General features: G+C 43.5%; 2 protein-coding genes and 1 pseudogene across 5 annotated transcripts; all 3 read right to left on the bottom strand.

Moving 5' to 3' along the window:
• Nucleotides 1-269: 269 nt before the first annotated feature.
• On the bottom strand, nucleotides 270-3528 carry SLC25A1 (solute carrier family 25 member 1). Its single transcript, XM_033097518.1, has 9 exons — nucleotides 3313-3528; nucleotides 2904-3011; nucleotides 2724-2823; nucleotides 2499-2637; nucleotides 1950-2034; nucleotides 1686-1790; nucleotides 1406-1521; nucleotides 1251-1324; nucleotides 270-989 (listed from the first exon to the last, which is right to left on the bottom strand). Exons 1-9 carry the CDS (start codon nucleotides 3395-3397, stop codon nucleotides 875-877), a joined length of 927 nt encoding a protein of 308 aa, XP_032953409.1. The 5' UTR covers nucleotides 3398-3528; the 3' UTR covers nucleotides 270-874.
• Nucleotides 3529-3979: 451 nt separating this feature from the next.
• Nucleotides 3980-94876, bottom strand: CLTCL1 (clathrin heavy chain like 1). Of its 4 annotated transcripts, none has more exons than XM_033097516.1 (33): nucleotides 94389-94876; nucleotides 75516-75723; nucleotides 66772-67040; nucleotides 58214-58375; nucleotides 55476-55589; nucleotides 53045-53218; nucleotides 52129-52326; nucleotides 49437-49637; nucleotides 49178-49330; nucleotides 48452-48574; nucleotides 46146-46283; nucleotides 44190-44354; nucleotides 43465-43645; nucleotides 42553-42716; nucleotides 41307-41432; nucleotides 40544-40686; nucleotides 39957-40191; nucleotides 37928-38050; nucleotides 35353-35498; nucleotides 27661-27844; nucleotides 24351-24543; nucleotides 23612-23769; nucleotides 18728-18892; nucleotides 16761-16868; nucleotides 13984-14151; nucleotides 13753-13902; nucleotides 12536-12667; nucleotides 12054-12164; nucleotides 11596-11766; nucleotides 8232-8453; nucleotides 5455-5530; nucleotides 4877-4916; nucleotides 4351-4492 (listed from the first exon to the last, which is right to left on the bottom strand). In XM_033097516.1, exons 1-32 carry the CDS (start codon nucleotides 94428-94430, stop codon nucleotides 4897-4899), a joined length of 4923 nt encoding a protein of 1640 aa, XP_032953407.1. In that variant the 5' UTR covers nucleotides 94431-94876; the 3' UTR covers nucleotides 4351-4492; nucleotides 4877-4896. The 4 variants fall into 4 exon arrangements, with proteins under 4 accessions (XP_032953405.1, XP_032953407.1, XP_032953406.1 ...); XM_033097517.1 differs by lacking the exon at nucleotides 4351-4492 and adding an exon at nucleotides 4528-4662; XM_033097514.1 differs by lacking the exon at nucleotides 4877-4916 and having other exon boundaries at nucleotides 3980-4492.
• Nucleotides 94877-104675: 9799 nt separating this feature from the next.
• On the bottom strand, nucleotides 104676-105286 carry LOC117017846 (40S ribosomal protein S26-like; annotated as a pseudogene).
• Nucleotides 105287-107564: the final 2278 nt, after the last annotated feature.

Raw genomic sequence — 107564 nt, forward strand, 5'->3', positions numbered from 1 at the left:
CCCACTCTGCCCACTCAGTGCTGCCTCCCAGGTGACCCTGAGGACATCCCCTCCAGGATCTTGGCCACAGGCCCCAGGCCAGGTCTGGATGGGGCCCAGATGTTCCTTGCCTGGTGCCAGGCCTCTTGGAGGGGCTGACACTGTGGCTACATCTGGCTCACCCACCAGCCGGCCTGCTGTCCGGTATCCTCAGGTGAGAGGTGGTCCTGATCTTCACAGAGAAGTGGCCATCACTGCCCACCCACAGATGGGGCCACACAGGGACAGGAGGCTGTGACAGGATCCGGTTTATTCTGCCTTGGGAGGGTGGTCCTGAGAGTGGTGGGTGCTACCCTGTCCCAGGCGGAGGGAGGGCCCAAGGGCCAGTTAAGGCCAGTGGCGGGAGAAGCAGGGGGCATGCAGCCCCTGGAATGCGGTGAGGCCAGGCTGAAGCCCGGAGGCAGCTGTGGTAGGCTGGGGCGGGTGCCCCTGCTGCCCAGAGTGGAAGGCACCGGGCTGGGACCGAGCCATGACTACAGGGCTGTGGACCCAGGCCACACGGGCACCCCGGGATGCAGGGTACAGGGTCACATGACACAGAACATGAAACACAGGCACGTGGCTCATGAGTAAGCACATGGACAAGTGGGCACAGATTCACAGGCCAGAGGGACACCCAGCCTCGGCTGGACACATGGACACAGTGGGGGTGTCACATGGACCACAAGGGACACACAGTATTATGGGACAAATGGACTCAATGGCCACAGGGGACAGGCCCAGGCCACAGAGAGCAAAGGGACCTTTTGGCACAACTGCATTGGAATTGAGAGAAGAGGGTGGAGGGAACTGGTCTGGAGGCGCCTGGCACAGCCCCCATGCAGACCCTAGTGGCTCAGTCTGTGTTCCACACTTTGTTGAGCAGCTTCACCACCTCATCATAGATGATGAACACGATGGCCACATCCAGGCAGACCCGGCCCAGGCGAGGCACAGTGCCCTTGTAGAATCTGGGGTGGGGTGGGAGAAAGAGGTAGGTGAGTAGGCAGAGGAAGGACAGTAGCCCTGGATGGCGTGGGGGGGCGGGGGGTGGAGAGGGAAGGGCAGAGGGGAGAGAGGGAAGAGATGTTGGAGGGGAAAAAAAATGGGGCCTAAAGGTAAGGACTCCCTAAGGGATGGCCTGGGGCTGGCAGGGGGTTTGGGGTGAGGCCCAGGGAGAAATCCAGGGAGGGCCTGGCATGGAGACAACAGCTCTGCCCTTCCACACTCACGCTTTGAGTCCCTCATTCCTTAGGATCTGCAAGCCGCAGTCCCAAGTGTTTCGGTATTTATGTGCCTCCAGACCCTGCAAAATACCAGCATGCCATGGGACTCAGCAGCCAGCCCTTGTCCCAAGTACCCCTCCCCCTTCCTGGCCCCATCCCACCTGCATTCGGGTCTTGATCACGTCCAAAGGAGTGTTCCCGAAGACACTGGCTGCACCCGCAATAACTCCAAACACGCCAGTGACCAGCGGGTTCATGGGCTTGTTGGGGTTGTCCCCTGGATGTGGACAGGGTGAGAGGAACGTAAAAGGGCCAGCTCTGAGCATTGGGGAGGAGCATGGACCAGGGCCTATGAGGGTGGGGAATCCGGGGGGGGGGGCACCTTGGCAAGGAGGCTCCAAAGTGTTTGGAGATGAGGTCTTTGGGCAGAGATGCACGCACCTCGATACCAGTTGCGTAGGGAAGTCATGACGAAGAAGCGAATGGCCTGGTTGGATCCCTGCTTTAACACGGTGGCTGTGAGACCCTGGTATGTCCCCTTCAGCCCTAGGGACAGTAGGCATGGGGTTACACTTGCACACAGGCTCCAGATGGGGGCTTGGGGAAAATTTCATGCAGGAGCGCCAAGGTAGGAAGGGGAAGTGCAGGTTCTTTCCATCCTGGCTGAGGTCTCAGACCCCACGTGAGGAAGGCCAAGGGGCTCACCTTGCTCCCTCACAATCTCCCTGACCCCGTGGAAGAATCCTCTGTATTTGGGATTGGGGGAGGTCTGGTCATGAATGAACTTCACCTGGGAGAGACGGAAACAAAGGAGCTGGCTCCCAGGGTGCCACGGCAAGGGCACACTTGGCCCCTGGCTTGCAGGCCCACAGCCCACCAAGGTAAGGCCAGGTTTGGAGGTGCAGATCTTCACCTGCAAACAGGGCCACCCAAGGCCACTATGGGACCTGAAGCCCAGGAAATAGTTGTGCCTGCCTCACTAAGGAGCCTCTGCAATTATGTTTACTGGTGTCACAGCTTGGGCAGCAAATATGCATTATGTTTTCTATGTACAAAAGTGCTTTTAGAAAACTTACCATCTTTCCACTGCCTTGGGGACAGAGTCCAGCCTCCACAGGCAGATCCCCATGCACACCCTGCCCCCTCTCCTGCTGACTCCCCACGTGGATGTCTCCATGGGGCACAGGACCACCGCAGCCCCCACCACACCAGCTCCCCTCTGCATGCTTTGTCCCCTGCAGGGAACTTCCCAACCTTGACGGTCTCCATAGGGCACACGACCACCACTGCCTCAGCCACGCCGGCGCCCAGACCGCACAGCAGCCCACGCGAGCTGTCCAGCCGTCCCTGGGCATCCCGCATGTGATTGCTGAGGAACTCGAACATCCCGAACCTTGGGGCCGGAGGCAGTGGGGTGAGAGGGGCTGCCGCCGCCCGTGCCCCCCCACCAAGGTCGCCCCCGCCCCGAGTCCACCTCACCTGACAGCTGCCTTGGGGATGGAGCCGTAGAGGAGGGAGCTGAGGCCTCGGTAAAGGCCCAGGACGCCATGGCTGCGGACCGTCTGCCGCACGCAGTCCCCTGGGGGAGGAGGCGGTCAGCGACCCCTGAGGTCCCCGGAGCCCGCCCCCCGGAGCTCCCCGACGTCGCCCTTTGCTCACCAATGCCCCGGTAGCGTGGCGGGTGCGAGCGTTCGTCCAGCTGCAGCTGGGTCTTCACGTACTCGGTGGGGAAGGTGATGCAAATTTCGATGCCGCCCGCCAGGCCGCCTGCGGAGACCAGGGACCCGGGCCCTGAGACCCCTGCCGCCCACCCCACTCGCCGCCTCCCAGGTCCCTCCCCCGTCCCGGACTTTGTCCTGCCAGGTCCCCACGCCCCACCCCCGTTGTCCCGGCGAGGCACGGAGGGTCGACACGCAGGACCAACTCCCGCGAGCCAGCTGGGGACCAGGGCCGCGCCCCCGGCCCGACCCGGAAGTGGGGCGGGGCCTTGGCGTCCCGGGCCCGCCCGGAAGCGCGGCGGAGACGGTGGGGCGGGTGGGCTAGGGGTCCACGTCCCCGAGGGGCTCACCTGCCAGGATGGCCTTCCCAGGGTGCGTCAGCTTGGCCTTTCCGGGTGCGGGCGCAGCGGCCGCCAGAGTGCGGGGCGCGGCCATGGCGGGGAGGCGGGAAGCGGGAGGCGGGGCACCCGGCACCGGCCACGGGTCCGAGCCTCCTGCGCTCGGCGCTGTCCGCTGAGGCTGTGGCGGTGGCCGGTTATGTCCGGGGGCGGGGCTGCGCGTCAGCTCCCGGGCTCCGCCCCGCGTGGTCCGAGTAGGGCCCCGCCCCCGCCCCGCCCCTCGTTGGCCGGGAAACTGAGGCCGGGGCGGGGACGGCAGCCTAGCCAATGGCCGAGCCCTGTCTCCTGACAACCGCCTGCGGCGGGGCTGGGGGCGGGGTCCTTGGAAGGCCGCCCTGCGCCCCGCCCGGAGCTGTGGGTCAAAGTGCTGTCTCCTGGTAAGTCCGTCCGGGCATCGAGCGAGCCGGGAGCGGGAAGGAGCGGGCTCGGGGTCCACGCGTCTGCCTTGAGCGGCAGGGACCCCGGAGATGGGGGTGGAGAGACATGTGCACAAGCCCCATCCTGTCTGTTTGAGGGTTTGGCCTTCCCACACCAAGGGCAGAGCGGTTACCACTCCCCTTACAGGATTTACAGCTCCTTGCCGTGCACACGATGGGGAAAAAAACCCCAATACACCCTGGCTGTATCCCCCGGGGCAGCTTTTTTGGGCGGACGCAGTTCCCCCGCCCCCAGAGGTCCCGGTCCCAGCAAATCTCCTGTCCCCTCCTACCCACACCAGCACCAAGCAGGGAAGCGTTGCCTTGATAAACTGACTTTAATATTCATGATCGGCAGGAGGCTCAGAGCCAGGTGAGATGGTCTGTTCAATTGTGTCTGCAAAATGAGCTGGAGGGGGCAGCTCTGCCAGTGCCGAATGAAGAGAGTGGGCCCATCCCCCAAGCGCCGGAGACCCCTTGTAGACAAGAACGCCCAGTATGCCTCGCTCCAACCAGAGGGTCTGGAGACTCAAGTTGACATCCCTGTCTGGTGACTGGAGCTGGCTGGTCTTCTTGGATCGACAGGGGCTACCTTGACCTCTTCATGTTCTGGGATGGCTCGGTGGCTGCCATTATTGGGCCCCAGCAAAAATAAATAACATCCAGGTGTCTCCGCCTTTCATCAGGGTCCTCTGTGCTTCTGGGATGACATGCTCCTTGGAGAAGTTAACAACTCAGTAGAGGGAGTGTTTCCATTGAACACCCAACTACACGCTGAAGCTGTACATGGGAGGCTGGGTGAAGGCGGGAGCAGTGGCATAGCCATAGGGGAAGCCGGCAGGGGCTGGGCTTGTAACAGGGCCTGCTGTCAGCATCAGCTGCTGGCCTGCAGAGGGAGAAGCTGAGGGTGAGCAGGGCTCCTGCTGCCCCCGAGTGGCCAGGGGCCCAAGGAGCAGGGCTGGAGGCCAGCCCAGACCACCCAGAGACTGAGGCACACAGAGCAGGCCCGGAGGCAAGGAGTGTGGGAGCTGCTGTTGTGGGGCCAGGCCCAGAAGCTGCCCAAGCTAGAGGGTAAGCTCGTCCCCAAGTGGGAAACTTACTTAGCTTAACTGGCTGGGTCTCACTCATGCCCATCAAAATCTAAAAAAACCAGATTGACATTAATGGTGGGTGGGCACAGAAACCCCAGAGGAGCACACAGTTGGTGGGAGACTCACGTGCTGCGTGCTCACATTACATCCTCAGGCCTGTTAGTCCCGCAAACACACTTCAGGACCTAACAGCCTCTCTGTGCAGTGGACACCAAATGATCCGTCTGCTCAATGGCCAGGCCATTCAGGCAGGCTCTCAAGTACAAAGCCAACAACAGCCTTACTGTCAGGGGCCAAGCAGGGCGGCACACAGCAGCAGCTCACAGTGGGACAGTTGCCAGGCACATGGAGCAGGCAGAGGCACTCCCACCAGAAGGCAATTGCCCTCAAGAGCAGGGAGGACAGTAGCAGTGACTTTTACAATGTTCTTGGACCAACCACTGACCCTCTCTACACCTGGCAGTCATCATGGGCCTTCATCCCCTCCCATCCATTCCCGCCCCAATCTGAAGCCCAGCCAGGGCAGGGCGGTATGAATTGCCTCCCCTCGCTAGGGGACAAGGGACAGGCTATAGGATGCCACCTACCAAACAGGAGAGGGGTGGGCTCTACCACATGCTCCTCTTGCTTGCGTAGACTCTCTGAGGCGTCCAGTCTGTCCACCTGCAAAGAGGCAAGAGCACGTGAGTGCCTGCCTGGCAGGCTATCCGCAGTCTGGGCCTGGAGGGGAACTTGGTAGGTAAGCCCACAGCTTCCAGGAGGGTCAGAGCTGAGGCCAGGCACACGGGGGCCCGCAGCAGCAGTGACCACTGCCTGAGGCCACAAGGCGAAGGCTCTGTAACCAGGAGATGGGAGAGCTCGGTCGGGTCCTGACGACCCCAGCTGCTGTTCCAGGCCACTGCTTTCTGAGTGGGCGGTCGGCCGCCAGGTGCATGGGAGCACGGGACTGTGACTAGGCCGCGAGCGCGGCATGGCTCACAGGGCTACGTTCTCTGGACACAGGGACACCGCCAAGACAGTATAGTGGCTCCTGCTTCTAGCCAGTCCAGGCTGCCCACCCCTCTTAAGGAGACTAGTCACCTGACACCTGGGACCCCTCCACCTGGCACGGAGGATGTACCACTTGAGAGGCAGGGGCTGACAGCCATCTGAGGACAAGCTGCACACGGCCCTTCCTCGAGGCTTCACCATGTGCTGCCCTGTGCAGTGCCCACAGGATGGCACAGATGGAGAGAACAGTGCGGTGGTGTCATGGGGGACATAGGGTGGACAGCACTGTGCTAGCGGAGGTGTCTGGGACTCCCAAACAAGCACTTGCGTAAGAAAGAAGAAATAATTACATGCCCCATGTGCAATCCGGTCTAGGAGAGACCAGCCAGGTGCCAGAAACCTAGCTCTGACACCAGTCCTGTGCACGCCTCTCCCTTCCATGGGACCCACGCTGAGGTGAGGAAGGAGCAGGACAGCCATTCTCTCACAGCCTGTCCTGTCTGCCTTCAGCTGGCTCTATTGGGAGAGCCTTGGAAGCCGGAGGGTTCTCAGAGGGATGGCCTTTGGGCTTTGCAGGTAAGTCAAGAGGCCCAGGCCCAGGATCTCCAGTTAGGAAGAGGCTGTGGCCTTCTTGTCTGGGCCCGTCCACCTCATAGCAGTATCTAGTCTGTGGGCCCCAGCCCAAGCCAACAACCCACACCCCACCACTACTGAGAAACCCCTCGTGAGAACCCTTCTTCCCTACCATGGTGGGCACCTAGTTGACTGCTGGTGGAGGTACTTGGGGCAGGATTGAGGGAGCCACCGAGGGAGCTCCTGCCTTCCAGGACTAGGGAAGGTATCTGGGGACCCTAGACCAGGGGGCAGGGTCCTTCCAATGTGGCCCAAGCACACTGTACCTCCCTGGCTTAGCTGTGTGGCCACCGTGATGACCAAGGTGACATGGCTGCCAAGATGACCTCTGTCATTTGCCAGAGAGGGAGCATGCTCCCTCAAGTCGCTGGGGGCCCAACCCCTGCAGCAATGAAGGTCTAAGTGGCCAAAGTTCCTCTTACGTTAACCCGTGGACCTCAACAACAAGAAGAGATTCAAGCCACATTCTTCCTTCTTTATGCAGGGGCTCAGAACAGACTGATTCCAGGTTAAGACAACTTCAGGATGGGAAAAGCAGGCCATTGTGGATAAAGCAGTTTCCATGGACAAGCTCCACAAAGCAGAGATACCTTCTGTAGGGAGCTGCGGTCCACGTGGCTGAGGAATCACGGACCCTTGCAAATTCAGTCAGCCAATGTCCTCCAGCAGCACGCAGCTCAGGCCACGTGGCCAGGGCTGCCCCTCCCTAGTCCCCTGGAAGGGCAGTACCCTCCCACTCACATGTGCTGTGTGGATGGGGCCAGGATGCACCCTAGTGGTCCCTCCTCCTGCAGCAGGGTGATGGCCTGGAATAGCCCTGGGACAGCCCTTGCCAGGGCCTGGGCAACTCCCACGAGGCTCTGCAGGCAGCAGGCAGAGCAAGCCTGTGCAGGCCAAAGCTGGCAGCCCCAGACACCCCGACACCCACCCTACTTCCTATTTCTTCCCTAAGCTCCTGGGAGGCCTCTCACTTCCCTGCACACTGAAAGAGGCCTCAGCTGGTGGCTTCTTGGCGTTGGGGGAGGGTCTCTAGCTGGAAGAAGCTTAGGTGTATGGCTAGATGGGCAGGTAGGCACTGCTGAGCGATGGCTTTCTGCAGAAAAGGAAGATGGCTGTCTTTCTGATTTTTGGTCAGAAAGAAATCAGACCAGAGGACATGCGTTCCTAGACAGTGGTGACAGCTAGGCCCCAGACAGTCACTAGGGCTTTGACACAAGGGAGTTAAAATCAGACACTGCCACCACATTTAACAGCTCATCAACCAGAGAAAGCCCGAGTGGGACACTAGGGACACAAGTGACATCTGGAGTGGCAGAAGCGATGTACTGAGACATGAGTATGGTCCCTGGGCCAGGGAGATGTGGGTCTGAGGCCCCCCTTTACCTGTCAGCTTTGGACACGAACCCCAGTGTCTGCAGGTAGAGGGGACTGTCTCCCTTGTCAAGATGTTAAAGGCTTAAACAAGTGCTAACATTCCTAGTAAGTGCTCCTCTGCTGGCCAATAGCTGCTGCTGAGAGGTACGTGGCATGCAGTGTGTGGAAGAACTGCTGTGGGGGGTGCAGCTCCCCCCATGGTGATTTTCTAGATTAATGTTGGGCAGAAAACCATTCAAGCCTGAAGGCAAGAGGCCTCTCCCACCAGCAGCTTGGGCTGGTTCGGCAAACTGGGCTGGCCCCAGTGGGCCCCCACAGGGCCGGTCACAGCCAGGGGCCAGGGAGCCACAGCAGGGCAGGTACTTACTTTGCTAAGGTACTCCCGCATCACCTGGATGAAGTAGGGCATGGCCAGGTCCAGCAGGTTGTGCCTCCAGGCCAGCTCTAGCACCACGTCTGGCGGAAGCAGGTCATAGCAGGTGAACAGAGAGGCTGCGAAGCACTCCCGCTTGCCCTCCTCTAGGAACCACTGCAGCAACTTCTCAGCCAGCTCAGCGTCCCTGGACTCTGCAGCGTGCTGCATGGCGTCCTGCAACCAAGGCAGATGCACAGCTTGGCCACCCTGCCATCTACCACCCGAGGTACTTTCTGGATGAAAGGGCAAAATGGCAAGTACCAAGCTCCATGAAGGCCCTTACCTCACCGAAAGAGGGTTCCCTGTGCCTCGACTGCCCTGTGGTAGACGAAGCACCACCTCCAGGAGGGCTAAGGAGGGCACCGAGCATGATCCTGGCAGCTGGCCCTTGCAGAGCTGAACTGCCCAGAGGGAGGTGGCACACACGGAGCAGATGCCCTGGGAGACAGGCTGCAGCCTCAGAGCCTGATGGCATGCAGAGGGAGTGCATGGACACTAAAGGGATGGTGACAGCGCCCGCAGGGCCTGCTGTGAAGGCCATCGTCGCTACGCTTGGGCCAACAGCCAGCTCCATCCTTCCAGAATCAACATGGAGCAGCTATGAGGGACAAAGCTAGTGCTCAAGAAATAGCGATTTGCCCCTTCTTCCTGACAACAAAGTCCCTCAAAAACCCTTAATGACTACTTTCATACTTGTGAATTTCTTTGTCTAAAACATAATTAAAAAAAATCATACCCATCCAGTGAGTTTCATCAGTAAATTAGCAATTTTTGTGTCAACTCCCTCAGCCTCCACGACAACCCTCTGTACACTCGGCTGATGAGAGGCACAGCTGGTGGCAAACACAATCTGGTTGCCACTAACAGTGACTGCTGCTACCCAGACAACTGTTGGCTGCCATTGTGGTCACTGCTCCTCGAGCCCACTCGGTCACCTCCGACATGAAGCTCTGAGGTCCCCCTGGAGACTGAAATGAGACCCAAAGCTCTGCAGGCCAGCACCTGGCACCCTGCCCCTTGACCCCCTCCAGGAAGGATCCTCTCCTGCTTGCTGCTCTGTTTTCAAGTCTTGCCTTGTTCCCACACTGTTAACACAAAGGCACCAGGTCTCTCTCTTTTTTTTTTCATCAAAGTCAGTAGACACTCAAGTGAAAGCGCCAGTACACCTTCAGGTCCCGTCTCCTCAGACTTCTGAGGCCAGTGTGCCGCTCCCTGTCCTCCTGCTGGGCCAGCTGGTTTGTCTTCGACCTGCACCTAAAATCCCTTCCCTCCCTCCACAGGCCTTGAGGATTATCTCACGAACTCTCACAGCCTCAACTGCCATCACCAGAAAGTGGATGTTTCCAGAACCTGGTAGCTTCCGAGAGGACTCAGATGCAATGAGCCCCACAGGAGATCTCTCAGTCTGTGCCCTTCTCCTACTGGAGCCTGGAACGAAGCTCGAGTCTGGGATTCTCCCACACCTTCACATTTCTCATTACCACTCCGGCTGTGTCACCAGAAGGGCGTCTCTCCACCGTATCTGCGTCTCTCCACCTCCCAAACCATTGCTAGCTCCTGACAGGGAGCCACTCCAGCCCCCTGCCCTACCGTTTCTGGCCTATGACTTCACCTCTGCAGGCTCCTGGACTTCCCTTTGGCCTGAGGGGCCCATGTAGCTTTCGTCTGTCTGCGCACCTGTGTGTAGGCCCCCTGGCCCTCCCCTTCCTGTGTCCTAACACCTTCCTGCTCCGCTGTTCCTCAGGAGGCCCAGTTACGCTGTTCCTCTGCTCAGCCGGCTCCCCAGGTAGAGAGCACACCTCGAGGTGGTCACCCCTGACAGCTGACAGCCCACTGTGCTGTCACATCCACCTCTGCAATCTGGAAAGTACAATTCTTGCTGCTCCATGACTGTCCCAGGAGCCAGTGGTGACCACTCATCATCCCTGGGGTGGCATGCTGTGACCTCCCACTCTCTCAGGGCCTTCCTGCCTGGGCACTGCATGCGTGAGCACTGTGGGCTCTTTAGCACCACCCTTGCCTCCACCTACTATTAATAGATGTAGCACTGAACCCTCAGGTGTGACAACCAGATGTCCTCTGGGGGGGTCAAAGTCACCCCCAGCTGAGAACCACTGTGCTGGAAAGTATGGAACCAACTTTCTGCCTGTGGCTTTGTCGTAGGTTCTCCCTGGCGCACCCCACTCTGATGGTAGTGCTGGTTGGAGGAGAACGGACTGCCCTCTGGCACTCACGGCTCTGTCCACTCACTCTCGTCCTGCCCCAGTTTGTGAGGAGCCTTTGCATTCAAGACCTTGGTGTGTACCTGGCAGGACAGGGAAGCTGTGACTACCCCCCCACCAAAAGCCACGGACAGCTTCCTTCCGGTGTCACAGCCCTACTGCCACCTTCTAGGGCCTGCACCCGAACACCTTGACATGCTGTCCCAGATCTTCTGTGGCATTTTCTTTTAGTTTCTCTACAAGGGCCTGTCACCACCCCACAGGAAGGACCACAAGCACTGTCAATAAGGGTGAGATGTCACCTAACAATCCCAAACTGGAGGTGACAACTTGGGAAGCAGCTCAACGTGCCCTGGTCTTAGCTCAATGTACCATGAGAGGGAGGTGCCTGTGCTGGGCAAAGGGTGGCAGCTGTCAAGTGTCCTGGGAAGGTATTTAGGAGTGCTGAGGACAGCTCTGGGAGTAACACCCTCAGGTCCAGCTCATGGCCTGCGGAGTGGCTCCTGGGTCTCCTGGCACATGGAACCCTTGGAAATCAGCTCAGCCATGCACAAGGACCCTCTTGTGCAACTGCGCTTTGCCCCACTGGGGAGATGCCAGGCAAAGGGATGGCAAAGGCTTCCAGGCCTGGGATCTCTCCAGCAGCCCACCCTGACTAACAGATGCCTGGACCAGGATCTGGTCCCAAGGGTGGTGCCAAGCCACCACTCAAGAGTGGAAACAAGTATTTTGAACATGATTTGTAACTTAGGTGTTTTTAATTCCCCAAATCTTGACAGGAAGCAAAATAGATGCCAAGTAAATGATGCCATGCTGTGTTTATGGAGAACGAAACTCACATATAACTGCTGGGAAAAGACGACTGCCTGAAAGTAAGTTTTTCAAAGCAAGTAACTTTTTAGGGCTGTGAGTTGACGATAGATAATGATCCTCCAGACTGCTCCCACCTCTCAGCCAGTGTTCTGAAAACGCTGCCCCTTAATTTCATGCTCCCTGTGCCCACCACAAGGTCTCCCGGTAGAGTTGTGACCTCCTCCACCCCTCGGCCCAAGCGTCGGGAAGCATACAGGGGCGGCCAGGGCACTGGCACCGACCTTGTAGAGATGGTCCTTCTTGCAGAGCTCCACGCTCTGGGCCCACCGGTTGTTGCCCTTGTACAGATAAGCAGCGATGCGCCTGAACTCGATCAGCTGGTGCTTCTCCAACCGCTGCGCCAGGGTGATCTTGTCAAAGTTGTCATAGGCGTCGATAGATGCTCTCAGACCCTAGGGGGACATGGCCTTGCCTTGGGGGAGGGATACGGTGGAGCAAGCAGCAGGCATTACTCAGGGGCAGTACTGCCACCTTCGCCTCAGAAAGGCCGCTGCCATGTACCCATGGTGCTCCTTGGGGCTCACACCCCCTCCTGTGCAAGGGCAGCCTGCTGGGGACACACTGGCTGGTACAGACAGGCCCTCTCCAGCTCCTGAGCACCCAAGGCCAGCGTCCTGGGTCCCAGGAGCCCAGGAGGAGCTGCTGCCGCTCCCGCCGGGGCTCCTTCTCCCACACCTACCTGATAATCCTCCTCTTCTGTCAGCAGGTGGTTGAGCGCCTCATTCACACTCTTGTTGTTGTGGCTCTGGACTGACCGCAGGTAAGGCTTCACCAGGGGCAAATGGCCTGCCTGACATCGGGGGAAGGGGCAGGCCACTGAGACAAGTCTCCAGGAAACCACTGGGCTGGGGCCCCTGGACACACTGATGGGCCGGTGGGGACAGTCCAGCTCCAGCTCTCCTCCCGGGCACCTAGAACCGACCACGTTCTCTGCGCGCTCACACAGAAAGGGCTGCCTGGGTTACTCGGCAGATGCCCATTTCATCTATGGACATTAGAGCTGGTATGCAAAGCTGGATCTGAAACTCAAATCAGTTCTGATACACTTAATCTTGAAATTGTCTGGGGATCGATTTCAAAAACAGTTTGTTATGGTAATACCGTCCAGATGACCGTGGCCCAACGTGCCCTTCTCTGGAGCTGGGGTTCTGGCTGACTCACCTTTGCAAAGAAGTCAACCGTCCGCGTGTGGTCCAACCGGGGCGCCAGCACGAGCAGCAGGTCGTTGATGAGCAGGGGTTTGTAATCCAGATAGAACTGCAGGGCTTTGTAGTAGAGCTCCACGTTGGCAACCTGCAGGGGGGTGGGCAGAGCCGGGGTCAGCCGTGCGTCCTCAGCCCCACCGCTGCCTCAGATGCTGCACGCTCCTTCTGGTCGCCACCACCTTAGAAGACTGGGCCGCCTCCCAACATGACCCCTTTCCCCTCATCTGTGACATTTTTCTCCTCAGCACTTGCTACCCGATGCCCTAAGAGGCAGGCCTTTGTTTCCTGCCTCACCCGGCAGCCACCCTCTAACTGATGCTCAGCCAGTACCTGTGGAGTGAATGAGGGTAAGAACCAGAATGTTCCCAAACACCAAAACGTGGTCTTATCCAAGCAAGATTCCCCAGCCCTCCCCAGGAGGCACAGCCTGAGCTGTAAGCAACATGTCCTACTGTGTCCCAGATACTCTCCAGCCAGACACTGCAGGGCTCAGACTGGCCTGACCCCATGGTCCCGGGAGGGATGTTCTCTAGGTTTGCTGACTGGCATTCAGGGGAGATCAAGGTGGTTCCTGCCCTCCGGTAGGATGCGTACGGAGGCCCAGGAGTGCACACTGGGCACGGGATGCTAGAGCTGTGCTGGGTGGACGGGTGGGCGTGGCAGGAGCCCTCCAGCCACCCTGGGTTCAGGTGAGCTGGCAGCAATGTGGAGTCCAGGGACGTCTGCAGACTGAAACGGTGGAGGAAGAGGACTGTGCACAGCCCCAGTTGCCACTGACACTCTCGCTGGTCCCTGACTGCTCCCTTTTCATTCCCTGATTTGGATGTGTCCCTCTGGGTCCAGAGCACTCACTGTCACCACAGGTTCTAACCTAGATGGGCTGGTGGGGCCTTAGTGCCTGCCCCAGGGGCGCAGAGGAGACTGGTGACCTCCCCTGCCGGGCACGTTTGTATCAGAGCTCTGGAACCTGTCATTGTTCCAGGCTGGCCCTTTTACTCAGCGTCAGACTAGACCAAGCAGAAGGGGCTGTCGAGATGTAAAGCGGGGTCAAGGGGCTCCAGTTCACCTGCAGTGGTGAGTTGCCTCCTCCAAGCCCCACTGGCAGGCATTCACTCCAGTGCCCCAGGACAGCCCTGGCAGCAGGCAGGAACTGGCACCCAGGTGCCCGCTTACCTTGGCAATGACATCCTTGAACTGCCCTTCTCTCCAGGCATCAGTAGGGTGGCTGATCATGGTGAGGACAGCGTTGTCATACTCCTCGTACTTGTCGTAGAGGAACTCCAGCTCCGCCCAGAGGTGTGCCTGCTCTGCGGCTCTCAGCACCTGGCAGGATGGCCGTGGCCCAGGTCAGGCTGGTGCCACATGTGCACATGGTAGCCAGAACCTCCAGGAAGGCCGGATTACCTTTGGGATGTTGACACGGGACCAGAAGAGCTGCAGGTGCTCTGGCATCTTCTGTGGCTTGAACTTGGAGTAGAGGATGGCCAGCTCGGTGAACATGCCCATGTGGGCCTGCTCTAGGCCCAGGGCTGCCTCCAGCAGGGAAATCACCTCCTCGAAGTAGCCCCGATCCTGACAGACCAACAGCCACGCTTGAGGTCGGGGTAAACGCACCTGACTGCAGCTCCCTCTGCACAGCCCACTCCCAAGGAAGGAAGGTGTGCAATGGCTGCAGCTCTCTGTGTCTAGCAACAATGCCCTCTTGGTCATCCAACCTGGTTACAACCTGCCCGGTATGCCTGAACTCTGAGTCTTCCTGGCTTCCTTTCCATTAATGACCACAAACTTGGAGGGTCACCCCCAGAGGACTACTTCACACCCTCCTCAATCCCATCTTCACTCTGCAGATCACCTTGCTGCTTCACTGAGAAAACGGAAACCATTACAAATGCCACGCCTACGCCCCTTCCAACACCTGTACCCACGTTCTATTTACAGGCACGCCTTCTGCGCTAGAACCCAGCAGACTGGAGCTCTGGGTCCCATCACCTCCCACCTACCAAGGCCTCGGCACCAGCAAGCTTCACTTTCTCTTGGCAACAACATCCCTCTCTCTAGCTCATCGTCAGCAAATATCCTGCTAATTCTCTAATCCCAAAATGCCTGTTCTTGACCCTATGTCCCATTTTTCTACTCCTCCTTGCAGCAAAAACCCCTCAAAAGAGCTGTTCCCATTCCTCTTTCTGCTCTCAAGAACCCACCCAGCCAGGCTGTCTCACCCCAGGACTCATGGTCACCAGTGTTCTCCTTCTCCTGACACCTGCCGGGAAGCAGGCCCCACCCTTTGGCCACACCCCTTTATGGGTGCACCTGTAATCTGGCTGCTCAGAAACCTCGTCTCTGGAGTTCCTTCCTCTTTTACTCCAACTCATGTGGGAGGTGAGGCTCGTCTGTGGCCTGTTCTTTATCTACACTCACGCCAGGGGACTGCAGTCAGTCTTCATGTGCCCTCTATATGCAATTGCTCCCATTTTATTTCTTTAGCTGGGTTTCTTCAGTGAACACCAGACCCTATTTCCCACTGCCTACTTGACAGCTCTACATGGACATACAACTGGCAACTCAAACTCAGTTGTATGTTCAAAACAGAATTCCTGTCCTTCCCTCTACAAAGCCCTCACCTTCAGTCTTCCCCATGCCCACTGATAACTCTATTTCCAGTTCAAACTACAAAGAAATGGAGTTGTCCTTGACTTTTCTCTCTCACCCCACACCCAATCCACTAGCACATCAAGTTGGCTGTGCATTCAAAGAATGCCCCCCCACCCTGATGAGCCGATCAGTGCTCAGCCCGCACCAGCACCTAACTGTCCGCCCAGCCGTGAAGAGTCTTGTCAGCACGCAGGCCCGAGAGGCCTCCTCACTCTGCAGGCCCTGAATCCTCCCTCGAGGACAGCCTGAGTCTTTCATCATGGCCGCTGCCCGCCCCCAAGGGCTCTTCCTTGATTACTTGGCATGTTCCTGCCTCAGGACTCTGCCCTGGTCACTGATCCCTCCCTCAAACATCCCCACGACCAGGCCCTGTGCTTTCTCCAGGGTCTGCTCTACGTCACCCTCTGAGTTAGTGCCACCTTGACAGCCCTTTATGAAACTCCAACCAGGCTTTCCTGGTCCCCATACCTGCTCCATTTCCCCCGTGACTCATCACTTTCAAACATTATGTTTGTTGCCTGTCAATCTCCCGAAATGTAAATTCAACTGAACAGGGGCTTTCTGTTTTGTTTGCTGATACCATTATCTAGAATAATGCCCAGCACATAGTAGGTAGCCAAACATTTGTGAACAAATGAAGTATTCTATTTGGCAGCGTTTCGACTGCTTTACTACTTTCCCTGTTTGCCTTATAATTCAAACTCCTGTTGAACAGGAAAGAATGTATCCCTGAAAAGTCATCAAGCCTAAGTGATATTTTGGACCTTGGTGGCACCCACTTTCACAGGCTCACAGGCCCCCTGACCTCTGTGACTCAGTAAGTCCCCTCTAGGCTACTGTTCCCTCAGTGAGGGGGGTAGAGGCTCAAGTTCCAGGGAACAGTAACACTGCTGACCCACGTCAAACCGTCAGTCTGTCCTGACTGACCCCACCTGGTCTGACCACACAGCTCCAGACTCCCAGGGGGTAGGCCCCGGCCCTGAACACATTCATGCCTGTCAATCACTCCACAGCGAAGCATAACTACAACAACATGGGGAGATACCACCCTTCCAGAGAGCTCCTGAGGTTCCCTCTTCTGGACAATTGCATGTGCTTATCTCTCCAGCACTCGATAATCATATCCTCTGTCGGTCACACACTCTGGGGACCTGGGATTCAGGCTGTAGCTCTGCTACATGACTGGCCCAATGTTCTCAGCAAGTTACCCAAGGGTTGCCTCCACCTGCAAAGCACTGACTGGGCTTCTTAAGGTCCAAGGACACAAGAGGAGGGAGAGTCCTTTTACAAACACAAATACCAGCCTGTAATGAGGTCCAGGATATCTAACACACCAAGCTGAGTTAATTTATAGATAGGTTGTCTAGCATCTGAAAGAACCTTCCCATAGAGACGATGCTTCATCTATGCTTACTGGGCATGTAATACATACTAAGGGAAGGATCGCCCTTTTATTTGAAGCATTTAGGTGTCACTTGTCATCTCCATTGCCAGCAGAGATCATCTCTGGCCAGGGACTAGTTAGTTACCTGGTAATAGCGGATCAGCTCCTCCAGCTCATCAGCGTGAACGACGATGTGAAGACCACACAGTTGTGCCAGGCGGAACTCCCGCCCATCCACGCAGGCAAAGCACACCTAGGAGAGGGGAGGCCAGACAGCGTAAGCATCTGAGACAGCGCACCGCACCAAAGCAGCTGCCCCCAGGGATGCAAATACAGAAATACCAGCAACCAGGGCTTTTTAAGTTGGATTCTGAACAAGTAGATAGATAACTGTAAGGTGAGCTGCATGAGACTGGGAGAAAAAAACAATGACACTTCTAATCTGCAGGCCACCGGGGTGTTTGATACCATGGAGAGAAGAGGGTTCCTGCATTTTACTTCTAAGCCCTGAGAGGTGGAGTCTGTTTAGGTGACAGGAAAGTGATGCTGGATTTTCAGGTTTGGGGTGTGAAAAGAGTTTAACAAAGCTCAAGAATAACTGTCATCAGAGCACATTCATCTGAGTGATGTTCACACAGGAGCTTGCTTTAATAAGTACTTTTTAAACTGTGCTTTTGTTTTAGGCACTGTACACAGTATGTACACTTAATAACAAGTGTTAAGAAGTGAAGACCCTCCACCCCCACCTATGAAGATGCTTCTGCTCAAAAGGATGCAGGAGGGGCCCTAGAGCTGCACTTTTTTTGAGGGCTGACCAGAAAGACCCCCACCCCAAGCAGAACTGGTTTCTCGCTAAGTTTCCCTACATGCCACGTGTTTTCATGGTAGGTAAGGCAGAAAACACTCATAAACAAAAATAATCACACAACTTAGAGATAAGTAGTCGTTACTTCGAGACGTGACCTTTGCCCACTATTTTCTGCGTGATATATACATTAGCACCCACCAGATCTCTCTCACATATTCACACACACAACGGAATTGCACTGGAAATTCTACTTACATTATTTCTCACAGAATACTGGAAACGTCCTTTCCTATAACTCTGCCTAATCATTTTGAACAGAGGGTAGTTGCAATATATATACTATTTAACTAAGCTCTTGGTATTGGACATCTCATTTTAATCTTTTATTAAACAATGCCTAAGATTCATTGAAGCTAAATATTTACAAACTTTTTTCCCACTCACAGATTATTCTGTCATTTTCAGAGAGCTTTACCACAAGAGACTAATAATGTCAACTGACACTGATTATGCTGATAAAATGATGTAACTTTAGGGCCGGCCCGGTGGCTCAGGCAGTTAGAGCTCCATGCTCCTAACTCCAAAGGCTGCCGGTTTGATTCCCACATGGGCCAGTGGGCTCTCAACCACAAGATTGCCAGTTCAACTCCTCGAGTCCTGCAAGGGATGGTGGGCTCCGCCCCCTGCAACTAAGATTGAACACGGCACCTTGAGCTGAGCTGCCGCTGAGCTCTCAGATGGCTCAGTTGGTTGGAGCGTGTCCTCTCAACCACAAGGTTGCCGGTTCGACTCCCACAAGGGATGGTGGGCTGTGCCCCCTGCAACTAACAACAGGCAACTGGACCTGGAACTGAGCTGCACCCTCCACAACTAAGACTGAAAGGACAACAACTTGAAGCTGAATGGCACCCTCCACAACTAAGATTGAAAGGATAACAACTTGACTTGGAAAAAAAAAGGCCTGGAAGTACACACTGTTCCCCAATAAAGTCCTGTTCCCCTTCCCCAATAAAAAAATCTTAAAATGATGTAACTTTAAAAAATATTTTAAGTTATGGTATTACTTATAATACTGATAATTCCCTGCTTTCAAGCCAGCTTCTGGGAATTGAATGGTTCAACATGGGGTTCCCTGGGGCCTTTGCTTCAACAACAAATGAGAGCTTACAAGGTTCTCTGCGCCATCCCAGGACAAGGCAGGTGTCCAAAACTGTCCCATGTGGCAGGTCCAAGGGTGTGGGGTACAAGGAAGGACAGGAGGGAAGGCTCGGTAGACTCGCTCTCCGGCGACTTCCCACACTTACCTCCTTCCACGTCCGTGTGCTGTTGGCCTTGCGGCTGCTGTCCACCGCTGCCTGATACTCCCCAAGGTGGACCAGGGTGGAAGCCAGGCGGGCAAAGTTAGAAACACTGGTGTACAGCAGCTTGGCTGCCTCGAACATTCCCTCCTCATAACAGCGGTCTCCAACCTACGAACAATTGGGGAGGTCTGCTGAGACCTTAAACAGGATGATTCCCCAGAGTTGGTCTGAAGTTCCTAGGTGTCAGAGCTATTTTGTTTCCAAAGGAGGTGAGTGTCTTTCTGATCACACAGCAGCCAGGGCCATCGCACAACTCCTGGAAGATGAAATGTACCTCCAGCCATCAGACCCGCTCTCCACCAGCCTACTCGTACTGGTGTGCTGGCTGTCATCTCCCACACCTGCACCCCAGTCCCTTTCTTCCTACTAACAACTGCAGACCAAGAACCTCATGCTGGGGGTCACACACCAGCCCTCCTTGCTGCCTTGAGCAGATCTTCCTCATTCCTGGACATCTTTAACTTTCTTTAACTTCCTCTGCTCTGGGGGCCTAGTGTTCCTCAAGACAACAGCCAGTCACTGTCAGAGAGCTGCCACCTCTGGGAACCCTGGAACAAGAATCTACTCTTGGCTTGCGGCCTCCCCTTCTTTCCAGCTTACTGCCTTGATCACCCAACTCCTGCCCCACCACCCCTACCTGTGCCTGGTCTCTGCTCCTTGCAGCCCGCTGTCCATGGGCAAGCTGTGTGGCTCCGCCCTCACTCCCTCAGTTGTACTTGCTTGTACTCACTTGGATAAACCCAGTCTTGCTTAGAGCACGCTTCTGCCGACTCATACCTGGGACTGCAGAGCTAAACACTGACAGCTGAACCCCAAGTGCTGAATGGTCTCTTTTAAACTTCATGGTAATAACCTCAGAGGAGCTCACAACACTGGCAATCCTACTCCTTTACTCCAGATACTCTCTCCTTGTCAACCATTTCCTAACTTCTCTCCTCAAATCTCCAACAGCTCTTCAAGTTGAGTACCTGGCTCCCCACCTCTGAGGAAACAACCTGAAGAGCCCTCTATGAGCAGCAGGACCGTGCCTGCCCCCTCACCCAGCCACCAAGGCCAACTCTACTGTAGCACGGGACCACAGCCCATTCCCCGGCTCCAGGTCAGCATCCCAGCTGCCCCCCTGTAGTGATTTCATCCTCTGTACTAAACCACTCCGATAAGCTCAAGGAACCACTATTCTTTTCTCTAGCTCAAAATTCAACTGAACAGATAGCCCTCACACTGATCTCAGCTCAGCATCGGCCATCATTCTGTTTCCACCCTTTCCTTTAGAGCAGGGGTGTCCAAACTTTTTTCAACGTTTTTCACCAAGGGCCATATGTGGTAAAATACACAAACAGCTGGGCCACTCACTCGAGGTGAAGTACGTATTGCCTCACCTGGTTTATTTAAGTAAACTAAATATATTTTTGGAATTTGCTGCAGGCCAATTAACAATGGATCATGGGCCGCAGTTGGCCCGCGGGCCGCAGTTTGGACACCCCTGCTTTAGAGCAACATTTTCCAGAAGAGGCGTTGTGTGTCTTAGAGCTGTCCCCACCCTCTCTTGTCCTCTTTGGAAGCTGCTACAATTAGGCTCTTGCAGAGTTCCTAGCAGGTCATCACGGCCACGTCTCTAGTTTGTGACGTGCAGTGTTTGGCTGACCCATCGCTCTCCCTCGCAGACGCCTACTCGTTTCCCTGGACAACACTCCTTGCTTTTTCCCACCCCCACTTCTCCCTGCCCCAGAGCTTTGGAGTGCCTGGTCTCAGGCTCCAGCACCCTCCCCAACTCCCACCTGTACACAGAAGGCTGCCACATTTACAGCTCTAGTCTAGAATTCTTCTTGGAAACCTGACTCCCATATCCAGCTGGACAGACCCCTTCTGGGTGTCGAGTAGAGGTCAACTTGTCCTAATGTGAGTCCTGACTCCCTTCCAGGATGCTGCACACACTGCCCTCCACAACAGTGAGCACAAGACCATCTGTCCAGGAGGACTGGCCTACACCCCAAAGTATGAAGTTGCCTTCCTCTGTCTTCATAAGCACTCCGCAGCAACCCTGGTAGCTCCACCTTCAGACTTAGCAGGAGCTCGGTGCCACTCACCTGACTACCTTATCTGAATTGTTATCAACTCTTGCCTAGGTTACTGAACAGTCTGCTCTCACTGCTTCAGCCTCTCCTTTAGTCTGTTTTCAACACAGCAGCCAGAGGGGTTCTGTTAACACCTAGATCAGATTACATCCCTCCTCTGCCCAGAATCCTCTAGTCTCAGCCAGAGTGGAAGCCAGTGTCCTGCCTACAGCCCACAAGTCCCAACACACGGTGCCAAAAACCGCCTCTCCCCACTGTTCCCTCTTTGCCTTGAACTCTGAGCCCTCTGGTATTCGATAGCTCTGCTTCAGCTGCCAGGGCCGCCTCTGCACTGCTCCTGTAACCACCCAAACACTGCCCCCTTGCTGGCCCGAGCACGGCAGTCTGCTCTGCTCTCAGAGAGATGCAGACACAAGTAGTCCCCTCCAGGATACCTTCCCCACCAGCCTGTCTAAAATGGCAACCCCAACCTTCACACCCATTGCCTGCGCTAACTCTGCCCACCCCTCCCCACTGCACTTTCCTCCTTTATACTTACCATTTAACATACCATAGACTTCTTGAATGGATCTGAAGATCCATGAGGGCAGAAATTTGACTACTATTTTCACTGCTGCATCTGCAGCCCCCACCCTGGCACAAGGCAGATGCTCGATAAAAGGTTGTTGAATAGATGAATAAAGGAAGTATTGTATCAAAGCATGTGATCCTTTAAGACTGTGGTTACTACCAATTTACAGGAAATATAGGGAAAACAAATTAAATGACATCATGGAGATGCAGCTGGCAGAAGCCAGACTGTGGGAAACATAAAAAGCAGGCAGTGGGCTGGGTCTGGCTGACGTGTACTGACCCCATCTTGGAGGACTGTGGAAGGCGGGGAAGACACCCAGCCTGTGTACCCAGGCAAAGAACAAACAAGCTGTCTATGCTCCCTAGTCTGGCCAGTCTCGGGCTTTCATTTCTGCATGACCCAGCGCAGCTCTGACGACCGTATTTAACAGACTCTCCAGCCATTCCAGGAGAATCCTGTTATGAATTCAGATGGAGATTCTGGACAAGGTTTCATTTTCTAATACTTTTATTAATATTCTGATTATAAAGATAATCGTAAAAGTGTGGTCACTGATTCAAAAAAGAACTTGGCAAACACAGGCAAGTAGAGGAAAGTAATATGATACTGTCCAATTTCATTATCTCAGAGTTGTTCACTGTCCCCATCTTGGGTGTTTTTCTAGGCTTATATGTTTACTATATTGTACACGCAAGGTTTTCACTCTGCTGGAACTTATTTTGAAAGATTTTTCTATCACAAACAAATACTTGTAATGGCTATATTATATTCCATCAATAGTTGTTGTTTCTTTTTGCTGGACATTCATTGGCTTTCAATTTTTATTAGTATAAGTAAAGCTGTCCGGACCTTTTGTACTTTCCTGGGATGTATTTTTGCATTAGATAAATAAGGCCCATGATAAGGAATATAGCAGTCCCCCCTTATCTGCGGGGGATATGTTGCAAGACCCCCAGTGGATGCCTGGAACTGCAGATAGTACTGAAAACTATATATTCTATGTTTTTCCCCATACATACATATCTACGATAAAGCTTAATTTGTAAATTAGGCACAGCAAGAGATTGAGCACAATAACTAATAATAAAATGAAACAATTATAACATACTGTAATAAATATTAGATGAACGTGGTATCTTTCTCAAATTATCTTATTGTACTGTACTCACCCTTCTTGTGATGATGCGAGATAATACAATTCCTATGTGATTAGGTGAAGTACTCAGAATGGCATGCAATTTAAAACTTATGAATTGTTTACTTCTGGAATTTTCTATTTAATATTTTTGGACCACAGTTGACCATAGTGGGCAACTGAAACTGCAGAAAGCGAAATCACAGATAAGGGGGGACTCCTGCATACATATTTTTTAACACTTTTATGCATTAAATGAACGAGCTAGATTACTTTCCTTTGTGCTTTCTTCCACTTCTGATATGCTTAAAAATTCCTTCCTCATACAAAGATTCAAATAAATATTTATATTAAGAAAAAACCCTCAACTTTTACTTATAATTCTTTCACCTGGAATTTAATTTTGGTTACAGAATTATGTGATGAACTTTTAACCCCTTTCAAAACTCTAACCTAACGTCCGACAATTAATTGGAACTTACTTTGAAATAAAAAACCTGAAGTCCACTTTTGTGTTATTTATTTCAATGAAGCATGTGTGTATTTTTTTTTAAGAAAAGCAAACTTGCAATTACTGCAGTTAAAATATATTCCACTACCCCTTCATCTTTCTTTATCACTTTTTCCAGGGATAACATTTTACCCCTGGAAATGGCAGACTTCACAATTATTTAGATCTTTTATCTAAGTTTTTTTTAAGGTTTTTAAAAAACATTTTGGTTGTATTCCTACTTAAAAAGGATTCTTTCCCAATTATGTTATCTGATAATTGCTGACACACGGGAAAGCTAATAATTTTCAACTATCTTTTTCATCTGGCAAGTTATTCAGTTCACTTTGTTCTCTGGCGGTAACAACTAGGGCATCTGCACATAGTCCTGACACCTCAAGAAGAATCACTCTGACATGCACAGCCAGGGTTATTAACAGGGAACTTAATCCAGTGTATGTCTTGTTTCTCACCATTACAGATTTGTACCACTCTAGGGAGCTATCCCTGAACCCGCCTATAACAATTCACAGTCCCTGAGGGCACAGCCTACCTGCTGGATGTGGGCATTGTTGGGTCCATTAATATAATCTTCTAGCTCAGAGAGACGGCTAGTTTTAGCCAGGGCAAAAATAAGTTCTGTCTCTGTGTAGGATTCGCGGCCCTTTTTCCTGGCCATCTGTAGAAATTTAACCAGATCCTCCCAATTGTCTAAAGACAGAAAACAAAAACAGGTTAACTCAGAGCTCCTCAGTTTAACCAGAGGCTCAATTCCTTCCAGGCTGTCCTTAGTCAGGATGTTGACCCACCAGCTCTGCTGCAGGAGGGCTCGGGCTCCAGCTAAGGTCTAGAAGGTCTTGGACTTTGCCCACTGAGCAGAGTCTTATTGTAGCTGGGGGAATGGGGCAGGAGCAGAACCCATAGGAGCCGTCTAGGGGATGGGAACCCCACCACGGGATGTGATACTTATCCCAGCCACTGAAGAGGCTGCCGCCAAAATCAACTAGAATGGCCGAAGAAACTGGGTCTAAATCTCTGATCTTAAAGTTATTATGACAGTGGTATCCATTGTGCTTAAATTGTATTGTCTTGTAAAAGAGGAGAGTCAACTGAAGAGCTAGTGTCATTAACAGAATGACATTTATCTCACACTCTTTCAGAAAACTTCCATTCAGCTGTGTGTCTTAGCTCTGGATGCATAACACATGCGGATTCCAAGAAGGGCCACACCCTTGCTTCACTAGGCTTCACCCAGTGAGAAACTGAGCCCTGTGGAGAGAAGGTTCACTTACTGCTCTTGCTGGCTGCCTGGACGACATCCAGGTAAGAGGAAGGGTCATCAGCTCTGATGTAGGAATCGATGGCTTCCTTCACCAGGTTTTTCTGGAGCTGGGCACGAGCCAGATGACTCCACACAGCAGGCTCATTGCATCTCTCTGCAAACTCGTAAGCACGGTCTAGGTTTCCAATGTGCTCAATCAGGACCTACGCGTTACAAGAGGGTTCTCATTTCTGCAACACACAGTCAGCTCCAAGGAGCAGACGGATTTTTGTTCAGTTCCAAATTCTGCCTAAAGTTGCATGATTCAGTCCAAAACAATTGGGCACTAAGTATTTCTCAGATGAATGAATGGAGAGAAAGGATGAGTGCTGTAGTACAACAGGGAGAAGGATGACAGAGAAGAGACACTCCAACAATGAGGCATAAAGGAATAAGGAGGCCAGGCTAAGCTTTTTGGGTCATTGGTAGGACACAGGAGTTGCCTCCTGATCTTGGGGGGCAAGATATTGCAATGGGGCATATAGGCTGTAAAGGTCCAAAGGAGCTGCTGTGGAAATGAGACAGCTCATCAGGCAGAAACAGGCTTGCAGGGCAGCCTGGAGGGCCCCCATATACCCTGAGCAAGGCCACAGCCCACGTGTGAACCAAAAAGAGGGGCTTCTAGATTGAGGACTCACAGGCAGGTATAGAAAAATGATAAAGGAAGAGGCAAGGAAGTAAGAAATATTGGTAAGAAAGCAGTTAACATGATATGTCCTGTGGTTTACAATTGGTTTGGAAATAAAACCAGAAAAGATGGGCAGCTTCAACATAGTGTTGGAAGTCCTTGCCAGAGCAATTAGGCAAGAGAAAGAAATAAAAGGCATCCAAATTGGGAATGAAGAAGTTAAATTATCACTCTTTGCAAATGACATGATGCTATATATAGAAAACTCTAAAGACTCCACCAAAGAACTATTAGAAACAATCAACGAATACAGGAAAGTTGCTGGCTACAAAATCAACGTACAAAAGTCCATTGCATTCCTATATACTAACAATGAAATCTCAGAAAAATACAAAAAAACAATTCCTTTTGCAATTGCAGCAAAAAGAATAAAATACCTAGGAATAAACTTAACCAAGGATGTGAAGGACCTATATGCTGAAAACTATAAGACATTTTTGAAAGAAATTGAAGAAGACACAAAGAAATGGAAAGACATTCCATGCTCATGGATTGGAAGAATCAACATTGTTAAAATGGCCATATTACCCAAAGCAATATACAGATTTAATGCAATCCCCATCAAAATCCCAATGGCATTTTTTAAAGAAATAGAACCAAAAATCACCAGATTTGTTTGGAACCATAAAAGACCCCAAATAGCCAAAGCAATCTTAAGAAAAAAGAACAATACTGGAGGTTTCACACTCCCTGATTTTAGCTTGTACTACAGGGCTACAATAATCAAAACAGCATGGTATTGGCAGAAAAACAGACACATAGACCAATGGAATAGAACTGAGAACCCAGAAATAAAACCACATAAATATGAACAGACAATTTTTGACAAAGAAACTAAAAACATACAATGGAGGAAAGACAGCCTCTTCAATAAATGGTGCTGGGAGAATTGGATAGCCATGTACAAAAGAATGAACCTGGACTGCTATCTGTCACCATGTACCAAAATTAATTCAAAATGGATCAAAGACTTAAGCATAAGACCTGACACAATAAACTGCATAGAAGAAAACATAGGTACTAAAGTTATGGATCTTGGGTTCAAAGAGCATTTTATGAATTTGACTCCAAAGGCAATGGAAGTAAAAGCTAAAATAAACAAATGGGACTATATGAAACTTAAAAGCTTCTGCACAGCAAAAGAAACCATTGACAAAATAAAGAGGCAACCAACTGAATGGGAGAAAATTTTTGCAAACAGTGCCTCCGATAAGGGGCTAATATCCAAAATATACAAGGAACTCATGAAACTCAAGAACAAAAAAACAAACAACCCAAAAAATGGGCAGACGACCTGAAGAGACATTTCTCCAAAGAGGACATACAAATGGCAAATAGACATGAAAAAATGCTCAACATCACTCATCATCAGAGAAATGCAAATAAAAACCACAATGAGATGTCACCTCACCCCAGTCAGAATGGCTATCAACAACAAGACAAATAATAAGTGTTGGAGAGGCTGTGGAGAAAAAGGAACCCTCATACACTGTTGGTGGGAATGCAGACTGGTGCAGCCGCTATGGAAGGCAGTGTGGAGGTTCCTCAAAAAATTACGAATAGAATTACCATATGACCCAGCAATCCCTCTCCTGGGTACCTACCCAAAAAATCTGAAAACATTTATACATAAAGACACGTGTGCTCCAATGTTCATTGTAGCTTTGTTTACGGTGGCCAAGACATGGAAACAACCAAAATGTCCTTCGATAGATGAATGGATAAAGAAGTTGTGGTATATATACACAATGGGCTACTATTCGGCGGTAAGAAAAGATGATATAGGAACATTTGTGACAACATGGATGGATCTTGAGAATATAATGCTAAGCAAAATAAGTCAGACAGAAAAAGCAGAGAACCCTATGATTTCACTGATATGTGGTATATAAACCAAAAACAACAAAAGAACAAGACAAACAAATGAGAAACAAAAACTCATACACACAGACAATAGTTTAGTGGTTGGTTACCAGAGAGTAAGGGGGGGGGGAGATGAGGGTAAAGGGGATCAAATATATGGTGGTGGAAGGAGAACTGACTCTGGGTGGTGAACACACAATGGGATTTATAGATGATGTAATACAGAATTGTACACCTGAAATCTATGTAATTTTACTAACAATTGTCACCCCACTAAATTAAAAAAAAAAGAAAAAGAAAAGACGGGCAGACTGGGAGGAAAGGGATGAGGATGAAGGAAAGAGTTCTTGGTGAGGTTGAAGGTAGGCAGAAGGGCTGGCCGGATTGCTGAGGAATTGAAACAGCATGGGGGGGTGCGTAGTGAAGGGTTAGAACAATCGTTATGTGTGAGAGCTTCTGAGAATCAAACACCTCAGGTCGGAGAGAGCGCCTTGTGTCAGGTACTCAAGTCCAGGAGGGTACTGGGGAATGACTGAGAAGTGGGGGGTTATGGCTAGACAAAAGGAGCACCAACAGAGAAGGAGCCATCAGGCTCGGAAGAGGGGTCACTGGTAAGGAGCAGAGAAGTGCAAGAATCTGAGCGATGCACCAACAAGCCTAGGCGGCGATGACAAGGACGCGGTGTGGCAGAGGGAGCGAGGGTCCAGCGTGACCGCACTCAGCAGCTCACCTGGATGGCTGAGGCGTTCACATCAAACTTGCGGAAGATGGCAAAGGCCTCCTCGTACAGCCCACTGCTGACGGCGATGCTTGCGATGTCAGGGGCGTCGTAGTTGTCCAGGCGGCTGATGTACTCCATGACCCGAGTGCGGTCTGCTTTGATGGCCGTCAGGATCAGCAGATTCTGGAGATTCCTGAGGAGAGGTGGCAGTCAGCACGGTGTCACAGAAAGAATGCACACAACACTCTTTGGCAGTTCGCCAGCCGCAGACCCCCAGTTTTAAAAAGTATTTAACAGACACACACACACACACACACACACACACACACACGACTAATAAGTAGATACAATAGAATATTTATGAAGTATATGGGATCTGAAGTCTTGGGAAGGCACCAGCTAAGAGAACCCGGGAGGCTGCTGTGGCTTCTCCAATAGCTGCCTTCTGCTCCCACTTCAGAAGTGCCTATTCTCCTGAACTGTGCCTGTATCATTTCTTTGTGGTTCTTTATAGTGTTACCACATATATTGTATCTCTAAGTAATATAAACAGTTTTGCACATTTTTGAACTTTTTTTTTTTTAATAAGTGAAGTGCATTTATCGGGAAGATAAATTCCAAATAATCACAAATAATTTCCTGTTTTTTAATAATATTAGATGCATTCGTACAAAATCTGTTTTCTTTTGGTCTATTAAAAAATGTGAGAAATAATCAATGTAATACACCATATTATAAATCTAAAAAAGAAAAACAACATGATCATCATGAATTGACAGAAAAAGCATCTGACAAAATCCAACACTCACTAAGGATAAAACTCTCAGCAAGCTAGAAACAGAAGGGAACTTCTTCAGTCCGACAAAGGACATCTACAAAAACCCCACAGCTAATATTGTACTTGATGGTGAGAGACTGGCTGATTCTTCTCAGGATCAGGAACAATACAAGGATGTCCACTCTCACCACTTCTATTCAACACTGTACTGAAGGTTCTAGTTGGGGCATATAGGCAAGAAAAATAAAAAGCATCTCGATCAGAAATAAAACCATTCCTACTTGCAGGCAACATGACTGACATAAAATTCCAAGGAATCTAAAAAATAAAATAAAAATCCTAGAACTAATAAGTTTAGCAAGGTTTCAGGATATAAGGTCAACAATAAAAATCAACTATATTTCTATATACTAGCAATGTATAATTGTAACCCCCCCAAACTTTACAATAGCTCCAAAATATGAAACGCTTAGGTACAAATTTAATAAACATGTACACAATCTATATGCTTAAACCTATAAAATGCTGGTGAGAAAAATCAGAGATCTAAATACATGGCGAGATGTATTGCATTCAAGGACTCAACATAGTAAAGACACCAATTCTCCCCAAATTGGTCTACAGATTTCATGCAATTCCAATCAAAATCCCAGGACATTTTCCTGTAGGTATAGACAAGCTCGTTCTAAATTTTGAACAAGAATAAAGTTGGAGGAATCCACACAACCTGGCCAACTGATTTTTGGCAAAGATGCAAAAGCAAATTCAATGGAAAAAGGATCCAAAAATACTGCTGGAATGAGTGTACATACATATGCAAAAAAATGAACTCCAACCTTAACTTCAACCTTATTGGATACTGGATCACAGATCTAAATGTAAAATGTACAACTATAAAACTTTTAGAAGGAAACATAGCAGAGAATTTTTGTGAACTGGGATTAGGCAAAGAGTTCTTAGAATTAACAAAAAAAAAACACAATCCACAAAAGTTTATAACTTGGACTTGATCAAAACGAAAAGTTTTGCTCTGTAAATGATATTGGTAGAATAGAAAGAGAAGTTACACATTGGGAAAAAAATATTTGCAAATCACATATCCAACAAAGGGCTTGTATCCAGAAAGCAGGGCTTGTTATCCAGAAAGTATAAAAAACTCTCAAAACTCAACAGTAAAAAAACCCAAATAATCCATTTGAAAAATAGGCAAAAGATTTGAAGACACATTTCACCAAAAAGGATATACGGACGGCAAATAAGGAAGAGAAAAGTTGTTTAACATTATTAGCCATTAGGGAAATACAAATGAAAGTCACTATGACACACCACTATATACTTATTAGAAAGGCTAAAATAAAAAAAAAATACTGGTAATACCAAGTGCTGGTGAAGATGCGGAGCAACTGGAATTCTCACACATTGCAGGTGGGAATGCAAAATGATACAGCCACTCTGGAAAACAACAGTTTGGCAGTTTCTTAAATAGTTAAACATACATGTATCCTATGAACCAGCTGGGTATGTTCAAACAAAAATCAGGACACAAATGTTTACAGCAGCTGTATTCATAATCACCCAAACTGAAAATAACCCAAACGTCCTTCCATGAGCGAATGAACAAACTGTGGTACATTCATACAATGGAACACTATTCAGCAATAAAAACAAGAACGAACTATTGACGCACACAACAACTTGGATGAATCTCAAAGGTATCATGCTGAGTGAAAGAAGCCAGCCTCAAAAGATTACTATGTGATTGCCTTTGCATGACATTCTTGAAAAGGCAAAACCAGAGCGATGGTGACTAGATGGGTGGTTGCCAGGGGTGCAGGGATGGGGGGTGTAACTGTAAAAGATAGCCGGCACAAGGGACTTTCACAGGGTGAGGGAACTGTGCTCTATCCTGACTGTGGTGGGTGTATGATCTGGACATGTGTTAAAATTTCTAGTAGTGTACATCCTCCCCCAAAAGGTTAATTTTACTGTATAATATTAAAAAGAAGAAAGAAAATACATTAAAAATTTAGGTCCTCAGATTCATCTATGCTGTTGTATAGTATTCCTTTCCACTGCATGATGGTACCACAGCCTATTTACTGATGGGTAGCTGGACTGCGCTCAGATCTTTGCTATTGGAAACCATGCTGCTTTGAGCATTCTTGCATATATCTCCTGATACATACGAGCCGAGTTTCTTAGGGTTCATAACCAAGAGTGGAAACTGCACCTTTGGGCACATACCACCTTCCAAGTGTAATGGGCATTCCCAGCAGGGCAAGTAAGAGGCCCAGTTGCTCGACATTTTCATCAATGCTGACGAGGGGAGCTAGATCCCTGCTGCTCTGTAGGAGGAAAGGGAGGGTGCACAGCAGCCACACTGTTTCTTTGAGGGCTGATGAGGCTGAATTCCTGCTTTAGATCCACTGGCTGCCTCTCCTCTCACTGAAGGACTGCTCAAGTGCTTTGCTGGGCTTTCTCTCAGCTTGTCTCAGTTTTTCGTTCATCGTGGTCTCCGTGCTAGTTTTTGTTGGTTATATAAATTGTAAATGTCATCCCATTTGTAGCTTTTCTCACCTTATGATAAAGTTCTTAAGTTTAACATAATCCTATTTATCCGCTTTTCACAAAAGTTTTATTTTTTCTTATCACTGGCTTAAGAGTTCATTAGGCCATAAATATACTCTTCTGAACATAAACTCTAAAAATATTATAGTTTTGCCTTTTACACTCACATCTTTACATAGTATGGGATAGGTGTCCAATTTCAAATTTTTCCAATATGGATAACTATTTGTCCTAACATCACTCATTGAAAAATCTATTGTTTCCATTTGTATAGGCGGCTCTGTCATAAATACATGTTTTACATATGTGTGTGTATTTTAGGGCTCTTTATTATAAACGGTCCATTTCTCTATTCCCCAAACCATCAAGTCTTAATTTAGTTTTACAATAATTCTAGATTAGAGTAAGTACCTTGTCATCTCAACACCCATTCTTACTTCTTGTATTAGGAGCATCTTGACTATTCTTGGTCTTTTATCCTTTTGATTTAAAATTTCCTTGTCAAGTTCCATAAGAAAACAAAGAGGGATTTTTATTGGTATTGTACTGAATTTGAGTGATGTGAGTAAAACCAATGTCTTTCAGTGTGATCTTCTGATCATTCATGAATTTATATCCAGCTGTTTACCATGGCTGAGTGAGTAGGAATGTAGAAGTTCACGCTTTTATTTATCTGTCTTCTGGTTTGCTTTTTCTTTAACAATCACGTCTACTTGTTGAATATATGTAAATTCATTCCAGCAAGCTTACAACGCACATTTACTGTCAACAGTTATACTTACTGTTTTATATACTTAAAATTATGTCTACTGTTATCTTTTTTATATATATTTTTAATATACTTATTAGGTTTTTAAAATCTAATTGTTCTATTAATTACTTGAAGAAGTCTGTTAAAGTCTCCCAACACAGTGAATTTTGAATTATGTCTCCTTGCAATTTTGTCAATTTTTGCTTTATTTATTTTGATGCTATATTATTAGGTGTATACAAATTCAGAATTATCTTCCTGGTGAACTGAACTTTTTATCATTATGTACCGGCCCTCTTTTCTTCAATAATGATTTTACCTTAATGTCTAATTTGTGATACTAATATATACCATATAAAAATATATAAAATATATCAATATAATACAAGCGCTTTTAGGTTTGGTATTTGTGTAATATTTTTTCATTCTTTTAAGTTATTATTTTTATGTTTTAGATGTGTTTTATAAACAGTATACTCTTGGTTTTGTTTCTCTACCATCTGAATATCTTTGTCTTTTAACTGGAATATATGATCCATTTACATTTAATGTAATTCTTGCTATATTTAGATTTACTTCTACCATCTTATTTTATACTTGCCATTTGTTCCTACCTTTTTTTATGTATCTTTCTTGGCCTTCTTTTGGGTTGGTAATTTTCTCATTCCGTCTTTATCCTCTACTAGTTTAGAAGTTTTATAGTCTGTTCTTTTAGTGGTTCCACTTGAAATTTTAACACAAATACTTAATCTATAAAAGACTAATTGTTAATCATTATCTTTACCTTCTTCCTAAACAAAAAAAAGGACCTTACGATACTACTACCTCCCAACTTTCACTCAGCTATTAATAATTTTAGTTCTTTGTCTTTCTAACACAAGATATTTTTTGTTTCATATAGCCGTTACTTTTTTTGTTCTTTACTCCTTGTTGTCCCCACATGGAATTGCTTTCCTTCTGCATAAAATAAGCCAGTTCAAATTCCCCTTAGTGAAGGCTTGTTATTGACAAACTCCCTCATTTAATCTGTATGAAAGCATCTTTATTTCATCTTATTCTTAATTTTACAAAACATATATAATTCTAACCTGACAGTTACTTATTATGAGCATTCTAAAGTCATTACACCATCCCATTATCCTTTGGCTTCAACTGAAGCTGTTAGAAATCTGCTGTCAATCTAATTCATATTCCTTTGTAGGTAAGCTTTCTTCTCTCTGGCTGGCTGCTTAAAAAATTTTTTTGATGTTCTGCAGTTTTGCTATAATGTGTGCAAAGGTGTTTTTTAAAAAATTAATCCTCCTTGGGATTTGTTGGGCTTCCTGAATTTGACAACTAGAATTTAATCACTTCTATGAAAATCTCTATCATTCTTCCTCCAAATAGTGTTTCTTATTCTCCACTCTCTCTGAGGCTCTGATTACATCTCCCCTTCAACCTGTACATCTATCTCTTAAATCCTTTTACATTTCCACCTGTCTTGGTTATGTTTCTGCAATTTTTTCACATCTATTTTTTAATTCACTTATTCTCTAATGCTGCTAAACCTATTTGGGGTTTATTTCAATTGTGTGTTTGTGTGTGTGTGTGTGTAACATATTTATCAAAGTTAATTTGGTACTTTAAAAATCAGCTTGACTTTTTTTTTGGTATTTACATTATATGTAATTTTATATTCTGTGCCTGATAATTCCAATACCTCTGATAATTCTAGTTTCTCTAGGCAGGTCTGACTAGACTCTTACTGCTAGCTCTTACTAATAATAGTGCTTTGTTTCCTTACGCATTTTGTTAATATTTTTACTATAAACTTATTATTTCTTGGAATGAAATCGGTCAGAATTCTTTGAAGTCTTGCTAGAAGGTAGGTTCTTCTCAAGACGATGTGTGTTTGTCTCTGACAGAGATCTGAAGGTACTACTCGATGGCAATAACTTTAAAATTAAATCACTCACTTGAGGATTTTTAATACTATGCCAGTTCACATGAATTTGTGCTAAAACTCATAAGAAGGTCAGCTTGTCAGGGCCAATATTGTCATCATAATCTAGCACCCGGTTCAAAAATCGCTTTTTTGATTTGTTTTGGCTGCTCTCTCAGCAGAGGGTTAGACAGTACTGGCATATTCTTAGTTTATCCTTGCACTGAGGAGGGATTTCTTCTAAACTTCACACCTGTCGTAGGCCCTTAGGTCTTGTCTCCTGCCCTCTGTGTCTTGTAGGGTGTTAGAAACACAGCCTGGGTTCAACAGGGTTTGGCATAAGTCAGATTGTGTCCTTCCTACTTCTCTGTTGTTTTTTTTTTTTAAAATCTCAGACTTCTTTATTTACTTGCTAGCTCATTGATTCATTTTAAAAGATCATTTGGAGCCATTGTGAGTGGCCGGCAGCCGGCGAGAGCTGCTGTGAGCGGCCGACCGATGACCAGCGACCTGACTGCCTCAGCCGGGGGAGCGCAAGGCTCATAACACCAGCATGGGCCAGAAGCTGTGTCCTACACAACTAGACTGAGAAACAATAGCTTGAACCGGAGTGTGTGGGGAGGGGTGAGGGGAGGGGGGCGGCGGGAGGGAGAGGTGGAAGACGGGGGAAAATTAAAGATCGTTTGTATATTTCATCCTACATTTTAAGTTTTTTTAGTGATAGGATCTGAACTTGAAGGTTCCCCCACACGTTTGAGAAGCAACAGTGTCCAAGGAGGCAGCACCACCTTTAAGTGTCTTTGTGGGAAGTACTAACAAGCTAATATCTATCAAAGGAGTTAGCCAGATAGAATATCCTAGCCACTTCAGGTAACTTAACTCTGGCATCCCATCATCAGAGTATGATTCCATTAAAATGTAATTTCACATTCCATCATTTACCATATAGCATTTCCAAGTTTCAAAACAAAAAAAAATGTACACACACTCCTTAACACAATACCACAGACCTCAAAAGACTTTCTGGCCTACAAAATAAATCTTATACTTAAATCTTTAGAGCAGGATTTACAATGTGAATACACTATAATCTGTTTGACACAGATTCTTTGACAATGATTTTAAAGTGGTGATAAATAGTAGGTGAGACCACATTAAAGCATGCTCTGTAACCTCCAAGATGGCAGTCCATGCTATTGCTTTTGCCCAGACTGTTCTTCCTACCCCAGATCATACTCATCATGCTTCTACATTATACCTCCAACAAGTCTTCCCTGATACATTCCCAGGTTTAGTTCTCTTGCCATTTGTTTCCAAGGTTTGTTCACCATGATTTCAACAGTTTAACATACTTGGGACAAGCTTGGCCTTAATAAATGTTAGCTCCCTCTTCTGAGCGTTGTGGTTAAAGAAGACCAGTGTGGGGCAGAGCAGAAGAGGAAGGATGGCTTACTGGAAAAAGCAGAATTTAAGTTGGGCTATAAGAGACAAGTAGGACATAAATAAGTGAGATATAGAAGGCAATAAAAAGACTGGCCATGTGTCCGGGGAGCAGCTGATGGTGAGGTTGGGGGGATGAGGTGAGACAAGATTGCAATGGAAAGTGAGTGTCAGGCAGATGTTTGAAACTGACCAAGTCAGAAGCTGCCTCCCACCCCCACCCCCTCCCCCCCATCCCCTCACCTGTGCTCACTGAAGACAGAGTTATCCAGAACAATCTTCTCCAGCAGCTCAATCAGTTCATTTGGCAGGTCAGCTGTCATGAAGGCCTTGACAGTGACTGAGACCTCTTCAGGATCCTGTGTTTCTGACAATGCTGTTTGTACCACCTGGTTTTAAAAAGCATTTGAAAGAACTTGGTTAGATAAAGTTAATTCAAGTCTGTATCATTGAAACTAAAAATAAAGGAAGGGCTCTTCCAAGACAGCCTGGACTAGACATGGAAAAAAATTGAAGATTCCTCAAGACAGAAAGGGAAGGGCATCTAAAGAGGTCAATTGCAGGGATTTCCCTGTTTGCTCTATCGTGACAATAATTTTTTCTCTCACATCAAAAGGGCTACAGACTCTTATTTCTGCCGCAATGACCACACTGTAAATTCACTCCAAAGCCAATAACACAGTGCACTAAACAGGTAGTTGAAATGCATTCATGCTTCCTTCTTTATTATTTTTTTAAGGCATGGTTCATAGCAAATATGGCCTCCGTTTTTCTAATGAAGATACCACAGGGGCCTCTGGCAGCCCCCCTGCTAGCTGCTGTGGCCCAGTCCACTTCCAGGGACCGAGTTGAATGCACTCAAACTCTGGAGCCCTCCAAACCATGCTCTGAGGGAAAGACCAACAAAAGACTGGCCACACTGCTCTTCATCCAGTTATGACATGGTATCTCAGCTACAGGGAAACTGATAAATTGGGTGTAAAGACATTTTTCCAGAGTACACTTCCCAAATAACAGAAGGCTAAACCAGTACCGCTCTCTTTGCACTTTGTACGAGGGCCCTTTGGTGACTTCAGACTCCATCATCTTTGTCAAGTTCCTGGTGCTTATCAAAGGGTGGCAATAGCAGTGCCTTAATAAGAAAGAACAGCCAGTCTGAGGAGGCCTGACATAGGTGATATGCACCTTTGGCCATGAACTTCCACCTTGTAATCGTGAGGGGCTTCAATGGAACTGAATCAATGTCAGCCCAGTTCACCTTGTAAGTGGCAACTGTGTACTGGGCACCATACGATACCTCTGAGTTGTTAAAAACAATCCCAACAGGCATGCAGAGGAGTTTGAGAAAAGAGGCTACCACAGTAGATAAGTAACCAAACAAGGGCATACTTTAGGGAAGGGAGAACTGACACAGCACACCAAGTCCATCCACAGTAGGAGATGAGTAAGCGTTATGACATCTATCTAATTGTCAGTTCTTGAAAACCTTAGAGCACTTTAAATACACACTGGTTGTTTTAAGGGCAAAAATAAACTTCCACCATCTATTTGAGTTGACACAGGATGCCCAACCTAAGGTTACCTCAGGGAACTGGTTCCTCTAAGTAAATTTTCCATAATGAGTTCCTAGTCCAGACCTAAAAGCAGTCTGCCAATACCATCATGCACCCCCTCTAATCAGAGGGGCACTGCAGGAGGTGGCTATGAATATTCAGACACAGCAGACTTAATGACAGGACCAGTGGCTCCACACAGACACAGGGAGAACAGGAGGCACCTGCTGGCTTTAGTTAAGCACAGTGTTAAATCTGCTCTTCTCAGTGATAATGAGATGTGATTTACAAAACATACCAGGAGGCTGGACCAAACCTGGAGAACTGTCTGTTGTCTGTGAACTTGGACTAATCCCTAGTGAAATTCGAAAGACTCTGTCCCAGGCCCAGGTTTGGATGAAAGGTATTAAATCCTTAGGTAAGTCTGAGAGATGAGTATATGATAAAGATTCAAAATAACATGGGATTCTATACAGCTAAACATCCCAAAATAAAGATGACTATGAAAAAATAATGGTACAGGCACGAGGAAGAGTGGAGAAAACAGGAAGGTGAAATGCAGTAGAGACACAGGTGAAATACAACCCTTGAGTTGAAACAAATGCAGCCAGCGGGGTGGCAATGCACACAAAGGAGGCGGGTGCTGAAGCCCACTTGCTGGACCAGGGTCTTGTTCCCACACTGGTCTCAGCCTACTCCTAAACTGTGTGTCCAGCAGCCTAGGGCTTGGTGCAGAGGACGACGAAGGCACCATCTGTTACTGTCTGAAAGGCTGCAGGAAGCCTGCTGAGTGGCCGAGGCTGTACCTAGGAAGGATCCCTGGTCCTAGCACTGTGCCCCAGCTCCAAGGAGGCACTGCATAGTCACAACAGGGCATGGGTTTCTCGACAAAGGGAAGTCCAGCCAAGATAACCTTGAGAGCCACTTAACTTCTGTCAGTGGGGACTGAGCTGGAAAAAAAATTAAGGATCCAGCATGCAGCATGCCGTCAAATATTCCTCTTACTGGGCCTGAACATCCTGGCATTAGATATCAGGGCCAACTCTGTGCCCTCAACCAATAAATAACTCCAAGTGAGCTCACCCTTGAGCGTCAAAACCATTTTTAGGCAAACTGCTTCTGGAGGGGGAAGAGTAGTGAAGGGTCACACAATCATCTGTTCAGGCATCTGAAGATGTTCTTGACATAATAATTAAACCAGTCACTGGAGCTGAGTAGAGGGCAAAATGCAGGTGTGTGCCAGTGTGCACGTTCCTGTGCCTCACCTGGTCAATCAGCTGTCTCCTGGATGGGTTGGTCTCTTCAAGGACGTGAGCCCAGAGCTCTGGGTCCTTCCTGTGCACCAGGTAGCGAGCCTCGCTTTTGAACAGAGAATTCTCATCGCAAACCTGAAATGAGCAACTTGTGTAATACAAGCAGCCAACCAATGGAAGGTACTTGGGGGACCCACGCCCGTCAGTTCCCTCTGTCCCTTCCACTTCACTGGTGTGAGCCATAGCCCAAGTGAGACACAGTGCTTTGAGTGGGACGAGCAGCACCCCAAAGCGTTGACAATGTACTCCTCAGCGCACCAAATTAGCTCAAAATGCCCATTTTTCAGTTTGCAGCAACTTACAGTGGATGCGCCACAACTGCTTTCCACATCAACTTAACTGTCACTTTAAAGCAGCACTGCCCCCAGAACTTTCTGAGACAATGAAATGTTCTACATCTGTGCTGTCTGATATGCCCACCACTAGCCATCTGATATGCCCACCACTAGCCACAGGAGGCTACTGAGCATTTGAAATACAGTGTATGAAGGAGGAACTAAGTTTTTAATTTTAATTTAAATGTAAATTCTAACATGTAGCTAGCTCTAAACCATCTCTAAAGTGTCATTAGAATAGCCTAGAACTGGTATAAAAATAGCATATGTGCTGCAACATTTCAAGGCCTATAAACATTAAAATATGCTTTCAGTGAGCTTGAGATCCTTTTCTGAATGCTATAATACATCTCTAAAAAACCAACTGTCCACGAAGAACATTCCCATTTGTGAGGCACTTGCTAAGGCCTGGTGGGAATCAGATTTGTTGAGTCTGATGCCAGGCACGAGGCTGAGTGATGCGTGTGTGTCTGCGAATGCAGGCGGCTCACATGTGTGTTGCAGGAGCAGGCTGTCCTGGCACCAAGCACACTGGCACCCTGCCCTGAAATCTCATCACAGCTTTCCTGCCAGAGCAGACCTTCCTTAGTGAGTGTGTCTTGCCTATCTGAACTCTGTCTTACTAATAAGAGGTGATGTCTATCTTATATCACCTTGTAGGACAGATGAGTACAAAGATCTCCAAGACGTCCCTGAACTGTGCTTTAATAAAAAGGTGGTCAATTCAGCCAAAAGTGGCTTATGGTATCAAACTAAGTCAAGTCCCAGCTTCACAGAAACTGGCTTCCCAGAGACTGTTGGGCGAGGGGCTATGTTCACCTGGCCTGTCACTTCCATGGTCAGGGTCCAAAGCTAGAGAAGGATGAGACACTGTGACTTGCTTTTGATCTCCAGCTCTGCACACTTCACACCCTTATAGATTCCTTCCCCAGTTGTTGAGTTTCCACCACATTGTCAAATGCTCTGAGGTGCTGGAGGCAAACAGACCAACTGCCTACAAGGAGCTTACGATCAAACAGCGGGTGTACCTACATGAATTTCTGGAGTTTTATGTCACATGACTAAGGGTCAACAGCTCAATCTAAGAAAGTAATTAAGTACATGTAGATCTAAGCCAGGGCAGAGGTAGGCAGGAGGTCTGGAGGAATGTTTCAAAACAGGCCAGCAAGAGCTCCATGGTCAAGAAGAGATAGCAGAGGGCATATATGGGGGGGTTGTCCTAAGAAGGGAGTCAGGAACTGCAAGGGCATGTGAGACCGAGGCACTCAGCGAGGAGAGGAAAGAGGGAGGCAGTCAGGCTGGTGGATGTAGTGTGGTGGTCCACAAAGGAGCTCCCAGATCAGGCTGAGGGGTTCAGTTTTGCCCTCAGGACACGAGGTAACACAGAGAGCAGTAAGCGGAGGGCTGACAGGTCAGATTTAGGGCTGGCCAGGCCTCGCCAGGCCTACAGGTACAATACATACAAACAGAGTATGAGCAGGTCGGAAACAAGGTATCAGAATTACAAAGAAACCGAGTTTGCAGAAATGTACCTTGTGACCCACTGTTCAGAGGAAGCCCTCATCAGCCCTCCCAGGAAACACATCTGAAGCCCTGCCCCAGGAGGCCAGAGCAACACCTGGCAGCTAAGCGGATCTGATGCCCACCTTGATGAGTTCAAAGTCACACTGCCCCCGCTCATAGGCTACACAGGCCAGATGCGGGTCCCGCTTCTCACAGTAGCGGCCCACCACGCGGCTGTCGTAGTAGGCGTTCTCCCTCAAGAAGCGTTCAGCACTGTTGCTGCTGTCGATGTAGATCTTGGCGAGTGCGTTGTGAGTGGCAGGCTCCTTACAGCCTTCGTGACTCCGGGACTCGAGCCAGGGGAGCAGCAGCTTTAGCCTTTAAAAGAAGGAGAGCACCGTGGAAGTCTCAAAGCTGATGTCCAAAACCCCAGGGCTGTCCCTGGACTGTGAAGGTTCTGGAAACAAAAAAACTCTCCTACCATTAACTTCAGGTCACTCTAGGGACCAGGAGAGACTTGAGTTCCAAATTGATTACAATTGTTAAGTTCTCCCCAAGGTTTTCAGTACCAAGAGCAAATAACTCACTACTAGATCTAAGATTTGTTACCCGAAAGACCAGCCATGGAGATAGTCAGTCCTGGGGCCACAAAGGATCTTTGAGAATCAGTCAGAGATTTAACAACAGACACTAGGCCCCAGGGGCAAGAGAAGATACCAAGCTACCTTACCTGTTTCTTTTTTCTACTTCAGCCACCAGCTCATCAGTAGAGAACTGTCCTCTCACCACCATGATTAAGTTTTTAATTACTTCCTCAGAACAATCCACGTCAAGCAGCCCTCCAACCACAGCTGGGATCCGACTAGGGTTGACCTAGAATGGTCAAGGTGGCAACTTCAGTGCTGCAGACATAGATCATTGCTACAAGCCACCCAAGACTTGGAAAGGATGGGCAAAAACCTGAAAGGGCTCTTATGAGGCACTAAATTGTGTCCCCCCCACAAATTCATGTTGAAGCTCTAACCCCCACTGTGACTATATTTGAAGATAGGGCCTCAAAGGAGATAATTCAAGTTAAACGAGGGCATAAGGATGGGGCCCTAATCCGACAGCACTGGTGTCCTTATGAGAAGAGGAAGAGACACCATGGGCACGGGCACAGAGGAGGGGCCAGGCGAGGATCCAGTGAGGAGGTACCGTCCGCAAGCCAAGGACAGAGGCCTCAGGAGAAACCAACCCAAGGTGGGGGATGGCACTTTGATCCTGGACTTCCAGCCTCCAGAACTGTGAGAAATAAATGTCTGTTGTTTAAGCTGCCCGACTGTGGTATTCTGCCATGGATGCCCAAGCTAAGACACCACCCTTCAAAATGACGGTGTCAGACATGTTCAGGGGTCAGAGGCAGCCTCTCGGGTGTAGACTATTACCACGGACCGAGGCACAAAGGCAGCCAGCTGTCAACCGGGAGCCAGCAGCGACGGTCCCAGCAGTACCTTCTGAACATAAATCTCGATGTACTTCTGCAGGTTGTTGCGGTACAAGTACAGAACAAGGTCGTGGACAAAGTCAAACCGGTCACACACGATGATGAGGGGAAGCTGGTCTGTGAGCTTGGCCTCCTGTGTGTTGGAAAGCACAGAAGCCAGGCAGTGAGGGCCTCGGCTCGGGATGGCACTGCTGCCGAAAGGCCCACAGGAGACTCAGGACGAGACTTTATTCTGGATATGATGTCGTGTTAAGGTGTTTGCTTTGGGAAATAAGTGGGGAAATGTAATACTATATGTTTACAGAAAAAAAGAACTCTGCTAAATTTGGCAACAACGTTCCAAACTGGTCCAAAACCAAACATCTTTTAGGTTAAGAAAAGCAGCTCGTTTATGCATGAATCTGACCCAGACCAGGCAGCAGAGTGTGGGCTGCTCTCAAGAACACCTGCCAGTAAGTACTGCCCTTCCCGACAAGCACCTGTACCCCATGCAACATCATCTATTGGTGCAGGGGTGGCCCCCCACACGCTTGCTTTCCATGCCCTGGAGTCCACCACAGTCGTCTCCCTTGTTTGGCCATAGCTAGGGGACATTTCTCAGGTTCTCTGTACGCTTGCAGTTTGGGGTGTGGCCACGTGACCAACTTGCCTCTAACACAATGTAAATCTTAGTGTCACGTGGCACTTCCAGTCTCACTCATAGAAACCATCTGGGCCGGTTCCTCCGTACTCTTTCCTTCTTGCAGTGGACCTAGAAGGCTGACGAGCCTTCAGGGTGACGAGCTGAAGATGGCAAAGCAGCCATCAGCCTGGTCCTTGAAAGATGGTGGAAAGAAAGCCATCCTCCTGACCTCTAGACCCATACAGGACTGCACAGGAGAAAGAAATAAGCTTGCTTTTATGCCACTAGCAGTGAGTGGTTTGTTTGTTTCTGTTTTTAGCACTCAGTGGTTTGTTTCTGCAGCCTTGCCTGGCGTAATCAACAGGGACACAGTTGGGGTGTTGCTGAAAAACAATGCAGCAATAAACTAATTTCCTCTACTCATATATCAGATAATTAAGAGTACAGCCTCAAGCATCTCTGCACAAAGGGCTCATAAAATAACAAGTAGACTCTTTCTAGAACTTTAGACTATAAAGTAGAGCTCCTTCACTGGGGACCCAGGAAACACTGGCAAGAACCCAGCTTTCCAACTCGGACAGTTGGGCCGCTGGTTCGCTCAAGGCGGGAGAGGCTGCCTGGATAGACTCACCTTCAGGAAGTTCTTCACCCTCTCCGGGTTGTAGCAGTTACTCTCTCGGCATATCCTCTCCACCTCCTTGATCTGGCCTGTCTTACAGGCAGCCTGAATGTATTTCAAGTGCACATCTGGATCTTGGCTGAAATTCACGACTGAGCCCAGGAAGTAGAAGAGGCCTATGAAGAGAGACAGTTCCATTTTGTGCCCTCCAGCACTAAGGTGATGGTTTCCACTATTGCTATACTACAGCTTGTCCCAGCCCAGTGTCCCCCAACTGCTGCTGCGGCCTTTCCTGCGATGGCAACTGACGAGAAGGCCAGATCAATTGAGGGCAGGTTTTGCCTTCACTCCTCCAGTGTCACAGGTTCACTAGGCCCATGGCAGTGGTTTGATGACCCACTGGATAAATGCCCAGTCTCTGTCCTGGGCAGGCCAGACGGCCCTGTCCTGTCCCCAACAGACCCTCACCTGGGAAAGCCATGACCCCACTAGCACACCCTCTCAGTGTGATGCCCACAAGTGGACAAAGGAAGCCAACAAGGGCAGGCCTGCCAGCCCAGCAACCACACGCATTGGAGCCTCCATAGGGCTCTCACTCAAGGGCAGCCTCGTCCTCTCAGGGCCGTGGACTCCAGGGTTTCAGGTGAACTCTGTGGTTGATTGTGCGACAAAGAGACGCTCGGATCCACAGAGGATCCGGGGACACAGGGGGATTCTAAGTCTCCCCACACCAATACCAACCAATTTTTTTCTCTTGCAAACACCAGAAAGGCTGGAGAACACACACAAGATAGCGGGAATCACTGACCCATACCCCAGGCAGTGAGTGTTGCTTCCTGCCTGGCTTTTCAGGAAGACTGTTGGGTTGGGCAGGCAGAGAGTAACAGCAGCAGGAGGTGTGGTCAGCCAGAGGCTACACGTTACCTTCATAACTCTTGAAGGATTCAAAGAGTTCCACCAGGGACTGTGTGCCCAGCTGCTCATGGTACTTGGAGGCCACCTGCACACACAGCTGCAGGTTTTGTCTGATGTTGGCAGACAGCAGTGCATGCAGACACGCCCTAGAATCCTCCACTGACAGGGATCCAAAGAAGTTGACAAGCCACTGGGAAGCAAGGAAGAGTTTGTCCACAACTTTGCACCATCTTAGATGCTGCCAACACTGGCAAAATAACTGGATTAAGTTTTCCCTCTGAGTCTCAAAAATATAAGAAAAGCAACCAGCCCTCAGGGTAAAAGGGGGAGCTGGGAGTAACACTGGGGTAAGAGACTGACCTCAACTATGACAGTTCAATGAGCTGTCACAAACCCTGTGATGCTCCACAGCTGATGCTATATCTATTCCATGAACTGAAATGCAAAGGCTATTTAGCTTTCACTAACAGTTTCAGACAACCCTGCTAGGGCTGTCAGTAAGGTTCTCTATTAGACTAAGTCAAAGCAAACAACAGAAAGAAAGGTGATATAGGCCCCCCCCAAGTGGGGGGTCTGTGTGTGGGATGAATGAGAACTGCTCATGGCCAGGATGAGATTCCACAAAGGGAAGACACATTCCCACAACTGCCAACATTGGAAATTTGGGAAGACGCGACCCTACTGACTGGGTGGATGCCACCCACCATGGGAGTGCCCGCAGGGGCACACCATACCTCGGGATTGAGGAGGTGAGTGTGGACCACAGTCCTCTTGATGTCGTAGAGGTCGGTGTAATGCTCCAGTGCTCGCTGTAGGAGACCCGCCTTTTCACAGAGCTGGGCAATGTGGGCGTGATCATAATGAGTAAACATCTGATTTCCAAGGATGGCGTCTGCAACCTGTGGGACAGTGAGTTCAGTAAGAAGCCTGAGCCAGAGTAGTAACTTTTTAAGAGCAGCTGCTCAACCATGACCCTCAGGGCACAGCTCTGGAACAGTGCTCACCGGTGCTGCCCCATGTCTGGGCCCCTGCCCACATCACGGCCTCCAGAGCAGCAGCAGCTACTTTCAGTCCCAAGCAGAGCTCTGGCCATCCTTCCAAGTCACTGAGGCATTTTGCACAAGACTCTGTCTTCCCAGGGTGCAGTCAGCTGTGTGCGAAAGGCTGAGGCTCTGCCCTAAGTGCTATCACTGGGATCAGTCCAGGCTGTGACTCTGGCTTTTCAGCCCTCACATTCATAGAGTTTTCTATGGTAGGGTCAATATGAGGACTCGAGCCTACCAAGGCCTCCTTCTTTAATCAGTTCAATCCTCTGCCTATTGACAGTCAGAATCAGACCCGGAAGTACACATCCTATTCATGTCTACTAGACTTCTCGGTTAAAGGCAGAATCAGGAGTCAGGGATTCCATTTGAAAAACAACGAAAACTCCTAGAAAGAATTCTGATGAGACTTAACATTGTGTTTAAATAATGGGCTGAGAATGGGTGAGTCAACACAACAACCTTGCTGACTTGCTGAGTGGTCTGACCCGATACCTAACTAGTAGCTAGTCTTGTGAGGTGCATGTCTCGTGGCGCCTTCACACTCCTTCCCATTTCTTCCAGGATATGGAACACCAATCAAGTACAGTAGCCCCCCCCCACCCCATCTGCAGTTTCTCTTTCTGTGGTTTCATACTGCAGTTACCTGTGGTCAACCACAGTCCAAAAGTGTTAAATGAAAGATTCCAGAAATAAACAATTCATAACTTTGAAATTGGGTGCTGTTCTGGTTAGTGTGATGAAATCTTGTGCCATCCTGCTCAGTCCTTCCTGGAGAAACTGGAAACCTGAGACACTATTAGTGGAAATGTAAAATGGTACAGGCTGCTTGGAATACATATTGTGGCATCTCAACAAGTTATAGAAACACCATAATGATCCAGCAATTCCACTTCTGGGTGTATGTTCGAAAGAATTGAAAACAGGAATTCAAACTGACACTTGTACATCAATGGTCATACAAGCACTATTCAAAATAGCCAAAGTGTGGAAACAACTCAAGTCCATCAACAGATGAATAAACAAAATGTGGCATAAACATACAATGAAATATTATTCAGCCATAAAAAGGAATGAGATTCTGATACATACTACAGCATGAACCTTGAAAATAATACGCTAAGAGAAAAAAGCCAGACACAAAAGGACAAATATTTTATGATTCCACTTATATTAAGTGTCTAGAACAGGCAAATTCTTAGAGACAGAAAGTAGATTATAAGTTACCAAGGGCGGGGGAGGGGATGGGGAGTGATTGCTTAGTGGGTGCAGAGTTTTTGTTGTTTGGATGATAAAAAGTTCTGGAAGTACAGAGTGGTGATGGTTGCACAATATTGTGAATGTACTTAATGCCACTGAATCACACACTTAAAAATGGTTAAAATGGTAAAATTTGTTATGTATAATTTTACAATTGAAGAAAAAAAAAGGAAAAGGAATGATGTCCCAATTATAACTGTTTCTATGAAAGTCTTGCACCACAGATTCTGTAAATCCCTGGCAGGAAAGTTCTGGAGAATGTCCACTGAGGCAAAGATAAACTTCTGGCGCAAGCACAACCCGGCCTAAAGCCGCTGCTTTTAGAGCTGCAAGTCCCACACAAACAGGTGCTCTGTCCCTCGGTTTCAGCCTAAAAATGTCACTTGCCTGGGGTGCATGAATCAGGTTCATTTCCAATAGGCGAGTCTGGAGGTGCCCTTCAGCTGGGCGATTATTCTTCAAGGCATCCAACAAGAAGGAGGTACACTGCTGGATTAAACTGTTTTCCATGAAAACATCTACAATCTGAAACAGATCACGAGTCACATTTTTACGCAAAGGAAATTGTTTTATTTTCCTGTTGAAATACTTCCTGAAATTGAATCCCATTTAGAAACCGAACAGTTAGTACCTTATTTGCATTTTCTTACATCATCAAAAGTCATGTAACTCATGGCCATTATTTGTTAATAGGTAATTCTGTAAAATTACCTCACCTATATCACCAACAGGGCATTTTACTTGAGTAGATTAAAGGAAGTACTTTTATAACATTTGAATGTCCAAATCCTCTGAAGTGATTCAAGCAATTTTAACAATCTATTACTTAATTAAACTCTAGAGGCCATCAATATCTGGTCTCTAGTCCATATACTATCATTGTATTATTCAGGCACAACTGGGAAAATACAAACATTGACTTACATTAATCATTAAGGTTAAACAGATGTTAACGTAAAGAATTAATAAGCCTTAATAAGAGGTGAAATAAAGGTAATGAATTTACTAATTGTGTAACTGTTTCCATATTTAAAGTGCATGAGGAAAGTTTATATTAAAAATACTTTAGGGGGGCCGGCCCGGTGGCTCAGGCGGTTAGAGCTCCATGCTCCTAACTCCGAAGGCTGCCGGTTTGATTCCTACATGGGCCAGTGGGCTCTCAACCACAAGGCTGCCAGTTCAATTCCTCGACTCCCGCAAGGGATGGTGGGCAGAACCCCCTGCAACTAAGACTGAACACGGCACCTTGAGCTGAGCTGCCGCTGAGCTCCCGGATGGCTCAGTTGGTTGGAGCGCATCTTCTCAACCACAAGGTTGCCGGTTCGACTCCCGCAAAGGATGGTGAGCTGCGCCCCCTGCAACTAGCAATGGCAACTGGACCTGGAGCTGAGCTGCACCCTCCACAACTAAGACTCAAAGGACAACTACTTGAAGCTGAACGGCACCCTCCACAACTAAGATTGAAAGGACAACAACTTGACTTGGAAAAAAGTCCTGGAAGTACACACTGTTCCCCAATAAAGTCTTGTTCCCCTTCCCCAATAAAATCTTTAAAAAAAAATACTTCAGCGCAGCCAGATGGCTCAGTTGTTTAGGCGAGCTCTGAACAACAGAAATGCTGGTTCGATTCCCACATGGGCCAATGAGCTGCACCCACCACAACTAGACTGAAGACGACAAGCTGCCACTGAGCTTCCAGAGGTGTGGCCGAAAGGCTCAGTTGGTTATAGCGTGAGCTCCCAACAACAAGGTTGCTGGTTCAATTCCCACATGGGATAGTGGGCTGCGCCCCCTGCAACTAAAGATTGAAAACGGCGACTGGACTTGGAGCTGAGCTGCACCCTGCACAACTAGATTGAAGGACAACGACTTGGAGCTGATGGGTCCTGGACCCCGCCAAAAAAAAAGCTATAAAAAATATTTTAAAAATATGAAATATAGTACAGATGTAAACTGGAGCCAATTTCCCCATTGAGATCTATGTAAATTTGGCTCAAACCCTTCAATCATGATCTTTAAAATATCTGCAAATTCCAAAATGTATAAACGTAATATAACCGTACTTACTATTTCTATACAGGTTGTTGGTTTTCTTGCCTAGCTTCAGGCTTTGTTACATTCCTCTGTATTACCCAGAGCCCCTTGCGCACAGTTTACCAGTGAGTTATCATGTGTTTACATCTAAATACTAAGTACATTATATTAAACTAATAGCTTCAAATACTAAGTACATTATATTAAACTAATAGCTTCATGTTCACCTAACACCAGGCTAGTCTAAGACACCCACAAGGTGAAAGTCTGCAGACTCGAGGGCATTCACCATGACCAGGTACTCAGGCAGAGTTCAGGTGCTTTGTCAGAAAGGGATAATGAGGAGGTGAGTGGGGGTCGGGCTACCATCCTAAAATGACATCCTCACACCCAACCATTAATCACCACATAAAGAAACAAGACCCTCACAACTTGACACACAAATCCTCTAAAATACTTCAAAACAAAGGTATACAAGTATTCAAATAATAAAAGACTAGAACACAAGATTCCTCTAGTACATCAGAGTTTTTTAAACTGGAAGATTAATAGCAAACAAAGAAAACAACTGAGACACTGATAACAGGAAAACAAATGAAAGGGAACCTAGTTGATGGCTATAGGAGCCACAAAAAGCTGTCCCAGACACCCATGCTCACCTGGTCAATGCTGGCCAATGGCTCCTCGTCCTGCACTAGCATTTGAGAAAACTGCAGGCCCTGGTCTGGACTGATCCTCATTACACTCCTCAGCAAAAAGATCCAGTCTGGGGCATAGCCAACCTAGAAGTAAGGGAACACCCATCAGGAAAAGAAACAAACCCTTCAGTGTTTAAGAAAAAAAAAAAAAAAGGTTTCCCTTTGTTCCGAACCTGAGTTTACAAAGAAATTTGCGATATTAGCATGTGTATGTGCCGGCCCTCTGCCAAACACAACATTCAATTCAACGTGCCAACCCACGTACACAGAGGCACAATCAACTGTACCAACAGCCTGGACCACAAAGAAGTCACCCCAACCAGTGTGCAAGCTCTGACCGACACCCAGCACAGTGACCAGTGAGGCCTGGAGGCCCATCAAAACCAGCAAATTAACATACAGAGGGTGCTGAGGGGGAATGGAGAAGAAGGGAGAAAAAAACAAGATAAAATTACAGGAATGTCACTGATTGGAAAAGAGATGGAAGGACTATAAACATAACACGAACAAATAAAAAACTGAAGGGAATAAAATATGACCATTATCAATGAATGAGAGATACCCACAGCAACACTGACAACTCTCACACCAGAGCACTTACACAGAAGGGTATTTTATAAGCTTCAGAATCACCAAGCACCCAACTACAAATTATCTGTGAAATGCTAATGGTTAAACATGCATTACCTTTTGGGCATAGAGCACAATTTTCTGAAACTGGCCTGTTTCTGCAAAACACTGGATAACCTTGCTTGGCACATTTGCCCGAAGGTACACACTCAGAGCGAGTGTAGGGTCAGCAGTTTTGACCAAATCTCCAAGTTCTTCTGAACACTCCAGCTGTGGTGTGCCAAAGAGACAAGACAAGATTAGGACCAGAGAAGCAGTGAGCCTGTGACCTAGTTCTAAATTGTGCTGGGGGTTGTGATTTCAGAGGTGTTTGTACCTTATCTTCTTTCAGCCACTTTTCTAAGAGGTGCTTGCGCCCTTGCTGAAGAACTGGATGGCAAAGTTCTAAGGACTCAAGTTTATTGAGCTGACCCTGATCAAGCAGGATTCCAAAGTACTGGAGCAAAGGAGAAGCCTGCCCAGGCTGGGCGGGAATACTCTGGAACTTCCGAACTGTGTCGCTGGTACGCAGGATTCCCTAACGATAAATGGAAATGCAGGTTGTTGTGTTGTAATCACAGGTTATCACTTCACTTAACTTGCTAGTATAAAAAAGAAATCTGCCAAGAGAAATTCTATACTGAATTGTCAGCCACATAAAGTCTTCTACCAAGGCAATGGCTTCTGCCTTCAGCAATAACCACAAGCACAGTGGTTCTTGGTCTCACAGGTCATTTCTACTTAGGGTCTTCCTTCTTCCTAGTTCGCTACAGTGAGAAGTAGGCTTCTGAATCCGTCCTGCAATAATGAAGTTCTACCATATCATTACTTTCTAATCTAAAATACTCAAAGTCTCATATGAAGGCTAGAAATGGTTTGTTCATAAGCATCACTTGAAAGACAGGAAAAAGCCTGTCTAGGAGAAGCAACGTGAAAACCTTTATCTACCCAGGAGCAGATCCAGTCCCAGGAAAATTTGTCCTAATGAAATAAATCAAAGAAAATGCCCTAAGCAGTAGTATTGTTTGTTATACTCTAGAAAAGTGGAGAAAGTCCAGAGTAGGAATATGACTAAATAAAATAGGGTACAACCACTTGATGTATTACACATTTGCTAAGTTAAGAAGTTGGGTAATGGGAGGGGGATTGGGGGTATGGATGAAAAAGATGAAGGGATTAAGAAATACAAATTAGTTGTTAAAAAGTAGTTATGGGGGGCGGATGGGTGGCTCAGTTGGTTAGAGTGCGAGCTCTGGGCAATGGGGCTGCTGGTTCGATTCCCACATGGGCCAGCGAGCTGCGCCCTCCACAACTAGAATGAAGTCAATGAGCTGCCGCTCAGCTCCTGGGTGGCCAGATGGCTCAGCTGGTTGGAGCACGGGCTCTCAACCACAAGGTTGACGGTTCGACCAAGTAGTTATGGTGATATAGAGTATAGCATAAGAAACATAGTAAATAATATTGTAATAACTATGTATGGTATCAGAGGGGTACTATATTTGTTGGGGTGATAGATGGGAGGAGGTTGGGGGACAGGGTGAAAAAGGTGAAGCGATTAAGAAGTACAAATTGGTTGTTAAAAAGTAGTTATGGGGGTTGGCCGGATGGCTCAGTTGGTTAGAGCATGAGCTCTGAACAACAGGGTTGCCGGTTCGATTCCTACATGGGCCAGTGAGCTGTGCCCTCCACAACTAGACTGAAGACAATGAGCTGCTGATGAGCTTCCAGAGAGGCGGCCGGATGGCTCAGTTGGTTAGAGAGTGAGCTCCCAACAACAAGGTTGCCGTTCAATTTCCACATGGGATGGTGAGGTGTGCCCCCTGCAACTAAAGATTGAAAACGGAGTCTGGACTTGGAGCTGAGCTGCCCCCTCCACAACTAGACTGAAGGACAATGACCTGGAGCTGATGGGCCCTGGAGAGACATACTGTTCCCCAATATTCCCCAATAAAATTAAAAAAAAAATTGCTATGGGTTTATAGAGCATAGCATAAGGACTATAGTCAATAATATTGTAATAACTATGTATGGTATCAGAGGGGTATTAGATTTGTTGGGGTGATAGATGGGAAGGAGCTGGGGGCAGGGTGAAAAAGGTGAAGGGATTAAGAAGTATAAATTGGTAGTTACAAAACAGTCATGGAGATGTAAAGTAAAGCATAGAGAATATAGCCAGTGATATGGTAATAACTCTGTATGGTGCCAGGTGAGTACTAGACCAGTCAGGGGGATCACTTCTTCAATTACACAAATGTCTAACCACTACACTATACACCTGAAATTAATATAAACTAATATTAAATGTCAATTGTAATTGAAAAATTTAAAAAGGGGGGAAAAGATGAAGGGGAATAAGTAGTCCAAATTTCCAGGTATAAAACAAATGAATCAGGGAGGCTGGTTAACTCAGTTGGTTAGAGCGCGGTGCTCTTAACAACAAGGTTGCCGGTTCAATCCCCGCATGGGCCACTGTGAGCTGCGCCCTCCACAACTAGATTGAAATAACTACTTGACTTGGATCTGATGGGTCCTGGAAAAACACACTTAAAAAAATAAAAATAAAAATAAAAAATAAATAAATAATAATTAAAAAAAACAAGTCATGGGGGTGTAATATATAGCACAGGGAATATAGCCAATAATATTGCAATAGCATATTGTGGTGTCAGATGGTTGCTGGATTTATCATGGTGATCACTTCTTTAGGTATATATATGTTGAATAACTTCGGGGTATACCTGAAACTAATATAATACTGTATGTTAGCTATATTTTTAATAATAAAATAATAAAATAAAAAGTTGGGTGAAAAATATGTATGCACATAGACAAGAACTGGAAGAGAATGAAAGGGAGTGTGTCATTGCAGCAAGACTGTGCTTTTTGTTTGTTCCATTATTGTTATGCCTCTGGTACAAAAATGTAAAGCTAAAAACCACTAACAGAACACTTAGGTACTCCAACATCAGCAGAGGAATGCTTTCATGATTTCATCCACTCAGAACAGTGCACAGTGTTCGTATCATTACCTTCGGTGCAGATACTGCTACTTTGGCGGCTTCAGCATAGCTCCCCTGTGCAAACAGCGTACTGAATTTTCTCACAAATAACTCCTCTGCCCCAGCCAAGTTACTACGAATGGCCAAACGCAGACCAAGTTCTGGATTCTGAAGCACGTTGGTTACATAATTCACAATGTTATCTTCCTCAACACAAACTGACAGCACCTATAAGGACCCAACAAGTGAGACTGGTTCAGTCTAGAAAAGTGTTCCATATACATGCACTGTGACATTCTGCTCAGAGACACTGAATATCAGCAAAGTTCTAAGGCTCCTGTTGAGTTCTAAGGCTCCTAATCGTGACAGGACACATCGGACAAATGCCTAATGGTGACACAGTAGAACATCATGGTACTGCTACGGCATGGGACTCTACATAGTTGTTTAAAAGATTATGAAAGTATCAAGCGAGAAAAATACCAAGTTGTATGGACATTGACCAGTGATGCGTTCAGGATACTAACTATACCAAAATAATCCACTTGGGTGGAACTGACAATGTTTCTTCTCAAACTTTAAAGTACTGATTTTCTTGTTTTAACTGTCTGTTTAACTTTAGTTGAGAAAGGTAACTGAGGTAGCACAGCATCTGCTTTTTCAATCCTCTCCCGTCAATGTGTACATGGCCTGAAGATGTCAGTGGTGTGTATTAGAACTGCGACTCCACCGGTAGAAGCTTTATTCAGGAAGGGAGCTGCTCTCTTCTCAGACTCGATCCTGTGTTAGGAATCGTGCTGTCTGAGAGGCGAGGTGATGTCATGAAGAAGGGAGACACAGGTGTAAGTTTACCAATACTGACTGTCTTCCTGACCAAGGAGCAAAAGTTAAGCTCCAGTCCCCAGTGAATAGGGAAGGTGGGAGATAAAACTTCAGAGTTACATACCTGTCCCTTCTTGTTGACACCAATAATTCCAGAGGTAGGTTCGTATGGAGCAGTTACAAAGATTGTGTCAGCACTAATACGGTTCATGTAAATGCACACGCCAGACTCTAGGTCATACATATGAAGATAGCCATACTTTGTGATCAAATAAATAACACCATGTTTAGCTCCAATCTATAAGAAGATAGAGAAGAGGTGGAAAATTAAGGAGAAGCCAAATAGGGCAAAAGAGCTCACAAATGATGAGTAATGAGTTCCTGACACATGGAGCCCAAGGTGCTTCCAGTCCTGTCTCATTGAGAACTAGTTTTAAAGCCAATACTTTGCCCAGCCATTCTCAATAAAGGTCCAATATATCAGGTTACTCCATATACCTTTCAGGTAGAGCTATCCTTTCCCCACTTTCTCACCAAATCCCTTTAAGCAAGCTGTGAGTTTATAAAATTAGGGGAAAGCTCTGGGTAAAGACCTTAAACATTGTGTTTATATACCAGCCTGCCCTCCATCACCCCTTATTAACCAGACCTTTGCCAAGTGCCATGAACTCACAGAAAAATATGTAACACACAGGAAATCCTGATGGGGGGGGAGAAAGACAGATTAATTTGCCCAATTAGATTATTATAAAACTTGTAGTAATTAAAAATGTGTGGTACTACGAAATAAAATGTGGCATTAACATAGGAAGACATAGCAACAAATGGAACTTAACTGAGATCCCTGAAATAGAATCAAACATATATGTAAGAATTTAATATGAATGAGTACGCACTTCATATCAGTGGAAAAGAGACTTTAATCAGTACACAATATTGATATAACTAGCTGGCTATCTGGGGATGGGACATGAGGGTAACAACCTGGATCCCTATCTTATTCTGGATCCCTATCTTATTCTTTAGATCGAAGTAAATCCCAGATGGGTCAAAGATTTTTAAATAAAAAATAAAACTAAGTAATAGAATAAAATATGGGTGAATATGTTGATCATTTTGGGGTATAGAATTCTTTTCAAAACATGATACCAAACCCACATGAAAATACAAAACTTCCACAAGGTGGAATATGCCACAAATAAACTTTTGTTACGACTGGGAAAAAATATTTGAAACACATCAGGCACTTAGTATTCTAAAACTCCAAAGAATTCGTACAAATAAGACCCTGATAGGAAAAATGCCCAAATCAGGAACAGGCACTCAATAAGATGCATATGAGTGACTGGTAAACCCATTTTACTTTGACAGTCATCACAGGAAGGATGTGAACACCATCGGACACTGTCCAGCTATCGGGCGGTGTCGGCAGAAGTGCAAGTGGACAGAATGTCATGAGGGTCAGTAACATGCACATGCTCTGGATCCTGACCCAGTGGTTTCATTTCTAGGAGTTTATCCTCGGACTTTTGGATTAATGCTTAAAGATGTATGGACAACAATGTTCCTAGAAGTGTGTACTGTAACCATAAATACCCATCAACAGGGGATTGTCTAAATGAATTATGGCATATCTACAGAATAGATGATGCAGATATTAAAATACATATGTGCATTTAATTAGCATAGAATGATCTACAATAAAGCAAGAGAAGGTTGTAAAGTGCAAGGCCAGTACAAAGCCATTTCATATGAGTCTATTTGTATGTATTTGCATGCATGTAAAGATACTTCCAAAGAGGTGGTCACAATTACCAGCAGTGGTAGGATTTCCATTGATATTTAATTCCGCTGTTACATGTATTGATATTATTGGAGATTTATCAACAACATATATTTTTGTAAGACAGAAAAAAAGCCAATTTCACTTGGGAAAAAAATTTACCTTCTTTGATCATGTAATTATTTCTAGAAATCTATCTTAAAGAAATTGTCATAAATATTTGAGAGCAGAAAAAAAGGAAATAGCTCAAACATCCCAGTTATGGTACATCCCTAAAAATAATTGTTTACTTCCCACAATATTCACAAAGAATGAATAACTTATGGAAACGACTACAATGTACTGACGGAGTAAAGAGGATAGATTACATAATCTTACATATATAGTGTGATCCCCATGTTGCTCAGAAAAGGTTTACGTCTAAATTTTTTTATATAACAAGTAGTAAGACCTTTGATATACTTTATAGCCAATTGGTTCAGCTACAGAGAATTGTTTTATATATTTTTGTACTACAGTGAACACCTAATCTTTTATAATAAAAAGAAGGCCTGGAGTTCTGGTACATAAGTTGGAGAAAGTCCTGTTTGTAGAAAAGCGTGCTCCTCATCAGAGTGTTAAGGCAACAAGGAGCTAGAAGACAAGCCTCAACATCATCTTCTCCATGTTCTAATATATCTACTCTGGCAACTTCTGAGGCAAAAGAGGCTGTTCCCCTCCACCTGAGATTGGCGATTCATTCTATTTCACTTAGAGAACAGCACGTGCATACCTGCATAGCTACTGGGAAATCGGTCTGAGCCTCTGGAGGGAAAAACACATCCACAGCTTTCTTTACAAAAGGTTGGTTTCCTGCTGCAGGCTGTCCGACTTCGATTATATGCAACTAGAAAAGAGACTGTATGTTGATCCAAGTAAATACTCTTGGGGGCAGACTGATGCTGAGCCCGGCAGTGAGCAGAGCCTTAGGTCGATGCTCAGTAAGACTAATAAACTGACATGCAAACAAAACAAGACGACCTGGTGGGGGCTGCTTATGTTATTCACCAACCTGCTCCCACAACCAAGTACAACAAAAGAACCAAAGCCAGGAGGCCTGAGAAACAATTTGTTTCAGCATGTTGGCGAAGTCATTCCTCCCCTCTCTGGGCTTCAGTGCCAACACTCAAGAGACAACAGGCTCCAACTAGGATCTGCTGTCCCTGCTAGCTCCGCCTCTCTGCTGTCCTGGACGCAGCTCAGGCTAACACAAATCAGTTAGTAGACAAGATCTCATAACTGCATGCCAAACGCATAAGATAGTTGATTGAGACAAGGGCCTGAGTTTTTCAAGGTTATGCTGGGAATGTAAGAATGTTTGGAGAATATGGAGGAAGGCGAGTGAACGAGGGGGCCCATTCCTGCTTTTATCAGAACAGCTTCAAATTCCTTTTATCTAATGAAAAAAATGAAAAGGTACCAAAACTAAAGCAAGTCTGGAAAAAAATGATGAGCAGAAGTGATCAGAGACACAAAAACAACACGGGCCGTGGGGGAGGCTCAGCAGAAGAAAGGACGTGTGTACACTTAGAGGACAGTCTGGATCTGGCCTGGCAGAGAGAAGGGGGGAAATATTAGGTTGGTGCAAAAGTAACTGCGGTTTAAGAGGTTAAAAATAATTGCAAAAACTGCAATTACTTTTGCACCAACCTAATACCAAAAAGGCTTGAGGCGAGCAGAGGACAAACACTGAGAGATTGGCTGAAAGGAGAAGACTGATGCAGCCAGTGGGCAGGGGCTACCGCAGGTTAAATAGGGGAGAATGAAACTCCTTGAATAGGGGCACTTTAAGATAAATGGTAGTTCGGGAAGACTCTTTAAGGGGTGGCATGGATCTGAGGACCTAATAAGTGGCTATTCCCTAACCCAAACATAGATGATAAGGGCCTAGTTTACCACAGATGTGAGACTTGCTAACGGCTGGACAGTGGCAACAAGGACAGAATAGAGCTTGAGGCCATGGCTTCCTGCTTGGGAGTTGGGAAGGACAGTGGCACTGCCAAAAGAAGCGGGGGACTGAGAAGGGAAGCCAGGCTTCTTTGGGAGGTAGTGGGAGAAGGGTGTGACTAGGGACAAGTGGCACCCACCTGTGAAACAGTTAACAAGGAATGGTGTCCAGGCACAACTCAGATCCACACACGGAGACCACAAAGCCATTCCCCTAACTACAGCTGGGCAGAATTAGCATGTGCAAGGCGCACAGACCCAGAGAACCACTAAAGGGACTCCACATCTTCCACTGTGGTAGGGGAAGTGACATTCAACCACAAAATACAAGGTGGCTCTTGGGAGAGCTGCTGTGGGGGTCTGTGTGTGTGGAAGGGCCTGTCATGCAGACTGCCTCTGGCTGAAGCTCCACCACGAGGGGAGAGCCCACCTGTCAGCTGAGTCTAGGAGGAAGTGAGCATGCCTGCCTTCTGAGCCCTTCTCTTCTCGGGGCTGCCATCCATCTGCAGAGGGCATTTCTGGTGCGCTCTCTTCATAGGGAGCTCGGCAGGGTAAGTTCTGTTCCTACAGGGGAGCCTATGGTTGCCCAGCTCTGTCTGTGAGGAGGTGAAAAGCCTCTCAGCCTCTGAGGTGATATAGTAGCAAGCTCTTTGTACATGCTGACGTTTTTACCTGACTCCTGTTTTCCTACTGGTTCTCAACTGAGGAGGGCATGAAGAATGTTACAAAAGAGACCCAAGTATCCAGTAAGAGTATTTAAGATGGGGGAGTTTGGCAGCCCTGTATAGATTCAGAATGCCTCTTCCTGGGGAGAAGACTTCAGGGCTAGTGACTAACCCAAAACGACGATTTCAGGAAGTGTCCTAGTAAGAGTGTAGTGGGATATGGACTCTGCTTTCAGGCAGCATTCCAAGTGACCGCTGGTGGAACCCCAGGTGTCCCAACCTCATGCGCCCCAACACCTGACACCTCTGCCACGGCAGCCCTGCCCAACAGGTGCTGGACATGCCCCTGAGCCTAACATAACTCAGCTCTCTCCCAGGACATGGTCTCTCCTTTCCATAGCTCCGTTAGGGAGACCCACACCTCAGGCACGTAGGACTCACTTGCCTTAGGTGAGGATGGCACACACTGGCTCTCTCACAGCTCTGGCCTCCATGAGACTGAGGTGTGAGAACAGAAACTGTGCCTCACTTACCTCTGGCCCCAGTGCTTAGCCCATGCTTAGCAGATTCTATCAGAGGACTTTTAATGGAAAGGTACCAATTAATCAGTAGCTGACTTCAGGTGACTAACTTTATGCAAATGGTGATTGCAAAACCACCAACATGTACAATAGGTGAGTGGTTCTAAATAAAGCAAGAACCTTCATTCACATGAAGTACCTGCAGGCCATTCCCCATACTCAATTATAAACTGGTTTTGAGATGCTGGCTAAGTGGTTACCAATTACACTCACACAGACACTAACATAGACTTCAGGATGCTTTTCTGGGGGAAAATACAAAGTGGGGTAGATTTTACCTTGCCCCCTGCGGGGCTGCGTACAGCAAAGCAGAAAAGGGTGGCAGGCTTGGCATTCCCCTCGCTCTTGAACTCTGCAAAGGCAGCGGCATGGCCTTCTATGGGCTGTGAGACCTTCCTATCCACGGAGTAGAGCTGCATTGCCCCAGCCACACGGTTTTGCTAAGAAGAGACATTGTGCAATAAAAGGGAGAGAAAAGAGACAGACATAAACAATTGTTAAAATAAATGTTTCTGAAATGAAAGTCTCATATATGTTGATACGGTTCCGCTAATAAAAAATAAGCCTATAGAGATTTTCCGGTCAAGATGGCAGAGCAGGTAAATGCTTTGCTTACCTCCTTTCACAACCACATCAAAATTACAACTAAACTACAGAACAACCATCATTGAAGATTGCCTGAAGTCTAGCTGAACCAAAGCCCGACAACTAAGGACATATAGAAGAAGCCACCTTGAGAGTGGTAGGAGGGGCAGAGATGTAGAACAGGCTGGTCTCACACATACTCGCATATGACCATTAAAAATCAGGAGGGATATCTAGGCTGTGGATGCCCTCCCAGAGGAGTGAAGGGTCCCAGCCCCAAATCAGGCTCCCCAGTCCAGGGTTCTAGTACCCAAGAAAGAAGTCCCCATAACTTCCGGTTGTGCAAAGTAGCAGAGATTGCAGCTGAGTGAGACAAGGACAGCTGTCGTCCCAGGTGCTCTTCTTAAAGGGCCCGGGCACAGACTTACTCACTGATGGACTCACTCACTCTGAACTCCAGCACTGGGGCAGCAGCTCAAAAGGCACCAGGGACATACGGGGAGGAACTGAATTGTCTGGCGTCAGAATGAGGGCTGGAGGGGCAGCTTTCTCCCAAACAAAGGAGTTGGTGGAAGCCACTGTTTCTTTGTTGAGCCCTCCCATCCCCCAGCGTGCAGATGCACATGGCCACCATATGAGTGTCTATCAACTTGGCTAACACCATTCATTCACCCCACCAAGTGATTCCCAGAGACCCTGCCCCACCCAACTTTCGGGCATGCCCAAGTCGCTTCCAGTGGCATTTCTGTACATATGGCCTGTCTTGGCTCATGTTGCAGACTTTTGTAAAATTTTTCAAAGGTTCACAAAACCCAAACAAGCAGCATCTGGCTTCGGTGTGTCCTGTACCTCTGGCTTAGCGGCCTGAAGCTGCTCACACTAGTGGCAGCGGGCCTCAGTTTGTGGTTTGGCTTTTCAAGTCACCTCTAAATGCAGCACAAGTGGTGGCCATCTGAGGATCGCTTTGTGGCTCCTACCAAGTGGCCCCAGGCAGGGCACTGGCTGCAGGTGATCATGGCCTGCAGCAGGGCCCCTCCCTGGTTCAAAGCTGACCACTGGACATGCCAGCCCTGGTTCAAAGCTGACCCCAGGGCTGGCATGTCCAGTGGTCAGCTTTGAACCAGGTCGGAGCATCACCTAGTCGCCTTTAAGGACGACACACTCAAAGGGCAGACTGGGCATGCCCCAGAGCCCTGCTAAAGCAAATCCTGTTCTGTAGATTCAGCCCTTGCACCACAGCTCCTCCACTGTACTTACAGCCAGTCTTCACAACCAATCAACCGAAGAGACAATCCCTTCCATTGATGTGCAAACAGCAACCAAGACTCAACTACAACAGAAGGGCACACACAACCCACACATGGGACATACCTGTAGCACCCGGCTCAAGTGACTAGGGAAACTATGCGACATAAGGCCCCAGAGGACACCTACTACATAAGGCCACTCTCCTATGACTGGGAGGCATGGCAGCCCTACCTAATACATAGAAACAAACACAGGGAGGCCGCGAAAATGGGGACAAAGAAACATATCCCAAATAAAATAGAACAAAGCTCCAGAAAAAGAACTAAACAAAATGGAGACAGGTAATCTACCAGACACAGAGTTCGAAACACTGGTTATAAAAATTCTCAATGATCTCAGGGAGAACTTCAATAAAGAGATAAGAAACAAAAAGGAACCAGTAAGAAATAAAAAATATAATAGCTGAAATGAAGAATACATTAGAGGCAATCAGCAGTAAATTAGATGAAGCAGAGGATCGAATCAATGATTCAGAAGAAAAGGTAGCAGAAAACACTGAAAAAGAATAGCAAAAAGAAAAAAAATCCAAAAACAATGAGAAGAGTTTAAGGGGTATCTGTGACAACATCAAGCATACCAACATTCACATCATAGGAGTAACCAGAAAGAGAAGAGAGAGAGTAAGGAATTGAAAACCTATTTGAAGAAATAATGATGGAAAACTTCCCTAATTTGGCGAAGGAAATAGATATACAAGCCCGGAAAGTGCAGAGAATCCCAAACAAGATGAGCCCAAAGAGGCCCACACCAAGACACATCATAATTAAAACACCAAAGGTTAATAACAAAGGACGAATCTTAAAAGCAGCAAGAGAAAGCAGTTAGTTACCTACAAGGGAGCTCGCATAAGACTATCAGCTGATTTCTGAATAGAAACTTTGCAGGCCAGAAGGGATTGGTAGGAAATACTCGAAGTGATGAAAAGCAAGGACCTACAACCAAAAATTACTCTACCTAGCAAAGCTATCATTTAGAATCAAAGCAGTTAGTTACCTACAAGGGAGCTCGCATAAGACTATCAGCTGATTTCTGAATAGAAACTTTGCAGGCCAGAAGGGATTGGTAGGAAATACTCGAAGTGATGAAAAGCAAGGACCTACAACCAAAATTACTCTACCTAGCAAAGCTATCATTTAGAATCAAAGGACAGATAAAGAGCTTCCCAGAGAAGAAAAAGCTAAAGGAGTTCATCACTACTAAACCAGTATTACAAGGAATCTTAGAGGGACTTCTTAAAAAAAATAATAAATAAAAAATAAATAAAACGGTAATGATTACTTGTCTATCAACAATTACTTTAAAAGTAAATGGATTAAATGTTCCAATCAAAAGACAGGGTGGCTGGATAGATAGGAAAAGAAAACCCTTACATAATGCTTCCAACAAGAGACTCACTTCAGATTGAAAGACACACACAGACTGAAAGTAAAGAGATAAAGCGATGGGGAAAAGATATTTCATGAAAATGGAAACAGAAAAAGGAGGAAGAAGAAAAAGAGGAAGAAGGAGGAGCAGGAGGAGGAGGAGGAAAAGGAGAAGAAGAAGGAATCGGAAGCAGCAGCAACAGCAGCATGGGTAGCAACACTTATAGCAGACAAAACAGACTTCAAAACAAAGGCTATAACAAGAGTAATAGTAATCCCACTTCAGGATATTTATCCTAAGAAACCCAGATTGCTACTTCAAGGGGGTGTGCACGTCCATATGGTCACTGCAGCGCTGTTTACAATGGCCAAGATGTGGAGGCAACCTGGGTGTCATTGGTGGATTAATGGATAAAGAGGAGGTGGTATATATATACAATGGAATATTGCTCGGGCATGGAAGGGAATGGGTTTTTGCCATCTGCAGTGGCATGGATGGACCTGGAGGGTATTGTGCTGAGTGAAGTATGTCAGACAGAGAAAGACAGATGCAATGTGATTTGCTGGTATGTGGAATCTAAAGAACAAAATACACAAACAAAACAGAAACAAGTTCTAGATACAGAGAACATTTTGATGGTTGCCAGATGGGAGGGGCGTTGAGAGGGTGGGTGAAAAAGGGGAAGGGATTAAGAAGTACAAACTGATTGTTACACAGTAGTCATGGGGATGTAGGGTAGAGTATAAGGAATATAGTCAATAATACTGTAATAACTATGTATGGTGTCAGATGGTACTATATTTATCAGGGTGATAGATGGAAGGGAGGATGGGGGGCAGGGTGAAAACAGTGACGTGATTAACAAGTACAAATTGGTAGTTATAAAATAGTCATGGGGATGTAAAGTAAAGCACAGGGAATATAGTCGATGATATGGTAATAACTATGTATAGTGCCAGGTGGGTACTAGACTAGTCACGGGGATCACTTCTCAAGTTTTATAAATGTCTAACCACTATGTTGTACACCTGAAATTAATACAAAATAATATTGAATGTCAACTGTAATTGAGAAATTAAAAAGGAGGGGGGATGGTGAAGGAAAATAAGAATGTTATATGTCAATTATATCTCAATAAAAAAATAAGGGCTGGCTCGGTGGCTCAGATGGTTAGAGCTCCATGCTTCTAACTCCGAAGGCTGCCGGTTGGATTCCCACATGGGCCAGTGGGCTCTCAACCACAAGGTTGCCAGTTCAATTCCTCGAGTCCCGCAAGGGATGGTGGGCAGCACCCCCTGCAACTAAGACTGAACACGGCACCTTAGGCTGAGCTGCCGCTGAGCTCCCGGATGGCTCAGTTGGTTGGAACGCATCCTCTCAACCACAAGGTTGTCGGTTCGACTCCCGCAAGGGATGGTGGGCTGCGCCCCCTGCGACTAGAAAACTGCAACTGGACCTGGAGCTGAGCTGCGCCCTCCACAACTAAGATTGAAAGGACAACAACTTGACTTGGAAAAAAGGCCTGGAAGTACACACTGTTTCCCAATAAAGTCCTGTTCCCCTTCCCTAATAAAATCTTTAAAAAAAAAAAGAAAAAAGATACTTATCTTAAAAAAAAATAAGCCTATAGCTATTTAAAGGCATGATATAACTGAATTTGATGTGGAAATGTAGCCACAAAACACTCCCAGATGGGAAAAAATAAGACTACAAAGTAGTAAGAAATAGTAAGAAGATTCCAATTTAAGTATAGTATGTGTGTATGTGTGTATGTATGTGTGTGTGTGTGTGTGTGTGTGTGCATACACACAGGTATATACGTATATATATGTGAATATGTGTATTTATATTCACAGAATGTGTATATATATGCGCACGCGCACACACCCTCACACACATTCACAGAAAGTAAGTCTTGGGAGGAAGAACTCCAAAGTGTTAAGAGTAGTTAAATCAGGAGGATGATTATGGACTAATTTTGAAAATTTGTTTTCTGAAATTTATAAATAGCAAAAATGTATTTCATAAAAACCAGTGAGACTAATATCTTTTATAAAACATAGAAGTTACATTTTCAAACAAAGAATGTCAACACATTTATATCCAATGTCAAATGCTCAAAAAGCTAAGTAAATGGAACCAGAAAGCATCACAGTTCAAGCTCCTAGAATTCAACATTCAAACCATCATTTCTGCCATATAAACCCCCATGCAATCTGTGGGTAAATTCGGATCTTTAGTCAATTCCCCACCTATCCATATCTCCTTTAAAGGGGAATACAAAGGCTTTAACGTTTTTCTTTTTAAAGACTTTTTCTATTGTACTTTTCTATTGCACAGACTTATGTTAAAGTTACTTCATAAAATACCAATTCATGCTACAACATGGATGAATTTTGAAAACATGCAGAGTGAAGGAAACTAGTCACAAAATGATTCCACATATGAAATATCCAGAATAGGGAAATCTAGAGAGAGAGAAAATAGACTAATGGTTGCCAAGGGTTGAAAGTAGGGAGAAACAGGGGAGTGCAAATAAAGATACTCATGAAAGAGGACTTCCAGAACTGCTTTAGAAAGTGGCAAGAATGATGGGACAAGTGTGTTCAAAGTGAGGGGAGTATTTTGAGGGGGATTAATGGCAATGTGTCATTTACTGTAATAATTTTTTTTTTTTTTGGACTTTACTGGGGAACAGTGTGTACTTCCAGGACTTTTTTTTTTTTTTTCCAAGTCAAGTTGTTGTCCTTTCAATCTTAGTTGTGGAGGATGCCATTCAGCTTCAAGTTGTTGTCCTTTCAGTCTTAGTTGTGGAGGGTGCAGCTCAGTTCCAGGTCCAGTTGCCATTGCTAGTTGCAAAGGGCACAGCCCACCATCCCTTGCGGGAGTCGAATCGGCAGCCTTGTGGTTGAGAGGACGCGCTCCAACCAACTGAGCCATCTGAGAGCTCAGCGGCAGCTCAGCTCAAGGAGCCGTGTTCAATCTTAGTTGCAGGGGGCGCTGCCCACCATCCCTTGCAGGACTCGAGGAATTGAACTGGCAACCTTGTGGTTGAGAGCCCGCGCTCCAACCAACTGAGCCATCTAGGAGGAAGCTCAGCTAAAGGTGCTGTGTTCAAATCTTAGTTGCAGGGGGCAGAGCCCACCATCCTTTGCGGGACTCGAGGAGTTGAACCGGCAAACTTGTGGTTGAGAGCCTAGTGGCCTATGTGGGAATCGAACTGGCAGTCTTCAGAGTTAGGAGCACGGAGCTCTAACCGCCTGAGCCACCGGGCCAGCCCCTGTAATAATTTTTTTTATATTTAAACATTCACCGTACTTTTTGATCATAGGTTGTAAGTACTCTAGTAAAACTGGAGAAAAGGTTTTCAAGAAAAGTATTAGAGGCAGGCAATAAATGTCGAATTAACTCCAGTCTAGTTTTATGAGTTTCAGCTTAAAACTTTATTTCTGTCCAACCTCTCAGACATCTTCATTTCTGGGGGAACAAACACATTTCCAGAGCAGATTCAGAACAAAGATCCAGCTTCACAGAATAAATAGGGACCTCAAAAGCAAAAAATTTTCTGGGCAATAAAGGGAAGAGTGATAAAGACTATACTGTGAGTAATTTCCTTTTTTGGTTGAGGGTCCTGTAACTTTAGAGATCTCTTTCCGAAGGCAACATAAAGGCTCAAACAAGCTTAGCTTTCCCACTGAATCTTCACAGGCTGTGAGAGAGTGCTCTTCCAGTTTCCCTGCAGGCTTCACAAAGATAGAGTGAATCAATTCCTTCTTTTCACGCCCACACTACCTTGAAAACTTACCATTATAACATCTGGCTCAGAGATTGACCTGTGTTGGTGACCCTCACAGGTTTTCTCAGCATATTTAAGACTCCTCCCCCTCACATCACAAACATTCCCGTCCTCATTTCCATTAGCAACACCCGAACTGTCTGCAACCTCTGCCTACCACAAAGGCCAGCAGCATTCATCCTTTCAGAGGGTAGCCAAAGGTAGACAGGAAAGAGGTGGTAAGAGATGATATAGCACAGAAAATGTCCTGGGTATAAAATTATTCCTTTCATGTAAGCCTTGGCAATCAGACCCAAACAAGCTCTGTTATGGGTGGTATCATTATAATGTTCTTTCACGTGTAGAAACAATAGGAATGTCCATTATCCCAATTTGATGTGAGGTTTCCTGCAAATACACTGTCACTCAAACTTAACCCTAAGCCCTGACAAATAAGAAATAACTAGGGCTAAATGGAAGCTTTGGGCCTGTCATTGAAAGGCTCTGTGACTCTAACAAGTCCCTTCAATTACATTAAAGAATTCCCAGATCACCTGGGAAGACAAACTTGTTGGTACATTACAGAAGCTGACGCTACTTCAACTCTCCCTCATCTACGTCCCATCCTGAGACAAATGCCATTATCATCTAACTCTCCTCTCCCGGACAGATGCAGTCCATCACCAAGTTCTAGCTATTTCACCTCTAAAATCTGAAGTCTTGCCTCTTCTCTTCCTCTCCAATGCCACTGCCTCCATATAAATCACATAGGGTTCACTTCTCCTGGGCGTTGCAGAGTGTGAGAGACTCCCAAAGTAGAGAGAAGTACTCCTTCCATGTTTGCTCATGCTTCACCTTTCTCATACATGTCTTTACTCCAGAACACCCTATATGGCTTTATTCCTGTATCTGCCTGTCAACCAGCCTCCCAGCCTGCAGTCTTCATGGTGGTCCATCCTCAACATCACTGATAGCATTATTTCTACCCCACCACACTGCTGAGAAGCAAAATGAATTGTATCATTCTCACTTTAAAATCTGCTGCAGAACTCCCACTGCCTGCAGAACAGAGCCTGTGGCTCAGTCTTGCCCCTACCTGCCTCTTATGCATTCTACAGGTACCAGACACCCAGAAAGAGCCATTCCCTTCCATTTCCACTGCTTTGCACAGTTTCCTTCCAAAGTTTATTTTTATAGCTGGCATAATGCAATTTAGAGATCCCCGCTATTGTGAGCCCTCCCTGACTTAAGGTATTCTTTTCAAACATTTGACAATTCTCTAAGTACTAGAATTTGGCAGTCACACCTTCCCCAATAGGCTATGGAAAAACCATTCAACAGCCAGGATCAGTTAACAAAGATCTAAGGCCAAAAATCCTGTAGTCCTCAAGTACCTGGTGATTGGATTAGCCACCAGAAATGAAAACAGGAAGCATGGCAGAAAATTACTGCTTTCATTATAAAAGGACATGAATCAGTAACATTCCATTAAAGCCCTTAAAATAGAGCTCCAAAACTACTTCCTTAATCCTATGGGTTCTAAGTGGCTCTACAAAATTCCTCACTTCTCAAAACTGTGTCAGAAATAGTTTCTAAAATGAATATCAGTAACCTGATGGAATATAGCAGTTAATGGGCCAAAGTTGAATTAAAATTCTTCTATGATTAAAAGTTTGGATTTCTTTGCAACCTCTACTTCTTTCAGTCCTGGGCCTATGTCTTCTGCCTTACACCCTATACCGACTCTAGTACCAGGCCTCTGTGCTCCATCAGACCAGCCCCTGAAGGCAGCCGAAAGCTTACCTGAGCTGAGATGCCGATGAGGAGCAGCCACTTCTGGTTCTCATCAGTTCGGTAGTGGATCATCTGGCACCCTGCCAGACTGGCATGTCGCTCAAACATCTTCACGGGTTGGGAGTCACCTTCCATGCTCCAGTGGTAGACGGTGGTCTCAGTTACCAGAGCAACAGTATTCACAGACACCCATTTCCAGAAAATCACCTCTTCTGCCATCGTATGAGATTTCATTTTACTCTTCATCTCAATATTAAAGATTTGAAGCGTCTTCCCAGCTAGTATTTGATGTGATGAAGATTAGAGAAAGATAAATTAAAAAGCTGCAAGACAAATTCTTACCCTCTTAATTCTGAATCCTTTTAATATTACTTTAAATTTTACTACTTATAGCTAATATAAGCTATAATATAAACACTCACATAAAAGTATGTGAGTGTTTATAGGCTATACGAATAAAATCAGAAATTAGTTCTATTGAAGCAATTATCAAGAGAATCAGTTTTAGATTGGTTTCTTCCAGTTTTAAAATACTTCTCTGCTTTGTGAGGGGTGTAAATGTCTAACTATTACACTGTCTTGTACACCTGAAACGAATAAAAGAAATAAAAAAAATTTTCTCGGTAAGTCAGCAAAAACATAAGACATTCTTCCACTGTTTGGTATCTCCAACCTTCAGAAAAGAATACAACCATCCCTCCAAATTAAACTAACTTCTCCACATAACAGGGTTATTTTGTCTAAAGTTCTAGATCAATGCTGTCAAATAGAATTTTCTATAACGCTGGAAATGGTCTGTATTTGCACTGTTCATTACAGTAGACACTAGCTATCTACATGTGGCTTTTCAGCATTTGAAATGTATCCATTAAGATACATTTCAGGAATTGAATTTTTACTTTTATTTAACTTAATTTAAATTTAAACAGCCTCATGTGGCTAGTGCCTCGTAGACAAAAGGCTTTGACATTAATCATCTAGGAAGAAACTCATATTGTTTCCACCTTTGATAAAAAGCTGAGTTCTGACCTTGGCATCTATACAAACCTTAGAGCTAAAGTGAAATACTGCTTCCCCCTAAGATCAGGACCAAGGCAAGGATTATTTCTCTGACCACTTCTATTTGGCATTGTACTGGCTATACTCGCCAATGCAATAAGGCAAGAAAAGTAAAAGGCATAAAGACCAAAAAGAGAAGTAAAACTGTCTTTATTGGTCGGCCAGATGGCTCAGCTGGTTAGAGAGCAGTGTTCTTAACAACAAGGTTGCCGGTTCGATTCCCACATGGGCCACTGTGAGCTGTGCCCTCCGCAACTAGATTGAAAAACAACGACTTGACTTGGAGCTGAGCTTCGCCCCCCACAACTAGATTGAAAAATGACTTGATTGGAGCTGAGCTTCGCCCCCTACAACTAGACTGAAAACAACGACTTGACATGGAGCTGATGGGTCCTGGGAAAACACACTGTTCCCCAATAGTCCCCCAAAAAAATTTTAAAAAATGTGTTGTTAACCAATGTTACTGTTACAATAAATTCATTTCACTACACAATTTCTTTTATTTATAAAAAGTTCTATAATAGCCTTTCTAAAGTTTTATTAGAAACATTCATCCTATACATATCTATGAAAACTCACACTATGTGAAAGGCAGTATGCCAGGAACTGTGGATAGAACAATGTGCAAGATACAGTTGTATCTTCTAGAGAGGGAGAGACAGTGAGTGATACATTATGATAAACACTAAAATAGGGTTATTTCAAAGTGATGTGAGGGTATTAAAAAGGAAATATCTAACTCCCACAGGCAAACTAACTTGCGTTGATTTTTCAAAGGACATGGGCTACATTTTACCCTCACCTATAATCCCTGTATATGCCTTTGCCCACCTGCAAGTTATGTCAGAATTGTCCAAAGCCAACCTTCCCCACTGCCAGAATGTCTCTAACATCCTCCCTACTGCTGCAACAAAGCAAGAAAAGTAAAGATTCATCAGAATCTTGGAGGTAGTGGTGGAGTAGATTCCAGGCATACATAAAATTTTAAAAATATAAAAGGAGCTTCCAAATCTTTTCTCTTTCTTTAACAACAGAAGTTAATCTTGTTTTTCTTTTTAAAAATAATACAGTCTTGCTATATTGCCATGTGCATCTAGTGGGGTCCTGTGGCATAGAGTAGGCGGTGGGAAAGGAGAGAAGATGATGTGAGATCAGAGAATTCCTGTGGAAATAGTTCCAGACATTTTTCTTTTTAAATTATTTTCAATATTATTTTTAAATTAAATTTAATGGGGTGACATTGGTTAAATTAATTATATAGGTTTCAAGTGTTCAATTTGATAATACATCATCTGTATATTGCACTGTGTTTACCACGCAAAGTCAAATCTTCTGTAATCATATATTTGACCCCCCCCTTTTACTCTTCTCTACCTCCCCCCTCCCTCTCCTCTCTCCCTCTGGTAACCACTAAATTGTTATCTGTGTCTATGAGTTTTTGCTTGTACGTCTTGTTTGTTTGTTGCTTTCAGTTTTATATCCTACATGAGTGAAATCATATGGTTCTTGACTTTTCCTGTCTCACTTCGCTTAGCATGATAATCTCAAGATCAATCCATTTTGTCACAAATGGCAGTATTTCATCTTTTCTTATGGCTGAGTAACAGTCCATTGCATATGTACCACATCTTCTTTATCCAATCATCTACTGAAGGACACTTTGGTTGTTTCCATGTCTTGGTCACTGTGAATAATGCTGCAATGAACATAGGGGTATATATATCTTTACGAATAAATGTTTTCAATTTTTTTGGGTAGATAACCAGAAGAGGGATTGCTGGGTCATAGGGTAATTCTATTCTTAATTTTTTGAGGCACCTCCATACTGTTTTCCATAGTGGCTGTCCAATTTACATTCCCAGCAACAGTGTATAAGGGTTCCTTTACCTCCGCAACCTCTCCAACACTTGCTATTGTCTTGTTGATAATAGCCATTCTAACAGGTGTGAGGTGGTATCTCATTGTGTTTTGACTTGCATTTCCCTAATAGCTAATGAAGTTAAGCATCTTTTCATATATCTGTTGGTTGTTTGTTTGTCTTCTTGGGAGAAGTACCTGTTCAGGTTCTCTGCCCATTTTTCAATTGGGCTGTTTATTTTTGTTGTTGTTGAGTTGTATGAATTCTTTATATATTTTGAGTATTAGCCCTTTACCGGAGGTGTTGTTTGCAAATACCTTCTCCCATTTGGCTGGTTGCCTCTTTGTTTTGCCAAAGGTTTCTTTTGCTTTACAGAAGATTTTTATCAGCACCACGCTGGAACCAACTGAGCTAACCGGCCACCCCTTGCATAAGATTTTTGGTTTGATATAGTCCCATTCATTTATGTTTGCTTTTATTTTCCTTGCCTTTGAGATCAAATTCATAAAAACCTCTCTAAGATCAAGTTCCATAAGTTTAGTACCTACGTTTTCTTCTATGCAATTTATTGTTTCAGGTCTTATATGTACGTCTTTGATCTATTTTGAGTTAATTTGTGTGTATGGTGACAAACAGCAGTCTAGTTTCATTCTTTTGCACGTGGCTTTCCAATTTTCCCAGCACCATTTACTGAAGAGGCTATCTTTTTTTCATTGTATGCTTTTGGCTCCATTGTCGAAAACTGTTTGCCCACATATATGTGGGCTTATTTCTAGGCTCTCAATTCTGTCCATTGGTCTGTGTGTCTGTTTTTTTCTGCCAATGCCATGCTGTTTTGATTATTGTCACTTTGTAGAATAATTTGAAGTCAGGGAGTGTGATAACTCTGGCTTTGTTCTTTTTTTCTCTGGATTGCTTTGACTATGTGGGGTCTTTTGTGATTCCATACAAAAAACCTGATGATTTTTTTTTTGTTCTATTTCTTTAAAAAATGCCTATGGGATTTTGATTCCAGGGGATTGCATTAAATCTGTATATTGCTTTGGGTAATATGGCCATTTTAACTCTGTAGATTCTTCCAATCCCTGAACACAGAATATCTTTCCATTTCTTTGTGTCTTCAATTTCTTTTAATAATGTCTTGTAGTTTTCAGTGTATACGCCCTTAACATCCTTTGGTAAGTTTATTCCTAGGTATTTTACTTTTTTTGTTGCAAAAGGAATTTTTTTCATTTTTTTCCTGAAATGTCATTATTGATATATAGGAACGCAATGGATTTTTGTACATTGATTTTGTACCCTGCAACTTTACTGTATTTGTTTATTTTTCCTAATAGTTCTTTGGTGGAGTCTTTAGGGTTTTCTATATAAAGAATCATGTCATCTGCAAAAAGTGACAATTTGACTTCTTCATTTCCAATTTGGATGACTTTTACTTCTTTCTATTGACTGACTGCTCTGGCTAGGACTTCCAACACTATGTTGAAAAACAGTGGTGAGAGAAAGCACCCTTGTCTTGTTCCTGATCTTAGAAGAAAAGCTTTTTAGCTGAGGTTGGGGATTTGACACATATGGCCTTTATTATGTTGAGGTACTTTCCTTCTATACCCATTTTAATAAGTGTTTTAATCATAAATGAATGCTGTATCTTGTCAAATGCTTTTTCTGCATCTATTTATATGATCATATGAATTTTACCCTTTACTTTATGTGGTATATCACATTGATTGCTTTGTGTATGCTGAACCATACTTGTGCTCCTGGAATGAACCCCACTTGATCGTGATGTATAATCTTTTTAATGTATTCGATTTGCTGCTAGTTTATTTAGGGTTTCTGCATCTGTATTTATCAGAGATAGTGGTCTGTAGTTTTCTTTTTTTGTTATCCTTACCAGATTTTGGTATTAAGGTAATGTGGCCTCATAAAATGAGTTGGGAAGTACTGCCTCTACTTCAATCTTCTGGAAGGGTTTGAGAGGACAGGTATTAAATCATCTTTAAATGTTTGGTATAATTCCCTAGTGAAGACATCTGGTCCTGGACTTTTATTTTTTGGGAGGTTTTTGATGATTATTTCATTTTCCTTACTATTGATTGGTCCATTTAGATTTGCCAGTTCTTCATGATTCAGTCTATGAAAATTATATATTTCTAAGAACTTGTCCATTTCTGCCTTAAGAAACTAGAAAAATAAAGGCATACCAAACCCAAAGCAACAAAAACATATAAATCGGTCAAGCAAAAAACAAGGAAAATAACAGAAAAATAATAGAGAAAAATAAATGAAACAAAAAGTTGGCTTTTTGAAACAATCAAGGAAATTTACTTAATTAGACTGATCACAAATAAAAGAGAAGATACAAATTACCAAAATCGGGAATGGAAAAGAGGACATCACTGGTGATCCTAAAGAAATTAAAAGGCTTATGGGTGAATATTATGAACAATTTTATGCCAACATGTTAGAAGACTTATATGACTTGGATAAAGTCCTAGAAAGGTAAATTACCGAAACTGACACAACAAGAAACAGAAAATATGAACAGATTCGTAGCATGTAAAGACGTTGAATTCGTTAATTCAAAATCTTCCCACAAAGAAAAGTCCAAGCCCAGGAGGCTTTCACTGTTGAATTCTATGAAATACACAAAGAAGATAGAAATAAAAAAATCTTTCACAAACTCTTTCAGAAAATAGAAGACCACTTCCCACCTCATTCTATAAGACCACTTCCCACCTCATTCTACTAATATTCTATTAATTTACTTACAAAGTGAGACAAACACATCACAAGAAAGAAACCATATCATAAAAATTAGACAACTTCTTTAAATATTAGTGAACTAAATCCAACAACATAGAAAAACAATTATACTCATGTCCAAGAAGGATTCATCCCAGAAATGTAAGCTTAGTTTCATATCCAAAAATCAGTTCATGCAATGTATTATGTTTAAAAAGACAAAAACCATGTGATAGTCTCAATAAATGCAGAAAAAGCATTTGACAAAATCCAACACCTCTTCATGATAAAAATTCTAAACAAAGTAGAAATATAAGGGAACTTAACTTAATAATTCATCTACCCCAAACCCACAGCTAACATCCCATTCAATGGTGAAGGACGAAATTCTTTCCCTTAAGATCAGAAACAAGTCAAGATGTCCATTCTGGCCACTTCTATTCAACAACATACTGGATATTCTATCCAATGCAATGTTGAAGCAAACAGAATACAGATTAGAAAAAAATGTAAAACTGTGTATATGCAGATATCCATGACATACAGTATATAAAAAAATCCATGAAAAAGTCTAAGAATTAATAAGTTTACCAAGTGTATAGGATACAAATATATGAAAACCAATTATATTTCTATATACTGGCAAATCCAAAAATGAAATCAATAAAACAATTCTGTACATAATAATATCAAAACATAATAAAAGACTTGGGAATAAATTTAACAAAAGAAGTTCAGTACTTGTACATTGAAAGTATAAAACATAACTGAAACAAATTAAAGAATTCAATAAATGGAAAGACGTTCCATGTTGAATAACTAGAAGACTCAATAATGGCAAGATGGAAATTCTTACCAAATTGATTGATAAATTCAATACAATCCCTACCAAAATTCCAATAGTCCTTTTGTAGAAATTGACAAATTGATCCTAAAATGTATGTGGAAATTTAAATGACCTAGTTTAAAATAGTTTCAAAAGAAAGAGAGAGGAGAGAGGGAGGGATAAAAAGAGAGAGAGAGAGAGTCAAAGAGAGAAATAAAGCAAGAAAAATATAGAGAAAGACAAAAAACCTTCTGCCCTTACCTCACATCATACACAAAAATTAATTCAAAATGGACCACAGACCTAAATGTGAGAATTAAAACTATAAAACCACTGGAAGAAAATATAGAAAATTGGCATGACCTTGGGTTAGGCTAAGTACTCTTAGATAGGACTCCAAAAGCATGATCCATTAAAGAACAAAATTGACAAATTGGACTTAATCAAAATTAAACTTTTTTTGCCCTTCAAAAGATACCATTAGGAAAATAAAAAGACAAGCTACTAACTGGGAGAAAATATATATAAATCACATAACTGATAAATGATTTATATCCAGAATACATAAAGAACTCTTAAAATTCCATAATTAAACAAATAAGCCAATTAAGAAATGAACAACAAATTTAAATAGACATGTCTCCAAAAAGATATATGAATGGCTAATAAGTAAATGCAAAGATCCCTAACCCAGATCTAGACCATTAGGCATTAGAGAAATACAATTAAAAATCACAATGAGATACTAGTATATAACCACTGGAATTGCTATAATAATATCAAGTGTTGACAACATTAAGCGGATGTGGAAAAACCAGAATCCTTAAACATTACTGGTGGGAATGTAAAATGGTGCGGCCACTTTGGAAAAGTTTGGTAGTGTCTTAAAAAGTTAAACAGATTTACCATATGATCCAGCAATTCCACTCCTAGGTATTTACTCCCCCAAAACGAAAATACATATCCACACAAAGGCTTATATGGGCAAGTGTTCATAGCAGCATTATTCATAATAGCCAAAAATTGGAACCAATCCAAATGTCCATCAACTGGTGAATGCAGAAACAAAATGTGATAGTCATGGAGCCATACAATGGAATATTACTCAACAATAAAAAGGAATTAAAAAACAAACAGAAAAACAATAAAAAGGAACCAACTACTGACACAAGCTACAATGTGGATGAACCTCAAACACTATGCTACGTGAAAAAACTCAAAAATAAAAGACTATATATTGTATGATTCCGTTTATTTGAAATGTCCAGAAAAAGCAAATCTATAGAGGCCAAAAGAATATTAGTAGCTGCCTAGGGCTAGTGGTGGGAGTGGGAGCATGACTGCAAACAGGAATAAAGGAACTTTTTGGGGTAGTAGAAATGTTCTAAAACCAGAGAGCATGGTGATGGTTTCACAACTAGATAAATTTACTAAAAATAATTGAACTGTACACTTAGAATGGTGGATATTATGGCATGTAAAATTTCCTGAATCAAGTAAAGAAAGAAAAAAAGACTGAACCAGAAGTTAAAGTATAGGATGGGGTACCTTTTAGTTTCGAAAAGCCTGGGGTCACAGAGGAAATTTCCTCTAGCTTGAAAATTGTCAAGTTGTTCTTAGATTGGTTAAAAATAACTTGTTTTACATGATGCACAAAATACTTAGCCTCACAAAAAGAAAAAAACTAAAAAAAAGGACCAATCTCCTGAAGGAATCAACCTCAGGTCAGGTTCAAGTCTGCAAGGTGAACAGTATGTCACCACAAGGGGGCGCCATCCCACCACCTCTTCCTTCCCCACCTGAGCCAAGAACAGCTAGGCTGGCACTGCATTAGCTTACACTCAATCTATCTCTAAAAATAAAAGGGAAAAGATAATGTTTGTAAAAAGAAACACACATGAATACTCAAAGGGCAATGTTTCACAATAAAAATAGGAATATCATACTCGGGCCAGTAATGCAAGCAGTCAGCAAACTTTTTCTATAAAAGGACCTATAAGATCTCTGTCACATTATTTGCCTGTTCTGTTTTTATGACTCTTTCAAAATATAAAAACCATCCTTAGATGCTAGAGTTATATAAAAACAGGCAGTTTGCTGGTCACTCAGGTAGAGTATTAATTTTAGCTTTTGCTAAAATGTTTGGAATTAAGATTAATAATATTGATACTTTTCTGTAAGTTTACTGACACTTGTCCAATATTTAAAGTAACAAAGCATGTAAAGTGATTTGAAATTCCTTTCTAAAAAGACTGTCAGGCTTACCTTTCAGAGCTATCACTTTAGAGGCTGGGTTCATGATTGCGCTTTCTGCGGAGATGGGCCGTCTGATCGGCGCCATTGGATTGCTCAGGTCAATAATCACGACCTGCACCTGCTCGCCAACTTTCTCTCGGACACATATAAACTTGTCAGATTCCATGGTCAGTGTGCTGAATCCAATGTTGGCTGGATTAATTCCCAAGTTTTGGAGCTAAACAGAAAAGAAACATTTGATTACAGTAAGTTTTTCCTCTCAGAAATAGATTAGATCTAACCCATTATTTAGCAAAGTCTAGCAGAAGAAGGAGAAAAATTTAAACAAGTTCAGAAAAGAAGTTAACATTAAGTGAATAATCAAGGCAGTTGCTGACTTGCCTTTCTGTTTTTAACAGGTACAGACAATGCATCCACAGTGGGCTGTGAGTCAGTTCCCAAGGAGCTTACAGTCCCTCAGGGCTGATAAATTCTTATCACAAAAATAAAGATAATACCAGAGAGAAGTAAGGATGCCATGAGTGATACAGGCAGGAAGAGACCAGCTGGGAGGGGGTGGCAGATCCTACAAAAGAACACCTCACAGATAAGCCCACAGCTGAGAAGCGCCTCGGCAAGAAGGCGGTCTTAGAGAGTGAAGGTGGAGACAGAGTGGGGAAACAAGGAAACACAAAACTGGTTTCTACAAAAACAGGCAATAACAAAGAACTAGACAAGAGTTTTTGCTTAAAATATTTCTTTACATATCATAAAGTCTATTTAAATGTGATATAAATGAATTTCTAAGTCAGTTTGAACACTTCTTGGCAAGTCCAAGGTTAATAAAAAGTCAACAGGTCTGATACATCTTTGAATGGATTGCTTCTGCTTGTGTAAACTGAAATCAGGCACCTTTCTCCAAAGCCCATTTTGTACATAGTACCTGGCTTCAATTAAGACCTATTAATGATGTAAGCTTCAATGAAAAACTCTGGGAAAACACATACTCAAGAAATTCATATCGCCTCTATGAGGAACCATGTTTATTTCTATAAAATTCCCCTACACAAGCCTACCTACAAGGTACCTTTATTTCTAAACGTTATTTTGCTCAATCCAAAACCAACTGCATTGAGTTGAACCTTTAACATCTGTTACCTTGTATAGGTTTACACTTACAACAGAGATCAGAGACCACTTGTTAAAAATAACCAATTCCCTTTGGAAGGAGCGTAAATGAGGCCGTTAGTATAATTCATTCTGCTAGTATAATTCTTTATTCTACTGTTCTTTCCCTCATTATAGACATGAACTCTTCAAAAGTGGGAATTGTATCTTATTTGTCTTTTGTAGTACAGAGTCTAGCACATATTGGATATTCCAGCGGCTGAGTGGAACAGGCTGCAGGATTATAAATATATCACCTATCTGATTATGCTATGCACAATTTACACTTGTACAAAACAAAGCTTTTAGGTTAAGAAACCTTTCCAAAGCCACAAAGCTCATTAATGATGGAGCTATTGTGAATGGAGCCTGAGCACTGAACTATGACACTGAGTTGTTTGAAGTTCGTATTTCATTTTAACACAAAAGGGATGAACTAAGTGGTAATTACCTTCCCAAGTAAGTCCACCAAAACAAACCAAAACATATATAACAGCAACAAAACAAAACACTACTTCATAATTGTAGTGAAGGAATTAAAAAACGAAAACAAAAAAACCTACCCGTTAACAATGCCATTAACACAAGAAAAGTCCCTTCTCATTGCAGCCTCGGGTTACAGGACAGAAAATAACGCTAACAGCAGGCAGTGCTCAGAGGGGGCACACGTGCCAGTGTCTCCAGCCATGGCCACGCTGGAGTACTACTCCAGGGACTTGCCAGAGAGAAACTGTGACCCTAGAGTATTAAGTAAAGAAAGTTCTTATCTCCTATAGGAGATAAGAACTTCTGCATAAAAAAGTAATTTCGGCTGAAATTAAGTCAAAAAGAAGTCTTCTCCCTTCTAAAGGAATATCCAACCATTAGGCCTTCAACCTCCAATTTATATTAATTGTACCCCAGAGATACAAACAATGAGCTTTAAAGACTTCTTCCACAAAGAAGTCAAAAGCAGTAGGCCAGATGCTGATATGACAGAAAGGAAGTTTCTGCTCAAGTACGCGGCATTCCCCAGTTCTTTGGGTCATCCCCCGAGTTCTACTGTTCTTTTCAGTTACTCTGAAGAGGTCATCTTTATTCGCAACTCTGAAAAACACAATTTTATAATTTTTATACTTTTCCAAGTTTGGAAGACTACATACCAGACTTACCATTGGTTATTTCTAAGGCATGGGAACACCTCCACTTTTCACTGCTTATGTGAGACCATCAATGTTGTCTGAATAAATACATGATTATTTGTAATTCTCTTGTAATTTGTAAGAAGACACACAAAAAATAATATTCTTTCTAGTGGATTTAGCTACTTATCAATGAAAAAGTTGAACCTTTTGGTCAAGATTAAGGGAGGATAGAGAGTTAGTATTTAATGGAGACAGAGTTTAGTTTGGGAAGATGAAAGAGTTCTGTAGATGGTGATGGTTGCACAACAATGTAAATGTACTTAAGGCCACTGAACTGTTGTACGCTTAGAAATGGCTAAAATGGCAAATTTTATTTTTGGTATATTTTACCACACCAATAAATAAATAAATGAAAGGAAGATTTAAAAAGTTAATTATATATACACTGGCTGTGATGAGGTTGGACTAAAGACTAAAATCAATCACACACAATCAGGGAAAATACATTCAACCACCAGGCATTTTAAACACACTGAGCTTTTTATAACAAGTCTTCATTTTCTATAAACACCCTGCCTGTTTGTCACCCCAACAACCCTTTCTCCATCACAAGGAACATCCATACACTTGTATATTATGTTATTGTTAATTGTGGAGAAATGATTCAATATGAATTTTTAAAATTAAAATAACAAATTAAGTGAAGAATCTAGCTAGAAAAAGCACAAACTGATTTTCTTTCAACAAATAAATATCAAGTACCCACTATGTGCTAGGTTTTTGGTCTAATAGATAATAAGGCAGATAAGATTCTGCCCCAGCTCACCTTCTAGGAAAGGAAACCAACAAGCTTATTATAAACTGAGATCATTGCTACGACAAAACAAATATAGTGAAGTGAGAGTTCCAGGGGAACAAAGCTATTGCAGATATAATAAAAGGACGTGAAGGAGTCTAAACCATTTCTCACATTCAGGATGATAATTTATAATACATTTAACATATTGATTGTAACCTTCCTGGAATTATCCTTTTTTTTCTCCACAAAGTTTGCTCTGCTTGTATTTATGCCAATGTTTCAGAATTATCAGAAAGCCATCTGAAGTAACAGGTTAAATAAATGCAGTAATGTAGTAAATGAAAGCTCAGACTTTTTCAAAGAGAGTAATTTTTATCCATTCATTTCATAAATAAGTACTGGACACATACTACCCACTATCCACTGTGCTCAAACCATCAGAATAGTAACAGCTAGACACGTAGTCACACCTTCCAGCGCACCCAGACAATATGAAATTGCTGATAGATGAGACACGTGACTAGGGGACAAGGACAAGTTCCATTGTCGGGGGGCAGGGAGAACAGGTAGAAGAACGTTTTCAGGAGACCTACACAGCTTCCCTTTCTATTATGAAATATTACAGGCAGGTAGTAACACGTGAAGAGCGTCCTAACACTTGAGCATCAAACACCCAACTTTGCCAAATCTTTACATTTTGCTAACTTACTTGAACTTTATTATAAATAAAACATTACAGATAATGAAAAGACAACAAAGAATCATTCTCATTAATAAAGAAATGCCAATTAAAATAAGCACACACAATCTTTTTTTCTCTCATCAACTTGGGGAAAATGTTTTTAATGGATTAATAGCTAATGATGGCACAGTGTGGGGAATGGGTATCCACACGGAGTTGAAGCGAGCATTTCATAAGCCATACAGTGTCAACTTTAAATAAGTAGCCTAGGACCCAGACATTTAACTTATATCCTACAAAAATACACACTAGCGTGAGTGCATAAAGATTTCACCCACTTTAGCAGAAAATGGCTTATGACTAAGATATTCTCTGCAGCTTTACCAATAATTGGAATACTTTGTAACTAATAAAAACAGTGAATCTGATGTATATGTAGTGACTTGGAAAGAGGTCTATTACATGGTAGATTAAAAAAAAAAAGATGCAGAGTCTACAGGACCCCTACAGCCCATAAAGTCTAAAACATCTCTTATCTGGATTTGCTTAGATTTCTCTAGTATTACTATATACACTGCCCTAACTGATAGCCTACTATATGCACTGCTTTGCACCTGGCTGTTTACACTCAGTATTTTGTTGTATTGATGTAGCATAATTTAACCCACTTTCCAGTGCTAGTTGGCTTATTCCAATGTTTTGCTATTGTCACTGAACTCTGAAATATATACTGAAATTGGCACATAAACTAGAATATCTACAGAATAAATTTCTAGAAGTAGAATTGTATGGGACAAGGCATATATTTCAAAACCAGCACCAAAAGGGTACACCTATTTTCTATATCCTTGCCAGCCATGTTATCAAACAGCTTGATATGTGATGCTTCAACAGATAAAAAAATTTTAATTTATATTTCTCACCAGTAAAGTCTGAACACCTTTTCATGTTCAAGAGCCATTTGTGTATCTTTTGCCAAAAAAAGTCTCTAAATATTCTTGCCCCTTTTTCAGCTTGACTATTAAATATTAAAGTCTCTTAAACTTGGAAGGAGCTTTCTATATACTCGTATTAATAAAGTTCGGAGAAATCCAGAACTTCAATTCAAAAATCTCTATGCACTCCTATGTTTATTGCAGCACTATACACAATAGCTAAGACATGGAAACAACCAAAATGCCCATCGGTAGATGACTGGATTAAGAAACTGTGGTACATTTATACAATGGAGTATTATGCAGCCATAAGGAAGAAAGAAATCTTACCATTTGCAACAACATGGATGGATCTAGAGAACATTATGTTAAGTGAAATAAGTCAGACAGAGAAAGATAAGTTCCATATGATCTCACTTATTTGCGGATTCTAAAGAAAAGAATAAGTGAATGAACTAATCAGAAACTGTTTGGGAGACAATGAGGAAAAACTGAGGGTTGCTAGATGGGCGGGGGGAGTGGGGGGTGGGGGGGAGGGTGAGGGGATTGGAGGGCAGTCGGTGACCACAGGATGGCCACGGGGTTTGAAAATTAATCTGGGGAACGTAATTTGGTGGTTACCAGAGCGTAAGGGGGTTGGGGGGTGGGGGATGAGGGTGAGGGGGATCAAATGTACGGTGATGGAAGGGGAGCTGACTCTGGGTGGTGAACACACAGTGTGATTTATGGATGATGTGATACAGAATTGCACAACTGAAATCTATGTAATTCTACTAACAATTGTCACCCCAATAAATTAAAAAATAAATAATAAAAAAAAAAATAAAATAAAAAAAATAAATAAATAAAGTTAGCTCTCTGAAATGAGCTGCAAACCTTTTGAGTATGTTTACGCAAAGATTTTATGTCGTATAATTCATTAATCTTGTGCAAGTACACATGTATTCCGGATTTTGTGTCACACTTAGAAAGATCTTTCCCACATTTTCTTCTAAAACTATACTTTCTTTTTTATGTTTGAGTTCCAGATCTACTGGGAATTTATTTTGGCATTAAGGTTCCAGCTTCTACCTTTTTCTAAGTGGCTATTCAGTTTTCTTAGTACCATCTGTTAATAATATTTTCATTGCTAATTTGAAATGCTATCCTCATCTCACACTAAATTCCCAAATGTATTTATGTCTACTTGTGTGTATCTATTTTTGACTCTCTGGTCAGTTTCTTTTATCTATCTATGTATAAGCACTACATTGTTTTATTTATTAAAGCTTTACATAGTTTTTATTTATTTATTTTATTTATTTTTTATTTTTTTAATTTTATTTTTTAAATTTATTGGGGTGACAATTGTTAGTAAAATTACATAGATTTCAGGCGTGCAATTCTGTATCACATCATCCATAAATTACACTGTGTGTTCACCACCCAGAGTCAGTTCCCCTTCCATCACCATATATTTGATCCCCCTTACCCTCACCTCCCACCCCCCAACCCCCTTACCCTCTGGTAACCACTAAATTATGTTCCCCAGATTAATTTTCAAACCCGTGGCCATCCTGTGGTCACCGACTGCCCTCCAATCCCCTCACCCTCAGTTTTTAAACATCTGGTAAGATTTGCCCTCCTTAGCACTATTTACTTTCAGAATTTTCTTAGATATTATATTACTTAACTTTTTGTTTAAATCTAAAGGAAAATTTCAGACCCCAAAATAAAAATATGGGGGTCACAGCAATTTCACTTCTGGATATTTACCTGAAGAAATCCAGAACACTAACTCGAAAAGATATATGCATCTTTTGTTTGTGTGTTCACTGAAGCATTATTTACAACAGTGAACATATGGAAGCAACCTAAGTATCCATCAATAGATGACTGGATAAAGAAGATGTGGTACATTTATACAAGGGAATATTACCTGGCCATAAAAAGAATGAAATTTTACCATTTATGACAACATGAATGGGCCTAGAGGGATATTACGTTCAGTGAAATTAGTCATACAGAGATGAACAAAAAAAATATGATCTCACTTATATATGGAATCTAAAAAAAAAATAAATAAATGAACAAACAAAACAGAAACAGACTCATAGATACAGAGAAAAAAACTGAGTTGCTAGATGGGAGGGGGGTTGGGGGGCTGGGTGAAAAAGGTGAAAGGGTTAAGAAGGACAAATTGGCAGTTACAAAATAGGCATGGGGATGTTAAGTACACCGTAAGGAATACAGTCAATAATAATATAATAACTATGTATGGTGCCAGTTTGGTACTAGACCTATTGGAGGAATCACTCTGTGAGTTATCTGAATGTCTAATCACTATGCTGTACACCTGAAACTAATATAAAACTGAGTATCAACTGTAAGTGAAAAACAAAAATTATAAAAAAAAGAATAGAACTTGGCTACATTTAATGTATATTTTAAATTTCTCTAGAGAAATGATGTTTATATTAGGGAAAATAAACTGAATAATGAATTTACTGGAATATAAAAAAATATGGGGTCATCTATGTATAGGTGGTAGGTGAAGCCATGAGACCGGATGAAATCACCAAAGGAGATGTGAGGTGTGAGAATGATGGGCGTGGACCCCATGGTACAAACCCTAGGGAGCACTAAGACTTGGAAGGGAGGAGGAACAGCAGCCCACAGGAATGAACGTAATTTAATTAAAGATAGCATATTTAAATAAACCAAGAATGATAAATAACAGAAGTCCCACAAGGCAACCTCCACCAACGCTTAGTAACCCACGAAACCATTCCACAGTATCCCCAGAAAACTCCCAGTCTTACCCACTTTCTCCTGCAGGAGCCACACTCAAACCCCAACGTTTTCTTCTCCCTTAGTCGCCTGCTGGCTTACAATGGCTGGCTGGACAATGTCTAAGATCATAAATCCCCGGAGAATGTGGAACACATTAGTTTTATTTACTGTCTGCAGGAAAATCCCAGAAAATGGAATGATCTCAATGTCTTATGTAGTACAATATTTAAAACAGAGGGCCGTGGGATTCTAGAAGATAAGACTGCTGCATTTGAGATTCTGCATTATCCATCAGATGATTTGTGAGCCCTTTGAAAAGAAAATCACGAATACCTGGAGTCAACATGGGCTCACTAAGAAGTCATGCCAAACCAATCTCATTGTTTTGAAGCCAAGCACATGTGGTAGAGTAACTCATCTCAGCAAAGCATTTGGTTTAGCTCTGCTAAGGCAGCTGGAAGTCACTTCCACATCCAGTAACCCCGCCCTCCAATCCCAAGACTTTTCTCTATGTCATTTTTATGACATCTAGAACTTTGCTTTGTATTTGTTATTAACATATACCTTATTGCTTGTTTATTATTAGAGTCAAATTCAGGGTCTCCTCATTTTGAATCCATCAAAACATCCAGCACATAAAAGCTCAAACAACACATGAAACAAAAGATTTTTGGAATGAGATGGAAAAGCATGACATGAGCCTGTATATAAGCAGGTGCACAGCTGAACCATACTGCAAGGGTGCTGGCTGTATGGGCCACTGTCCCCCAGTGCTAGACCCAGAGCTCTGACCTTGAACACCTGCTAGTCAATATTTTGAACAATTACTCTAGTTGAAGCCACAGACAGGGATGTTTTTATTATCTGCTAAGGGTCTGCTTTTTTAATTTGTCAGTGTACTAGGGTAATAATCAGAATATAATCTTAGTAGATTTGAAAGGACTATAAAATTAAAAAGATAGATGTAAACAAAACAAATAAAATACTACATTTGTGTTAAATATAAAAAAACGGGATCAAAGATTTGCTCAAAAAGCTCTAAGATAAAATACTGATCAAATGCAACGTGTGGGCGTTCTTTGGATGCTGATTTCAAACAAATCAAATGCATAAAACACTTGATACATATAAAGAAATTTAACACTGACAAAGTATTTGATATTGAGGAATTATTGATTTTTAAGTGTGATGTTATTAGAGTATTTTTAAAAATAAAGAGCTCTTGGTGTTTATCAACAGATGAAAGGATAAGCAAAAGGTGGCATATACACAAAATAGATTATCCAGCCTTAAAAAGGAAGGACATTCTGATACACGCTACACCATGAATGAATCTTGAGAACATTATGCTAAATGATATAATACAACCACAAAAAAAGAGAAATACTGTCTGATTCTACTTATGTGAGGTACTTAGAGTAGTCATATTCATGGAGACAGAAAGGAAAATGGTGGTTGCCAGGAACTGGGGGGAGGGAAATGGGGAGTCACTGTTTAACGAATTTCAATTCATTGTATAGAATTTCAATTTTACAAGATGAAGAGAGTTCTGGAGATGGATGGTGGTAATAGCTGCACAACAATATGAATGCACTTTAAACCACTGAACTGTACCCTTAAAAATGGTTAAGACGGTAAATTTCATGTTATGCATATTTTTCCACAATAATAGAATTGGAAAAAAACAGAGCTCTTCTGGAAAAAGCATTTAAGAATAAAAATTCTGGAATTAGCGTCAAAATAATTTTGCAGTGAATGGGGACATAAAACAAAATTGGCCACATGTTGGTAAGCAACCATTCTTGTTCTCCTTAACCGATCCAGATTTTTCAGGCTTTAGTAGAATAGGACTAGAAGATCTTTAGACAGAGTCACACACTTAAGTGGGCCTAGGTTTTCTAAACTGTCACTTTATTCTTAATTTGGAGATCAATGTTGGGTTAATACGGAGACATTGCGATTTCAACTCCAAATCTCATCAAGAATACGTACCCCTGCAGAACTGGTACCCAATCTCCTGAGTACAGTAGGTTCTTAAATGAATACAGTTCTTCACATAAAAGCATATACACACATTCATGGCATTTGAAAATGGCAGAAGTATCTCACAAACATAACACAGAGTTTTAACATCTGAGAACCAGTGGATCCATAAATAAGTCAGCTTATTAGAAGCAGAAGAAATGAAGACAGTGGTTTCTCAGCCAGGGGTGGAATCCTGCAGTCTTTGGAAACAGACAGGAAATTCTTTTTAATTTACTAGGGTGACAGTGGTTAATAAAATTATATAGGTTTCAAGTGTACAATTCTGTAATTACATCATCTGTATATTGCATTGTGTGTTCACCACCCAAAGTCAAATCTCCTACCATCACCACATATTTGACCCCCTTTACCCTTTTCTACCACCCCCGACCTGCCTTTCCCTCTGGTACCCACTATATTGTTGTCTGAGTTTTTGTTTGTCTTGTTTGTTGCTTTCAGTTTTATATCCCACATATGAATGAAATCATATGGCTCTCGACTTTTTCTGCCTGACTTATTTAACATGATAATCTCAGTATCCATCCATTTTGTCACAAATGACAGCATTTCATCTTTTCTTACGGCAGAGTAATACTCCATTGCATATATGTACCACATCTTCTTTATCCATTAATCTATTGAAGGATACTTTGGTTGTTTTCATGTCTTGGCCACCGTTAATACTACTGCAATAAACACAGAGACACATACAGGTATATCTTTATGAATGAATGTTTTCAGATTTTTCAATTAGATACATAGAAGAGGAGTTTCTGGGTCATATAGTAATTTTATTAATTTTCTGAGGGAACTCCATACTCTTTCCATAGTGGTTGTACCAACTTACATTCACCAGCAGTGTACGAGGGTTCCTTTTTCTCCACAACCGCTCCAATACTTGTTCTTGTCTTGCTGATAATAGCCGTTCTAATAGGTGTGAGGTTTCTCATTGTGGTTTTGGTTTGCATTTCCCTAATAGCTAGTGAAATTAAGCATCTTTTCATATATCTGTTGGCCGCTTGTCTTCTTGGAAGAAGTGTCTGTTCAGGTCCTCCCCCATTTTTAAATTTGATTGTTTATTTTTGTGTTGTTGTTGAATTGTATGAGTTCTTCATATATTTTGGATATTAGCCCTTTATCAGAGGTGTTGTTTGCAAGTATCTTCTCCCATTTGGTTGGTGGCCTCTTTGTTTTGTTGATAGTTTATTTTGTTGTGCAGAAGCTTTTTAGTTTGATATAGTCCCATTCATTTACTTTTGCTTTTACTTCCCTTGCCTTTCAGGTTAAATTAATAAAATCCTCTTTAAGACCAAGGTCCATAAGTTTAGTACCTAATTTTTCTTCTATGCAATTTATTGTTTCACGTCGTATATTTAGGTTTTTGATCCATTTTGAGTTAACTTTTTTTTTTAGGACTTTATTGGGGAACAGTGTTTTACCCAGGACCCATCAGCTCCAAGTCAAGTTGTTGCCCTTTCAATCTTAGTTGTGGAGGGCGCCGCTCAGCTCCAAGTCCAGTCGCTATTGTTCAATCTTAGTTGCAGGAGGCGCAGCCCACCATCCCTTGGGGGAGTCGAACCAGCAACCTTGTGGTTGAGAGCACACACTCCAACCAACTGAGCCATCTGGGAGCTCAGCAGCAGCTCAACTGCAGCTCGTTGTCTTCATTCTAGTTGCGGAGGGCGCAGCCCGCTGGGCCACGTGGGAACTGAACCGGCAGCCTTGCTGCCCAGAGCTCGCGCTCTGACCAACTGAGCCACCCGTCCACCCTTGAGCTAATTTTTGTGTATGGGGACAAATAGAAGTCCAGTTTCATTCTTTTGCATGTGGCTCTCCAATTTTCCCAGCATCATTTATTGAAGAGGCTTTCTTTTCTCCTTGGCTCCTTTGTCGAAAATTATTTGCCCACAAATATGCTGGTTTATTTTATTTGCACAACAACTAGAGAACACTACTAGCATTTACTGGGCTGGGGCCAGGTATGCTAAACACAGGACAATCCCACAAAAAGAACTTTTACATCTAAAATACCAAATACCGTTGAGTTTTACAGAGTCCCAGAGAAATAATGTGCCCCCAACCAGTATTTTTCATTAGTTAGTAGAAACAACTAAGGACTGTTTAGTTAATATTATTCCTTGTATAATTATTCTGATAGGTAACCTAGCTACACATTTAAAATAGCCTTTATAAGAGTTAATCAAAAGTAGACAAAATACTATCAAATGATTTTTTTTCAGTTCTCAAGACTTGTAATTAAACAAATCCAAATTCAAATCTGACACTCGGGAAAACGTAAAAATAAACCGCTCATTTGACAGTCCTGTGGTCGCTATATTTAAGGGGCACAGGAGTAGCAGTCTGACTACGAGGGTTACAGCTGTGTTTATACAGGACTGTCGGTGAAAACACCAATTGCCTGTATCAGAGCCAGAACATTCTAGTTGCACTGAACATCCCCCCTGTTTTCACGCCTCTGTGCCTCTGAAGATGCCAGTCCTTTTCCTTCTGTAGTTGCCCCTTTCCCAGGCTCATTCACAGCCTTATCCCAGCGGCCAGCATGTGTATGTTAAATAATTAACTAGTAAAGAAGTTACTTGTTTTAGGCAGTCAGATTTAGTTCATCTGCAAATACATTTAAGAAAATATATTTTATATTTTAAACTTATCAGCAAGCTTTTCCTAGCTCAAAGAGGGACATTTGTAAATGATGATACTAAGGTCTTTTCTAGAACTTACCTAAACTTCTAGGACTAGGTTAGTTTAAAAAGTACACTTGCATAGTGCTTTATAGACCCTGTCTCAAATTACACCACTGCAGGTTTTCTGTATTTTAAAACCAATGCATAAGACCCTATATTTATCCCTGTTAAATGTCAACTAGTTGGATTCCTGCCTGTCGAGATCTCTTTGGATTCTAATTTTGTCACTGAACTTTGCTGTCCCAGCTCTGTGGCATCCTTCTGTAGCCAGCCAAGAGTCACGGTAATCTCTCTCTGGCACGGAGGCCACCAGCAGGTCTCAAACAAGAGAAGAATAAGAAAGTGTTGGAGAAGAGAATAAAAGCAGCAGATTCGGTGAAGCAGCAAGCGGGAAAAATCAGGAAGATCAAGGGAAAGCAAAGAAATACTTACAGGATGGGGTGACGGGGTGCCCACTACTACCACCCAGGGAGATATTAATGAACAAAACTGTCAAACAGATGCTGTGATCTGTATGTGATCTTGAAAGAAAGATCTTCAAACTGTAGTAAGTTACAAATGCAAAGGGCAGGAGAATATTTATAGAGAATGTTCTTTTAACCATTTCTTGAAAAACATAGTAGTTTCCTTAATAGTGGTTTCTTCTGGGGAGAGAAACCCAGTGGTTGAACAGAAAGGCTTTAATTTTAATTTATAGTGTTTGTATGGGGCTCTTCTCCCATGGGTATGTATTACTTTGTTTGTAAAGCTTGTTCCACATAGACTTTTGCCCCAGTTCCAGAATGCCCAAGAACCTGGTGGGGAGGAACACTGACTAAGATCCACTTGGACTTGGTAACTCTTTCAACCCAATAAACTCAAAAAGTACTGGAAATCTTTGCAGTTTAGGGATTTTGAGCATTAGAATGTGTTAGCTAGTGATGATCAGTTTTTCCAAAGGAGCCCTATTCAAATTCATTTCACATTTGGTCCCTCACCACCCACTGTTGTGGGCATGCTCACAAAGGCTCACCTTCCCACACACCCTGGGTGAGCAGGTGGTTACTTTCCTCACTTTGTAAATATGAAAAGTCAGAAGGTAAATGACTTGCCCAGTATCTATTTCTAGCACAAGGATCATAAGTCTGCCAAAAGGCAAAATTTAACAGCTTACACAAGACCTTAAAAAAAAAGTTTTACATAGGTGTACAACAATTTTAGCACATAATGAGCCTACTGCTGTTTGTCTCAGTAGATCAAAAACCATTTCACAAAACGAGATGGCTATGTAATAATAATATAAATCAAGCATGTACTAGGCTGTGGGTACACGTCTCCCTTCAGTGACTTCCCAAGGGCCTCTCCAGAAGACACATGCTCATGAACTGTTCTCTCAAGCTCAGTATACTCCTTAGAGTTCTGCCTTCCTTACTCACATAATAAAAGCCTTCAAAGACCAACCTTTTTCTTTAATTATGAATTATGACCAACATCTAAAAGATTGATTCAACCCTGCTGAGTGTGACTTATTTGGGAAGAAATGCCAAAGTCCCACCCTCACCTCTTTGAGATTCTGATTTATGGACACCGGCTAGGTGTTTTGAAAGTCCAGCCTGTGCTGAGAAGCACTGATTAAAACTAGTGACCACCTTGCTCCTATAATTTACACAGACTGCCTTTGCAGACTCTGCATCTATTAAGACCATAAGCTAAGAGATATCCTACATAATCAAATACTTGAGAGAACATGTTTATAAGTTCTCAGTGTATTGAGCTGTGCCACATTTCAAAACTCTTACAAACTAGCAGCTGCTTTTTGATCCAGCTGGGAGAAAATTACCTAGGGCTCACGATAAATTTCTAGGTCACTGAATGGTTCAGCCATTCCTCTTATGAATTAAGGTGTCATCAGTTCTTAGCCCTTTCGCTTTTCTCCATTCTCAGATATCACAAACAGCAACAACCTTACAACTCAGATATCTGAATTTCAAAAGTTCAAATAGTACTTATAAAAAAAAGAAACATATTTCTGCAGAACCAGTCCTCTCAAAACCAATGCGACAGGATAAGCAAAACTAAATAAATCGCTATGATCTTAAGGTGAAGTAGAAGGAATGCTGTATTACAAAACACTACATATAAAAGTGCAGCTTCTGCTCTGGGTACATCCCTGAAAAGTTGATTGTAGAATAAAAGTTTCCAAATACTTATTTCTATTTTCCTACTGACCATTATAAAACTACTGTTTTTCCTCCGGGAAAAATCTGGTCTGAGAATTTTCACATGAAACAAAGCAAAATTAAAAACATAAAAAAATTAATATTCTTATAGTAAGATGCACAAATGTAAAGCATCTAGAATTATTTTTCTATGCATGACATGGAAACTAAGATTCAGAGAAAAAAACTAAGTTTAAATGAACTAAGTTTTATCAGTCACTAGTCTACATTTTCCCTTTCCTAATATTGTAAAACTGGAGAACCTTCTTTTCTCAAGTAATTTTTGGTTTGGGGGAGTGATCAGGTGGACAGAGGTGAGGCAGAAACAAAGCAAAGTCAGTGAGACAAACAAGCACTTTTAATAAAGCAGACTTACAGCAAACAGTCACAGGTGAGCAAACCTCATCACTAGACAATTTACATTATAACTGATCAGTCACTAATTACACACACATTTTATTATGAAATTGGTTTCAGCGATCTGACAGCCTATTATGTACCAAGCCGCAGGAATACAATTGCAAATAAGAGGAAATCCTGACCTCTCTGAGCTGGCAGTCCAGCAGGGAAAATGAACAACTATAACACCATTGGATGAGGGCCATCATAAGAGAAGTCCCAAAGGCCACAGGGGCACAAAGGAAGGGCTCTGACAAGTCAGGGACAGCTTCCAGACAGTGTCATTTAAGCAGATACCAGATGGTTAAGTAGGACTTGGTTGGGTAATGACAGTGGCAAAGGGAAGAATGGGTTCTGGAAAGAGGCAACAATATGTGCAAAAGCCCATGAGCAAAGGTGTCAGGCTCCAGAAAAGGTCCTGGAGGACAAGAAGGGGCGTAGCGAGAGCTAAGCAGGTGCTAGATTAGGCAGGGCTTTACAGAGCTCTTGGGAGTCTGGCATTTTCATCTTGGAGGCAACAGAGAACCATTCACTGACAGACTAAGCAGCTGTTCATCCTTTGAGAAGGTCTCTTTGCCTATGTGCTAGAGAATGGACAGGGGAGGGCAAGACTGGAGGCAGATGACCAGAGACATAGTACGACCATCTAGGTGACGAATATGGCAGACTCTAGGGCAGTGGTGGTCACGATGACAGTGGCAGAACAATGCCAAAAATAAATAGGAGGAAGAACCAATAGGCTAGGGAGAAATCATGCTTGTCTCCTAGATTCCTGACAGGAAACTGGAGAAGATACATGTTTGGGGAGGAAGAAGAACCCTATTTCTGAACATGATGTATCTGAGGAAACTATGGGTCATCCAATGGCTTTGTTCAACAGAGAGCTGTTGTAATGGCAATCACAGCTGACAAGAACATAGTGTTTTATTACAGGCCAGTCACTGACACTTTACATTTACCACATTTATTACTGCAAAACCTCAGTAACTCTACGAGGTAAGAATTATACCTTTTATCTCTTATTTGATAGATGTAGAGATGGAGGCACAAAAAGGTTACCCAAGTTGCCCAAATTCATATGGTCAGTATGTGCCTGAGTCCAGACTCAAACCCTTCCACTTGGCCTCAGTCTCTACTCTAACCAGAGTCTGCAATTGCCTCTCCTACATGCAGCTCCGAGGCTCGGCAAAAATATGCAACCTCTCTGGGAATAATGAGTACATGAGCATACACACAAATCAGAGCAGAGCATACTACAAAGATAAAGGGGCTTAAGACAAACCCCAGGCTCATGCATAAGAGACATCTATAAAGGAAACTGGGGTATGGGCAAAGAGGTAGGAGAAATCCTGGGAGACTGTGGTACCATCAAAAGCAGCCGAGAAAGGTCCAGGAGAGGCAATAAAGTACAGTGTCAAATGCAGCTGGAAAGTCATGGAAGATGTTTGTGATGCTAAGAGTTTGAGTTTGTTTTTATTTTTTTTAATTTAATTTAATTTTTTTTGCTTTGTTTTTATTTTTTAAAATAATGTTTTATTTTTCGATTACAGTTGACATACAATATTGTATTAGTTTCAGGTGTACAAAATAGTGATTAGACATCATATAACTTATGAAGTGATCACCCCGATAAGTCTAGTACCCATCTGATATCATACACAGTTACTTCAATATTATTGACTATATCTCCTGTGATGTACTTTACATCCCCGTGATGGAGTTTATGTTTTACAGCAGGGATTGGCAAACCATAACCTGTTTTTGTATGGCCCAACTAAAAATGGATTTTACATTTTTTAGAAGGTTAAAAAAAAAAGGAAGAATTTGTGACAAGAAACAATATGTGGCCCTCAAAGCTGAATATATATACTCTCTGGTCCTTTACAAAAAAAGTCTGCATAACGACATGTCTGCATGTGACCTTGGCAAGGGGGACAAAAACCAGACTGCAGGTTATTGAGGAACATAAGGGAAGTGAAGAAGGGATAGGGCAATTCTTTCATGACGTCTGGCCATGAAGTAAGAGCTTCAGGAGGACATGGGAGGAAGAAGTTTGCTGTAAAGATGGAAGCAATATGAGCATGGTTAAGCACAAGCAGGAAGAACCCACTAAGAGGAAATGGATGAAAATACGGGAAAGACAAGATGCTACCGAGCAAGGCCCCATTACATACACAAGAAAAAGAACCCCACTTTGGAGGTAACAGGAAGGCAGAAAAGGGAGATCGCATACAAGTTTGTAAGGCCGCATGCATCAAGGTGAGGAACATACCAGCTTATGCCTTGTTTCTCTAATTACCTGCTGGCAGTGAGAGGGAGTGGCAGGATCAGGGATTTAAGGACAAGGTGGAAGTTCTGAAATGTCTGCCGTGAAGGGAGAGTGTGCAGGCTAGATAATAAACAAGGAGTGCAAAGCAGCCTTCACACTGGTTAGTGCCAGAAACCACAAACCACAGATTTCTACTCTCATGGCCTGTATGCCACAAGCCACACATATTTTCCAGATAATAGAATATGTCCCTTCAAGGCATTATGAACTTTGATGGGTATTTAAAATGCCTTAGTGCTTCCCTACCTTTTGAAAAGAATGTATTTTGACAGTGGCTAAAGCACAGGCTTTGGAGTCAGAGACCTGGTTAGAACCCAAGCTCTGTCACTTACCAGCTGTGTAATTTTACCTGAATTACTTAACCTCTTCGTGCCTCAATTATCGTGAGTTAAATTAAATGAGATTTCTAAAATATACAGTATCGTGACTGGCAAGAGAAACAGCTCAATAAATGATGACTATATTATTCTAATAGCAGTAGTAGTATTTTGCTGTTCTACATAACTGGCAACAGGCTTGGGTCAGTGGTAGAATGGAGCCCAGGAAGGAGATGGGTGTTTGGGAGACTTCCACCTCCACACAACCAGCTATATCACTAACCGAGTAACCCTGGCAGGATACTCAGGTATCAAGTTTTCAATCTGCGGGATGGGGGCGATTTGAACAGTCACTATAGACTCCCAGGGCCTTTCTCGTTTGGATATAGAGTTAAAAGTGCACTGTGTTGTGAAAACACGACCTTTCAATCCACCAAATTCCTTGCTGTATAGCTGTGTAGTCAAAAAGACCCAAGTCTGAATCCTTCTCTTGTTCAATGAATGACTGAGGACAAGTTACTCATTTAACATCTTGTGCCTCAGTTTCCTTCTTTAGAAAACAGGGGAAATACTGCGTATTTTATGAAGTGTAATGATTTAACATAAAGCACTTAAGAAAGAGCTGGTAGCTACTATTCATCTAGCCCCATCTCCTCACCTGTAAAGTGAGAATCGTATTACCCTTCACAGGTATGACACCTGAGTGTATGTGAGCGGAGCGCTGTGCCCAGTGCTTGTACCGAACTTCGTTCAAACACAGGCAGCCAATCTTTCTTTTCCTCAGGCACAACTATATCAGGAGAGTTATAGATAGAAGAAAGTGGGACCTCATTAAAAAGCTAAACTTCGAGGGTATTATTATCGTATTGAAAGGATCTTCTGAAAAAAACACTATGATTACTTTTCTTCTTTGGTCACACAATTTGAAGATCCTCTCCCACGAGGCCACACTAGCGACTCTGCAAGTCAACAGACGCAAACTCCGGCGTAAGTATCACGAGATGCAAAAGGGAAATTTTAGGATTGGACACAGGTTTTGGAGTTATAAAGCTTGGGATTCGAATGCATGCGCACCGCTAGTCAGTTAAAGCTTTTCAAAGGCACTACGACAGGTTTCGGCAGTTTATGGTTTCCATCACTCGGCACTCTGAGCATTCCCGAGGTCTGAGTCGCCCGAGAAGGGTTACCCAGACCGCACCCCCAGAGCCGACAGTCGCTGCGGGATAACGGTTTCCCGGGACGCGGCCACCGCGCCCGACACCCACCCGCCTGCCCGCCCCGGCCATTAGGCTCCCGAGCCGCGCCGTCTCCACTGGAGTCGGTTGGGGGCCGCCGGCCGGTCAGCGGCGCCGCCGGGTCCCCCGGGAGGTCGGGGACGCGGCTGACAGGACCCAGCGCGAGACCCGCCCTGGAGCCCGCCCGCCGCTCCCTCGGTGCGGGAGCTCGGTCCTCACCTGGAGGTGCTCCTGGAAACGGATGGGGAGGACCTGCGCCATGGCGGACGCGGAGCAGAGGAGGGGAAAGCGACAGCTCCCCTCGTGTGGACAGACCCGCGGACAGGCAGACGCGCCGACCCACTGACGGGAGGCAGCGGCAACAGAGGTCGCAGCCGCCGCCGCGCAGGCGCATTGCCTGGGCTTCGCCGCACGTACCCCTTCCGCGTGAGAGTGCGCGGGATCCCTCCGCCCGCCTTCCGAGGGTCCGCGAAAAGTAGTCCGCGCGTAGCCTTACTTCCGGCACCCCAAGCCAAGGCGAGTCTGTGCTGTCCGGGTCTGTGCTCAGGAAAGGTGAGCACCGGAAGGTGGACTCGGGCTCTGACTGCAGTGGGCCAATGCCCAGGACAGGTGTGTGTGGCGGAAAACTAGGCGTGGGCTGCCCTCAGTAAATTCCGTGAGTGACGGGGTTAGAAGAAGAGGTAAACCAAGTTACCAGGCTGCTCTTGCCTAGAGCCGTCCATATGTAGAAAAGTTCTACCTCAAACTCTGGACAGTTGAGTTCAGAGGCACTTTTTAAAATTCAGGCACAGATGTGCCCAAAACACCGCCAAAGGAGTCTTCGAAGTATGTGACAGATGTGTTCCTGAGCAAGGCTCAGCCCCCGCTCCTATAGGAAACATCTTTCCGGGTTCATTCGTTTTCTAGAGAATACTGTGTCAGAATATCAGTGCGACGAGTCTGCAAAGATAACATACACGGTAGCAGCAGATGACCAACCAAAAGCCAGTGAGAATCACCTGGGTTGCCTGTGGTCGCACAATACATAGCAGTAGCAAGTCCGGAACTAGAGTCCACACCTGCCTTGCCCAGCAGCCAGTTGTTTTCAGAGGCACCATTTGAAGATGTGTTTTGCATATAGATGGCTCGGCTGCATAAAAGATGTTTGTCAGGCAAGGGGAAGCTTTTGGCATTCTGCGTTGGCACTCTCACAGAGTAATCGCTATCCTCTACTGTTTCAGGTTGCTCAGTGGTCATTTTAAGAAACGAATGGTCCACCCTGAATAATACAGCGATGCAATTATTTGCACATTAACTTTTCAATATAGTAGCCAAAAATGTTAAAGAGAACACACTGTTCACTTGCAAATTAAATCTCTTTTCCAGTATTACCTCTGCAGACTGCCCTTTCAACATCTGTGTGGCCTCATCACCTAACAATAGAGCCGATTTTTGCTGTGGGTAACACTACATTTCTCTATCTTGGCAATAATGCCTATGATCTCAAGTACCCTTTACCCCAAACATATAAATCCTTTAGTATTAATAGTATCATTCCCTAGATCACCCACCCAGGGCTTTTTTTTGGGGGGGTCAAAACTAAAAATTTACACCCCAGAAGAAAGGAAAATAATGCATAATCAAAATGGTAGGATTGCAAATAAGTCAGAACTTTGCCTGGTGTCTATATTTATAAAGGAACTAAACATTCTTACCTGAAAAGGGTCTTAATATTCTTACCGTTGCTGTGTGACTTGCCAAGTAATCCTGTCAAAAGTCTTTCAATTCTTTGTGCTTTCTTAATCTTCACGATAGAAATGATGAGATCCTACAACTCAATAAGACCACCAACCAAACAGAAAGATGGGCAAAAATATATGAACAAATAATACATAAAAAAGAAATACAACTGATTCTTACACATGAAAAAAATGCCCAACTTCGCTCATAAAAAAGGTAAATTAAAACCATACTGATTATGTATCTCTGTATCTCTCTATATATACATTACATTTATATTATGTACTTTTTCTACCTATCACATCAGTGAAGGACAAAACTTTGATAACTGTGTTGGCAAGAAAGAGAACTTCATGATAGCTGGGCACAGACACTTTAGTATTCCACCCAGGGTATCTATTCTACAGTCTTTCTTGCAGACCTTCTTCCTACAAATAAAATTCCAAGGAAAATGTGCAGCTCATGGTAAAAACAAAACAAAACAACAACAACAACAAAATAACACTCAGGAAAACAAAGCACCACAAGAAAGAACCAGGAGAACTAAAAGGCAGATACAGACTCACAAAGATTGAAATGATGAAATTATCACACACAAACAGACTTTAAATTAGTATATTTATTTTTTAATTATTGTTTTTCAGTTACAATTGACATTCAATATTATTTTATATTAGTTTCAGGTGTGCAGCGTAGTGGTTAGATATTTATATAATTTATGCAGTGATTCCCTGCATTAGTCTAGTACCCACCTGGCACTATACACAATTATTGCAACATTATTGACTATATTCTCTATGCTGTACTTTGCATCCTCATGACTATTTTGTAACTACCATAAGTTACTATATTTAATATGTTTAAAGAGCTAACTGGCAAGCTTAAAAATACATGCTGGGGAACAAATACATGCAGGAAACCTGAAACTATAAAGAATGACCAAGCAGATTTAAAAATGAACCAAATAGAAATTCTAGAAATGCAAATGTAATAAAGTACTGTAAAGCTTGGTCATCACATACTAAGTGGGACCAAAATATCTAATCATGTTGTGAGATAAATAAAATGAGAATAGAGGAAGGACAAGGATGGGAACTACATCAATAAGAATCCTTCAGGAGACAGAAACCACGCCAGTTATTTAACAGAGGGACTGGAGTATAAACAATAGTTAACATAAATAAAGCTGATAACTAGGCAGCTGGGAGGGTAAAACGAGAACCCCAAGTTATCATGGATGTACAAGTATAGAAAGTAGCTACCATCCCTACAGCTCAGGGATGAATGGGATGAAACTAGAAATATTTCAGTTTAGAGGAAGAGCACTACAGCGCTGGAACTCAGGCCTCTGGAAAGAGAGTCTCTAAGCCTAGAGGAGGGTTTCCATGGGGTAGGGACGTAGACCTCTGAGAAGTGTCCCTATGAGACTTAGGTGCACACTGCTGCTGAGGGGCTGTGGGGCCAGGTCCCAGACCTCTGAGGAGGACGTGCATTGAGGCTGGTTATGCAAGTCTTGGAAAAATTTCAGACTGGATTCAGCTTCTTCTGTGGGAAGAACCTGCTCTGACTTGTTGAAGAGTGTAGCTGGGGTGATGTCCACAGGAGCAGACCCTGCAGTTGCCCTCCAGCATCCCTATGGGCAGGGAGTTTCTGCCAGTACAGAAATATAGTTTAAAGAGTCTTAGTGCCAGCACCATAAAGCAGTTTATAGATGGGGAAAGGAAAATAGAACTGAAAGACAAACTTAAAAACCGGCCTAGGAAACACGTTATAGCTAAATTCCAATTCTCATGGGGTTTTCCAATACATGAAATTAAAAAGTCCATGGATAGCTTCTGTTTCCAGAAAGCATCAGAGAACTAACAAGGCAGAAATAATTATGGGGTCAATATCCAAGAGAAAAGAAGAAATGAGAGCGGTTAGCCTGGCATTTGGGATGCTTTTTCCTGAGGGATATCTGCCAATTCCAGAGGAGTGTCAGAGAAATTAGGGTTCTGGGCAGCACTTTTAACACACTCAGAGACATAGGAAGACAAAGTTTGAAGTCTGGGGATCACCCAGGAGAGACCCTAATGTTTTGCTTTTGGAACACAAATTGTTTGGGACTCCATTCAAATCATGTCAGTCCTTGCCAGCAGCAAACATAAATTCTCTTGGGAGAGAGACAACCTCATGATAAGCCTCAAATTATTTCATATGCAATGATCAGCACTCAATCAGAAATAAGTAGGAATCCAAGAAGATAGGACAAATGATTGTAAATCAAGAGAAGTAACAAATAGATCTATAGAGGATTCAGATAATGGAGTTTTCCCAAAGACTTTGAAAGGACTATGCTTAATATGGCTAAGAGAATAAAAGATACGACTGAGAATTTTATTAAACTTTAGAAAAAGAGGGTGGCTGGTTAACTCAGTTGGTTAGAGTGTGGTGCTAATAACACCAAGGTTACCGGTTTGATCCCCACATGGGCCACTGTGAGTTGTGCCCTCCTTAAAAATAAATAAATAAAAATAAAAATAAATAACAAATAAAAAAGGAACAAAATGGAAATTCTAGAACTGAAGACTATAATCGAAATTTAATGAATAGTGTTTGTTAGGTTATATACAGCTAAAGGAGGAAACTAATGAAGTTGGAGTTAGGTCAGAAGAATATATCCAAATTAAAGCACAGAGAGAAAAGTATAGAAAGTACAAAATATAGATAAATATAGAGGCTACAGTAAGGACTAACATACATGTAATTGGAGTCCTAGACGTGGAGAGGATGAGACAGACACAATGTCCGGAGAGATAATGGCTTAGAGCAGGGGTGTCCAAACTTTTTTCAATGTTTTTCACCAAGGGCCATATGCGGTAAAAATACACAAACAGCCGGGCCACTCACTCGAGGTGAAGTACGTATTGCCTCACCTGGTTTATTTAAGTAAACTAAATATATTTTTGGAATTTGTTGTGGGCCAATTAACAATGGATCATGGGCCGCAGTTGGCCCATGGGCCACAGTTTGGACACCCCTGGCTTAGAGTGTTTTGAAAATTGATGAAATAGATCAAGCCTCAGGTTCAAGAAGAATTACTTCAATCAGAATTCATAAAAAACAAACCACATTTGGGCATATCATAGTAAAACTGATGAAAACTAAAAAAAAAAAAAAATCTTAAAAGCAGTCAGAGGGAAAAGACAGATTACTTTTGAATGTCGAGCGGGGAGAAGGAGGAGGAGGAGGAGCACACACTAGAGAGGGGCTAATTGATTATTTATTTAGCAATCTTCACTCAATCCAGTTAGCAGTATACCATGGTAAAAGTCAAAGGCAATTAATAGAATATGTTGATGTCAGAAAGTAAAGGTGGTGAAGACTAAACTATATACATTGATACCGCTGTCATGTCAAAGGAGTAATCCCAAGTTTAAGTGATATGTTTACTAAGCATATGTTTACTATTGATCAAAAATCACTTGGCTAACTACACAAATAACATCAGTAAGGAGTATCCAAAAACAGTAATAAGCTTATAGGATAGTAAGTATTACAGTAGATGTCAAAAGTTCACCAAACCGGGGGAGAACAACACTGGAAAAGTCATAAATCAAAACCTTGCCAAGTCTGTAGCTGACAGAAACTCAGGCATCTCCCACAACACTGCTTGTTAGTTCCCAAGAATGTTGCTGTTGCCTTTGTTGTTGTTGTTGTTGTTGTTAAAAAGTCAAGGCATCTTCTGATGCTATAAGCTGTAAGCTGCATATAAGTTTTCAAGGTGTCAACAATCTCAAGAATGTTGTTATTGTTGTTAGAAGTCAAGACTTCTTCTGATGTTGTAAGCTGTAAGCTGCATACAAGTTTTCAAGATGCTGACAAATTCTTAAGAAGGCTAACCGTGAGGAACAACACCGGAGAGGCCAGGAACCAGCCAGACTTCACCAGGTTCACGGCTGAAAGTCAGGACATCCCCTGGTGTTGTAAGCTGCATGTTGCTGGAAGTCTTCAAAATGTTAGAATGATGAAAGATCACCAGTGGCAAATGACCAAATGATGACATAATAATTACACTGTCAACTGAGGTCTGTCTTATATATTTTCTCAGATGTACCTTAGAGCCAGGCTCTTTGTTCCTGCCTCCCCCTCCGGGAATAGCCAGTTCCGGGAGGGTCCAGCAGTCAATGATAAAAAAAGAAAATATATTACTTATCTGGCTGAAGAGCTAGTTCATCCAGACAAGGAATATCTACTGTTCTTGCTTGGGATCATCAGCCCAAGGTCTTCCAAAGCCTTGCAATGTGCCTGTCACGTTGTCCTGATATAACTTAGCTACTTCTTCACTTCATCTGCTGATGTGGGTGAAACCAACAGAACAGAGTGACTTCTCTCAACCCCTGATCAAGAATTTCTTTAACCCTAAGCTAACCATCACCTCACAACATGGACAGAACAACAAACATCTCATATCTCCCCTACTCGAGAGAATGAGACCAAACAGAAAACCTCATCTCTTAATGTCCCCTGCTCAGGAGAATGAGACCAAAGGGGGAATTTATTCAACCCCTGATCACAGCACAGAAATCACCTCACATGTAGGAACAGGTAAAAGCTAATAGACAACAGCTCACATCAACCAATGAAGGCAAATTTTCCTCAACATCTACCCTACATAAGGAGAAATAATTAGGCTGAGAACTGATTTCTCAAACAACAAGAAGCATCATAGATTCTAAGTTTTACATACACATACACACACACACACACACACACACACACACACACACACACACACCCTTTAGGAATGAAAGGGGATTGATGTCATTTGCAGACAAATGAGATCTGAGGAAATTCATTACCAGTAGACTTGAACCAAAGGAAACTAATGGATTTTCTTCAGCAAAAATAAAATGATTTCAAATGGAGGATGAGAGATGCAGGAAGAATAAAATTCAACAAGGAGAGCATATTGGTAAATCTAAATGAAATTTGAGTATATAACACAAAATAATAATAATGCCTTCTGGGATTAAAAACATACCAGAATTAAAATATATGAAAACTATAGTATGTGAATCAGTAGTGGAATAAATGGATTTAAGGTATTCTAAAATAAAAATCCAAGTATCATCTAAGAAAAGGTACAAAAAGCTTAGATTTGTAGTATATTGAATTATTGATTCTACACTGTAGTCCTCTGTAGTAGTTCTATTCATCCATCTCCTCTTTTCCGCTTACAAAAATGAAACTCTATACTCATTAAACAATAACTCCCCCATTCCTTCCTCTCTCCAGTACCTGGCAACCTCTAATCCACTTTCTGTCTTGATGATTTTGACTACTCTTAGGCACCTAATCTGAGTGGAATCATGGTCTGTCTTTTTATGACTGCATTATTTCTCTTAGGACAATGTTCTTCTTTGTCTCTTGTGAATTATTTTGATTTAAAGTTTGTTTTATCTGATGTTAACCATCGCTGCTTCCTTTTGGTTAATATCTGCATGGAATATCTTTTTCCATCCTTTCACTTTCAACCTATTTGTGTTTTTGGATCTAATGTGAGTCTCTTGCAGACAGCATATAGTTTGATTATGTTTTTATATCCATTCTTCCAGAATCTGTTTTTTTTTTTTTTTAAACAGGACTTTATTGGGGAACAGTGTGTACTTCCAGGACTTTTTCCAAGTCAAGTCAAGTTGTTGTCCTTTCATCGTGGTTGTGGTGGGCTCAGTTCAGCTCCAGGTCCAGTTGCTGTTGTTAGTTGCAGGGGGCACAGCCCCACCATCCCTTGCTGAAGTCCAACCGGCAACCTTGTGGTTGAGAGGACGCGCTCCAACCAACTGAGCCATCTGGGAGCTCAGCAGCAGCTTAGCTCAAGGTGCCGAGTTCAATCTTAGTTGCAGGGGGCAGAGCCCACAGTTGAGGAGCTCCCAAACCTTGTGGTTGAGAGCCCACTGGCCCATGTGGGAATCAAACTGGCAGGCTTCAGCATTAGGATCACGGAGCTCCAACCGCCTGAGCCACCGGGCCGGCCCTAGTTTCTGTCTTTTGATTGGAGAGTTTAATCTACTTACATTTAATGTATTACTGAGAAGGAAGGATATCTGTCATTTTACTATTTGTTTACCATATACAGTGGTACCTCGTTTTTCGAACGTCTCCATTGACCAACATTTTGGTTTATGAGTGCCCTAAACCCGGAAGTAAATGCTTCAGTTTTTGAACACGACTCAGAAGTCGAACATGTCATGTGGCTTCCGCTGAGTGCAAGATCCTGAGGCCTAGCTGTTGGCTGTTTTCGAACATTTCAGAACTTGTGCATTACATTCGAAAACCGAGGTACCACTGTACCTTTAGATTTTTTGTCTCTCGTTTCCTGTATAACTATCTTCTCCTGTGTTTAGTTGTGTTTTTTACAAATTGAAGGTTTGTGGCAATCCAGCATTGAGCAAGTCAATAAGTGCCATTTTTCCAACAGCATTTGCTTACTTTGTGTCACTGTGTCACATTATGGTAATTCTCACAATATTTCAAATAATGATGAAAAAAAAGATTATGACTCACTGAAGGCTCAAGTGATGGTTAGCATTTTTTAGCAATAAAGTATTTTTAAAGATATTTACACCTTTTTAGACAATGCTATTGCACACTTAATAGACTATAGTGTAGTGTAAACATAACTTTTACATGCGCTGGGAAACCAAAAATTTTGTGTGACTCGCCTCATTGTGATGTTTGTTTTCTTGCAGTGATCTGGAGCTGAGCATGCAATATCTCTGAGGTAAGCCTGTAACAGTTTAATTTGAATTTATACCAGCTTAACATCAAAAACATACAAAAGCTCTACTTCTCTATATCCCCATCCCTACCACTTTCAGTTGTTGATGTCACAAAATTACATCTTTATACTTGTGTGCCCAAAAACACAACTAGTAATTCTTTTTTTCATTTTTAAAAATTTATTTTTCAGTTATAGTTGACATGCAATATTGTGTTAGTTTCAGGTGTACAACATAATTATTAGACATTTCTATACCTTAGTAAGTGATCACCCTGACAAGTCCAGTACCCATCTGACACCATACGTAGTTATTACAATATTATTGACTATATTCCCTATGCTGTAATTTACAGTCCTATGGCTATTTTTATAACTGGCAGTTGTACTTCTTAATCTCTTCACCTTTTTCTCCCACCCTCCCAACCCCCCTTCCATCTGGAGACCATCAACTTGTTCTCTGTATGAGTTTGCTTCTGTTTTGTTCGTTCATTTATTTTGTTTTTTAGATTCCACATATAAGTAAAATAATATGATATTTATCCATCTCTGTCTGACTTAACATAATAACCTCTAGGTCTATCCATGTTGTCGTAAATGGTAAGATTTCATTCTTTTTTATGGCTGAGTAATATTCCATTGTATAAATGTACCACATCTTCTTTATCCAGTCATCTATTATGGACACTTAGGTTGCTTCCATATGTTGGCTATTGTAAATAACGCTGCAATGAACACACCCAGTGGAATTGCTGGGTCATATGGTAGTTCTATTTTAAATTTTTTGAGGAATCTGCATACTGTTTTCCATAGTGGCTGCACCAATTTACAATCCCACCAACAGTGCACAAGGATTCCCTTTTCTCCACATTCTAGCCAACATTTGTTGTTTGTTGATTTATTGATGATAACCATTCTGACAGGAGTGAGGTGATTTCATTGTGGTTTTAACTTGCATTTCCCTGATGATTAGTGATGTTGACCATCTTTTCATATGTCTGTTGGCTATCTGCATGTCCTCTTTGGAGAAATGTCTATTCAGGTCCTTTGCCCATTTTTAAATAGAATTGTTTGGGTGGTTTTTTTGTTTGTTTGTTTGTTTTTTTGGTGTTAAGTCAGATGACTTGTAGTTTTTGGATATTAACCCCTTATTGGATGTATCAGTGGCGAGTATCTTCTCCCATTCAATAGTTTGTCTTTTCATTTTGTTGATGGTTTCTTTCACTGTGCAAAAACTTTTTAATTTGATATAGTCCCATTTGTTTATTTTTTTTCTTTTGATTCCCTTGCCTGAGGAGACATAGCCAAAAAAACATTGCTAAAAGCTATGCCAAAGAGTTTACTGCCTATGTTTTCTTCTAAGGGTTTTATGGTTCCACGTCTTGCATTTAAGTCTTTAGTCCATTTTAAGTTTACTTTTGTATATGGTATAAGAAAGTGGTTCAGTTTCATTTTTCAGCATGTATCTGTCCAATTTTCCCAACAGCATTTATTGAAGAGACTGTCTTTATCCCATTGTATATTCTTGCCTCTTTTATCATAGATTAATTGATCATATAGGCGTGGGTTTATTTCTGGGCTTTCTATTCTGTTCTACAGAGCTATGTGTCTGTTTTTGTGCCAGTACCATGCTATTCTGCTTACTATAGGCTTCCTAGCTGGTAGTGTGATACCTCCAACTTTGTTTTTCTTTCTCAAGATTACTTTGCCTATTTGAAGTCTTTTGTAGTTCCGTATAAATTTCAGGACTGTTTGTTCTAGCTCTGTGAAAAATGCCACTGGCATTTTGATAAGGATTGCATTGTCTCTGTAGATTGCTTTGGGTAGTATGGACATTTTAACTATATTAATTATTCCCATCTATGAGCATGGTATATTTCCATTTATTTGTATCTTCTTTAATTTCTCTCTTCAATGTCATATAATTTTCTGAGTACAAGTTTTTTTACTTCCTTTGTTAAATATATTTCTAAGTATATTTTTTAAAGTGTAATTTCCATTTTATTTTTCCCCCAGAGAATATTTCTTCAGTCCTTAATGACTTGACTCCTTATTAGTGGAGGTTGTGGGGCAGCACCCGCAGGTCTAAATTGGGGTGGGGGTTTCGGTCCTTCTGGGCTTCACAGGAACGATTCCTGACTATCTTGCTGTGAATGACACACTCACACAGTACTGTAGTTGCACATACAGCTTGGGAAGCACATAGGCGTGGAAGACACTCGCTTCAGAAATGTCCTTAATGGCTGCAGTCTCTACTATGTTTCAAATGACGAACTTCTTTTTTTTTTTAAGATTTTTATTGGGGAAGGGAAACAGTGTGTATTTCCAGGACTTTTTATTGGGGAACAATATAGTGTGTTTTTCCCAGGACTCATCAGCTCCATCCAAATCAAGTTGTTGTCCTTCCAATCTTAGTTGCAGAGGGCACAGCTCACTGGCCCATGTGGGAATCGAACCAGCAGCCCTGTTCCCAGAGCTCACGCTCTAACCAACTGAGTCCACCCGTCTGCCTTCAAATGACGAACTTCTTAATGGCCTTGTCCTTGGGCATGCATCAGGCACAGTTAGTGCAACAAATGGGCTGTACATGGCCGCTGTCCTTTTTGGCATGACCATTGTTCTTTCTTTTCTTGGTCATCTTAGGAGCGACGACCCAAGAGCCCAAGATTTTTTGTTTGTTTTTATGCAATTGTAAATGGGATTGTTGTCTTAATTTCTCTTTCTGATATTGGTGTATAAAAATGCATATTAATATTTCTGAATATTAATTTTGTATCCTGCTACTTTAGTCAATTTATTTGTTTAATAGTTTTTTGGTGGAATATGAAGGGTTCTCTCTATATAGTGTCATGTCATCTGCAAATAATGACAGTTTTATTTCTTTTCCAATTTGGATGTCTTTTATTTCTTTTTCATGTATGATTGCTGTGGCTAGGATTTCCAATACCATGTTGAATAAAAGTGATGACAATGGACATTGTTGTCTTGTTCCTGATCTTAAAAAACTTTCAGTTTTTCACTGTTTAGTATGATGTTAGCTGTGGGCTTGTCATCTATGGCCTTTATTATGTCTATCCCCACTTTGCTGAGAGTTTTTATCATAAATGTTGGATTTTGTGAAATGCTTTTATTGCATCTATTGATACACTCGTGTGATTTTTATCCTTTATTTTTTTTATGTGGTGTACTATGTAAATTGATTTGTGGATACTGAACCAGCCTTGCATGCTAGGACTAAATCCCACTTGATCACTTGATCATGGTGTATGATTTTTTAATGTATTGCTGAATTCAATTTGCTGATATTTTGTTGAAGATTTTTGTATTTTTGTTCATTGGGGATATTGGCATATAATTTTCTTGTTTCGTAGTGTCTTTGTCTGGTTTTGTTATCAGGGTAATGCTGGCTTCATAAAATGAATTTGGGAGCCTTTCGTTCGCCTCAATTTTTTCTTTTGGAATAGTTTGAGAAAGATAAGTATTAATTCTTCTTTGAATGCTTGCTGAATTCACCTGTTAAGCCATTTGGTCCAGGGCTTTTGTTCGTTGGGAGTTTTTTGATTAATAATTCAATTTCCTTAGTAGTTAGTGGTGTGTTCAGATTTTCTATTTGTTCCTAATTCAGCCTTGGAAGATTGTATGTTTCTAGGAAAATATTCATTTCTTCCAGGTTGTCCAATTTGTTGGTCTATAATTGTTTGTAGTATTTTCTGATCCTTTGTAATTCTGTGGTATCAGTTGTCACTTCCCCCTTTCATTTCTTATATTATTTATTTGGGCCCTCTTTTTTTTTTTCCCTTGATGAGTCTAGCTAAAGGTTTATCAATTTAGTCTATGTTTTCAAAGAACCAGCTCTTGGTTTCATTGATCTTTTGAAACTGTTTTTTAAGGCTCTTATTTCATTTATTTCTGCTCTAATCTTTAGTATTTCCTTCCTTCTGCTCACTTTGAACTTTCGTTGTTCTCCTTCTTCTAGTTCCTCTATGTGTAAGGTTAGATTGTTTAAATGTACTATAACTGTAAGAGTTTTGATCACATGGATCTACACTCTGAATGTGAAATCAGACCTAAATTTCTTTTTGCTTCCTCCCTCAAAATGACATAAAAAAGTAAAGCAGCCCAACTGATAATCTCTTTTGAAAGCAGCAGTTTGTGAAAAAACAATATATTAAGAAATAAATATTTTCCAACCATGTAGAATGAAATCTTCTACATTCCCAGTTTTAAAACTCAGAACTTCTGAGGATTCCATTTCATAGGAATTGGAATGACTTTAATCCTTGTGGTTGGAGTGGAGTCCTGAAGGGACAGATGACTTAACAAAACTGAAAAGAATTAAACATTGTTTTTAAAAGCCTATGTGTCGACCTTGAATCTAATCCTAAACTATATATAATATAGTAGACATAAATGCAGATAAACTCAACCTGGAGGCAAAGTAACAAACGATCATGAAAATTTCAATACTGTATGCAGTGATGTTTTCCTGTGTGTATGAAAATTCATCAGGCTTTAATGTACTTTCCAGGTATAACCAAAACAAATATAAGGACATTCTGGATTTGTCAAAAAGGCATGTACCTGTCCTGTGTACTAATCTTTGTCCAATTCTCGTTCACATCATTGTCACCTACCACAGGACACTCCCCTGGCGCCTGAGAGACCAGAGCCACCCAAGTCCTGGCTATTTAGCCAGGTGATACCCCTCCATCCTCAGCCTCCTCTACCTGACACTCAGGGCCAGGAAGGAGGGGCATGGATTGAAACCTGGACATTTGAGTATTATGTTTAAGACTCTGGGTTTTATGTAAACATTCTGTTTCAGCTGGATTTCTGACACTGCTCAAGGGTGGGGGTCCTGCCTCATTCCTGCCAGGTGAATGTGGACATGCAGGTTCCCCACTTGGCCTCCATTA

The sequence above is a fragment of the Rhinolophus ferrumequinum genome, chromosome 25 (genome assembly GCF_004115265.2).
Source record: "Rhinolophus ferrumequinum isolate MPI-CBG mRhiFer1 chromosome 25, mRhiFer1_v1.p, whole genome shotgun sequence".
In the NCBI taxonomy this organism is placed as follows: domain Eukaryota; kingdom Metazoa; phylum Chordata; class Mammalia; order Chiroptera; family Rhinolophidae; genus Rhinolophus; species Rhinolophus ferrumequinum.

Excerpts from the sequence above, each read along its gene's own strand:
- SLC25A1 (XM_033097518.1), bottom strand. The coding sequence starts at position 3,397 with ATGGCCGCGCCCCGCACTCTGGCGGCCGCTGCGCCCGCACCCGGAAAG. Across the intron at positions 2,824-2,903 it reads GCCACGCTACCGGGGCATTG|GGGACTGCGTGCGGCAGACG; the intron begins GTGAGCAAAGGG and ends CTCCTCCCCCAG. Across the intron at positions 2,638-2,723 it reads ATCCCCAAGGCAGCTGTCAG|GTTCGGGATGTTCGAGTTCC; the intron begins GTGAGGTGGACT and ends TCCGGCCCCAAG.
- CLTCL1 (XM_033097514.1), bottom strand. The coding sequence starts at position 94,430 with ATGGCGCAGGTCCTCCCCATCCGTTTCCAGGAGCACCTCCAG. Across the intron at positions 46,284-48,451 it reads CATTGGCCAGCATTGACCAG|ATTGTAGATGTTTTCATGGA; the intron begins GTGAGCATGGGT and ends GATCTGTTTCAG. Across the intron at positions 18,893-23,611 it reads ACAATGCCCACATCCAGCAG|GTTGGAGACCGCTGTTATGA; the intron begins GTAGGCTGTGCC and ends AATTGTTCGTAG.